The sequence below is a fragment of the Chiloscyllium plagiosum genome, unplaced genomic scaffold (assembly GCF_037043375.1).
Source record: "Chiloscyllium plagiosum isolate Xiang-an unplaced genomic scaffold, Cpla_swu_hap1 HiC_scaffold_26, whole genome shotgun sequence".
Classification (NCBI taxonomy): Eukaryota; Metazoa; Chordata; class Chondrichthyes; order Orectolobiformes; family Hemiscylliidae; genus Chiloscyllium; species Chiloscyllium plagiosum.
The window spans coordinates 21,256,734-21,400,912 of NW_028270164.1; the positions used below are offsets into that span (position 1 = coordinate 21,256,734).

Genomic DNA, 144,179 nt, shown 5'->3' on the forward strand with positions numbered 1-144,179 from the left:
GCCACACAGTTTAAGGGCAATTAGGGATGGACAACAAAAACTGGCTTTGTTAATGATGCTGATATTCCATATGAAAATGAACGTAAAGATGGTGGGGGAGTATTCTCTCTGAAGGTGGTCTTTTGCAAATGGACCAATTTTGAAGTGGTTGATTTCGCACCCATGTGAGATTGTACACATTCTGAGTCAATTCCTCTAACGGAGCTGCAAAGTCGCCACTTTGCATTAATTAAACTGCATTAAAATGATCTTGTAAAATAATTCTGGACAGTACTCTCAATTCGATGGCTTTTGCGGCTGAGAATTTGTCTGTATCTGAGAAAAACAAGTGAAGGGGCCTCTTCCCTCAGTGCCACATCACAACAATCACACAGTTTCAGGATAAGGGTCACTCATAACCAGATCAAGTACAAGACCCTGACCCACTAGCAATCAGTTTAGTAAGCTTTATCTGTTTTGAACGTTCAACCAAAAATAGATCTGAACTTTGTCCTCCAACAGATGAGTGTCAAGATAAACAGTCAACAATTTTTTCTGAAATTATAGGAAATGCTGGTGATGGCCAGGATGATGAAATCAGTGCTGAGGAACTACAGTTTTAATTATGTTTGTCATCAGCCTCAGTGACATGCTTTAAACCATTAGCTCCACATTTGCCTAGACTCAAACTTACAACATGTATTCCTGCAGACTAAGGCTTTTACTGGAACACAAACCAGCAAATTGCCCTAAATTTGTGTCTACTCCTGCCATTTGAACAAGATACCTCCTATTCTGATCAAGTACAAGTTAAAGTTCAGCCCACATTTCATCCCAGATAGTATGCCACTCTTCTCAGTTAATGGTTTTAAAAACAGAAACACAATTTTGTTTTAACAATAGCTAGTTTAGGTAATGCCATTCTCCTATTCTGTGTATTGTGTTGCTATAGTCCCAGGTGACCATAGAATTGCTGTCCCATTATAGAGAGCTGACTGTTGATGATTTAATCTGAGGGCACCATGGCTCAGGCAAGGAGCAAAATTGAGGAGGTGGGACCCTTTATGGTAACCTCAGCTGGTACAGGAATTGAACTCATGCTGTTAACATCACAAACCAGTTGTCCAGTCAACTGAGCTAAATGACCACCATTTATAGTCCGTATATCTAAGGAGAATGGATAAATGAGATATTGTATTGGGACTGACCTCAGCTCTGTTACAAACATTATAGAACTATACAACTTATTTTTTATGTGAAAGTGAGTACTGCAGATGCTGCAGATTAGAACCAAGAGTGTGGTGCTGAAAAAGTACAGCCAGTCAGGCAGCATCTGAGGAGCAGGAAAATCAATATTTCGGTCCTGATGAAGGGCTTTTGCTCGAAACGTCAACTTATTTCTATGGTTCTATTTCTTTTCTATAGTTCAATTAAGCTGCAGGACCATGTGCAGAAATATGGGATTCAAGAGGGCATCTGGGTGTCTTTGGATTGACATAGACAAGATGGCCCCCTTTCATGCTGTATCATTTCTATGGTTCTATGGCACTATGGTTCTTTGGTTCTATAACAGTTTTGTTTAAATGTAACTTTGAATCAATGACGAAGGATGTCAGAAGCTGGGAAACTGTAGTTTAGTTTGCCTAACATCTATCATGAGGGAGGGAGTAGAATCCATTATTATGGTTATAGTGAATACTTGGAAAATCACAAATCAGGAAATCAGGCAGAACTGAGGCTTTGAGAAAGGAAAACTAACTTTAACTAATTTATTTCTTCATGGACTAACATACAAAATGGATAGAAGGAAACAAGTAGATATGGCATATTTGGATGCCCAAAAGGTGCCAAATCAAAAGTTGCTGCACAAGGTAAGAGCACATGGTGTAGGGGCCAAGGTATTATCATGGATAGAGGACTGGTTAGCTAACAAGAAGTATGAATAAATGAATCATTTTCAGGTTGGTAAGCAGCAAATAATGGAGATCCCACAGATCAATGCCATTTCCCTAACTATGTACAATCTTTATCAATGATTTGGATGAGGTGGCAGAATGTTTGATTGCTTAATTTACCAATTCCAACTAAAAGGTACAAAAGCAAATTGTCAAGTGGAGTAGAGATTCTGCAAAAGGCTATACACAGGTTAAATGAGTGAGCAGCAATTTGACAGATGGAGTATAATTTGGCTAGATGCGAACTTGTTCACTTTGGCAGAAAGAATAACACAAGCGATATGCTATTTACATGCAGAAAAGTCACAGACCTCAGTGATACTGATGAATCTGTGGTTCATGGTACATGAGTTACAAAAGTTAGTATGCAGCAAATTATTAGGAAGGTGAATGGAATGTGTCCATTTATTACAAGGGGAATGGAGCATAAGAGCAGGGAAGTTTTACTGCTGAAGTATATAGTGTTGATGATACCATATCTGGTGTACTCTTTATAGTTTTGGTCACCTTATTTGGAAAAAAATAATTGCATTAGAAGCTGTTGCAAGAATGTTCACTTCATTCATGCCTGGAATGAAGGACTTACATTAGGATGAACACTTGGACATAATTTAAACTGCAGTTTAAAAGATCTTATTGAAACGTCAAATCCTGTGGGGTGTGGAAAGAGTAGATTCCAGGAGGATATTTCCGCTTATGCAAGAGACTAAAATTAGGGGGCATAATTTAAGAATAAAGAAGGAGGAGGTTATCTGTTCTAAGAGGGTCATTAGAGAGTGGGGTTTTCTTCTCCAAAGGCGGTGGAGGCTGAGTTAGGTGCATTTGGATAGACAAGGGAGTCAATGGGTGACAGACGGGAAAGTGGAGCTAAGATCACATTCAGATCTGCCATGACTTATTGAATGATAAGGCAGGCTTGAAGGGACAAATGTTTTACTGCTGCACCTATATTGTTTTGTCTTGTTTCATTGCTGAATTTCATACTTATTTTTAAGCAGGAAAATTGAGGGATCTCCATTTGTTGATGGTAAAGGATTTACGAAGTACATCACACATTTTACTGTGTCTGCAGCACCAGAACAGTTTTAGCTTTGTCATTCAGTTGCCATTCTAACTTATTGCTTTGAGTTTTAATGCCACTGGGTCTTCACCCTTCACCTAGTTTGCTCAGTTCCGAACTATTGTGATTCATAATAGCCAAACATAAGTATCACTGAATCAACTTGAAGCATTACTAATAGTTGCCAAACTCACTTCCAGTAAGTGATCATAAAACACTTTTCTTCTCCAACTTCCTGCCTGCTCCCACTCCACATTCCCCATTTCTGCTTTTTCTCATTATGCAGAACAACACTCCATGAACAAAAAGTAATATTTGTCTTCTGTACAACGTAAATTGCCTGAAAGTCTTACATACCTCTCACACTTTTGCAATATATTCTTTTTTCCAATATGGCCTTTCTTGAGATTTTAATTTCAAAGTTGGTATTTTGTTGAAATTGTAGACAGATGGTGTTCGCTAATAAGTTATTGTGTAATACTAGATTCTTAGAGTAATGCCAAGCACACAGTTTGTGAATCAGTTATAAATTTATTTAATTTTGAACAGTTTTCATGCTAGTTTTCCAACTTGGCATTTCTGTAGGGAATTGCAATATTATATTGAGTAAAGAAACTTGGTTGGATGTCGGGAATGACAACAACAAATTACATGTAGTGATTTGAACATAAATGCTCTTCACAGAAGCATTATAAAATGAAATATGGCGCCACCTAAAGGAGAAAGGTAAAATAAAGACAGAGATATCCGGAAGGAACATTCTACTTTTGTTTGAGAATCTGACCATCACCCCATGATATTCAATAGTATTACTGACATTTAACTCCCCTGCCCCACTGAAAATATCCTGGGAATTACCTTTGACTAGAACCTGAACTTGTGGTATTGTGGAGAACATTTAACATCGTATGATGGGTAAAACAAACTGGACCAGTCATATATGTTCTTTAGCTACCAGGAACTCTGTGGTTAGTAGCTCAACTCCTCATTCCTTATTCACCATCTACAAGACAAGTCAGGAGTGGGATGGAATACTCCTCATTCACCTGGATGAGTGCAGTTCTAACAACACTCAGGACATTTGACACCACCCAGGACAAAGCGGCCAACTTTATTGGCACCCTGTCCACCTCCTTCAACATTTACCCTTTAGCATTCACAGTAGCAGCAGTGTGCTCCATCAGCAAAATGCACATCAACAACTCCCCACAGCTCCTTTGACAACACCTGCCAATTCTGCAACCTCTACCATGTAGAAGGGCACTCACTCGTGCGTTCTCCAAGCCATGCACCACCCTGACTTGATACTATATCACTGTTCTTTTACTGTTGCTGGGATAAATTCTTGGAACCGGTCTTCCTAGTAGCATTGCAGGTATATGGAAAATTCAAGGACTGCAGTGGTTCAAGGAGGCAGCTCACCACCATTGTCTCAATGTGAATTAGTATTGAGCAATTAAAATGCAGGTCTAGTCAGTGAACCCAATATCTGGCAAGTCTGAGAAGGGAGCTCAAACTGCCAAAATAAAGCTTTTCCATCTTATGCCAAGAGCTGCTCAGAACTGGAATACTGACCAGAACATAGAAGTCAAGTTTGCACACCTACCTCTGTTCAGAGGAAGGGCTATGGGACCCGAAACATTAACTCTGACTTCTCTCCACAGATGCTGGCAGACCTGCCAAGCTTTTCCAGCAATTTCTGTTTTTGTTAGCACACCAATGTGGGTTAGTATGACAGGCTTTAATATGTTCTTTTTATACATAGAAAAAGGTGAAATAAGAACATAAGAGCTAGGAGCAGGAGTAGGCAATCCAGTCCCTTGAGCTGAATGCCATTTAAGACAATCATAGCTGACTTCATCTGAGCCTCAACTCCACTTGCGTGCACACTCCCTTTAATCCTTCATCCCATTACTAATTTAAAATTTGTCTATTCAGTATTCAGGCATCCACCACACTCTGGGGTAGTGAATTCCACACATTCACAACCCTTTAAGTGATGTATCTCTTCCTCATCTCTGTTTTAAATCTGCTACACCTTAACCTTAAACTGTGACCTCACATCCTAAGTTGCCCCACAATGGGAATCATCATGTTTACTTTGCCAAACCTCCTTTCGCATATTACATTCTGAAATTAGAACTCATCTCATCCTTCTAAATGCTTGCAGGTATATGCCTAAACTGGTCAATCTTGTTAAAGGACAAACCTTTCATCTCTGGAATTAATTTAATGGAATGTTCAATTAATGTCTTCAAAACAAAATAGTTTATATAATTGGCAGTGGCCTTTGTCACATAGAAGAGGCAATGGCATTGTGGTATTGTGACTGGAGTTATAATCTCTCTGATTCACAATCCTTAGTTTTACAGATTAGTATAGATTTTGTAATCTGAAATTGTGACTGAATTCCAGGTTTTATATTGAAGTAGAGTCCTTTTGTTGTGTTCTTTCCCTTTTTGCTGGCTAATAGTTAGTTGATGTCCAGCATTTAGAGTAAGAGCATAACTTTACCTGCAATACAAGGGTGACTGGGGAAATAGTTCTTCAACTGTGACTTTTATTCCATGCTAATGCTCAGTCCCAGGCTGGTACACATGAGAACATTCAATCCTGCTAGCAAATTCCAGCAATGTTGAAACTTATGTTTAAACCGTTGTCCATACACATTCTTCAAAGGAAAAATCTCAAAATTTGACTGTAGCGTGCTGATTGAAACAAGGTCAGCTAGTTGGACCTCACAGAATATACCTCCCTAATTGGGGCTGTTAATTTGATCCAAACAGAGAGTTCTGGCTGACACATAAAAAAGTCAAGATTTACCGCAGTTAGGCGGTAGTGTGGGGGTTTAAAAAAAAGTCAAGATTAGAGTGGTGTTGGAAAAGCACAGCAGGTCAGGCAGCATTCGAGAAGCAGGAAAATCGACGTTTCGGGCAAAAGCCCTTCATCTGCCTAGTTGATTTTATCCTTTTTTATATGTCAGGGCAGGTTGAGTGTCAAAGATATTGACAGTCTGGTACCTCTGTCTGAATGAAGCAGTACTAAAGTCAAGGACTGTTCATGTTTAAATAAAGAGTGACTTGATGACAAGATACCAGCCTCTGTGGAGTTATTTCATACAGTCTGGGACATAATCTACAGGGGGTGGCTGTACAAGAAGGATGTATTGCACCAAACTTGGAAGGGGACTAATATACTGGCAGGGAAATTTGCGAGAGCGGCTCAGGAGGATTTAAACTAGTAAAGTTGGGGGGATGATGTGACCCAGGGAGATAGTGAGGAAAGAGATCAAACTGAGACTGGTACAGTTGAGAACAGAAGCGAGTCAAACAGTCAAGGCAGGCAGGGACAAGGTAGGACTAATAAATTATACTGCATTTATTTCGATGCAAGGAGCCTAACAGGGAAGGCAGATGAACTCAGGGCATGGTTAGGAACATGGGACTGGGATATAATAGCAATTACAGAAACATGGCTCAGGGATGGGCAAGACTGGCAGCTTAATGTTCCAGGATACAAATGCTATAGAAAGGGGAGGTGGCATTTTTGATAAGGGACAGCATTACAGCTATGCTGAGGGAGGATATTCCCGGAAATACATCCGGGGAAGTTATTTGGGTGGAACTGAGAAATAAGAAAGTGATGGTAACCTTATTGGGATTGTATTATAGACCCCCTAATAGGGGATTTTAACTTTCCAAACATAGACTGGGATTGCCATAATGTTAAGGGTTTAAATGGAGTGGAATTTGTTAAGTGCGTACAAGTCAAGCTTCTGATTCAGTATGTGGATGTACCGACTAGAGAAGGTGCTAAACTTGACCTACTCTTGGGAAATAAGGCAGGGCAGGTGACTGAGGTGTCAGTGGGGGAGCACTTTGGGGCTAGCGACCATAATTCTATTAGATTTAAAATAATGATGAAAAGGATAGACCAGATCTAAAAGTTTAAGTTCTAAATTGGAGAAAGGCCAATTTAGGCAAGAACTTTCAAAAGCTGATTGGGGGCAGATGTTCGCAGATAAAGGGACGGCTGGAAAATGGGAAGCCTTCAGAAATGAGATAATGAGAATCCAGAGAAAGTATATTCCTGTTAGGGTGAAAGGAAAGGCTGGTAGGTATAGGGAATGCTGGATGACAAAAGAAATTGAGGGTTTGGTTAAGAAAAAGAAGGAAGCATTTAAGGTATAGACAGGATAGATCGAGTGTATCCTTAGAAGAGTATAAAGGAAGTAGGAGTATACTTAAGAGGAAAATCAGAAGGGCAAAACGGGGACATGAGATAGCTTTGGCAAATAGAATAAAGGAGAATCCAAAGAGTTTTTATAAATACCTTAAGGACAAAAGGGTAACTAGGGAGAGAATAGGGCCCCTCAAGGCGGTCTTTGTGTGGAGCCGCAGAAAATGGAGGAGATACTAAATGAGTATTTTGCATCAGTGTTTATTGTGGAAAAGGACATGGAAGATATAGACTGTAGGAAATAGATGGTGACATCTTGCAAAATGTCCAGGAGGAAGTGCTAGATGTCTTGAAACGGGTAAAGGTGGATAAATCCCCAGGACATGATCAGATGTACCCGAGAACTCTGTAGGAAGCTAGAGAAGTGACTGCTGGTCCTCTTGCTGAGATATTTGTATCATCGATAGTCACAGGTGAGGTGCCGGAAGACTGGAAATTGGCTAATGTGGTGCTACTGTATGAGAAGGGTGGTAAGGACAAGCCAAGGAACTATAGGCCAGTGAGTCTGATGTCGGTGGTGGGCAAGTTGTTGGGGGGGAATCCTGAGGGACAGGATGTGCATGTATTTGGAAAGGCAAGAACTGATTAGGGATAGTCAACATGGCTTTGTGCGTGGGAAATCATGTCTCACAAACTTGATTGAGTTTTTTGAGGAAGTACCAAAGAGGATTGACGAGGGCAGAGCGGTTGATGAAATCTATATGGACTTCAGTACGGCGTTTGACAAGGTTCGCCATGGGAGACTGATTAGATCTCACGGAATACAGGGAGAACTAGCCATTTGGATACAGAACTGGCTCAAAGGTAGAAGACAGAGGGTGGTAGTGAAGGGTTGTTTTTCAGACTGGAGGCCTGTGACCGGTGGAGTGCCACAAAGATCGGTGCTGGGCCCTCTACTTTTTGTTATTTACATATGATAAATGATTTGGAAGTGAGCATAAGAGGTACAGTTAGTAAGTTTGCAGATGACACCAAAATTGAAGGTGTAGTGGACAGCGAAGAGGGTTATCTCAGATTACAACAGGATCTTGATCAGATGGACCAATGGGCTGAGAAGTGACAGATGGAGTTTAATTCAGATAAATGCGAGGTGCTGCATTTTGGAAAAGCAAATCTTAGCAGAACTTATACACTTAATGGTAAGGTCCTAGGGAGTGTTGCTGAACAAAGAGACCTTGGCATGCAGGTTCATAGCTCCTTGAAAGTGGAGGCGCAGGTAGATAGGATAGTGAAGAAGGCGTTTGGTATGTTTTCCTTTATTGGTCAGAGTATTGCATACAGGAGTTGGGAGGTCATGTTGTCACTGTACAGGACATTGGTTAGGCCACTTTTGGAATATTGTGTGCATTTCTGGTCTCCTTCCTATGGGAAAGATGTTGTGAAACTTGAAAGGGTTCAGAAAAGATTTACAAGGATGTTGCCAGGATTGGAAGATTTGAGCTATCGGGAGATGCTGAACAGGCTGGGGCTGTTTTCCCTGGAGCGTTGGAGGCTGAGGGGTGACCTTACAGAGGTTTACAAAATTATGAGGGGCATGAATAGGGTAAGTAGGCAAAGTCTTTTCCCTGGGGTCAGGGAGTCCAGAGCTAGAGGGCATAGGTTTAGGGTGAGAGGGGAAAGATATAAAAGAGACCGGGTGGTATGTGTATGGAATGAGCTGCCAGAGGAAGTGGTGGAGGGTGGTATGTGTATGGAATGAGCTGCCAGAGGAAGTGGTGGAGGCTGGTACAATTGCAATATTTAAGAGGCATTTGGATGGGTATGTGAATAGGAAGGGTTTGGAGGGATATGGGCTGGGTGCTGGCAGGTGGGACTAGATTGGGTTGGGATATCTGGTCAGCATGAACGGGTTAGACCAAAGGGTCTGTTTCCATGCTGTACATCTCTATGACTCTATTGAGCATGGGGTCCTCAGCCCTTAGTTATCTTTGTAGACACAGGAGATCATAGTTCAATCTTTTTGCAAATGTTTCAAATCTTTAGGTGCTATATCCCATTGGTCCCATGCTGAAATTATACCAGGTAACCACTGAATTTAACCAGCAGCCATTTTGTTTCTGTACTAATCTATTTCTAAAAGACACATTTTGTAATTTTGTATAGCTAAAATGGCCATATTTTTGTGTTCTGATCTGTCCTTAAACAGCACCGCAAAATGCAGTATTTCTCACTCCACAGATACAGTTTGAGAAATAAAGAGATGGAAATAAAGATTAGATTAAGTCTAAGAGGGAAGCAGAAAGAAAAAAAATGTCATGACAAAATTTCATTTTTTTAAAATGAAGCAAAATAGTTTACCATCCAGAAATGAGAGTCAACAGTTCTAATTCTGGTTGAATTGAATATCTAACTAGCTTTCTTAGAAGTAACAGGGAAGATAAGGCTGAATTGGTGTTTGTGTGAGATTAACAGCAGAATGATATACATTTTCCTACAACTTAGAGTGATTCAGAGCTCATGCTCTATCACTATATTGTCCAAACCTGTTCAGTGGTTTGCTCATTACAGACAAACATCTGAAATCAACCTTTATTTTTCTTGAATGCTTTGGGTTATTATTGCAAATCTAATATTGCTGTACCACAAGAGGGAGCTATACTTCCTCATTCAACAGTTGGAGTATCAGCCGAACTGCAACGTGCAAATGGCTCAGACTTATTTACCTTTAATATGTTGTTATGCTATTCAGTGTTAAGAGTGCAGAGATAAATTACTGGAGCACTGACATGATTTTATGCCAGTGCTGACTAAGTGGATTGTCTCTGGTGAGGGGAGTGGCATGGGATTAGAGGATTCAGAAGGGGAGCTTGTTTATTTATTAGGAATTTTTTAATTCATTGAGCATAAGATCACTGTCTGGGCTAAATTCTTGTCAATAATAAACTGCCCATAAATTACGCAGAACATAAATTCCCCAATAACCTGATTAATTAAAGCTCTCTAGTGTATATTGGAAATGTCCTTTTCTGTTTCTGCCTGTCCCACATAGGAGAGAAGATTTCTCTTAACTCACTTAGAACACATGCAAACTTGAAAGAGAATAAAACAAATAAGAGCCTGGGTCAATTACAGCAAGAACAATCAAAAATTCATCATTCACCCCATTAGGTATTTGAGCCGAAGCTCTGATGTGAGGTGATGAATCACCCAGACTGATCAGCCAGCAAGAATTCAGCAAACCAATGTTCCCCGGAACAGACTGGTTACATGCTTCACTATTCTCCAGGTGGCGGGGGGAAGGAACACTACCTAAAATCTTGTCCAGTTTTACTTTGTATGGAACATCTGACAAAGTCAATGTTGGGCTCAACATGTTAAGTCTGTTTCTCTCTCCACAGATGCAGCCAGATCTGCCGAGTTTCTCTAATACTTCCTCTTTTTATTACAGAATTCCAGCATCCTCAACATGTTACTTTTGTTTCTAACTAATTCCTCCATCGTAATATAATCCTAATTCAAATCTAAAGCTGGAAAAAGCACAGCAGGACTGATGAAACGTTCCGACCTGGAACACTGACTTCCCTTCTCCTCTGATGCTGCTGGACCTGCTGTGCTTTTTCCAGGTCAACTCTTTATCTACTCCATGCCGACCATAACCCCAACTAAACTAGTCCCACCTGCCTGCTTCTGGCCCATATCCCTCCAAACATTTCTTATTCATGCACTTACCTAAATGTATTCAGCCTGTACTAGGAGAAGGCTTTTGACAGGAAATCACACACCTACATGTGGGACATGATCTCCAAAATGGACTTTGGGGAGGGAATTTGCAATTGGATCCAACTGCTCCACCCCAACATTGTTAGTGCAGTCTCAATCAATGGGTGGGAGTCAGCTTTCTGGTCAGGCAGGGCTGCCCATTCTCTCCTGCCTTGTTTGTGTGTTGTATAGAGCCCTTAGCTGAGTTCATTAGGAAGGATGTGAGTATGAGAGGGGTGACAATTCCAGGCAGCGGAGACGTACAGATCAAAGCCTCCCTGTGATGCCGCCGTTTTCTGCTCAGATCTGCTGTCATTGCGCAGACTCATGAGCATCTGCAACCAGTTCAAACTGGCCTCAGGAGCCAAGGTAAATCAAGACAAGAGTGAGGCCATATTCCTTGAGAACTGGCTGATGATCCTTTACTCCCTTCAAGGAGAAAGTGAGGTCTGCAGATGCTGGAGATCAAAGTTGAAACTTTATTGCTGGAACAGCACAGCAGGTCAGGCAGCATCCAGGGAACAGGAGATTCGACGTTTCGGGCACAGGCCCTTCTTCAGGAATGAGCAGAGAGTGTTCAGCAGGAGAAGATAAAAGGTAGGGAGGAGGGACTTGGAGGAGGGGCGTTGGAAATGTGATAGGTGGAAAGAGGTCAAGGTGAGGGTGATAGGTCGGAGTAGGATGGAGGCGGAGAGGTCAAGAAGAAGACTGCAGGTCAGGAAGGCGGTGCCGGGCTGGAGGGATTCGGCTGAGACAAGGTGGGGGGAGGGGGGATGAAGAAACTGGTGAAGTCCAAGTTCATCCCCTGTGGTTGGAGGGTTCCCAGTCGGAAGATAAGACGCTCCTCCTCCGACCGTCGCGTTGTTGTGGTTTGGCGGTGGATGAGTCCAATGACCTGCATATCCTCGGTGGAGTGGGAGGGGGAGTTGAAATGCTGTGCTACAGGGTGGTTGGGTTGGTTCGTCTGGGTGGCCCAGAGGTGCTCTCTGAATCGCTCCGCAAGTAGGCGGCCTGTCTCCCCAATATAGAGGAGGCCACACCGGCTGCAGCGGATGCAGTAGATGATGTGGGTGGAGGTGCAGGTGAATCTGTGGCGGATATGGAAGTTTCCTTTGGGGCCTTGGAGAGAAGTGAGGGGGGAGGTGTGGGCGCAAGTGTTGCACCTCCTGCGGTTGCAAGGGAAGGTGCCGGGAGTGGAGGTTGGGTCGGTGGGGGGTGTGGATCTGACAAGGGAGTCGCGGAGGGAGTGGTCTCTACGGAAAGCTGATAGGGGAGGGGAGGGAAATATATCCTTGGTGCTGGGGTCTGTTTGGAGGTGGCGGAAGTGACGGCGGATGATGCGCTGTACATGGAGATTGGTGGGGTGGTAGGTGAGGACCAGTGGGGTTCTGTCCTGGTCGCAGATACCAGCTCGCCAGCTCGCAGATACCTCCTCCTACCGTCCCCTTGACCATGACCCCACCCCCCACCACCAAACCATCATCTCCCAGACCATCCATAACCTCATCACCTCAGGGGACCTCCCATCCACCGCCTCCAACCTCATAGTCCCACAACCCCGCACCGCCCGTTTCTACCTCCTGCCCAAAATCCACAAACCTGACTGCCCCGGACGACCCATCGTCTCAGCCTGCTCCTGCCCAACCGAACTCATCTCGGCATACCTCGACACGGTCCTGTCCCCATTAGTCCAAGAACTCCCCACCTACGTTCGTGACACCACCCACGCCCTCCACCTCCTCCAGGATTTCCGCTTCCCCGGTCCCCAACGCCTCATCTTCACCATGGACATCCAGTCCCTGTACACCTCCATCCCCCATCACGAAGGACTCAAAGCACTCCGCTTCTTCCTTTCCCGCCGTACCACCCAGTACCCTTCCACCGACACCCTCCTTCGACTGACCGAACAGGTCCTCACCCTGAACAACTTTTCTTTCCAATCCTCCCACTTTCTCCAAACAAAAGGAGTAGCCATGGGCACCTGCATGGGCCCCAGCTATGCCTGCCTCTTCGTAGGGTATGTGGAACAATCCATCTTCCGCAACTACACTGGCCCCACCCCCCATCTTTTCCTTCGCTACATTGATGACTGTATCGGCGCTACCTCGTGCTCCCACGAGGAGGTTGAACAGTTCATCCACTACACTAACACCTTCCACCCCGACCTCAAATTCACCTGGACAGTCTCGGACTCCTCCCTCCCCTTCCTAGACCTTTCTGTTTCTATCTCAGGCGACCGAATCAACACGGACATCTACTACAAACCAACCGACTCCCACAGCTACCTGGACTACACCTCCTCCCATCCTGCCCCCTGTAAAAACGCCATCCCATTCTCCCAATTCCTTCGTCTCCGCCGCATCTGCTCCCAGAAGGACCAGTTCAAAATACGTACAACACAGATGGCCTCCTTCTTCAAGGACCGCAATTTCCCCCCCGACGTGGTCGACGGTGCCCTCCACCGCATCTCCTCCACTTCCCGCTCCTCCGCCCTTGAGCCCCGCCCCTCCAACCGCCACCAGGACAGAACCCCACTGGTCCTCACCTACCACCCCACCAATCTCCATGTACAGCGCATCATCCGCCGTCACTTCCGCCACCTCCAAACAGACCCCAGCACCAAGGATATATTTCCCTCCCCTCCCCTATCAGCTTTCCGTAGAGACCACTCCCTCCGCGACTCCCTTGTCAGATCCACACCCCCCACCGACCCAACCTCCACTCCCGGCACCTTCCCTTGCAACCGCAGGAGGTGCAACACTTGCACCCACACCTCCCCCCTCACTTCTCTCCAAGGCCCCAAAGGAAACTTCCATATCCGCCACAGATTCACCTGCACCTCCACCCACATCATCTACTGCATCCGCTGCAGCTGGTGTGGCCTCCTCTATATTGGGGAGACAGGCCGCCTACTTGCGGAGCGATTCAGAGAGCACCTCTGGGCCACCCGGACGAACCAACCCAACCACCCTGTAGCACAGCATTTCAACTCCCCCTCCCACTCCACCGAGGATATGCAGGTCATTGGACTCATCCACCGCCAAACCACAACAACGCGACGGTCGGAGGAGGAGCGTCTTATCTTCCGACTGGGAACCCTCCAACCACAGGGGATGAACTTGGACTTCACCAGTTTCTTCATCCCCCCTCCCCCCACCTTGTCTCAGCCGAATCCCTCCAGCCCGGCACCGCCTTCCTGACCTGCAGTCTTCTTCTTGACCTCTCCGCCTCCATCCTACTCCGACCTATCACCCTCACCTTGACCTCTTTCCACCTATCACATTTCCAACGCCCCTCCTCCAAGTCCCTCCTCCCTACCTTTTATCTTCTCCTGCTGAACACTCTCTGCTCATTCCTGAAGAAGGGCCTGTGCCCGAAACGTCGAATCTCCTGTTCCCTGGATGCTGCCTGACCTGCTGTGCTGTTCCAGCAATAAAGTTTCAACTTTACTCCCTTCAGCATTAGGACAGATTATCTAAATGTGCTGGAATATGGCTCGGAGGGGCTGGGGTATATGCAAAACCTTGGGTGAAGCAGAAACTGGTCTTTTGGGAGTACTGTGGGTGAAAACATGGTCATCAGGTGTGAGGCATTCTCACTATTGTTGTACATGGCTTGGGTCTGGCCCATCCCCCCAAACTGCACTATTTCAGTCACCTGAGGCATCTTCTGCTTAACATGGAGGTTGCAGATGGACTATATCCACAGGCACAAAATTCTGGATAAGAGGGGGAAGAAAGTACCCAATGTTGCCCTCAACCTTTTTGTGTGTGGCTGCATCAAGCTGTGCATAGACCCTCGGTATACAAACAGCAAGTGTCACCATGTTGTGAGGTTCTACCTGACCCCAATGTTGCGAAGGATGGCACTTGCCTCGTTGCCACAAATACTTCAAGTAGTTGGATTGTTCCTGTATCACCTGTCCTTCATGGAGAAATTTGCAGAGGAAATTTGCCTACAGTCCATCAGGAAGTGGTCAGTTCGTAGTGTCCTTGAGAGCCTGATGCAAAAGGACAAGGTTGATCCTGTCACATGGTTCCCTGGGCAGACCTTCAAAGTCATTTGGCAGAAAGCCTCATCATCAGAACTTTCCAACAAGCACCAAGACATCGCTTGGCTGGTAGAGAGAAGGGCATTTTCTGTGAGATCATTCATGTACTCCTGGTCAATCTGCATCACTGCATTCTGCCCTTGGAGAAGCTGTGGGATGGGGGAGGGTTGATACTGTCATACATCTCCTTCAGGAATGTGTCTTTGCAAAAGCAGTCTAGAGAAAGGTGCAGTGTTTTTCGTTCCGAACAGCTTCATGGCGCAGGAATTTGTGTTCCCTGGGACACACACCTCAAGACAAACATCAACTGCACCTGGATGACCATAAACTCAGTGAAAGATGCTCTTCATTCTGCCCGAAACTTGTCAGTCTTCCAAAGCAAGGAGTTGTCCTGATCGAACATTGCAGACTGACACATTCCACAGTCCAGGACTACATGTTCAGGGATGGACTAAATCTTGGGGCAGCTGCCCCAAGGCACAGTGGGGAAAGTCCACTGTCTGAGGTCTTCCTGTTGAAGTTAATTGGGGGTCTGTTAAGTTATCAGACCCTCAATGCATGTAAATATAATCTTGTATGTGAGAGATGCCTTTGGTTTCCTGTGATAGAGTCAAACTCAAATGTTTGTTTACTTGATATGCTACTGTACAGAATCAAACTGCATTTGTGACAATGTATATATACAAAGTACATTTTGTATGAATAAAGTATATTTTTGAAATAAAAATATCTTTTAAATGTTGTAACTTTATCTGCTTCCATCACTTCCTCTGGAAGTTCATTCCACACACAAACCACTTTCTGTGTAAAAACATTCTCCCCCATGTCGTTTTCATATCTTTCTCCTTTCATTTTAAAAATATGCCCACTAGTCTTGAAATCACTCACCCTAGGAAAAAGACTGTTGTCATTCACCTTATATACACCCCTCATGATTTTATACACCTCTGTAAGGTCACCTCTCAACCTCCTACGCTCCAGTGAAAATAGTCCCCAGCCTCTTCCCATAACTCAAACCCTCCATTCCTGGCAACATGCTTCTGAACCCTGCATTATAGACTTTATGGTGTAATAATGCTCTTAGTAAGATATATTTTAGAAAGGAATGGTTGATGCGAACAGTTTATTGGAGGTTTAATGCTCCAATTGAGTCTGCAATACATGTAGCAAACAGGTGTTGAACATCTACAGAGCAGGCAGATCGCAATATCAATCAGTGTGTGACATCGATTAAATACCAAAAGTGCAATTTTGGAGCTTACACTCTAAATACTGCAGCCTCTTTCCCTCACATTCAGCAGGAGCAATAAAGCCCACCAGCACTATTTATAGAAATGATTAATAAGCTGCAGATTAGATACTGTTTTGATATGACTGTTATTGCAAATTTCCAAGTGTTTGGTGCTTTCTACAGTTGTTTCAAATTGCAAACATCTGCAGGAGGGTTGTGATGAATGCTGACGAACTTTGTACTGACTGTAGACTTCTCCACAAACTGGCTACTCTCAGAGCCAGGAGCACTGGGAAGGGCATTTTTCTTCAGACACAGCATGCATTGGTGAATGAACCGTGGTCGCATAGAGCAGGATAAGCTGGTGGAAAAGGAAAGAGGGGAAAGGTGAGAAGGGGTCTCAGTAGAAGACATACCTAACTAGGGAGTTTAAACATTAATCCTGCTACCTGGAGTTCAGTGATGAATGATGGAGGGAACATAATGCTCTTCTTGAGGTGAGTGGGCTGGTCAAACTCTAGTTGGTATCTGGTGGTTTAACAGGGATTGGGGTGGGCAAGGAAAGGGAGGTGAATAGTGTGGCTAGAGAATTTCTGCCAGAGGTTTCAAGGGCAGGATATCCACTTTGCTAGACAGAATGAGGGCTTCCCATCTACAGGAGGCCTCAGCAAAGTGATTGAAATATAAAACACCAGGTCTCCTGGAGAAGAGAAAAGCTCCTGTCTTTCATGTGCCTCTATCTGTCCGAGCAATTCTAATGCAATGCTTTCCTAATGATTGCAGTATGACTGGAGGAAGACCAGTGACCTCCAGTGGAGGAGAATGCAAGTGGGCTTTTGCAAATGACGTCAGCAGCTTTGGGCTGAATGGCCTGGTTACAAAATGCACATTACAGCATGGAGAGCAGCAGTCAGGGCTGCCTGACTGATAGGCAACAGCAAAACATTGATGAGAACTCCATAGAGGCAGCACACATGAAGGGGTTGATGGGAATGCCTTAGTGTATTGGCAAGTTGAATGGACAGTTCAGTATTGTGATTTCTACGGGGCCAATGGATTGGACTGTCACCCACAGCAACAGAACTTGGGGGCAACAAGATACTGAATTAAGTATTCCTGAAACTCAGGGATGAGAAAATTCTGCCAAAGGCCAGATAATGGAATGTTAAAAATCTGCCATTGGCCTCCTCCTTTAAAACCTTAAGAAGAAATGTTGAGGCAAGTGGCATTTGTTGCTTCTTACCTTCAGATAGTTTTCTGGTGGGCTTTAAACTGAATCCATATTCCTCGTTCGTGGCAACTCTTAGATTTGTTTGATAAATTTGTTAACTGCCAGTTGTTGAGAGTCAGAACTGATTGTCAGGCAGTGATTGAAGAAGCAACTAATGAATGTAAGATCAAGCTGTTCCTCCTATCACACAGGCTACCTCACCCATGTTGACTGCTGCAATCACAGGTTCATTTTCTTCAGATCTTGCTGCTCCTCCACAGATAGTATCTATGACTGGTGGGCAAGAAGGAGGAACCCTATCAATGAAAATCAATGAGATGTCATTTTGGCCATTGACATGCAGGAGACATTCAGCCTTTCTCTGTTACCTATCCCAAAACCAAACCCCAGATGACCAGCTTGATCAGTTTGGCCTTGTCTATAACAAAAAAAACCCATGAAGACTAATAAGAGAGAAGAGAGGCAAGAGGCTGGCTGAAGCCTTGACATGGAGTGGGCTGCAATGGGAGGTCACTGATTGCTTTTTATGATTTATGAAGGAAGGCCCCAAACCATTCTGTTCCGTGGTTTTCTGCAGTTTAAATAATTGTCAGCTCTTCTCTTCTTTCTGCCAAAATGCATAATCTCACATTTCTACACATTATATTCCATTTGCCAGGTTTTTGCCCATTCACTTAACTTGTCTTTATCCCTCTTCAGTCTCTTTGTGTCCTCCTCACCATTTTCCTTTCCACCTATGTTTGTGTCATCCATAAACTTGACTACAGTACATTCACTTTCCTCATCCATGCTATTAAACCATGTTGTAATTCTCTGTCTTCCATTAGTTAACCAACCCTCTATCCATTCTAATATGCTATCTCCAAACCATGATTTTTTAACTCATTAAGTAGCTTAATGTGTAGCATCTTACCAAGCACCTTTGAAAAATCCAAACACGTTACATCTAGTACTTCCCCTTCATCTATCCTGCTTGTTACCTTTTGAAAAGAATTCTTGTAAATTTGTCAGGTATACTATTTTGAGTAAATGAAAGAAGTAATTTGTTAGTCACTAACTGCAAGAAGAAATAATAGATTAGAAATAGGAAATGAATGCAGGAAAAGAAAAAAGTTAAAAGATATATGGATCTAATCATCTAGATTGCTCATAAAGAGAAGATGCTCAACATTCGGCTTGTTACGTTGCGTGGTACCAGTAGTACTGATATTGGTGGGTGAGTGATTGATTTTGTGATGCTGTAATTTGCTTGTCAGCTGAAAACCCTTTGTCCTGTTTCTGTGAGTTTCCAGGTAGGATCAGAATAAATGAAGTTTATAAGAGCAAGTGAACAGTCAGGCAGCTTGGTCCAGTCCATGAGCTGGGTGCATGGCCCTGAGTGCAGTGTCCTTTCAGCAGCATTACAATGTTAGTTACCAGTGCAACCTGAGTGCAGAATCATCCTGTAATTGTATCTGAGGATTCAGAGATTAACACATGTCAGATACGAATGTCTATGAAAGTGGGGTGCATGTAACTGGTGCCCATGGTGTGTTTATTGCAAAGTAAGTGCTCAGTGTTCAATATGGAACAAGTGACAAACTGAAATCGCCAAGTACCTGCTCTGATTTCTATGCCAAGAAGTCTCGATATCTACTTTCTTCAGTGCATTGAGTAAGTTAGGAAGGTGAAAATTAAGGGGACGATCAGTGGCATTAACCAGCTCTAACCTCCCTTCATTAACTCAGCAATGCCTAATAGGAAACTCAGCACTTGACAAATACATAAAAGATGCAGTGTGTTGCTGCTGACGTTGAGATAGGTCTCGTCAGACCTCTCATATGATCTAATCATGTCTCGCCATAGCCTACATGTTCAAGCTCCTATAACATTTCACTCATGGTAAGAATTTTGGTATCACATAGCATGATGTGTGAGCCATATCACAAATTATAACCACCATTTCTTCAGGTACCAAACCTGGGAAAAGTGTAGAACAATGAAAATGTACCATCACTATCATCATATCCTGCTTTTTCATGTAAGATTTTTAAAAATGACTCTATGTAATGACAAACTGCAGAAATTCTATTCATATTACGCATAATATTCATTTTGTAAGTTAATTATGGGGGAGGTGGTGGCAAATTATTATAATTTTTCTAGAGCCTCCCAGTACACCTTCATTGACCTGGATTTCTATGTAATTCTTTCTCTCTGAACTCTCAGCCTAAATGAATTGCTAATATGCATGTTTTATAATATTTCAAACAAACAAATTGAATACCCTTGCCCCACAATGGTTTCATTCTGTAAAGTGTCGTTCTTATTTGCTGAATTCACTAGTTACTAACCAATGTATCGTGATTCAGAGCTGTCTTTTAAAGTCAGTGGATCAGATTACTGAACATACTCTATTGTCCCTTAAGGTCTTTACAGTAATTTCCTCAGACAGGTTGTAACACCTGGAAGATTGTCTCATTGGGCTGTAATGGCAGGGTGGAGTTTTTTTAATGTGTATAAAGGGTTGTTCAAAATGACTCCATCCAGGGAAATTGTCTAGACAGGCCACTCATAAAGCTTCAGGTGAATCATATTCAGAAACGTTAAACAAAAACAACTCTTAAGTGCATTTAAAGGAGTATAGAACACAGTCGCCGTGATCTTCTTTAAAGACAATGACAAACTTTTTAAAATGCTCGTAACAAGTAATTTTTTTGGAAAGTGAACATGCTCACGAAAATTTTGTAAACTTGCTGAGGTCAATTGGCACCGTGCCTGTGATTTCCTCATGCTGTGGCATTGATGTACCCCTCATCTTTTTCATTTATAAATAGATGCTCATCAGGTCAAGTTTCTTCGGCCACATGTAACAGGCCAATCACCATATTCAAGTTGGCCACATCAAGAGAAGGTACTATAGTTAGTCCCAATTTTTAAATAATCAAAATAAGCATTGTGTTTCACTAGCCAACAATATTTGCAGACCTGTACTGTACTTGTTTGAAAAAAGAACCAGTAAAATACGCTTCTTTATTAAAAAGTTTTTCTTCAAGGCCATATGATGTGCATTTTTTATGTTATTGCAAAATACCACAATAGTTCTGGACTTCTTGTTTTGGAACTATTTAAAGTATTAGTGAGAAATTACAATAGTTTTATGCAAAATTTAACTTATTAAAATATGAATATTTGAAATGTTTAGCATCTTTAAGCAGAAACTGGAAAGAACACTCAAGACAGAACTTAATGAATATTTTAGGTAATGACTTTAAGATCAGTTTGTAATTGTTTGCAGTATTACACCAAAGGATATTGATGCCAATGGGTGTGTGTCTGAATAATCCTGAGACATTCCTTCGTCACTTGGAGACTCACTCAAGCTAAGACACTCCCAGGTGAGGGCGTCAATTAAAAGAGAAACTCACATATTCAGAGGTGGAGACGGATCTGAGGCAGGTAGGAACAGCCAGCAAAGAGGGGTTTAATGGAGAATTAAAGATATTTTTCTCTTGGTAATGTTTGTATTAAAACATTCAGAATTAATATGAAGTAGTTTCTGTGAAAATTATATTGTAATGAGAAGTATTAAATACTATCAGCTCACCTTAATAAATTCATAGATCTAAGTAAGGACTTTGATCATTTTTTAGATTATGATCTCCTCAGAATAGAAAGCCAAAAAAATCTGTAAAGGTTCATCAAATGTCAGTAGAAAAAGAGGACTGATTCTGATGAAATATTGTTATTGTATTTATGTTTAATCCTACAGGTTTTCTATTTTAAGAAGTTCCCTTCCAAGCTGAAGATGTTGCCGCTATTCCTAAGTCTAGGTGAGTTTGAAAATCAAAACGTTTACCGAGTGAAGTTTAATCTGTCACTAATCTGATTTTCTACAACTGTTTTGTGCTTTGCTCTCATAATGAATTAGTTTAGCGAACTAATTTATCATTGAAAAGAAAGACGGATTTTGAGATAAAAGATTTAAAACATTCCAAAAGAAGCATCGTGCAGGCATGATACTTCTGGGCTGGTTTGGGCATGTTTCCCACAGTAAACGATACAAGCAACCACACACCAACCCTGTCAATACTTCTGCTGACAGTACATTTTTAGTATTTTTTAAATAGTTTTTTTTATAATTGCTGTCACTAACTACAGTTATTTGCCAGTTTAATAGCAATTATCAGCTGGGCAGTACTAATGTTAGGTTTATTTTGCTAGCATTATTAAATTATCTGATTATTTTTGAGAAGCAATTGTCTTGAAAAGTCATTAATGAAGGATTGATGCAATAGTTCCATTCAACTTTCTCTGTGTGTGTATATGGTACCAACAAATGCTAAGGTCTATCAATCTGAGATTGTATTACTTGAACCATGGTGACATAGTTTGGTAGAAGTTCCAGTGCACCAAGGATTATATTATTTAAATTAAGCTTCAACTTGTTTGTGGATCGGTAGAGAATTTTCACCAGGAATATCTCAAGGGCTACGCAATATCATTCTAATGCCCAAGTTTGCAAAACATGAACTGTACATTGCAAGGAGGTCAGAAGTGAGGATGTTCACTGATGATTGCTCAGTGTTCAGGTCTGTTTGTAGCCATTCAGATAATGAAGCAGTCCATTCCTATGCACAGCAAGACCCAAGGAATTTCATTGGCTAGATAAGTGGCTAGTTACATCTGTGTTACACATGTGCTAGGCAATGATTGTACCCAACATGACATTTAATGGTAATACTATTATACAGTATGTAAACATCAACATCATAAGAGCCATCATGGCCATAAGTTTAACTGGACCAGCCACATTCATTTTGTAGCTACAAAAGCAGATTAGGAGCTTTGAATTCTGCACTGAGTGACTGATTTCCCCAAAATTTATCATTCATCCACAAAGCACAAGTTGGGAATATGATAGAATACTTTTAATTTCATGGATGAGTTTCAACAGCATTCGTGAATTTCAGAACAAGCAGTCCTATTTGATTGGCATCCACTCCACTATCTTACATATTCCCTCCGTTGACTATCAGTGTAATCTGTAAGGTGTAATGTAGAATGCAGAATTTACAAGAAGCCTGTAGCAACTTTCTAAGGTTTCTTTGTCAGAACCTCCTAAACTTGCAGCCCAAGGCATCTTGAAGAATAAAGCCAACAGGCACCTGGGAATGCGACCAGCCCAAGCCTCCCTTCAATTTGCACACCATTCTGATTTGGAAAAACTCTCTCCCTCCCTTCATTGCTGCTGGGTTTAAATCCTGGAACTCATTTACATCAGCATGGGTGTACTGTCACCAAATGACTGCAGTTTAAGACAACCCACTACCACCTTCTCAAGGATAATTAGGTATGGGCAACGAGTCCTGACCTTGCTAGTCATGCCATCATCTGATGAATGAACAAAAACACAAGTTTTCAGATGTTATGAATCACAAACACATTGTGCATTTGAGCATGAGAAATACAAATCTGATGCAAATTGGAAAATTAAGCAGTCAAGCAAAGTTAGGAGTCTGCAATTTAAGAATGTTGAATTCAGAAGTATAATCTCCGAGTGACTAGAACCCTTGTGACGAAAACCACTCTTATGTGTAAGTAGTGCTTTAGGCCAGCACACAATGAACAGTGTAATATTCAAGGTACACTCAATTTCAAAGCATGTTACATTAGCAATGAGGCCTGTTGCAAGGATTTCAATGAGACACTTAGTTCAATTCAGAGGTATTGAGAGGAATTCAAAAGTGACAAGCAGTGAGACCAGTAGACTGTGTGTGTGTGTGTGTGTGTGTGTGTATGTGTGTGAGAGAGAGAGAAAGTGAGAAGCATGTTCCATGTTAGGCAGGCTGCTGTTAGCTATGTTGTAAAGGCAGCTAACTACATAACATCTGTATAGTTGGGGCTTAAGGAAGTCCTCAGTCAGTTGAATAGGTTTATGTAAGGAGGACTCTGGGGAGTCCTAGAGGTTCTGAAGAGCTCAAAGGAAGCCAGCGCACAATTAATTGTCCAGTATAGAGCAGAAAGTGGCTTGAAAGTCCAAAAGTGGTATTTCCAGCTCAGCACTGTCCCCATGACTTGTCCTACCTGCCTATCTTCTTTTCCACCTATCCACTCACCCCTCCCACCCCCGACCTATCACCTTCATCCCCTCCCTCACTCACCTATTGTACTCTATGCTACTTTCTCCCCACCCCCACCCTCCTCTCACTTATCTCTCCACCCTTCAGGCTCTGCCTGTATTCCTGATGAAGGCCTTTTGCCCGAAACGTCGATTTTACTGCTCCTTGGATGCTGCCTGAACTGCTGTGCTTTTCCAGCACCACTCTAACCTAAACTTTGTATAACAAAGCCAGATACGCCCTACAAAAACAAATCCAGGAACACCGCTAGCTTTGTGAAACTCTATGTTTGCATAAACACTACAGTTCTGTGTATGCATAAGGGGTGGACGGCCATTTCCAAGAGTCCAGAGACAGTGTAGTCACAGAAAGGAAGGTGGATCCCCAAAACATCAAACAGCTAGTGAGGCAGTAGGAAGTGAGGACTTCAGATGCTGGAGAATAGAGTCGAGAGTGGGATGCTGGAAAAGCACAGCTGGTCAAGCAGCATCGTAGGAGCAGGAGAATCGATGTTTCGGGCATAAGCCCTTCATCAGGGATCAGGGCTGATGGTTAATGATGGTTTCTAATGAAGGGTTTATGCCCGAAATGTTGATTCTCCTGCTCCTTGGATGCTGCCAGTCATTGAGGCATACATGATACAACCACCTGTTTCAAGGAGAGGTCATCAAAAGTGAAGAATTGTAATCACTTGTGAATCTTCAATGAAATTTGGTGACTTACAGCATCTCTATCATCCATCAGTTGGGAAAGTGATGGATTTGTTGAGAAATCCATGAAATGTGTTTGATCGCATGTGCTATTTGATATGCTTTGTGGAGTGTGTAATCACCATTTGTCATTTGTTTACATTTGCCTCATGTTAACTTTGATATGTTAAATATAACTAAAATCTATCTATCCACACTTAAACTTACATTTTCTGCTAGTACAGCGGTGCTACAAACCAATTTGGTTGTAATTGAAAGTGTGAACATCTAGCTGATTAGTCCAATTTGTAATGTGGTGGCTTAAGCTGATTATTCAACAAACTCTTCAAAAGTACATAAGTAAAGGAAAACCTACCCAAGAAGTCAAACAAATGTGTCAACAGTAGCCATGTTTGTTACTCATTTTGTTATTGCATAGATGAAAATAAATGCAGAGTTCAACCATTAGCCAGTGCTGAATTACTTGGTCAGAATTATAATAGCTTTAAGTGCATTATAATTAAATTCAGCGTGGCGAAATTCAGGAGGTGAATGTTCAGATTGTGTTCTCACGATAGTGACTCCTCACAAAACATGTTTCTGTGTGGATATAAGTTTATGTAAGTGTGGATATAAGTACCCCAGAATAGTACTGTGAGAGACATGAGCATTGTTACAGAGGTCTACAGCACAGATAAAGGCCTTTTGGCCCATCAAGACTGCACTAGTCAAAAACAACAACCTACTATTCCAACAGAAATTGCTGGAGAAATTCTACAGGTCTGGTGGCATCTGTGGAGGCAAAGCAGAGTTAACCATAGAATCCCTATAGTGTTGAGCCCGCAACGAGCCTCAGAAAAGCATGCCACCATCCTTACCCTATATGCCCCATGGCTAATCCACCTAGACTGCATATCCCTTGACACAATGGGCAATTTAGTGTGGTCAATCCACCTAACCTGTAGATCTTTAGACTGTGGGAGGAAACCAGAGCGCTTTGAGGAAACCCACACAGACTTGTGGAGAATGTGAAAACTCCACACAGTCACCTGAGGATGGAATTGAGTCTAGATTAGAGTGGTGCTGGAAAAGCGTAGCAGATCAGGCAGCATCCAAGGAGCAGGAAAATTGACGTTTCGAGCAAAAGCCCTTCATCAGGAATGAGGCAGGAAGCCTCTCAGGTGGAGAGATAAATGGGGGATGGGGAGGCTCGTGAGAAGGTAGCCAAGAGTACAATAGGTCAATGGGGGTGGGAATGGATGTGATAGTTTGGAGAGGAAGGTGGAGCGGATAGCTGGTAAGGAAGATTGGCAGGTAGGACAGGTCATGAGGATGGTGCTAAGCTGGCAGGTTGGAACTGGGGTAAGGTGGGGGAGGGGAAATGAGAAAACTGGTGAAGTCCACATTGATGCCATGGGGTTGAAGTGTTCCGAGGCAAAAGATAAGGCGTTCGTCCTCCAGGCATTGGGTGGTGAGGGAGTGGTGGTGGAGGAGGAGGCCGAGGCCCTGCATGTCCTTGCAGAGTGGGAGGGGGAGTTGAAATGTTCGGCCACGGGGTGGTGGTGTTGATTGGTGCGGGTGTCCCAGAGATGTTCCTTAAAGTGCTCTGCGAGAAGGCATCCAGTCTCCTCAATGTAAAGGAGAACGCATTGGGAGCACCGGATACAATAAATGACATTGGTGGATGTGCAGGTGAAACTTTGATGGATGTGGAAGGCTCTGTTGGGGTCTTGGATGGATATGAGGGGGGGGGGGGGGGGGCACAGGTTTTGCAATTACGGCGGTGGCAGGGGAGAGTGCCAGGAGGAGACAGTGGGGTGTTGGGGGGCATGGACCTGACCAGGTAGTCACGGAGGGAACGGTCTTTGCGGAAAGGGGTGGAGAGGGAAACATATCCCTGGTGGTGGGATCTGTTTGTAGGTAGTGGGGTGGAATTGAACCCAGGTCCTTGGTGCTGTAAGGCAGCAACACTAACCACTGTGCCAGCTTTAATGTTTTCAGTTTTTCCAGCAATTTCAGTTTTTGTTCCTTATCTTCAGCATCCACAGTTCTTTGTTTGACTATAATTTAAAATTTGAATCCCATTTTCCAACAGTTAGCCTTTTATGCCTTGTCATTGCAAGATTATATCTAAAAAGTTCTCAAATGTCATGAGGGTTTCTGCCTCTATCACTCTGGGTGATTTTTTTTTCTCCTGACATCCCCTCTAAACCTTCTTCCCCTTGCCTTAAGTCTACGCCCCTGGTCATTTATCTGCCCTGATAATTTCATATGCCTTAATCATGACACCTCCTCAGTCTTCTCTGCTCCAAGGAAAACAACATCAGGTTGTCCGATCTCTCTTCATAACTGAAAGCTCTTCATAACATTCTGTCACCTGCACATGTAGGACTCTTTCTTTAATAATGCATTATAGCTGCTTTTATTCTTTTAAGCCATTTCCCTCTAATAAAGATTATGCAAAGTAAATGATTCATATTTATTCAATGATTATTAACATTGATGGAATTTGTTCATAGTGGAGTTTCTTCTTGTATTTTAATTGTTATCATTTATGTTTTCAGTATTTACCAGTTATGTAATGGCACAGACAGACTGCTCTCAATGGGCATGCTACCCCACACCAACAGACCTAATCGCTGGTCGAGCAGACAGACTACAAGCATCATCTACATGTGGCCTTCATGCATCTGAGAGATACTGCAGCCCAAGGATGTACTATGGAAGGGTCAGTAATATTACTAAATTATAACTTATTCCTGGGCTGTTGGCAAGTGTCAATAACCTGTACCAAGATTAAGTAGAGCACAAACTAGTTTGTTAACCATGAAGTAATCTGGCTACCATGTGGCTAATTTTATCATGAAAGAAATTCATTTCTTCAAATTCATATTTCTGATTATTTTCAATATGAAATTAAAGCAAATGATGCAGGTCATGGAAAAGCTCAAAGTTTAGTCCAGTATCATGATTGATGTGGTTATTTTATTTCTTTTCTTTCACATTGGAACATGGTTGGATAGGCAGCAGGCATTTTTTTCATTCACAAGATGTGGTCACCACTTGCTCGGCCATCATTTATTGCCCATCCTTTATTGTCCAGAGGGTATTTAAGAATCAGAAACGTATTTGTGTGTTTCATTTCACATGTAGGCCAGACCAGGTAAAGACAGTAGTTTCCTTCCCTAAAGGGCACAATTGAATCAAATGCTTTATTCCCCCCACAGTTTGCAGTGGCTTTATGGTCACCAATAGACTGTTATTTCCAGATTTTTATTGAATTCAAATTCCAACAGTTGCTATGTCAAGATTCAAACCCAGATTACCTGGGTCTCTCTAGATTAATAGTCTACTGATAATACCATAGGCTATCACCTCCCCAATTGATTTAGACCTATTTCCCAACTGCCCATTAACTATGTGTGAGCCTGGATGTTGACTGTCAACAGGCCACTTCCCTGGGCTGGTGAATGGATTATGACTCCTGATCTTGTCCTGTCTTCTCTTCATTCAATGGTCATTTCTGACAGGGTGTACTAGGCTAGCAGAAAAGAATGGAAACTAAAATAACTTTGTAGAGGCTGGGGTATCCTGTCTCCAAGTCACCCTTTATTTACATGTACTGATCTGGCTCCCTCAGAGCCAGAGTGAGCAGAACCTCTGACACTCCTGTTTGTTTTTTTTTCTCTCTGGTACTCTTGTTTATTTTTCTTTTTCTTTTCTTAAACCCCCACACTACCACCTAACTGCGGTGTGCAGGTGTGAGACACAGTGAAAGACACAGGTGTACAAATATTTATTCAATTGCCACTACCAGGAAGAAAGGAAACACCCGAGTGGCCAGTGACAAGCAGTGCCCTTCACATCAAAGGGTAAGCTGGGTGATCAAACAGTGAAGGGGAGGGCAGGGATTAAATCAAAATAGATTTGGAGGGGGAAATAATACACTCCAATCCCTGTGGTGCCCACCTCTCCCTGAACAGCTCAAGGGTGTTGGTGGACACCGCATGCTCCTTCTCCAGAGACACCTGGGCTCCAGCATAACTGTGGAAGAGGGGCAGGGATATTCCTGTTTGTATCTATCAGCCAGGGCTCCCTGATTAGCCCAGTTTAACAGCCCCAGCTAGGAAACTCATATTGTCCACCTGACTGACCTTGTTACAATCACTACAGAAACCTTACCCTTTCTTTATCAATTAATGTTATTGCCACTAACTGCTGCCACCATTGCAGCTAGAGTCAGCCTACCCAGAACCTGGGTCAAAAAGTGTGGTGCTGGAAAAGCACAGCAGACCAGGCAGCATCCAAGAAGCATACTTGGATAAGCCTGAAATGTTGACTCTCCTGCTCTTTGGATGCTGCCTGACCTGCTGTGTTTTATCAGTGCCATACTTTTCGATTCTGATTTCTCCAGAATTGCAGTTCTCACTTTCTCTTGACCCAAAACCTGGCCCTTCCTAATCAGTATAACTCACCCATTGGGTCAACCTCCCAAGCAATTGTGGGAATCTCATGGGCATTTCAGACCTGCAAAATTGACTCAATGTATAATGCAACAAACCTTTATAATAATAATGTACTTTGTGAGTTGTATTTAGACTTAGTTTCTCCTGTCCCATGTGGGACAATGGAAAACAAGCTGCTTTCACTCTAAACAGTCCATCCACATGCAGTGCAGACCATGCGCATGCCAATCCATGTGCCAACACATTGACGTTCAGCTCGGTGGATACTCATGAACCTCAGGTGTCCAATCAATGGAATGAAAATTGAGGGGGCAGCTGAGGCAACAAGCTTCCACCATTTGTACCAGTTTATTGCAATCTCTTTCACCACTGCTCAAGTGGTGCCCTACACTTGAACACCCTCCTTAAATCTACTATGCCAGGTCTTCTTTGACCATCTTCTTTATCTTGATCTGCTTCTCTGGCAAGGTGCACATCCAGGAGGTGAAAGACACGTCCTGCCAACCTCAGTCATCCCTCTCTCACAGTATCTTTTAGGTGACCCTGACTAGTCCTGTGTAGCATTTCTTCACTGAAGGCATTGTCTCTACTGCGTAATGTTTGAGAATATATCCCAGATATTGAAGGAACTCTTTTAGCTTTACATTTCCTCAATAATTTAAATAAAACATATGCATTTTCCAGTGTTTTATCCCAAACTTTGTCAAAATTCTAATGAAAACTATAAAGTGGAATTTGATTTAAATGGGAGGCGATGGCCTAGTGGTATTATTGCTGGCCTTTTAATCAAGAGAGCCAGGGGAGCTGGGTGGAAATCTCCTCATGGCAAATGGTGGAATTTGAATTCAATAAACATCTGGAATTAAGAGCCTAATGATGACCATGAAAGGATTGTCAGAAAAAACCTATCTGTTTCACTAATGTACTTTAGGGGAGAAAACTACCACCCTTCCCTGGTCTGGCCCACATGTGATTCCAGATCCACAGCAATGTGGTTGACTCTTAACAATTAGGAATGGGCAATAAATGCTGGCCAGCCATCGATGCTGTCCTCCTGTGAATCAATAAAAAAAATGGTACCGCCACTTTTTCAGCTGCAATCTCAGTGCGGACAAAGTTTTCTGCGTATCAAAATAGTCAAACTTTTCTCAGATTAAGCTGGAAGAGTGATTTACTTTTTTTGAAACTGCATGTTTTACACTGTTAATTTGTATGCTTATATATGTACCTATGTGATTCCTTCACCAGCATAGGTACAAAACCAAACTGTGAGGGAGTTCAGGGATGTTCGTTATTGGATCTACCCCAGGGCTATTTTTCTCTTTGAGTCAGCCTGGCCTCCTAATGTGTTGTACCCAATTGACTGGGATTTTCTGACAGTCAGAGAGTCATTTTTGCAGCATTGATAGGATCTGTGCATTGGGATCCTGCAAAATTCCTGGCATAGTAGATTCCAGGGGAATTGCCTCTGAAATGGAAAATTCCGATGGCCAATTCCCATTGCCTTGAACCCTCCAAAAAAAACATTTAAGTCAGAGAATTCTGAGGCTTTCATTCCAGTTAATAATTACCTAGGGGATTTAAACAATTAAAAATTTAGTCTAACTCCTGAGTAAATATTAAACTGATCCTTTCCCAGCCTGCACACACACATTTCCAAGTCCATGTCCCCCAGACCCTTTAGAGTTGCTGGACCTTCCCCTGATACCAGCCCCAATCTACCCCCTCCACCCAACCTCTCATTCATCACCTGACCACATATCCCTCCACTCTGCACACCCACTACCTGATACCTGACAGCAAACCCTTCCCTCCATATCTGACACACATCCTACCGTCAGATCTGAAATCCCCCCAACCTCCAACCCACATCCCTCTGCCAAACCCAACAACACCACACCCCCTCCTTGCCAGGCATGACATCCATATTTAGATCCATATTTCCCTGCCAAACCTGACCTACTCTAAACATTGTATCACCTGCCTGGCACTCTACCTACCTGGGCTGCTGGACATTTAAATCACAGGATAAGGCAATGACGTTTTGAGAAAGGGGCATGGTTTGACTTCCCCTGACACACGAGCTCTGCAATGGAGCTGTTAGATTGAAGGTGCCCTCTGCTTTTCTGAAAGAGTTAGGTTCACAATTTCCTGCTAGCCACATAGAGATATTTCATAACAATTAAAACTAGCTCCTGCAGCTCCTAGTCTGACTGTGGATGCCACCATTCAGAAAATGCAGCCTCGTATTTCTGTTGGCTTTCTCTGGTATAGCCAGCTTAGCCTACTTTTTTCATTCTGCAGTGTATTAAAAGAAATAGATCAAGACTGTTGGGTGTGGCTGTCTATTTAATCAGCAAGGCTGGTCTCAGTTCTCTTTACCCAAACACACCTAATTTTATAATGTTCTCACTGGCAATACTTTAAGCCACTTGGGATTGGAGTTTTAATTCTGTGACAAAACATTTACAATGACAAAATCACAAATTCTTTTGAGCATTTACAAATATCTTGTTAGTTACAGTGTTACCATTATCATTATGAGCACAAGATCTGCTAATGAGTCTTTATAATAATTTCTACAGAACAGTGACAATGGGTAATTTTGTTTTAAGCTCTGAAGTGTTTTTTGTATTCTTTTAAATTAAATTAAATTCTACATTGATACTCAGCACCATTGCTGCTTCAAAATTGTGAAATGGAATCAGAATTTATTTCTATATTTCCATATAGCTAGTTATTTAGTCCTCTTGAATAGATTCACAAATGCAAATTAACCAGCAAGTATCCAACTAATTAAGTTTAAGCAATAATTCTAAGTAAGTTATGGACAATTACAAAAATGAATGAATTATTCAATAACTTAAATTAGGTAATAAAACTAACAAACGAAAGCATGCATTTATTGAAGAATTTATTATAAATTATTGAAATATTTGTACGAAGTAATTTTTCAGTTGAGTGGAGAAGCTCAATAGATGAAGTGTATAAACTTTAATATACCGTCACTTTGTCAAACAGAAAAAATCCAACTGAGATGCCTGGCATACAAGCAGACATGGCTAAATGTCTAGAACATTTAAGGACACAAATGTGTGTCCTGATGGCGAATCCCTACTAAGCTCACTTGAGGGAAACATTGCAACAGTTGCTAAAATACCGGCAGAGGATTCAGTCCCCACATTTGCCAATTTTCTGTAAAATTAACATAGGACAACCGCCTTTTTAAACAATGACTTTGTGCCGAACATTCAGAACAGTGAAGTTTCATGGAAAACTTTCTAGCTGGATTTGTCATTGCACTAATAATGCAAAACCCTGCAATAACTTATGATAGCCTTAATGACTCAGCCACTCACTAAGAAAATAATGCTATGCAGATTTCAAAGTAGCAGAGTTGGAGGGAATAAGAAATTCCATGGCCCTGCTTCTGTGTTGCAAGTGATTTATAATTCAATTTGGGGAGAGCTTATTAATATCTGAAGACTGCTGATATTAAAATGCTGTCACCACTGTGAAAATTAATAAACCGGCACCAAAAACCTTTGGATTAAGTTTGACCATTGTGTTCACTCATCCCTCTCATTGACTTCCATGTAGCTATTCAAATATAGATGGTGAGAAATGTTATACCAAAACTGCCTTAAATTTGCTGAACTATGGTGAATAAAAGGTGTGCCCATCTTTGGAATACCTCTTGTTTTGCTATTTTTCAGCCACATGTCATTTGATTGTAAGGTAAATGATATTTGCTTTAAAATGTAAAGTCATTTGTTTAGGTGAGATTATTTTTGCACTAAGAAAATTCCATCATGGAATGTGGGCTTTGCAGGTGAGGCTAGTATGTTTGCCCATCCATAATTATCCTTGAATTATGTGACTTGCTGAGACAGTTAAGAGTCAACATCATTCTTGTAGGTCTGGAGCCTCACATTGGCCAGACCAGGTAAGAATAGCAGATTTCCTTCTTTAAGAAAAAAAATTTACTGAACAAGTTGTTGCTTTTACAATTAATGATCCTGGTCACCATTACTGAAACTAGCTTTACATTCCAGATTGAATAATTGAATTTAATTTTAGTTTCAAAGAACAAAGAAATTTACAGCACAGGAACAGGCCCTTCAGCCCTCCAAGGCTGCACCAATCCAGATCCTCTATCTAAACCTGTCACCTATTTTCTAAGGGTCTGTATCCCTCTGCTCCCTGCCCATTCATGTATCTGTCTCTATACATTTTAAATGATATTATCGTGCTTGCCTCTACCATCTCCACTGGCAACATATTCCAGGCACCCATCACCCTCTGCATAAAGAACTTTCCATACATATCTCCCCTAAACTTTCCCCCTCTCACTTTGAACTTGTGACCAGTAGTAATTGAGTTCCACACTCTGGGAATAAGCTTTTTGCTATCCACCCTGTCCATAACTCTCATTATTTTATAGACCTCAATCAGGTCCCCCTTCAACCTTCATCTTTCTAATGAAAATAATCCTAATCTGCAGAACCTCTCCTCATAGTTAGTGCCCTCCATACCAGACAACATCCTGCTGAAACCTATTCTGCACTCTCTCCAAGGCATCCACATCCTTTTGTGATGTGGCAGCTAGAACTGTACACAGTATTCCAAATGTGGCTGAACCAAAGACGTATACAACTATAACATGACCTACCAACTCTTGTACTCAATACCCTGTCTGATGAAGGAAAGCATGCCTTATGCCTCATTTCCCCTCCCCCCACCTTGTCTCAGTCCCAACCCTCGAACTCAGCACCACCTTCCTAACCTGCAATCTTCTTCCTGACCTCTCCGCGCCCACTCCCACTCCAGCCTATCACCCTCACCTTAACCTCCTTCCACCTATCCCATTTCCAATGCCCCTCCCCCAAGTCCATCCTCCCTACCTTTTATCTTAGTTTGCTGGGCACACTTTCCTCATTCCTGAAGAAGGGCTCATGCCCGAAACGTCGATTCTCCTGCTCCTTGGATGCTGCCTGACCTGCTGCGCTTTTCCAGCAACACATTTTCAGCTCTGATCTCCAGCATCTGCAGTCCTCACTTTCTCTTTATGCTCCTTGCCCACTCTATTGACCTGCGTTTGCCACCTTCAGGGAACAATGGACCTGAACATCCAGATCTCTCTGTACGTCAATTTTCACCAGGACTTTTCCACTTACCTATGTCCCCAGAGTGTTCTCACCAGTTCTCCTAAATAATTTACTTCCCCTAAATACTGATAGTGTAGTAGTCAACAACCAAAAAGCTATTCCTCCTCTTTTGCAACTGAGACACTGATCTCCCACCTGTGGAAAATTATTTTCAAGAAAACCCCATAATTGTGATGCAGATTCTACAATGATCTAGAGACATGTCATAAAGTTCTAAATTTATAAATGTTATTGTTTCATTTCCAAGATACCACAATCGGCATTTTCTGAGAGATGGGCCCTGATAGTCTGTAAGACACTGATCGTCTGTAAAACATTGATCCCAGCACAAATTTTTGGATTGATCCACAACTGAAATCAGGTTCAAGCTTTGAATAACATTAATAATCACATTGGCATTGCAGGCATCTCTCAGGAGCCTGAGGATCTTGATCAGATGGGCCAATGGGCTGAGAATGGAGTTTAATTTAGATAAATGTGAGGTGCTGCATTTTGGGAAAGCAAATCTTAGCAGGACTTATACACTTAGTGGTAAGGTCCTAGGGAGTGTTGCTGAACAGAGACCTTGGAATGCAGGTTCATAGTTCCTTGAAAGTTGAGTCGCAGGTAGATAGGATAGTGAAGAAGGCATTTGGTATGCTTTCCTTTATTGGTCAGAGTATTGAGTACAGGAGTTGGGAGGTCATGTTGCGGCTGTACAGGACATTGGTTAGGCCACTGTTGGAATATTGCATGCAATTCTGGTCTCCTTCCTATCAGAAAGAGGTTGTGAAACTTGAAAGGTTTCAGAAAAGATTTACAACGATGTTGCCAGGGTTGGAGGATTTGAGCGAAAGAGAGAGGCTGAACAGGCTGGTGCTGTTTTCCCTGGAGCGTTGGAGGCTGAGGGGTGACCTTATAGAGGTTTATAAAATTATGAGGGGCATGCATAGGATAAATAGACAAAGTCTTTTCCCTGGGGTGGGGGAGTCCAGACTAGAGAGCATAGGTTTAGGGTGAGAGGGGAAAGATATAAAAGAGACTTAAGAAGCAACTTTTTCACGCAGAGGGTGGTATGTGTATGGAATGAGCTGCCAGAGGAAGTGGTGGGGGCTGGTACAATTGCAACATTTAAGAGGCATTTGGATGGGTATATGAATAGGAAGGGTTTGGAGGGATATGGACTGGGTGCTGGCAGGTGGGACTAGATTGGGTTGGATATCTGGTCGGCATGGACAGCTTGGACCGAAGGGTCTGTTTCTGTGCTGCACATCTCTATGATCTATGACTCTATAATTAGAAACACTGCATGGAGATGCCTTGGTCACTATTTTTTTCCTTCGTTGACCCCAAAGATGTGATGGGGTGTAGTCCACCTGTCAGGAGAAAGTGGGACAAACTATTTTCAGGAAACCTTCTCCAGTCCTCTCCATATTTGGGACGAACCCGAGAGCATTCTGAAATGGACTGCTCAGTCACAGATGCTGTTGCCCAAAGACACTACTGTCCCAACAATATGGAGGGACCTTTATGCATCTGCTGCATTTGTGCAGTTTTTTTGACTCGGAACTCACAGCTAATTAACCTAGTCACTGTTGTCAAATCTCCATCACCATAAGACTTGACCACTGGATCCTGATAGAAACTTGCTCATGATTTTGTTGAATGGTTAACTTGTGGTGCTGGCATTTTCCACACAATTTTCACAGGTTTGTGGTTAGATTTCAGTAACATGTTGATCCACAGAGACAGGGACTGCCTTGTTGCTGCCATCAGTGAGAGACACAGTCTTCCCTCACCTGTTCATGCTGCAGAGGACCTTTTGGACTGTACTTTGTCTGGTCTCCAAACTACCGTCCCAATCTTAGCACCATTAGTGGCCTTACCAAGAACAAGAAACTCCCAACAGCATAATTCCAAAGATTGTAGGAAGGCACAAGCCTCTCCACCACATCAAGTTGGCACACAAGGAGATCATTGAATTTGAAAAAGGATTTCTATGTGTTCCATAATTGTGTTTCAACAAAACTTTGTGAAGCCATGGTACTGAACTTAAAAGTCAACACCATCTATCAAGATTTGGGCAAGTGATTTGGAAGAGTTGGAGATCCCACAAATCTTTACACTCTTGTTGGTGATAAGCTGCACAAGAATCAGAGTCAGGCTAGTGAAAAGGTTCCTTTCCAAAGAATAAAATGCTCATTCCAATAACAGAATTGTAAAGGTTAACTACTTAAATATGACAGTGCACAAACTCATCTTTGACTATTGCAACATTTCTGTATTATCATCAGGTTAAAGGTGGAAGAGTTGGAATCAGCCAATTCTGTTTATTTTAGTGCACTAATGGTTCATGAATTACAGCAATCTTATGCCAACACCAAGTTAGCTGAAGAAGAAAAATCAATGAATGTTGAATAAAATATTCAATTTAATTAGCTGCTGGAAGCAGCCAACTAACTATTTTACACCAAACGAAATGATCTTTTGAAATGATGTTTACTTTGTGCCTTAGGAGTTGCTGCAGTGTTGCATCTGTGACTCGAGAAATGACTACAATCCTGTCTATTTCACAAATAGCCATCGAATTCAGAATGTGGCTCCTTCAGGTGCATTGAGGAGCTGGTGGCAATCAGAAAATGGTAAGATTAGTGATTCCTTTCACAGAAAGACTTTAGTACAGTACGACACCATGTTTTTAAGGAATTATATTCTTATATCATTATCCTTCCACATAAAAAAAGGGTTAGAAACAGTATCAGAATGAGTTAATTTTGAAGTGGTTGCAATTCCTGGAATAGTCATCAATACTATGAAGCTCTAGACTGAAGCAGACCATTTATTAACTCCATGGATAAGTATTATTAGTTCAGCTTTGAAATATTTCCTTTATGTTTCACTACATTGCACCATAAGACTTTATTTGCATTTTGTTACGCTAAGTGTAATGTAAATACTTAAAGGGTAGGCCATGTTGGAAATAGTGAATACTCTTCTCTGTGAATTAACAGTTTCTCTTGTGAATTGACTTGGCAGTCCTAGCAGTGCAGGATTTGGAATCATTAAGCTTATTTTTGAAACTGCTCACTCTCAGTTGTTGTGCTTCTGCAATTGCCAGGCACATAGCGAGTTCAAGAGCTAGTTTATCTGGTACACAATAGCCCAGGAATTGTTTCAGGCCGGTTTACAGAATGGGAACTTGCAGCAGGGAACTAATCTAGCATCCTGGGAAGGCAGACCTTGGCTTAAGCCAAATTGGTCCTCTGGCCTCAGCCAAATAATTGTGACAACCTGCCAGTCGGTGCCATGCCTCCAGGGTCAGCTCACTCCACTAGAAAGATAAGAGAGTTTGACTGGAAAAGATAAAGTCCAGTGAGATAAGAAAGAATCCAGGCCAAATTAACTGGGTAGACAAATCAAAGAATATATTAATGCATCAAAGGTAAAAAGTCTTCAAGTATGGGATTCTTGGGTGGAGTCTTATAAGTTCTGAAATGTTAGCACCATTTGTAGATCCCAGCCCCACATGGTGGACCCAACTTTGCAATTAGAGAGGAGGTCTTTGTGTTCACCATCCAATTAAAGACAGTAAGTGGGAGGCTCATTGGGAGAACCCACAGAGCGAAATTGGCCTGCAGTGTCCCTGGGAGAGGTGGGAGCAATTCAGGCAAAGCTTGAGGATGCCTAAAAATGGGCTATTCAAAATAAGAGCTGTTACGGCCAACAGTGCAGAGGATGAAACTGTTCCATAAGAATGCACTTGGCTGCAGCTCTGCGACATTTAGCCCTGTGGCTTCATTACAGCAGCATGGACAGCAGACTCCATAGTCCCCTTAATACTCTGCTGTGAGACTGCCTCATAATATGCTGCACCTTACAGTATGCAGGGCCATCTTGCATCAAAGCACCATCGCTGTACATAATGAAGGACTCATTGCTCTTCCCTATACCTTGATCTCTATAGATAAGCTGGGAGCCACTGCCATAGGGAGACCGCTTCCAGGAAGATCTATAGGAGTTAGGACCACATTGAGGAACTGACCTGGCGGACAGTGTTCTAAATTTCCATGCTGCCTCCAAAATCACCTCTGTGACATTAGTGTGTAAAAATAAATGGACTCCTGAAAAGAAAAGTAAATGATGCATCAAAGAATAGCATAATACAAGAAAATGCAAAAATTAAAATAAAATTGAAATGTAACTGGGAGGTGTGTGATACAAACAATACAAAGGAATATTCGGGGAATGTGGATTTTCAAAGGAAGTTTAGAAAAAAATGACTAAAACCATGCAAACAGATGGATTTTAATGAAGGCTTTAAAGGAAGATAGGGACGTTTAGGAATAAAAGGGAATAGGGCCCAGACAATTGAAGTTCAGTCACTAATTGTGGGATGAAGGGACTGGGGTGTGTCTAAGAGGCTAATCTTGGAAAATTGCAGATTTCTCACAATGATTTTAGGGCATGAGAATGTTATAGAAATAGGAAGAGGTGGCACTGTTTGAAATTTAAGCATATACCTCAGGATAAATCCAATCTGACTAACTGTTAGCCTAGGTACACAAACCACATGGAATGCATTCGTTGAAGAAGGTGTCTTCCCATCACCTCCTGATAGGAATCTGGAACTTGAAGCCAAATAGATCAGCCTTGATCTTGTGGAATGATAGAGCAGACTCAGGGCAGAATGGTCTACTTCTGTTCCTGTTTTGTATGTTCACATGCTCTAACAGGTAGTTAGACATTTTCAATAAATATTGACCTAATCAATGGCACACACTTTCTGTGAAAAACATAAAGGAACATACATTTCTGCATTATTGTACTCTCAATCACCAGTAAAGTGATGAATGGTGACAGCAACAGTATTACCAAGCAACACCAAGAATCTGCTGACCACCACTTAACTTGGGTTTCGTCAGGTGAGCCCAGATCTTGACCTCCTTCCAGCCTTGGTCCTAAAGTGGACAAAATAATGAATTCCATAGAATGACGTGAAAGTTACTACTCTTGACATCAATAGTTTTTTTTGACTGAGTGCAGAATCAAGCAACTCGAGTTAACTTGAGGTCAGTGGGAATCAGGGAGGAAGACTCTCCACTGGTTGGAGTCACACCGTAAAATATAGAATAATGTTTGTAGTTTTTGGAAACTGATCAGCTTAGGCCAAGAACACTACAACAAGAGTTCCTCAGCATAGTGACCGATTTCCAATCACCTGATCTGCATCAATTACCTTCCCTCTATCACAAATTCAGAAGTCAGAAAGTTTGCTAATAATTGCATTTTTAACTTCTCAATTGATGAAGCATTCCATGATCATATGTGGCAGGATCACGATAACATTCAGACTTGGGCTGAGTAGCTGCAAGTATCATTTGTGCCACATATTCCAGGTAATGACCATCTTCAACAAGAGATAGTCTATCTAAATCTACTTAGCATTCAGTGGCATTGATATTGCCGAATGCCCCACCTGTCAACATACAAGGGTGATCTACTTAAGGAATGATATTATTTCATGGGAGACAGTACAGGGAATGTTCACTACGATGATCCTCGGTATGGAGGGATTGTCTTATGAAAAAAGGCTAAACAGATTGGGACTCTATTCGTTGGAATTTAGAAGATTAACAGGTGTTTGGCTTAGGTTTAGGGTTGAGGCATGTAGGATTCTTAAGGGGTTTGACAGGATAAACCTGAGAGGATGTTTCCTTTCATGAAGTGTCATACACCAAAGTGCACAGTCTCAGAATTAAGGGACACCAAGTTAAATCTGAGATGAGGAGGAATTTTTTTCTCTCAGAGGGTTGAGAGTCTTTGGAAGTCCTTGCCACAGAGAGCTGATGAAGCAAAGTCCTTTTCTATATTGAAGGCTGTGATTGATAGATTCTTGATTAATGGGGGAAACAAGGGTCATGGAGAAAAGGCAGGAAAGTGGATGTGAGTAAAGGCAGATCAGTCATGATCCTATCGAATGGTGGAGTCGGCTTGAAGGCTAAAAGGCCTTCTCCTGTTCCTTTTTCTTATAGCTTTTTGGAACTGTTGCACTGAAAGTTAACTGGATCAATCACATAAATTATTGTGATGACTATATAAGGTCAAAGATCAGATATTCTGAAGCACGTAACTCACTTGACTGCCCAAAACATTTCCACTATCTACAAGGTGCAAGTAGGGAGTGTGCATGAATAATTTTCACTTGCCTAGATGAACACAGCTCCAACAATACTCTAGAAGCTTGACACCATTTAGAACAGAGCAAATATTCTATAAGCAAGTGGATATGTGAATATTGCCACCATCAAGTTACATGACTCATTGACTTGGAAATATATTACCATTTCTTTATTGTCACTTGATATAGAAATTTAGGAAAATATTTTCTCTGAGGCACCTATGATGAGCCATCATCAATTTAAAATAGTTCTCAATTGAGAATGAGAAGAAAATAGTTTTCTTTCAACACAATAGACTGATCTAGAATGGAACAATTGGCCTCAGAAAATGATTGAAGCAACGTCTGTTACATTTTCACGGACCAAGGAAACAACACGGGCATAGGAACAACTTTTTTTGAGTCACTCTTGTGAAGGGCTAGTGAAAAACAATGGGGAGTGACTTCTGTGTTGTAATATACTGTGTAGCTTGGTTGTTTCAAATCATCTGACTCCATCTCTGCATTTACAGATCGGGACCAAGTGTCTATACAGTTAGACATGGATGGGAAATTCCAACTTAATGACATTCTTCTACGATTCAAGGTAAAACACATTCTTAAATACGTTTGCCGAGGGTGGAGTTTTTTTCTACATAATGTCTATGTTCTTTCTGTATTTATGCTGTTCTCAGTTTGTCCTCTATTTACTACTATTAGTATATATACTACTTCCATTTGTGCTCTTGTCACAGCTGAGTCATATTTACCATAGGTCACTACCAATCTGTTCCTTCTTGGAGTTACATTGCTAACCATATCTTTCATTGACAGAATCATTCTTCCCAGTTGTAATTCTCTTTACAACTCTTAACCTTATCTAAGAAGCCGACACCTTCAAAATCCATAACACAAGGTCCAGCATTAAATGTGAATGCATAATTGGGCAGCATTTGTTATATGATCCTGATTGTGCCACAAATTGTGCTAACATCTAACTTAGTCAGACTTGTAATATAGTGCTCTTGTGTGTACTGGAAGCAACAAACATTAATACAAAGAATCAAGTTCTTTTGGACAGAAAGCACAAGTATACAAACTGCCTGTTGCAACACAATAAAATAGATGACATCCATTCTGTGATTCATTTCTTAGGACAATGCCTTGATCAATCAGACTCAGCTGAAAATGTGTTGCTGGAAAAGCGCAGCAGGTCAGGTAGCATCCAAGGAGCAGGAGAATCGATGTTTCGGGCATGAGCCCTTCTGCTGCCTGACCTGCTGCGCTTTTCCAGCAACACATTTCCAGCTCTGATCTCCAGCATCTGCAGTCCTCACTTTCTCCAAACAGACTCAGCTGCCTTGTTTAAAATTTAAACATACCATGGCAGTTAGTTATCAGTCATCATTAACAGGTACATTCTCCAGGACAATACTTCTACTAATCAGAATCCACTTGCCAACCAATCAGTACTTTCGTCTGATGCAGGATAAATGCTGTGTTCCTTTTACTTTGGTATGTTTTGTGAGTTGTCTTGATGAGAGCAGAACAAAAGTCATCAACAAAATGTGTCTTTTTGTCAGCTCAAACTCAAACACTTGTTTTATTTAACCTGACTACTTTCAGGTAGCATGCTTCAGGAATGCTTTAGAACACTATACAAGAGTATAAATTATGAATTTGTTTATCCCTGTGCAAAAACGATCCTCCTAATTTCTCTGAATGCAATTAATTTGCATTATATTGATGAAGAGAGTACTTTTAATGTTTTCTGCTATACTTTTCATTTCAGTCTCCACGGCCAGCAGCCATGATGATTGAGCGCTCCACAGATTTTGGTCAAACTTGGAAACCTTATCAATACTTTGCTGATGACTGTGCTGCCTCTTTCCCTCAAATACAAACAGGGCAGCCTCGGAGCTTTGATGATGTGCGCTGTCAAGAACAGTCAAGAAATCATGATTCATCAGATGAGCAGGTACAGCCTACCACAGAAACTGGTATTCAGAATCATCATTCTATTTACCAACTCCCCACTCTCCCTTTTAGCTGAGAGACTAAACAAACATATTGCTGAGGTATAAGCTGTAACATGTCAGTCAGTGACCTGATAACTCTAAAAAGTCACAAATATCAGCAATTTTGTTTGTTGAATATGTTGCTCAACTGCAATTTGTGAAAACTAGTATCAATTAAAACAAATGTTTTGACTATCTCTTTTTTCCATGGTTGATTTCAGGTTACTTTTAACCCCCTCAAACTGGCTGATTATATCAGTGGTTCAAAGAGTAACAAGATTAACAGTAAGTAATTAACTTTTGGTGAGATGAATTTCAATTTGAGTTTATGACCTCTCAACTTTGATCTCTGTGTCTTATGACACTTTCATATATAGATACAGTAATTAGAATAACTAGAACTTCTGCTCATACATTGTGTGTTTCTAATTGATTTTACATTGGCAGAGAAGCTGGTAAACTTACCACACCTTTTTTCTCTGAATACCTTATCTGAGGAGTTTGTATCATCTGCTTTAATGCCTCATATCCCATGGCCTTGTTGTCTCAAAGCTTGCAATCAGACTATTATTCACCAATTAGTCATATTCATCTTTAAGATATAAAACTGTCTTTTACAGTTGCAGCACATCCAGAAGAATCACAAACTCTTGATGTATTTTTGAAATAAACAAACACTGTCTCTCTGTTCTTAGACATGACCCCTTTTACAAATCTGAGGATTAATTTTATCAAGCCATACAAGCCAGCTTTATCCCAAGAGCTTAGTAATGCCAACACCTTTTATGCTGTGTATGATATGAAGGTTCAAGGTAGCTGTTTCTGTAATGGCCATGCATCTAGTTGCACCTCAGAAGAAAACTCTGTGTATACTCCACAAGGATCAAGTAAAAAGGTGAGAATCCGGTTTCCATTTCACATTTGCATCTCAAGAGATTGTATAATATAAGTATGAAATTGAATCACATCTAAAATACCAGTACTTCTTACAGCTAAACATAGAATTTGTCCTTCCTAAAATTATAAATGTCAATTATAATAACTCATTTTAATTAGGCTGCAGGATTTCTGTCATTATGCTGTAGAATATGTGTTAGAAGCCCAAATTCAGCAATATGCCAATACAGAATGTAAGAGTGGAAATCAGTAATTAAATGGTCAAGACCAGGCTAAGATTTACGACAGAAACCAATTTAAGATTATCAGTCAGGCTCAGAGGATGACACATTTGGATGTGCTCAAAGCTACATATATAAATATGTTCAGCCATGTTGTACATAGGTAAATTTGCACACACATTGCATCTTTTTCATAAAGTTATCATTTTGATAGCTGATTCTCGACTACATCCTCATGTCAATGTCCTGATCAATCAAACTTTTCTTGCCTAGTATGAGAAATATGATTGTCAGCTGACTGTTCTTGCTGCACTCTTTGCCAATAATAGCCCAACAAATCAGCACCCGCTTCTCATACTGGCTCCAAGTTTGCATCCTAGTTCTGATGATTGCAAGACAAATACTTCAACTTCTTTCTTTGCAATGTTTACGTTCTGACTTTCAGAATGCAGAGGAAGAATGACACTGATAGAAATGCAGGATATAATCTGATGAGACATCTAAATTTTATTCCATGAATGAGGCTAACTCAAATCTCTACCACATGACATTGTTTAAATCAAAATTAATAAAAATGCTTCAACACAAGATTTGTTTCTATGAGTGTCCATGTAAATTCTTCCATCAAATTGAGAACATCTAGATGCCCCTGCAATTAAATTAGAATCTGGCCTCTGCCACTTGTTTGTATTTTTAGAGTTGTGTTTCAATAAGTCTCTGTTCATTTCTTTTAGACTCAAGAACAATGTGTCTGTAAGCACCATACTGCAGGTAAAAACTGTGAAATGTGTGCAAGCTTCTACAATAACCAACCCTGGAAACCAGCAGATGACTACAATACTAACCCATGTAAAAGTGAGTAAATACCTTAGACTCTTTCTATGCCTCTAAGTGAGAGTTTCCTGGATTTAGGATATCAGGACATATGCTGATTTCTGACATCTAATTAAAAGTATTATTTTCCATGAGTTGTAGATTGCCATTCATTTGATGATAACATTAAGAGCATGTGTTGTGCTATACTTTAATGAGCCCAATTTTGATTCTGTAGGTGGGGTTACCTGGCAATTATGTGTTAATTAGCATTGAGCTTTCTATCTCACTCTCTTACTAGCTCTATGCCAATCAAATTCTTCCTATTAGCTCTCTTCCATATACCAATGCAGTGATATTTGTTTATATCCTTTATTAGTAGTAATCTATATCAATACTTGCTCCTACTGTAGAACCTTACTCACAATGAGTGCATGGAAATCAGTCACACACATTCCAGCATCTGCGTTTGTCAAAACAAATGAATGAAAGTTACATAGTATATTCTATGGTTTTGTCTTGGAAGAAGTCTACATAACTGATAAAAACGATCCTTATTCAGATAGTACAGCTTACACACAGTAAGGCAAGGCCTATGACTGGAGTTTGGGTTTCTAAGTAGTTGCCATAAAACTGTAGTTTCCTAATCATGTGGATAGAAAGCCAAAGGTCCTCTGCATCGTTTACTTCTTAATAATCCACTTAGAGTGTGTTGGATGCTGTGCTTAGTTATAACTTGTTTTTCGAACTTTCTCCGACAGAATGCAACTGTAACAATCACTCACAGAGGTGTCGCTTTGATCCTGAGGTGTACAGAGCCAGTGGAGGAGTCAGTGGTGGAGTCTGTATGGACTGCCAGCACAATACAATGGGAAACAACTGTGAAAAATGCAAACCCTCTTTCTATCGCAACCAACAACGAGATATTACAGCAACTGATGCCTGTGTTCGTAAGTAAATTACACAGAGTACTAAAATTAGTGTTAGCAAAGAGTTAGGGAAGAAGATTCTAGACCAATAGATTGCTTAAATATATCCAACTTTTAATTTCCTATAGTTTTCCTGATATTCTTGATATGTTACCACTGTACTTAAACTGGTCACAGTGAGCATGGCATCAAACCCAACTGTAACTTTTATGAGAAAAAGCAGGTATATTTTTGATATCATGGTTACGTTTTAGGAAAAACTAAAAGCAAGTCAAAAGCCAGACTTTCCAGCTTAAAAGCAAGAAACTCACCACAATAAAATAAGTTCAGAACTCACAGAAATCATTGGAATGCTAAACACAAATATAAAGCTTGTACTGTAAGCAGAAAAAAAGCTTGCATTTATTTTGGAAGTTTCGTAACCTTTAGTTATTGAAAAACACTTACAGCAATACAATGTAAATATTATCATAGCGGTATTGTGCAGAATGGTCAATTTAAATTCCACTGTCAGAAATGAACAGACCCAGCCTGTTTCAGATTTGATGATTGAGGGATAACGTTTTCCCAGAAGTTTATGAAGAGCTTCATTTTACTTCAAGACTCTACCATGGTTATTTTATGACCATCTGCATGCCATTCTTCAGAAACTGGGGCCTTGCACTGAAGTCTTCACTGATGTTGTAGTTCTCCCCACTGAAAGCAGCCTGGATTATATGCTAGGTTTTCAGACTGAGACTCGAATCCGCACTTTTCCTACATGAAGCAAGAGAGCTACCAGTGAACCAGGAAGTCTTGTAGAAACCTCAAGGTTTAAATTCCACTTCAGGGCTGGATGGTTATAGGAGGTGTTAGACATAGCCAGGCATCAATGTGTAAATCCTTCTGTTTAGTCAATGGCAAGTGGTAAGAGCAGGAGAATTTCTTGATCAGCCAAAACCCTGTAGTAGGTGCAGCACAAGAACCTCTCCACTTTAAAAGACTCTACATAGATGTTCTTATCATGACCAAGTATCATGCCTGTCTTGACAATCTCATGTCCCTAAGCCATGGCTGACTCTGTCTTAAAGAAGAGGTACTCATGGGTTTGGAGGCCAGTAGTGAGGAACAGTGGAGAAAAATGTTCTTTATGTCTTGGCAATTGTGCTATTGATTGAGACAAACACTGAGCAACAACAGGCAAAACTTGTTTAATTTCCAAACACAGACGTATATCCCCATTTAACGAGTCTAAAATATATGTGACAGAGTATTTCTCACTGACTGACTTTCATGTTTCCTCCATTTACGCAATGTGTATTTCTCATCCAAGAACAAAGAGGAAGATCTGTCCCATAAGTTAGTAAAAAAAAAGAATATTCTAACATGAATGCTTCAAGGATTTCCTTCATTTTTCAGAATGCACATGCAATGGACTGGGATTGCAACCTGACAGCAGCTGTAATCCCACCACAGGCCAGTGTAATTGTCTACCAAATGTGGTGGGTCCAAACTGCGACCGGTGTGCTGAAGGCTTCTGGAACTTGCGAAGAGGAATTGGCTGTGAGCCATGTCAGTGTGATTCCAGAAACTCTTACAGCCAGCGCTGTGACAAGGTACTGTATAACTTCCAGCGCACCACTAAAAATGCTGCTACGCATTTGAAATAAAGAAGTGCTTAAGCTGAATATCAATTGACTCATTCTTGTTGTTAATTACTTTAGTGATTTTTTTTATTCATTCAAGTGATTCTGTTTGTGCTGCCAAGCCAATATCTACAAAGTGTGGAAAAAAAATCAGAAGTGAACCATCAGAGATGATTTTCTAATGTTTTCTCATTGAGAGGGCTTGCAGATTTTGCTGATGCTATACCTTCAGACAGAAAAAAGAAAGACATGGCCTTAAACTCAGGGTTCATGACACATTGCATATTGAAGTATTATCAGAATGGTCATATTCTACTGTAAATGTAAAGTTAAGAAATATAATTTTGTACCAATATATTTCCATGGAATGTGTTTTGATATGATTCAGGAGATGTATGGTTCCTACTTGGGTATCCACCACCTATTGTACTCCATGCCTACCTGCCTATCTTCTTTTCCACCTATCCACTCCACCCTCCTCCCTGACCTATCACCTTCATCCCCTCCCCCACTCACCTATTGTACTCCATGCTACTTTCTCCCCACCCCCACCCTCCTCTAGCTTATCCCTCCACGCTTCAGGCTCTCTGCCTTTATTCCTGATGAAGGGCTTTTGCCCGAAACGTCGATTTTGCTGCTCCTCGGATGCTGTCTGACCTGCTGTGCTCTTCCAGCACCACTAATCCAAAATCTGGTTTCCAGCATCTGCAGTCATTGTTTTTACCTAGTTTTTACAGCATGTCTAAGATGTGATATAATTTGCATGTGTGACTCAGTTAGAGATTGGAAACAACTTGCATTTATATATCACCTTTAACATAGTAAAACATCGCAGAGTCTTGACAGGAACCTCACTTAACATAACCTGTCATTCTTGGATACGTCTATGCACTTGCATCCTAATAGTGCAGGTTAAAATCTATAGTTTGTTCTTGGGATTGAAAATGGTGTCCAAATCTTGAATGATTTTAAAAAAATCTTGCTGATATGTTCAGTTACCATATCACCATACACACATTGCTTACAATATGCCTCACTGAAATACTAAAAAGGTGCATGTTTTGCAGCTCTTCAAACAGCCATGGTGCAACAAATTACTGATGCATTACTATATTGTTTTGTCCAGGTTACAGGTCAGTGTCCATGTAAGACAGCAAATAGTGGAAGAACATGTGCAAGAGCAAATTTGGAAGAATGTCCAGATAACTATTACAGTTGGGGTACACAATGCGTACGTAAGTGTCTGAAGCATTTCCAAAAACACATATCTTTACCTTGATTGAACCCATCTTGGGACCTTTCTGTTAAATTGTCGGAAACCGTGGCTTAGATTTTCCAATGGCCAGGTGGTTATTTTTGCAGCATAAAGGGAAGTTGCACATCAGGCTCCTGTGAAAGGAAGTAGGGTTATGTGTGAATTGAAGCAAGTGTCACAAGACAGCTCCATTTCCTAAGTTTTGGCACAGACTTTAGAAACTGAAGCATAAGCAAGGAATGTCTTTGACAACAGAAGTGACTAAAATCAAAACGGAGAAGAAATCACTGTGAAGCTATAGCAGGATTGACTTTACTTTCTTGTACCATACCACATTGTAAGGAGTAAAATGTTAGCTCAAAATTAGTCTTCTCTTGAAAACATAGCACAGCACATTTTACAATTACCTATGGTGTAATGACAAAAGGTCATCTGATCAGAAGTGAATTAAAAGAAACGTGCAGAGCGCTGCTTTCACACAGTAAATTGTCAGCTAAGTATTCAACTTCAGTGACGGGACTTGCTATGCTTTGTTCTGGATCAGTAACTGTATTCTTACTTAATGATTCTAACTGGTTTATTCACAATAAAATATGTCACATCGAATGGGATTCTCTGTTCTCACTGATGATGAGGGTTGGAGGCTGGGAAGAGAAGGAAGTGTCTGAATATTTTGAAATCTATTCTAGAATCTTTTCCCTAAGAAGATGTTAGGCAGTAGAGTGTCTTACTGAACCCTGCTGTCTTCCCACCTCCACCAGAATTCTGTTCCAGGCAGGAAGGTCCGTGGTTGACTTTCCTGTCCAATTGGGCCCTTGAGTGACCAGTTAATTACCACTTAAGGACTTCACCTCAGTGCCAGTGGGAGATTACCTCATCTGTGGATGGGCCTGCCACCCTATGCAGGTCACTTCCCACCTCTAAGTGAGATGGGACCTCAGTCGAAGGCAATCAGCACCTTCTCAGGTACTAGAGAAGAGGAAAGGGGCTTCCTGATGACAGCCAACTTCCTGCCCTTGTTTCTGACCCATCTACCCTGCTGAACACTTCTTCATGAATCTCTTGCAGAACAAACTCAACCAAATGACTGAGCTGTGGCCTTGCTCCTTGCTGGCCATACCCCCCACCTGGTTGGCTTGTACTTCAACAGGCCTTCCTGAAAAGAGGCATTGTGATCTCTTGCCAGTTCCTCAGGTGATGGGCAAGACCCATGACACCACAACATGGTTTCACCAGTAATCTCCAAAACAAAGACAGAAGATGCTGGAAACATGCAGCATCGCTGGAGTAAGCTGTTATCTTAATGTTTCAAGTGTAACACTTCGATAGAATAGAAAAAAGAATTAATGGTGAATAGGATTTAGAAAGGAGGGGGGGAACATACATCCTGCTCTTTTTATACATGTGTATGTGTGGAGCCAACTTTAAAGGGAACTAGGTGATGGTAAAATGGCTGATGTGATATTAATATGAGACAATGAAAAGAAAGATACACAGAGTCAATCAATATCAAAACAAATATAGAAAGAGGTGGGGCTGATAAAGTGAAACAGGATCCATCTGTCTGGGAAGAGAGACAGAACAAGTAAACATAGGCAGATTACTCTGCTCGGACAATGACCGAGTGGAAAGTATACATACATATACCACACCCCTCACTCCCACACTCTAGAAACATTAATGTACCCTTCCCAGGATTGGGTGCGGCTAAGAAAATAACTTCTAGGTAATATCTGAAAATTCAGGTTTACATTTTCTATTCATCAACCCTTTCAAACTTCTCCCCACCTTGTCTTATTCTCCCCTCCACTTCACTATTCTAAGTCTTCACAATTGTAATTGATCACAGAATGCATTGTGAAAATTCATCCCAGTACCTCAGAAAAATCATTTTAACTATTTATTTTATTCCCGTTATTTTTTGTTCTCATAACTAAATCTCTCTCTCTCATTTCTGAAGTTATGTGCCTACAATAGGGAAACTGGTCTAGTCAGATTCAAACACAATTTAAAGGAAGCTGTTTGTGCTCCTACAATGTTGGAAATCTTTCTCTGATGCTTTGTCTTTAACTAGAGAAGAGCTCCATGTAATGGTTTGATTGAGAGCAACAGTTAAGACATGGATTCTACAATTAATAGGAATTATTAGTAAAATTATGTCACTCTCCTTATTCTGTGCTGATATTTTGCTCATTACAATTTATTACAAAACCCCAATTTGAAATGCCTAATCCATCAGATGTTTGCAGGAGTTTTTCTCAACAAAAACCATGCAGTCTCACGCCAACCTCCTGCTTTCTCACCACACCACCTAATGTTCTCTTTTTCACCCAGCCCTTTAATTTTTAACTCCCCTGCTGTCTCTTTAGCAACATTAACAAATCACCCTCCATATATAGGCAGGCATAACAACATGCAAGGGTGCTAACAGAAATATACCTTCTGATAAATTTCTTGATATTACTAAACCATTTCCCAACTCGGACCTCCTAAAAAAGGTAGAAATTAAGGTGGAACTATCAGCATCTACAAGTCTTCCATTGTTGGAAATTAAGTCAAACCTTGTTCTGGTCTTGATTATGTTACAATTATGTTATTAACATTGGTGCCATGTGATGATAGTTGGATGCACTAATTCAATTCTCTTTGAAACTTACTGTCCTGACAGGGTGCAATTGTGATGAAAGAGGTACCGTGACTGGCGGATGTGACAAGAGTACAGGACGATGCCTGTGTCGTCCAGGTGTTACAGGGGTACTCTGTAACGAGTGCAAGCAGCTTCGTGGATATTGCTCTGACTTTCCAAAGTGCAACCAGTGTCACCCATGTTTCCAGATTGTGGATAATCAAATAAGCACATTGAACATTCGACACAATGCCCTGGTAAACACAAAGCTGCCGGCTCAAGGGGGAAATGATTATGATTCTGAGATAGGTGGCCTCACTAACAAACTGCAGCAAGTTCAAGCAATCATTAGCAATCCAGCTGTGACAGACAACACGATCACAGATGTGTACAACAACTACAATCGGCTCAGGTAGGGTGCATTGAGTCTCATTTCATTGTCATTGCATATTGTCAAGCTTAACAATCACAGCAACAGTTACACTTCAAATTATAACATAGTATAAAATCTAAGTCTCACTTCCTATGCAGGACTTTAATTTTCACCTTGTTGCCCTACTCCATGTGTGCCTTTTATTATGTTTATGCCTCATCCTGGCAGAAGCGGGTTATTTATCACTATGTTCATCAGTGCCTGAATTAGCAGGATATGAGTTCAAGCATTCACTACTAAGACTTGAGCACATGACCGAGGCTGACACTTGAGTGCAGTGCTGAGGAAGTGCTACAATATCAGAAATTCAGTTTTTCTGTTAAGGCTTTGAATCAAGGACTCAAGGAAAATTTAGTGTGAAATCTGCAGACCTTTTAAGTGAAACCACTCAAACTATCTGGTTACGACTGGTCTCTCAGAAAAAGTTGTGAAAAAGTTTGCATCAGCAGATTTGGAAATCATTCAACTGTATCCAAAGTCCATTGTAAAGAAGCTACATAGTTAAATAGTTGAGATGGGGGTTTTCTCTGGACTTGAGTATGTGTTGGGAATCTCGTCAACATGTTGTTTTGATGGATATTTTAGATCTTGCTGATTGTCTTCTATATTTAGATAGTTAGGTTTGATCCTTTTATTTCTTCACAGAATCCCTACAGTGTGAAAGCAGGCCATTCAGCCCAACAAGTCTACACTGACCCTCTGAAAAGCATCCCACCCAGACTCATCCACCTGACCCTATCCCTGTATTTCCCATGGCTAACCCACCTAACCTACATTTCCCTGGACATTATAGGGTAATTTAGCATGGCCAATCCACATAACCTGTGCATCTTTGGATTGTGGGAGGAAACCAGTGGACTCAGAGGAAGCCCACGCAGACACAGAGAGAACATGCAAACTTCACACAGACAGACAGTCACCCTAATTGAACCCAGATTCCTGGCACTGTGAGATAACAGTTTTAATTGTGCTGCTCTTTTGTGTAATAAACTTCTATTGTTAATGAAAATCTGTATTCACATGTGAATATGTCTCAGTGACTAACTACTACATTAACTAACAAAGCAAAAGAATAAATCTATGATCCATAAAGCCAGATTTCACTCTGGGATCTGACTTGTCCAATAGTACCATCAGCTGGGATCAAAGCAATCATAACAGTGATTACAGTTTCAAATTATAACATCGTACATAAATACATTAACAGATTCAGGCATGGCAAGACATACAGAAATAATAAATCTATTCTGGACCTATGTATCCCCAGAGTGTCATGTTACAAGCTTTTCCTGTGGCAAAAGTAGAGTCAGAGAGGTCGACAATATAGAAAAAGGGCCTTTCACCCATCCTGTCGATGCTGGTCAAAAGCATCCACCTAACTTTTCCAATCCTATTTTCTAGTACTTGCCCCATAGCCTGTGTACCTTGACATTATAACTGTACATCTAAATACTTCTTAAATTTGGGGGTTTCTGCCTCTGCCAACATTACAGGCTGTGAGTTCCAGATGCCCACCACCCTTTGGGTGAAAAAAATCTCCTCTAAAGATCTGAGTATATGCAATAACTTCACTGGGGTTTGAAGTTGTTCTTAAGATAGCCCAGGCATGCAGTTCCACTTTTCTGATAATAATCTGGTTTAAGCACAACTGAAGGATTTAGACTGAATCACTGATCTTAAAACCTGAATTTTAAAAAAAGCCTCTGTCTGGAGCATGAGGATGCAACAACACCAAGCTTCGTTGTATAATAATCCCAGTTTGATCTATGTCAAGATGTTCAATCTTTCGCTATAGCTGTATTACAAGTGAGATTGGAGCAAAAATTACAGATGTGGGAGCTCCATGATAATACATGTCAAGGTTCAGTAGGGTCCATGTATCGCTACTCCCCTGTTTGATGATGCTGTATTAAGTCAGAACCCTATTCCTCAGCCTGTTTTTTTCTATTTGGAAACAGGACAGAAGCTGACCAGATAAATTCTGACACCAATATTGTGGATCAAAGTTATCGTCTACGTACTGAAATGGATATCTTGAACAATAATGTAAAAAACATCAACAGTCAAATACAGAGCACACAAGAAAAAATTGACATTTTCATCAGTGAAGGCTCACAAGGCACTCAAGGTATTAAGTTCTGGAAGCTATGCTGTTGTTCTATTTTTGTAAATGCCCAGTTTTTCATCATTCATAATCTAAGAGCAGATATGTTTTAACCTAAAGTATCATTTAATGACAGTGGTATCCTTTGATGGTGAAGACCAGAGTGTGGAATAGACCAGGATGGTACATGGTAAAGGGTTACAGTTTATAAGGGAGCAGTGAACATGAGATAGCGAATGTCACGTTGGCAGTTCTCAATTAAAAGATTGAGGCAGGGTTCCAGATAAAGAGAGAAAACAGGAGCTAAGTAAAAAGTTAATCTCTGCTAATGGAGGATGCCCAGTCACAAAATGGGCACAGAGGCAATGATGATGGAAAAGCAGCTGAATGTGGTGCTCAGTTCAAAATTCATCGAAGTAAGTGCATAAGGGAATGGAGCTGAGCTCTTTGCTGAGGACAGATCATTCAGAATTGGAGTGGGAGTCGGGGTTTGGGGCGCTGGTTATGGTGGTGGAGGGGAAGGGTACTTGTTTTGGGGGCAGGAAGTTTGGTGGAAGTGGGGTGAAAGATCAGAGGGTCTTTTGAATAGGAAGCAAATGGTGAGATTAAAAGAATGGATGAGAACATAGGAATCCAGAAAGTTTTAGCTTAATCTCAGTTTGGGTTGAGTTAGATCATCTTTATTGCTGGCTAAGAAATATTGCTGAAAGTGAGATTCGACACAGTGACAAATTAGAGTCCAAACAAGGAAAAGGCTTTATTTGATCATATGCATACAGGGATACAGCTTGAGAGAGGCTGTTCAATGAACAAAAGTTTCTTTCCGTACTTAACCACTTTGCAGGATACTATATGATTACCTGACCATAATCTGTATCAGACAGTTACAACATTGATATGTCATTCAAGGGTTGAACCCGTTTCCAGTTAGGATAAATGCTTTCTATTCCAAGTCTAATTAACCTCCTGTTGTGCCCATTTCTAGTGACCATATCAATTAAAAATGCAAAGTGTTCCCATTTGTAATTGTTTCTCTGTGATATTAACAAGTGCCTACTTTTACATGCATTGCCATGATTATGTCCCTTTTTATAGCAAAATGGCTCCTGTCTCTTCTATGCACTGTTCTGGGTAATGCTTATGTTCAATGTATTTTGTTTCAACCCTTTAAACCTCAACCAAGTGTCACCCAATACTACCCTACTATATAATATCTACATGCCCATCTATATATTTATCTAGGGTTATTAATTTCTGAGGTAAAAACAATGACTGCAGATGCTGGAAACCAGATTCTGGATCAGTGGTGCTGGAAGAGCACAGCAATCAGGCAGCATCCGAGCCTAATGGGCACCCAAAAAAGTGATAACAAACCAGTCAGGTATTCTGCAGCAGGATGCTCAGGATGCAATGACTTATTGAGAAGATGTATGAAGATGGATGACAGGATTGGGCTATCCTTTTTATTGGTGTCGCCCAGATTAGAATAAAGCATAAATGGTCACATTAAAACTCATCTTGACAAGAGGCCACATGCCAGATATCAAAGAACAAATGGCATCTGTGAGACAAGAAAGACAGAACAGATGCTTGGAAAGGAATATTGTTTGCAGTTATTTAGTCTTGTGAGTCTGGATATTGCTGTGTTCGTATAATGCACCAAAGGGTTAGAAACGTTTCTCCGCCTAACATTAGGAGCTTTCAGTCTCAGTCACTGCGTCAGGAGGCACCTTTCAGTGAGATGAGGGAGAATTGAAGCAATATCCCTGCATCAGGATCTCTCTGCACCATAGTTCTGAGAGTAGAATGGTGCAGTATTGGCAGATTCCTGGGAATATGGTAGTTATTCCCCACAGGGTGGTGTGGATAGGAGCTTAAGTCTATGAGAAAAACTCACAAATGAGGGAATTTGATTCATAGAGTCATAGAGATGTACAGCATGGAAACAGACCCTTCGGTCCAATCTGTCCATGTTGACCAGGTATCCCAACCCAATCCAGTCCCAACTGCCAGCACCCGGCCCATATCCCTTTAAACCCTTCCTATTCATATACCCATCCAGATGCCTTTTAAATGTTACAATTGTCCTAGCCTCCATCACTTCCTCTGGCAGCCCATTCCACACATACATCACACTCTGTGTGAATAAGTTGCCCCTTAGGTCTCTTTTGTATCTTTCCCCTCTCACCCTAAATCTATGCCCTCTACTTCTGGACTTGCACACCCCAGGGAAAAGACCTTGTGCCCTCTAGTTCTGGACTTGCACACCCCAGGGAAAAGACCTTGTCTGTTTACCTATCCATGCCCCTCATGATGTTATAAACCTCTGTAAGGTCACCCCTCGGTCTCTGACGCTTTGTGGAAAACAGCCCTAGCCTACTCAACCTCTCCCTATAGCTCAAATCCTCCAACCCTGGCAACATCCTTGTAAATCTGAACTGAATCCTTTCAAGTTTCACAATATCCTTCTTATAGGAAGGACTAGAATTGCACGCAATATTCCAAAAGTGGCTTAACCAAAGTCCTGTATAGTGACAACGTGACCTCCCAACTCCTGTACTCAATACTCTGACCAATAAAGGAAAGCATAGCAAATGCCTTCTTCACTGTCCTATCTATCTGCGACTCCACTTTCAAGGAGCTATGAACTTGCACTCCAAGGTCTCTTTGTTCAGCAACGCTCCCTAGGACCTTACCATTAAGTGTATAAGTCCTGCTAAGATTTGCTTTCCCAAAATGCAGCACCTTGCATTTACCTAAATTGAACTCCATCTGGCACTCCTCAGCCCATTGGCCCATCTGGTCAAGATCCTGTTGTAATCTAAGGTAACTTTCTTCGCTGCTCACGGCACCTCCAATTTTGGCGTCATCTGCAAACTTACTAACTATACCTCTTAAGCTCACATCCAATTCATTGATATAAATGATGAAAAGTAGTAGACCCAGCACCGATCCCTGAAAAACAACCCTCCACCACCACCCTCTGTCTTCTACCTTTGAGCCAGTTCTGTATCCAAATGGCTAGTTCTCCCTGTATTTCATGAGATCTAACCTTGTTAACCAGTATCCCATGGGGAATCTTGTCGAATGCCTTACTGAAGTCCATATAGATCATGTCTATCACTCTGCCCTCATCAGTCCTCTTTGTTACTTCTTCAAAAAACTCAATCATTTGTGAGATACGATTTCCCATGCACAAAGCCATGTTGACTATCCCTAATTAGTCCTTACCTTTCCAAATACATATACATCCTGTCCCTCAGGATTCCCTCCAACAACTTGCCCACCACTGACAGCAGGCTCACTGGTCTATAGTTCCTGGCTTGTCCTTACCACCTTTCTTAAATAGTGGCACCACACTAGCCAACCTCCAGTGTTCCGGCACCTCATCTGTGACTATCGATGGTTCAAATATTTCAGCAAAGGGCCCAGCAACCATTTCCAAGAAACAATTCACCTTTCTTCTGAACAGTGACGCCTGAACACAGAATATCTATATTAATGATACTGATGATTTATATTTCCACCAGGTACTTTCAACAACATTCTTTCATCGTATCTACGGTCTGGAAAAGCAAAAGACAGGGTTGTTCGCGTGGAACCTACCATTCTTAAATCTAGAGAAGCACGGTTAACTGCAAACCAGCTTACTAAACATTTAAACACAGACAATAGGAATAACCTGGAGAAGCTGAAAGATGGTCTGAAATCTCCCAATATAAATCCTCTCATCAACAAAGTAAGTGGGCATTTTAATAGTAGAATATGTTAATTAGCACAAAGAGCATTTGGTAGCAGGTAGAATTTGCAGCTATAATAGTGCCATTATCTGTTCCATTCAGGTATATGAATATTTCAAAAAGCAATTGAATTGACATATTTGTATTTGTCCAGGAAAATGTTGACAATTTAGACAATGTAATTACATTCACAGTGCACAGGGCTTCTGACCATTTATTTTCTCAGTCAACTGTCATAACAGACACAACACAACATCTTTCAATATATTTCTCCTGTTATGTGGTTCACTTACACGTCATTTTACATCTGAACTTAAGAGCGACACCACTAAAGCATTCTGTTTGTGATTTGTTACTTTCAACCTTGATTACATTTGTTTAATTTGAAACTGAATGTCTAATTCTTCACAAGAGCTCCAATTTCCAAGAGCACAATGATACACAGTTCGAATGGGACAATACATCCATTCTAGGACAAGCCAAACAAAGACACGCATGAGAATTCCTAGAAGCATGGCATTCCAACCAAAACTCTATCAACAAACACATCGAGTTAGACCCCATCTACCACCCCCTGAGAAAAGGAACAGGAAGTGACTTCACCACAGGAAATAACATCACCGACCCTAAGAAGTCCAAACATATAAATAGAAAGCAGGAATTTTCAGCATTGCTTTGCATGAAGTCCACTGAGGATGTTACCTAGTAAGGTAACGAAATGTCTGGATATGAATCTTTCAGCTCAGTGAGCAAACCTACATCCAAAACACAGTAAAAGTATTATATCGTTCTAGAATTTTCAAAGAGTCCAACCTCCTGAGTTTCATCCACATGAAGAACCAGTGCTTAGTTTGGATGGAGTAATGTAAACATGACTTCATTATTTAGCCCTGGAAACATGAATGTAACTGCATCCAGTTCAATTAGTATGTAATTCAGAAATTATTGGCAGAAAGTTTATTCGTGTAGAGCATTAAATCGGAGCACAAGCACTTTGCTGAATTTTGCTTCTAGTTAATGAACCTCATGGAGGTGCAAACTTAGGTTCTTCATAACTTGTAACAATTCAAATATTGCAACCAGCCTACAGACTCATGCACCAGGAGCTGTGAAAATCTGAAAGATTTTCCTTTTAGAACATTGCAAAGCCTATTTTAAATAATCTTATTGTGAATGTGTTTGTTGTTGTTGAAGATTTATTACTAGTTTTATGATCTATGAACTATGATGATGCTTCTTCAGGTCTGTGGTGGATCTAGGGAGGAGCCTTGCACTCCAGAAAAGTGCCATGGTGACCTTTGTCCTGCAACATGCGAGGGTATCAACTGCCAGGGAACGCGTCATCTGGCTGAGAAAGCTATTGAAGATGCTGAGAGAGGAAGTACCTCCCTACCCGATATCTCCTACAGAATAACACAACTCACCAAACGGGTATCAATATTTTCTACAATATTCAGAACATATGAAATATTCTGTTATATAATATTTCCTTCATATATCTTTCAGAAGCAACATACAATTGTTTTCCTTAAAAGTTATTTCTGGTGGAATTGCAATTTTTGCTACTTTAATCAACAACTGAATTTTAAAACAACTGCAAATACTTAATACTCTGATTATTACTTGGTTATTTTCAACTGGCAAGGTCATGACACTGATACCAAATTGTGAAAGCATCGTTAGTGGAAAATGTGGATATAATTTAAGCCATGTTTATTTCCAGCTTGAAAATACCGACCAAAAAGCACAACAAATGAAAAACCACACTCTGCGTTTGACAAGTCAAATTGTCTCAGCCAAAGATCAGATGCACAACAACATTGCAGACATCAAGACCCTCATCAACACAATTAAAGATTTCCTAACATGTATGTAATCAGCATTCTAAACTCTTAATTATCACAGGTGAAAAAACACAGTAGCTTTCTGTTTAAAGGTAACAAACAGTGCATATGCAAAGTTGGGCTACAATCTCATTCACTGCACTCTATGCCCTTTCCTACTTCCATGAACTGATTGTACTGTCACAAAGCAAGAAGTAGAATATATTAAAACTAATAGAATGACCTGTCTAAAAGGTCTAACTGAACTGCATTGCATTAATAAACTTTCATGATTTGTAAAAGCTGCAATACAGTAAGAGTAAATAAACAGTACAATCAGTGCATGCTGTAATTCAATTACATTGGTGCTACAATGATGTAAGTGTTTCATATTGAAGATCAGCAAAACTGTTCTTTCCTGTTTAAGTATCACTGGGGGTCTGTTTTTCTCTTTCTCGAGTTCTTTGTGAGACGGTTACCTTTTCATCTTCAGTGCCTTACTTTTCACTTTCATAGACTCCAAATTGGATGAAGCAGTCATGTAGTAACAATGTGGTCTGCATTTATGTTTTGTCCCCACCATACACAATATTTGCTTCTTGTTCCAGGATAGCTAGCTGATCTTTTGAAGAAACATCACCAATAATCATAAGATCCTTAGTTTAGAGCCAGCAATATTTTTGTGCAAACACTTAATGCTATTGAGCATTTGATCAGCCAGTTCCTTTGATGGTTCAATAATGAGCACTTTTAAAGCTTTTGATAAACTTTAGTTTGGGCCCTTGAGCAGTTGTTTACCATCATGTTGTGGCTTTAAATTATGACCATCAATGACCTTGTCTAATGTTGTAGAGTCATCTACTGGAACATTTTAATTATTGTTCACTTAAGATAAATTTGGATGCAGCATTCTTTAAAACACAAGAGGCATGGAAGACTTGGTTCCTTAACTGGGTAAAAATGTCAATGGCATGCTGTAGTTCTCACTTATTTTTGAAAACATTATGGAGATCCTATTATCAAGAGCAATGTTGCTGCCAATTGTAATTAGCCCTCTTCAGTATAACACCCAGAGCCCTGCTTTTCCTTACCTCCGACAGCTTCCCCCACCACCCCATACCCCCAACCAGAACACTCAGGGTACACAGGACCTTTTTATAATTAAAAATTCAACAAGATACCTTGCAAGTACATCAAACATTTCTGTACAATAATTCAAGTGCGTGTCTGTTTGCTGAAGTTGGATAAGGAATTACACTAACAGAGGGTTTAAAAGGGATACTATTAAATAATAAGCGCAGGGTGGATGAAAGTAGCAGCTTCTGTTGTCTGTGAATCTCACACTCTGTCTCTTACCACTTCCTACTCCTTCCATCTACCACCCATCCAGCGAACACTTGGGCCTTGCCTGTTGCCTGGCTGACAGTCAGGCTATGCCTCAATGGGTAATCAACTCTCTGAATATCCATTACTCCAACCTCCTGAAAGTTTGCTGGATGTTGTGCCTAGCAACACATCTAGCTCACCCAATCACAGGTTCCCGCTCTCCCACCAGTGCTGTTCCTCCAATCACACATTCTGCCTTTGGGAAAGGGAGAAAGGGAATTTGTGATTGGACAAACAGCTCCTTGCAGATTCTGTTTCTCATGAGTATGGGATGATTTTTCTCCAGTTGCCAACCCCATGACTGAATCTTCAGGGCAATTTGGGTGAGTTGGCCACTGTCCTGATATATTTTGAGTGCTGAATGTTCTTCATTTTCTTATTCTTTCTATATGAGAGGCAATATGGATTTGAGAATTTACATAAACCCATAAATTATTTTTGTTGATATTATTAGATGAACATAAAGTGAATTCATCTGTTCATTATATTAAAGCAGCAATTAAATCAATTACTAATCTATTATTAAAGAAGCTGAAAAGAACTTTAAAAAGAAGGCTAGAAAGTGCTGTGCAATGTCCTTGGCAAGTAGGATTAAGGAGAATCCCAAGGCATTTTATACATATATTAGGAGCAAGAGGATAACTATGGAAAGAATAAGATCATAAGAATGGAGCATAAATTAGGCCAGTCAGCCCATTGAGTCTGCTTCGCCATTCAATCATAGCTGATAAGTTTCTCAACCCCATTCTCCTACCCCTTGACAATCAAGAACCTATCTATTTCTGTATTAAATATACTCAATGACCTGGCCTTCACAGCCATCTGTGGCAGTGAATTCCATAGATTCACAACTCTCTGGCTGAAGAAGTTTCTCCCTACCTCTGTTCTAAAAGGTCTTCCCTTTACTCTAATGCTGTGCCCTCGGGTCCTAGTCTCTCTTACCAATGGAAACATCTTCCTGACATCCACTCTGTCCAGGCCATTCATTATTCTGTAAGTTTCAATTAGATCTTCCCTCATCCTTCTAAACTCCATCGAGTATAGACCCAGAGTCCTCAAACATTCCTCATATGTAAAGCTTTTCATTCCTGGGATGATTCTCGTAAACTTCCTCTGAACACACTCCAAGGCCATTATATCCTTCCTAAGATATGGGGCCAAAAACTGTGCACAATACTCAAAATATGGTGTGACCAGACCCTTATAGAACCTCAGGTACATTCCTGCTTTTATATTCAAGTCCTCTCAAAATAAATGCCATCATTGCATTTGCCTTCCTAACTATTGACTTAACCTGCAAGTTTACCTTGAGAGAATCCTGAACTAGAACTCTCAAGTCTCTTTGCATTTCAGACTTCTAAACTTTCTCCCAATTTAGAAAATATTCCATGCTTCCATTCTTCCTACCAAATTACATGACCTCACTTTCCCACGTTGTATTCTATCTGCCACTTCTTTGCCCACTTGCTAACCTGTCCAAATCCTTCTGCAGCCTCCCCAGCTCCTCAATGCTACCTGTCCCTCTACCTATCTTTGTGCCTTCTGCAAACTTAACAATTCACTCAAGGACAAAAGAAGGAATTTATTGTGGAGCTAGAGGAAGTGGGTGAGGTCATTAATGAGTACTTCACTTTGGTATTCACCAAGGAGAAAGACGTGGTAAGTTTCGAGAAAGGTTTGTTTGTGCTAAGGCATGTTGATATTAATGAAGAGGAGTTATTGGGTCTTGAAAAACATTGAGGTAGATAAGTCCTTGGGGCCTGATGGTATCTATCCCAGGATATTAAAGGAGCAAAGGAAGGAGATTGCTGAGATCTTTCTATCCTCTTCAGCCACAGGTGAAGTCCCGGAGAGTGGAAAACAGCCAATGTTGTTCCTTTTGTTTAAGAAGAGCTACTGGGATATGGTAGAATATTGAAGGGCAGTAAGCCTTACATCAGTGGTGGGAAAATCTATTCGAGAAGATTCTTAGGGACAGGATTTACTTGTTTTTGGAGAAGAATGAACTTATTCTGGGTAGTCAGCATGACTTTATGCAGGGGAGATCTTGTCTCACAAACTTGAAGATAATTGATGAGGGAAAGATAGTGGATGTTCTCTACAGGAATTTACTAAAGTATTTGACAAGATCAAGTCATGTGGAATCCATGATGAGTTGGCAAGTTGGATACCAAATTGGCTTGGCCATAAAAGACAGAGGTAATTGTGAAGGGGTGTTTCTCTGGTCTGTGACCAGCTGTGCTCTGCAAGGATCAATGTTGGGACCTCTGTTGTTTGAAATATATATAAATGAATTGGATGAAAATTTCAGTGATCTGATTAGTGTGTTTGTAAATGACACAAAAATGGTGGAGTTGTGGATAGTGAAGAAGGATATTAAAGAATGCAATAGGATATAGATCAGTTGGATAGTTGGGCAAAGAAATGGCAGATGGAGTTTAATCTGGACAAGTGCAAAGTGATGCATTTTCGGAGGACAAATACAGGAAGAAAGTATACTGTAAATGGATGGACCCTCAGGAGCATTGAGATCCAGAAAGATCTTGGGGTCCAGTCCATAAATCCCTGAAAAATGGCAACATAAATGGATAAAGTGGTGAAGAAGGTAAACAGCATGCTTGCCTTCATCAGTCAGGACATTGAGTATTAAAGTTGGTAAGTCATTGTTGAAACTGTTTAAGACTTTGGTTAGGCCACATTGGAAGTACTATGCACAGTTCTGGTCGCCACACTGTAGGAAGGATGTAGAGGTTTTGGAGAAGGTACAGAAGAGGTTTACCAGCAAGTTTGCTGGATTGGAGTGTATTAGCGAAAAGGAGAGGTTGGACAAACTTGTTTTTTTTGCGAGATCATTGGATGCTGAGGAGTAATCTGATAGAAGTACATAAAATTGAGAGGAATGGATAGGGTGGATAATTGGAGTCTCTTTCCCAGGGTGGGAGAGATCGTGGGTTCAAGTCCCATCTGGGGTGCTCTGATTTTTATGGGTGCCACAATGGTTAGCACCGCTGCCTCAAAGCACCAAGGACCCAAGTTCTTTCCAGCTTTGGCAATTGTCTGTGTGGAGTTTGCACATTCTCCCTGTGTCTGTGTGGGTTTCCTCTGGGTGCTCCAGTTTCCTCCCACAGTCCAAAGATTTGTAGGTTAGGTGGATTAGCCATGCTAGATTGCCCATAGTGTACAGGGATGTATAGGTTAGGTGCATTAGTCAGGGGTAAATGTAGAGTAATAGGGGAATAGCTCTGGGTGGGATACTCTTTGAAGGATCAGTATGGACTTGTTGGGCCGAAGGGCTTGATTTAACACTGTAGGGATTCTTCTATTCGATGGAATGTCAAATACTTAGTTTGAAGATGAGAGGGAGAATGTTGAAGATGTGCGACAAGCCTTTTATATAGAGGGTAGTAGGTGCTTGGAATGCATTGCCAAGGGAGCTGGTAGAAGCAGATATGATCATAAAAGATACAGGAACAGACAAGAATAGAGCTATATGAACCATGTGCGGGCAGATGAGATTAGATTAAAATGGCATTATGGTCGGCATAGACATGGTGGGCCGAAGGACCTGTTCCTGTGCTGTACTGTTCTATGTTCTAAACTGTTAATGTATTGGATGAGGTCTCTAATACAAAGTCACCAGTCACCATTTTGAGATCATTAGGTGGCCAACAATGTTTAGCAGCTGATTTACAGTTGATGCACTTCAGATTTACTTTGCTCAGTGTGGTTTAAGGTTGTGAAAGAATTCATCATAAAAAAAGTGTTAAGCAAGTTGTATCTTTGACAATGCCTAAAGGTGGCTGATTTCAAATCATGAAACTTTAATGATGGTCAAAGATTGCTCATTATGACTTTACCCTGCAGGTGCCTTAATAACTATCTACTTATACGTCATTTGATTTTTACAGCAGCCCAGGCAGATCCAGATGAAATTCAGAGAATTAGTGAACACGTTCTCTCCCTCAAACTTCCCACTGATGCTATTACAATTGGAGATAAGATCACCAGTTTACGTAACATTGCCTCCAGGATTCCTGATGTAAGCGAAATATTAGCGAACACACAGGATGATGTTGCCAAGGCTAAGATGCTTCTTGAAAATGCAAACAAAGCCAGGTACTAAGTCAATGTCATTATAGATATTGTCGTCCTCGAAAGAGAGAAGCAATCCAATGATGCTTTACTGTTGTAATCAAGAACCCATTGCTACATTCCCATTTCAATTTTTTGGATCAGCATTTACTCAAATTACAGAATATGTTTATATACCAGCAAGCTTCAAAGTTACACTGAATTATTGTAGTCCTAGCTAACAAATCAATTAAAATAAGGTAGAATGTGATTGCAAAAGGATGCAGAAAGTTAAGCACCGACACTGAAAGGGATTGATTCACTTTCTGAGCTTTAGATTTTAGTTATTTAATATCCCTTTAAGTACAATTAAAGATGCATTCAAATGAAGATGTCCTCATTCTTCTTTCTTTGCCCTTGTAATCCAGACAGCGAGCTAGCAGGGTGAAGGATAACATCAATGAAGTACAGGATGTTCTGGCTGATGCCAATAAGGCCCTGCAGGATGTGAGCTACATTATTGAAGATGCCACAGAGGCTATTGACACAGCCCAGGCAAAAACTACAAAGGTAAGTGAATCACCTACTAACTTTTGACTTTCTTCATCTTTAACGAATATTATAGTAATTTTTTTGCATTGCATTCTCCCCGAAACACAAATAGTTTACTTTTTCCAGTGTTTTTTTTTGCTCCCTTCATTCTTTTGTCACCATGATATGTAGGTTCTTCCTAAATTTCAAACACCAACTGTTGGAGTTTCAAATGCCATCACAATTTCCTTTATCACTGTCTCACAATTAGTCAATATAAACCAAAATTAAACTGAAGAGAATACTTTTTCCATGCTTTTGCTCCAGTGAAGAAAGATCCTGCCCTTTTACCATCCCAATGTGGCTTAGTGAACTGTCACAGGTGGATTTGGTTGGCATTTGACTTGGAGATGTGAATGTCATAACATTCTGATGACAAACTAAGTTTTCTGTCATTTACATTACTGACCAATTGCACAGGAGTACATATTATCATATTTTATTCAAATATATATTATCATTCAAAAATAAAGAATTCAATATTTTTATTCATTTAGCTATACACAGACACATGGAACACTTCTTAGTAACCTGTGAAAATGGTATATCTATTTTGCTTACAGTAAAGAACAATTCTAACTTCTTAAAAAAAACAATTGATGCTACATTTCTGAAATTTTAACAATAATATGCTCTTATCATGTCTATTTTTTTAGATTGAGGACCAGCTCACCCACACAGAAACAAATTTGCAGGATATAACAGATCGTCTCAGGGACCTCACTGAGAAGATTAACAACTTACAGAACCAAAACGATCTTAACCGGCAGAAGGCCACAGATTTAGAAAGCAGAGCTCTCGATTCACGAAACATGGGGGACAAAGCTGAGCAGGTAAGTAATCATAAAATTCAATAGAACAAATACACATTAATCAATATTTATTTTGTTTCACCCTTTATTAAATATGTATTTATATCTACATATGTAAGTTACTAGAAACCCCTCACTGCTCAATTATGCTACTAGTCTTGTTCCAGGAGTGCATTGTAATACAGATTGCAAACTGGTAAAATGTCTCTTCCAAACATCCTCATTAAAAAATGTGGCACTAGAAAAGCACAGCAGGTCAGGCAGCATCCAAGGAGCGGGAGAGTCGGCGTTTCAGACATAAACACTTAATCAGGAATGCGGGTTGTAGGGGATGGGGGCAAGAGGGAAGGGGAAAGGGTGCGAAAGATAAATGTGGGGGTTGGAGGGAAGGGGAAGGCGATAGGTAGATGAAGGGGTGGGGTGACTGCGATAGGTCGGTGGGGAGGGTGGAACAAATGGGTGAGAAGGAAGATGAACAGGTCAAGAGGGAGGTGCCGAGTTGGAGAGTTGGATCTGTGATGAGTTGGGGGGAGGGGAGATTTCAAAACTAGTGAGGTCGATGTTGATGCCATGTGGTTGCACAGTCCCAAAGCAGAAGATGAGGCATTCTTCCTCCAGTCGTTGGGTGGCTTGGATTTGGAGGCGGAGGAGGCTCAGGGCTTGCATGTCCTTGGTGGAGTGGGAGGGGGAGTTGAAGTGGTCATTTTCACCACGGCCATCCAGTCCCTATACACATCCATGCCTCATGTTGAAGGCCTCCAAGGCCTCTGTTTCTTCCTGTCCTGCCGACCCACCCAGTACCCCTCCACTGACACGCTCATTGGATTTGACGAACCTGGTCCTCACCCTCAACAACTTCTCCTTTGATTCCTCCCACTTCCTTCAGACCAAATGGGTAGCTATGGGCACCCACATGGGCCCAGCTATGCCTGCCTCTTTGTAGGATTCGTGGACCAGTTCATCTTCCGCAGTTACACTGTGACCATTCCCCACCTTTTCCTCCATGACATTGATGACTATATTGGCACCACCTTATGCTCCCATGAAGAGGTTAAACAGTTCACCAACTTTACTAAGCCTTCCACCCTGACCTTAAGTTCACCTGGACCATCTTGGACACCTCCCTCCCCTTCCTGAGCCTCTCCATCTCCATCTCTGCCAACTGACTCAACACAGACATTTATTTCAAACCCACCAATTCCCACAGCTACCTGGACTACACCTTCTCCCCCATCTCCTGTAAAAGCACTATTCTAAACTTGCAATTCCTCTGCCTCTGCCATATCTGCTCCCAGGAGGAGCAATTCCACTCTAGAACATCTCAAATGCTTCCTATTTCAAGGATCGTAATTTCCCCTCCTACGTGATCAACAATGTCCTCCAGCACATCTCCTCCAATTCCACACCACCACCCTTGAACCCCATCTCTCCAACTGCACAAGGATAGAACAGAACCCCCTGTCGTCCCCTTCCACCCCACGAATCTCCAGATGGAGAGCACTATCCTCTGCCATTCCCACCACCAGAGATGTATTTTCTTCCCACCCCTCTCTGCATTCCGTAGAGACCATTCTCTCCATGAATCCCTCGTTAGGTCCATGCCCCCCACCAACCCACCCTCCATTCCTGGCACTTTCCCTTGCTGCTGCAAGAGGTGTAAAACCTACACCCACACCTCCCCCCTCACCTCCGTCCAAGGCCCCAAAGGATCTTTTCACATCCAGCAGAGATTTTCCTGCACATCCCAAATATCTCATGTACTGTGTCCATTGCTTTCGATGTGGCCTCCTCTACACTGGAGAGACAGGATGTCAGCTTGAAGAGCATTTCAAGGAACGTCTCCAGGACACATGTACTAAACAACCCCACTGCCCAATGGCCGAACACTTCAACTCCCCATCCCACTCCACCAAGGACATGGAAGACCTGGGCTGCCTTCACCACCAAATTCAAGTCACCTGATGACTGGAGGAAGAACGTTTCATCTTCCACCTTGGGAATCTTCAACCACATGGTACCAATATCGACTTCACTAGTTTCCTCATCTCCCGTTCCCCCCCACCTAATCCCAGATCCAACCCTTTGACTTGGCACCACCCCCTTGACCTATTCTACTTGTCCACCTTCTATCTCACCTACCCGCACCCTCCCCACCAACCTATCACAATCATCCCCTCACCTGCACAAACCTATCACATTCTTAGCTACCTTTTCCCCCCACCCCATCCCCACCCTCCTATTTATCTCTCACCCCCTTCCCTCCCCATATTCCTGATGAAGGGCTTATGCCCTAAACGTTAACTCTCCTGCTCCTGGGATGCTGCCTGACCTGCTGTGCATTCCAGCGCCACAATTTTTGACTCCAATCTCTAGCATCTGCAGTCCTCACTTTCTCCAAACACCTTCATGTTGGCTTAGTTCCATATTTCAATAAGAATGTCAGAGAGTTTATTTCTTACCAGGATGAATTTTGTTTTATGTAACCTGAACAAGTGAATCATGTGCTGCTTGCAGTTCTTTCTGTATCTGCCTCTGATGTGAAGTAGCTGAGATTTCCTTTATTAAAAATGAATCTTAACAAACAACAATAAAGTGCTTGCATTTCTTGCAGTATTCAAATACAGGTTTCAAATGACACCAGGCTAAGAACATAAGAAATAGATGCAAAAACAGGCCATTTGTTCTTTTGAGCAGGTTTTGCTTGTTAATCATTCACCAAAATCTGTTTTCTCCGATTATCCCTCTATCCCTTGATTTTCTTAGTATTGTCAACTCTCTGTTTTGAATACACTCCATTGAGCATCCACAGCTCTCTCAGGTATAGAATTCTGAAGTTTCACAACCCTCTGTGTAGTCAAATTTCTTCTCTTCTCACTCCTAAGTGACTGGCCTCTCGTTCTGAGACTGTGACTATCATTAGATCTTCCCAGTGAAGGGAAACAGGGGAAGCCCTCTCAGTATTTACGTACGTTTTGTGAGATCAAATCTCATTTTTGTCAGTTCCAGGTAATACAGACCCAATTCACTCAATTTCTCTCTATAGGATGATCCCCTCATTCCAGGGAGCAGTCATACACATATTTGTTATACTCCCTCTCAAGCAAATATAACATTCCTCAGGTGAACAGATCAAAACAGTATATAATTCCAGTTGTGGTCTCACCAAAGGCCTATGGAGGAGTAGGAAGACAACTTTTATTCTCCACTGTCAATGTAATAAATGCTAAAATAACCCTTGCTTCTTAATTGCTTCCTATAGATACATATTAACTTTATGATTTATGTACAACGATGCCCAGGTCCCACTGAATGCCAACAGTTTCCAGTCTCTCATCTAAAAACAGTCTTCTTTCATGCGCTTCCTACCAAAGTTAATAACCAGGCATTTCTCCACGCTACATTCTATCATTCTGCTCATACACTTAATCATCTACCTTCCATTGTAGCCTCTATATGGTTTCTTCACAGCTTGCTTTCCCACCTGGCTTTGTATCATCAAGAAATGTGACTGCATTAAACTAAGTTAGGATTTGTGAAGCAAGCTTTTCACTCACTCAAAAATCTTCAGCTACAAAGTGTTAAAATTTGGCCTCCATGGACTCAACCAGAATATAATTTCCAACAGTTTCAAAGGTACATTTAATTTCAGACACTATTCAGAAACCCAGTTATTAAAAAATTGAAGATGAACTCCAGGAAAACCACAGGAATGAACATTAAATGAATGGATGCTTCTTATTTTTTCTTCAGGATTTGTTTCAGCCTTTAAGAAACTACTGTAGACAGGAAATCAGAAGTTGCCCATTTAGACTGACTATTATGACATATGTCTTACATTTTACTCAAGCTTATTGGAGAATGTGTTGAATTGAGCTTTGTCTTCCTGTTTAGGATTTCAAACAACTCGTTTCCCTGTATGAGAAATTACAAAATAACATTCCACAATCACTGCCAAAGGACCTAATAGATCGAGTAAATCGGGTTAGATCTGAGGCCGATTATTATTTTAAAGAGGTTCAACAAAGGTTGCAGGAAATTGGAGGTAAGTCGGTGATACTCCTTTGCTGTGAAGTCAGAGATAATCTATTTTGTGAAGAGATCATTGAATAATATTATAGCATAATGGGCAAATATTTTGCTGACTGTCAGTCCCAATTTAGAAAGAAATAACTCATTGACAACATCAAAAATAGCAGTGGTAGTCCACAAATATTCCTCACTCCGATGTCATTATTGAAAATATTATGGTGAAATTCTGCTTTTTGTGCTTGCTCAGTGGCTTGAATTTAATGCCCCCTTACTTAAAAGTTATGTCCCGTGGATGGGAAAAGACAGGCAAGAAGGTGCATATTGGTGATCCCACCACCTCCACTTGATTACAATCCACAGCAGGAGGCTCATGGACAGTCTTCCCACCCAGTGGCCATCAGGTGGGCAACGCATGTCCAACTAGAGGCAAGTGGGGACTGGAGAAGACTGATAATCAAACCCTGTTGGTACAGGTTAACAACCCCCCGCCCCCATCTCTTTCCCCTGATACTTGACTCCCTCTTGCTGCTGCAATTCTGATATGTCCTCTTTCATCTGTGACCTGATGGCAGTGGCACTTTAAATGGCCAGAAACTCTCAGAGCTGGATAGTCACCCCATCCACCCCAACCCAGGATTTTAAATCTCAGGGCTGACCAGACACTTGCACTGACCAGCACTTAATTCCATTGGGTCTCAAGAAGTGATGATGGACTCCAACCAGGTGAAACATATATCATGAAGGATAAACTTTGTTCAATGGATTTTGTCTTTGGAATAATACTTGAAAAGAAACAAAGGTGCTTGAAAAAGAGGGTTTAATTCCAATCAATATAACTATATCTTAAAATGATGTATCAGAAATTCAGGAATTAACTTTGTAAATCAACGATAAGGAATATGACTTCATAACATTCAGTTAAAGGGAATGTGTACTAAGAAAGAGTTTAAATAGATGTAGTCAATAATATATCACATAATTGACTGAATTCAAAATGTAAGCCTGACATTCTGAATCTGTTCTCATTTCAGCAATTGAGCAAAATCTTGCAGAAGGAAATCAGCAACTGGAGATGAAATCTGCTCAACTGGAAGATTATCAGGATCAAGTGACTAAAATCAAGAAATACATTGAAAGTCGAGCTCAATATTATGACCAGTGCACACCATAGCTGTTCATTAGCATTGTGCGAGATTTAGCTAAGTTATTTCCTTTACGCTTATCTTTATGCTTGAGTATTAAAACTATATTCAGTTGAGCCTTGAATATGACATTTAATAGGAATGAGTGCTTCAACCTGACCTGGAAACAACTTCGAGCTCATCAAACATGATTAAGAAATACCATGATGAGTATTTTCATTTTCATTTGCACTTTCCATCTTTTAATTAGAACAAGCCCAACAGTAGTGAATACAAACTTAGGTTACCAGGCTATAGAGTGAGCCTTCATTTTCAATGTTAAATATTTCAAAAACCATCTAAAATACAAGATTGTATTGAGTTGCTGTAATTCAATAAATGTTAACTTATGGCAAGTCTTCTGTTTATAATTTGGGACTCTTGGAATTATTTGCACTAATCAATGAAAATACATGATTAATGACAAAAGTCAGAACTTTCCTAGCCTCTGAATGATGTGTGCAACAACAAAATAGTTGGGAACACAATGTCTTACACTTGCCTTTAAAAATAACAAAAAGCTGAGGCCTTAGTTACCTTCTTAACATCTCTTGAAGGAGTTTGGTCTGGTCTGTAACAAATTAGAGGCTCTTGTCAGGATCAAAATCTCTAATTCCTAGTTGGATATAGGGTTATTAGACTTAAAAACAGTGAATGGTGGGTGTTGGTCTTTTCGGGTGTTGCATTCGGTTGGTTTAAAATTGGGTTTGCCTATATAGTAATGGCTGTTTCGATCACAGTTTCCTGGGGGTGGAAGAAGTAATTTCAGGAGTTATACTGAAAGTGAGCAAGATAAAGCTTTTGTAATTGGCAGGCAATCTGGAGTTGGGATTGCCTTTGTCAGTGAAAAAGGGAGGTTATTGCAGCAATAGTTCAACATTTATAATTACCGGAAATGACATGTGAATCTTTGAAAAGGGCTAAAATTCCATTTCATATGAAGCAGCTTGAATTCAGAGGCAGAAGAAAAAGAAAGAGAAAAGGAAATGAATCAGTTTGAATAATGAATGAAAGCTGAACAAAAGCAGAAAGCGAGAATAGCTCTAGCAAAGGGAAGAGAAAAGAATGTCCCTTTCTTCTGCTAGGGCTTATGAGAGTTTTTGAACTTCAGAGGTTGGAACTGAAAACTCAAAGTCAACTTAAAATGGCAGAGGTAGAAGTGAAATGTAGGAGTAGTGATGAGGGCAGTGATGGATATCAATCCCACAAGAGCCAAAGGCCTGGTGGGGACCTATTTAAGTATGCCCAAGTGTTGCCTAAGATTGGTCAGAAAGATGTAGAAGCCTTTTTCATTTCATTTGAAGAAGTGGCTAAACAATGAAATAGCTGTGCCCATGTGGGTATTGTTGATCCAAACACCATCTGTTGGTACAGCTAGTGAGGTATTTGATCACTATCAGAGGAGGTAACTGGGGAGTATGAGGAGGTGAGGAAAGCCATTTTAAGTGGATATGAGCTGGTATCAGAAGGCTATAGACATCATTTTAAGAATCTAAGGAGGGAACATGGTCAAATGTGTTTTGAGTTTGAAATGATCAAACAAAATTTGATAGGTGGATAAAAGCATTGAAAGTTAATCAAATGCCACTTTTAGAAGGATGACTATTCTGGAGAGTTCAAATATTCACTTCCTGAAGTAGTGAGGACTTGTGTGGAAGAGCAGAGAGTTAAGACTACAAGATTAACAGCAGAAATGGCAGATGATTATGAGTTGGTTTATAAATCAAAGTTTGGCTTCTAACATCAATTTCAATCCAAGAGAGATAGAAACTGGGGAAAAGAGAAATCCTCAGCTGGTAATGAAAAAGGAGAGAGATCTCATTGAAGATAATAAAGATAGTTTCCAACAGAATAAAAGGGAAACTCATGAGAGGGAAAAGAAGTTTAAAAAAAAACTCAGGTGTTTTTACTGTAATAAGGTAGGTCACATGAAGTCGTAATGTTGGTCATTTAGAAAAAGCACAGGGAAGATGGATGTAGGAAAATAGGATAAGTGATTGATTTCTGTTGAAGTGGTAAAGGAAAGCACATTGGAAGCTAAAACGTTGCACCAGAATGCACAACCTGTTCAGGGTTTGTTAGAGAAGAAAATGCCAGATCTCTTTATAGAATTTATTTGCATGGATAAGGTTTACTCATGTATGCCGGGAGAAGCAGTAAAGAAATTAAGATTTTAAGAGAAAAGGAAGCAAGTCAATATTTGATTGTGAGAGATGAGGAGATATGTAATTTAGAAGTATTGCCAGAAAAGATGGAAATATGTGGAATGCATGGTGAGAAAAGCAGTGTTCCATTAACTAAGGGAGGTTGGAGAGTCCGGTGAAAGGTAGTGAAGTTGTGGTAGGAATAACAGAGAAATTCTCAGTTTCTGAAATATATGTTTATCTTTGGTAATGATACAGCTAGAACACAGATGGGAGTGATGTCTATTACATTGAAAAGCCAGTGGAAAATCAGACAACTGACGTGTTACAGGAAGTATATCCTGGGAGTTTTCCTGACTGTGTGATAGCAATTTTACAAAGCCAGGTTACAAAGTTGGGTTGGAGAGTCCAGTGGTGCTGGTGCTAAGTGAGGTTGGAGAGTCCAGTGGTGCTGTAATAGAGTTAAGTTATTCCAATTCTTTATATTGTTTGTATTTTAACTAAGGTGTGAGAATTAAGGGTGTTTTGCTTCAAGCCTGGTTGTTTGACCAATCGAATTGCATCCAGAACACAACACCTAGCACATGCCTTTTAAAAATAAGAAAAAAATTGGGATCTAGGCTACCTTCTTGAAATATTTTGAGGAAGTTGGTCTGGTCCATAATAGCCTAGAAAAAAAGTCCTACTTTCTGCTTTTGGATTTCAATGGCAAAATGAAAATCTTCATCAGGCTTTTGCCCGAAACGTCAATTCTTCTGCTCTTCGGTTGCCACCTGACCTTCTGTGCTTTTCACAGCACAACACTCTCGACTCTAATCTCCAGCATCTGCAGTCCTCACTTTCGCCTTCAGATACCTGCAGCTCACTGGTGTCTTCTTCATCTTGGCTAGCATCCCCCGACATCTCAGGGCATGCTGCATGGGCAGTGAACCCCTGCATTCTCCATCCATGGAGCTTGACATCAGTAAAGCTTCAGTCTCACCACATCATCATGGCACAACTGGGGGTTGGCTAATTATACAGCTAAGTTCTTCAGTACAACAGTTTAAAGTTCCACCAATCCCTTCTACTGCAATGCTAGTGCCAGACCAGTTTGTGCACAATGACATTTACCTTTCTCATGCATCAGAACAGGGTATATTTCAAGGCCTTTAACTAGTTTTCATAGCACTCACTCACTTTGCACTTACTTGGATACTCAGAGCATTTCTGCCTTGTCGTCACTTAAACACAGGCAGAAAGGCAGGAGCTTGTCATGTTTGCTAGCAATGATTTGTTAAGGGAATAGACACGTAGCTGGACGGTACCATGCTACATCCATATGTGGCAGCAGCATGTGCCAGCAGCATACCTGTCAATCTGGGGACCTGGGTTTGAATCCTGCCATGGTAATTGGTGGAATTTGAATTCAATAATAATTTGGAATTAAGAATCTACAAATGCCCATGACACCATTGTCAATTGTCAGAAAAACACATCTGGTTTACTAATGTCCTTCATGGAAGGAAATGTGCCATCCTCACCTGGTCTGGCCTACATGTGAACCCAGACCCACACCAATGTGCTTGACCCTCTACTGCATTCGGAAATGGCCCAGCAAGCCTTTCAGTTCAAGGGCGGCTAGGGATGGGCAGTAAATGCTGGTCATCTAGCGACACTCACATCCCATGAATGAATTTAAAAATATCACACCGTGTGCTTCAAACAAATGGCCCTGTCTGGAGATCTAAGGGGAAGCTTTACTCCAAATCAGGGGACTATGGTCAGTTGGGAGTTCTGCCTTACCTGGTTGAAGCCAGCTTCTAATCTTAGTCCACAAGATTAATCATGGTAAATTGGTCACTTGGTATGGTTGGGAGCTCCATATCACTACAATGGACAATGGTCAGTCCTGTAGGTTCAGTCTAACTATTTCTGGGAAGTAGCAGTAAGTCAGTCAGGGAGCTGCACAGAGATAATTCAGTGACTAATCTGTTATCTGCTTGGATTGCCCTTTCCAAATCCATCTGAGAGTGAGGGCCCTGGTCTGTACAACTGGAATAAACAAAGAAGTGATGTGGTGGATGCTAAGAGCTGGAAGAGTGTCAATAGTCTTTTCAGGACAAGGAAGAGGACATTGAGCAGGAGGAACATCACTGTTACTGTGATGGGGTTGTGCCATGTGGGACACAACAAGTTAGGTGGGATGGAGTTGGCAGCTGGTTCCAAGAGAACCCAAATGGGTAAAGTGATCATTTGTTGCTGCAACAACTGTGCATTTGTTGCTGCTGGAAAGCTGTCTCTGGTTTAGTAACAAAACAAATTCAGCTTTTTTTGTTGGATCTTTCTTCACTTTTTTCTGATGTGTAATAAGAATTAACATGAACCACCGTTTGAAGGCTTTACAACATGGTGGTTCACTATTCCAGAATGACAAGACATTTTGCTATGAAAAAGAGTAACACTCCTTCAGACAGAGTTTTAATGTCATATTGTGCTGAGGAATGGTATCCTCTGTAGCTTCATTCTTGTACCTGCACCTAAAAAGACAGCCAATCAGAAAGGCAATGATTTAAAGTGCCACCATTTTTAAAGTTAAAAATCAAACAATGCCAGGTTATTTGGAAGCACTAGCTTTCGGAGCGCTGCACCTTCATCAGGTGTTTCATCAACCACCTGATGAAGGAGCAGTGCTCTGAAAGCTAGTGCTTCCAAATAAACCTGTTGGACTATAACCTGGTGTTGTGTGATTTTTAACTTTATACACCCCAGTCCAACACCGGCATCACCAAATCATGACCATTTTTACAAATATGATATTCCACGTACAATGAAGTGTCATCCAATGTGCCTTCAGAAGGTTTCTTCCTTTCTTGCTCTCCCATTACATCCAGATGCAATCGCAGTGTCTGCAGTTGGGCTGGAAGTAGCCTGCCTTGTAGTGGAGCCTGTTTACTTTGAAGATTTGGGCAGACAACCCTGGCAACATTTGTGGCTAAGAGAGCCCAGGCAAACTCAGAATATTATTCCCAGATGTAGACTTAGGCACCTTGGATTGTACTTCCACATACTTGAAGGAGGTAGGCAAAGTGGACATGGAATGGTTGGGCACCTCTGAATATCCATCAGCCACTCAGCATTTTGTTGCACCTGGGTCTCTGTAGCAACTGCCAACTTGTCCATGAAGACAGCCAATACAGATGACCTTAGTCATCTGCTAGTGTTCGATTCAGTTTACCAAGTGGTTGTGACAAACGTGCCTTACACTGCTGCTGTGTCTGTTTGTGCATTTGTATGAAGTTAGTAATGGCTGACAACATTGAGTCCTCTATTGCCTGGGGCTGAACGGGTGTCTGGTCTCTGGTAGTCCTCTAGGTTTGCTAATCTGGGATGTTACTTCCTCAACCAGTTGTAAAGACATGCCAATGATATGCTGATCAGCATATGCTCCTGAATCTAGTTTACCTAATGTACCCATCCAGGCGGTTGCGTCAGAGTTGATGAAGGGTGCAGGAGATAGCCTTGCCTGTGCTTCCTCCGCAGTCTCTATGGCTTCATTCTCAGAGGTGGAGGAGGAGCTGATGGCCAGAGGAGCAAGTGTATTGCGGAAGGAAGCTGTGTGGATGGCACTGATGTTCAAAAAGGATAGAGAGAGAATTTGTGTTGCAATAGAAGTGGAGACTTGATTATATTAAGAATATGTTCATGGTGGTGGTCATGAGGGAGCAGCACAGAACAATGAATCTTATTTGACTGCCAGGACATGGAGGCTGTGGCATCTCCACATGAGGGATGTCAATCCTCTTCCATGAGGTCAAGTATCCTCTCCTTATACTGTGTGAGGAAAAGAATGTCTGCCTCCCCACCAGTGGTCTCTCCGCCTCATTGTGGGCTGTCTCCTCCTGCAATAAAACAAAAGGAGGCATCTTGAACAAGATGAAAGTGGCTGTAATGACACTGGCAAATCACAAGCCTTGGCGGGAGATGGGTGCAGTGACTGAGTTTGCATGAGTGTGTCAACAGACAGAACATGATTATATTTAATCTTGCAGAGTGCAGATGGTCATTGACTTTCTTGCAGCATTGCAGTGTGTCTCTCCATACCGGGGAAATGATACTGATCTGGCAGGCAGCTTTAGGCCAGATTAACAGGGTCTGGTGCCAGTGTCTCATTTGCTGGTCAACGGGAATGAGAATGGCCTTCCTCTCCACCAGCCTAACCCACAAGGGTCTCCAGGTCCCTGTTGGCAAAGTGAGGTGCCAAGTTGCCTCTTTCTGACATCTCCTTTGGAATTGTTAAATTGTTCATGGACTATGGAGGGAAATATCTGGCTCACAATGTTTGAAACAGTGTGCAGCTGTGGTTTCAATATGGCATCAGTAACAGTACCCAGTCCCGGCACTGACAAACAGACCCGTTGCTGCCAAGTGACAGAGCTGTGGGTGTGGGTGCAGCCTAAAATTATGTAAGACAGGTTGTTAGAGTCTAAGAAGAGAAAATATCCATGAAACATCCCGAAATTGACACTTAGCCAAAAATGGGAACACTGAGGCTAGTTACCTATTCAGCTCCCTAACGCAGTTTTAATTCTGTACATGATCTATTTGCAAAATTGGGGCAATTTTCAAACACTGACTGTTTACTGCCTGCAAAGTCAGTTGCAGCGATGAATATCTGGTGGTGTCTTTGTGCAATCATATTTCTAACCAGTTTCAAAACAGGCTCAGTGGTGTTCCAAAAGCAACTGAGATGCTAAGTATGCAGTACACCATTGCAGTGACTCTAACTGTAATTTTCATGGAGGAACAGGGAGAATATACAACCAATATTTCTGGGTGTGAAGAACTGGTGAGCTTTAAACAGTGACTAGAAGACTCCTCAAAAGGTAAGTTCTTAAGGAAAAAATAAGATTTTGGTGAGGGTGGGGTGCTGAAGGCAGTAGGTGTACTCTCCCAGTCAAAACAAAAAAACATCATCTGACCTACTGCTGAGCCATTCTTGTTGAATTCCCAATATCTGCTTCCCGAACAAACAGGTTTTCTCTGGTGACCTGTTATAGTCAACAAGATATTGACTAACTGTAGTGAAGCACCATTTTCATAGTCTAGATCAAATTTCTGGGCCTAATCTTGAAAATATTTTGTCCTTCCTTGTCGCCACATTGGACAAATGTCATGGGCTGCATCCATGTAGAAAATAGTCTCTTCTTTGCACCATTTTGGCTTTGTGGTCTTTAAAAGTGAATAATGCAATGGGAAGACTTGGACGATTTGTGTTCATATAATTTTCAGTAATGAAGAAGAACCTGAACATGTTCTCATGGGGGGTGAAGAAAATTGAAAGGTAATAAAATCTAAACCTATGAAATCCTGAGAAGCATATATGATGTAGCAATAGGCAAGATATCAAATGTAGAATCTCACTGTGTATGCTTTTCACTAATAGAAAATACAACATATGTATTATTTTATAACTAATTTTTTGAAAAAATGCATGCTAAATGCGGCCTTTCTGTATAATTGTACCTGCATTTCCGTGAAAGATTAATGCTGTGTAGCTCTACAGTTATATTGCTACTTTGTTGGCATTGCTCAATAAAATACATGTAATACAAGAAATTAAACAGAACTTGAATATTACAGAAATATTTTATATTAAACCTTATCTTGGCTATATTGACGCAGACCAATTCAAACTTGTGACCTATTTAGTGGAACACCCCTTTCCAATATTTTATTTCTTTGGAATTAACTCTAACAGCAATCTCCAATTCAATGAGGAACAACAGTCACATGGTGGACCCCAGTAACATTGTTGCACATCTCCTTTCTCACTTCTGTGATATATCTTCTCTTGTGGTGATTGCAATAATTTTCTCTCCATGAAAAACCAAAAATGATTGTTCCACCTAGTATAAGAAATATTGTTTGTTTAAAAGAATATCAAAAATTTAGCACAACATACAAAGATTGGGCATTAGCAACATACAATTAACAATCTCTACATCCATATTTATGCAAACACGAAACTTGGCATCCTGCTCGAGATAGCGGAAAGGGCAGAAGACGTTCCTTTTAATGCAGAGATTAGTGGGGGAGAAAGTAAGAACAAGGGGAACTACATTGTTATTCTGGGACAAGGGAAGGGATTGAGAGTGTAAGAGAAAGAGGTTGGTCAGATACAGAAGAGGGCCTGTCAACCACTATGGAGGAAATCATCAATTGAAGACAAAGCAGGTCACGCTGGTAACACCCTGGTGAAGATGGTATCATCGGAACATGTGATGGAGATGAGAATTGAATGGAATCCTTGCAAAAAGTGGGGCGTGAGGAAGTGCAGTCAAGGTAGCTCTGGGAGTCAATGGATATTGATGGGCAGCCTATCTCCAGAAATGGAAAGAGAGAAGTCAAGGAATGGGAGGGAAGGGTCAGAGATGGACCAGATGAAGGTGAAAGAAGGATGGAAATTGGAAACGGAACTGATTAATTTTTCCAATTCCAGATGACAGCAGCAAGCAGCACCAATGAATTCATCAATGTATCAAAGAAAGAGTTGTAGGTGGATGAGTAGGTCAGCAGGATACCACCACAAAACACATCTTACTATCCGTAATTGTCAGCATCCAAAATAGACATTCCCTCTGTGACATGATGTTTCCCTCCTCATTCAATCCTAACACTTCCTCACTCCCCGTGGCACTTTTCCATGCAAATACAGAAGGTGTAAGACTTTTCCACTCCACTCTGCCCTCCTCACTGTCCAAAGCCCCAAACAGATCTGTCAGGTGAAGCAACATTTAGCTTGTACTTCTTTCAATCTAGTTGACTACACACTGCTCACAAGGTGATCGACTCTACATTGGCAAGACCGAATGTAGACCGGGTAACTGCTTTTTGGAACACGTGCTCTACATGACATCCCCAACCTTCCAGTTGCTTGCTATTTCAATTAACCACCTTGGTTTCATGTGAACATTTCTGTCCTAGGCCTGATGCAATGTTCCAATGGAGCACAATGCAAGTTGGCAGAAGACCACCTCATTTTTCATGTAGACACTTAGCAGCTTCTTGGATGTAGTACTGAAATCCACAACTTCAAAACCTGCTGGAATGATATCTGTTCTCCAGTTTTCCTATATTCTTAACCCCTCTCTCCGTCTCCCATGGGCTTACCTTGTATGTCTTGTTTATTTTGCTCTCAGCCCAGAGGACCCATTTTCACCCTTCCACACCTAAATTAACTCCCATTTTACATCTCCATTTTTCTTTTGCTACAATTAGCAACCTCTTTGTGTTTAACATTACGTCTCCATAACCATCTGTTTCCTTTGCTCCTCCTCAGCCTCTGTTAAATATATAAAAAACATTATTTTAAAATCTTCTGGTTCTGAAGAAGTCATATTGAACACAACACAGTAACTGTTTCTCTCTCCACAGATGCTATCAAACCTGTCGAGTTTCCTAAGCATTCTGTGTTTCAGAATTCCAATGTGTGCAGTATTTTAGTTTTATTCCATATACATGGTGCAAGCATAAATCTTATGCATTATAAAGCTTAGTAGAAAAGTATAAGGTGAAAATAGCAAAGCCTGTTAAAGCATTTAATGTTACCCTTTTACATTAATGAAGTTGCTCAATTAGATACCATTTCACGTACAGTCTATGTTAAATCAAGGTCAATTTAGTGGTGTGGTCAAAGTTGTTATACTACACGATCTTCATTATGCAAATTATGGATAAATTTATATCCATAAAATGTAAAGGAGGATTAATACTGTTAATATAAAGCAGGTAGTTTTTATTTACACTTACAGTGTTTCTTTACTTTATGAATGAAGTATTGCAATGAAAGTGATAATCAGAACACCATCCATTATTAAGGAGATGGTCTCGATTGGGGATGTTCCTGTTTGGCAGACGATCCTCTTTGAAATTCAACTTGCCATATTATCAGGAGTTAGAAAATGCATATAGGGAAAAGCATATTGCGAAGTTACCTTAGTATGCTTTCAAAGGGGGAAAAGTCCTTCTTAAGAAAGAAAGAGATTGAATTGCTCATTAAAATGGTTGAGTTTTCCCCCCTTTTATTCTTTGCTCCCTCTCCACCTTTATTGAGGTAAAAAGATCTTTATATACATCTATCTGTGCTTGGTTTTAATATAGTTACAGAGCTGGCCTGCCACACAGTGCATCAGAAAATTACCCAAGCACACCTTGTAACACACCAAGATTCTCTGATACCAATCAGACAAGACAAATGAATTGATCAGTTTTCCATTGTAGGAAATATGAATAAAAATATCAGATGAGGGTGATATTTAAACTAGATAAGAGTCAAAAGCACTGACCACAATGATAATGTGGCCCTTCACTTCTTAATTGAATATGCAGTTTATTTATTTCCTGTAATTTCACAAGGGAACAAGTTATGACTTCTCCTGTTTAATGCCATGTCATAATGTTAACTACTTACAGGTGCATGACTGCAGCTTAGTGCATTCCAATGCCATGCACTACATAATCAAGCATACCCCTGTCCTTATGTTGGTGCCCCGTTGAAATTTATGCCATTTCTTTGGGTTTACATGTGGATGTGAAGTTGATCTGTCAAAAGAAATCAAAGGTATAGGTTTTGTTACAAAAAGAAAGGAAATTATCATGCAACATTTAAACCATTCCTGCTTCACATTTTATATTTAACTTTGCATTGATAACCCTGAGTGGGTAGGAGACATTGGGTTGAATTTCTCCAGCCACTGAAACAACATGGGTCACAGCGAGAAATTTGAGAAAGGTGCATGAGATCAACAGTAAGGAGATTCCTGATATCAAGAGCAAAATGTTACATTTTTCAACCAAGCTTTGAATGGTGAGATATGATTCTTGGTAGTGAGGGTGGGGTGGAAGTGAGAGATCTATTTGCATGCATCAGAATGTGTTACCATCTCACCTCATTGATATTCCCATTTTCCCACCTGTTGAATAGAAGTTATTACTGACTTGAAAGACAGAGCAGTTACCTGGTGACTCCAGCTTGCCACTCACTTCTTAGACCCTCCATCTTGGACACTAGACCCTAACATTTCAGGGCATCCTCCATAAACAATGGCAACATGCATCTCCTGTCCACCCAGACCTCCAGCTCTCTGTCAGGAAAGTAGAGTTCCAATTTCCCACTTTTCAACATGTTGGGGAAATTGACAGGAACCATGCAGGGGATCTTCAGACTGCCAACATTTGACTGGATGGTGTCAGGAATCATGTGAGGTCCTCAGGATGCCAAGTATTTCTGCCAACAGTGCTTAGGAAGGTACATTGAGTGGGACTCCATAGAGACATGGTGTACACTTAATGAGGCAAGTATCAGAATTTAGTGCGGGAAAACTCAGAGTAACCCTCCAAGGAACTCACAAAAATTGACAATTAACTGATTTCTGGTACAATTTAGTCCATTGAGTTACTTCTAGGAATAGTATATACCAGGCAATTTGAGTCTTTCTGCAGTCAGTCTGTCCTAGTTCTGAACGTTTCCTTAAAATTAGTTCTAATAGTCTTTTGAAAGTTGCATCTGTACTTTGTAATAACTTGGTCATGTTTATCACCTGAGAAACTTATTGATCAAGAGAAATCAGTGAATCTGGGATCAAATCAAATGGTCACAAAGTATAGTAAGCATTGTTCATGGATGTTTGGAAGTGATAAATGGTAAAATGGTCTATTATAATACTAATTTCTCAGTTTTGGTTCAATGTGGAATCTTTGCATTCCCTCAAAATAGATTATGTGAGCTCATCAGGCAGCTTTCTGTTTGCTTTTGGTCCTTACTCAACAAACCAAGAAAATTAAACCTCTGAAATCAGCCAGGCAAGCACCTATTTTCAGCAATAGTGCCCAATAGTCAAATTATTCTCAACATTCTAATTTGATTAATGATGTCCCTTCCAATATAATAAATAAAATTGATGAAGTATTGATATGCTGTCAATAGATAACATTAGCACATATATTTTGAGATATTAAAGGCTTAGTGTCATTACTTATTTCATTCTATCGCTTCAATCCAAACAATTATTAAAATTATGATCATGTTCTTTAAGAAGTTAAATTGTCATGATTTATTTATTTATTTACTTACACATGGTTATTGAGGCAAGAGATTGCTGCTGATTTTGACATCCTGTATTATAGGATCAGTTCAAGGATGGGTGGGAAGGTGGAGAGCTGAACACTCACCATATTTTGTGGTTCCACCTTGCCATAAACACAACCAGCATAAGTATTTACAATCCAATCCCAAATTACAGTATATTTTCCATGACTACAGACAGGGAACGTGGTGCACTAAAGACTAATTAATGTTTATCATTCAGGTTGTAAAAACCTTTTACTTTTCAAATATTTTGACATTGAGTCATTTACTTGCTGCAGACAGGAGAGTAGGTGGATGGCTCTGTGCCAGGCATTTTATGGAGGTGGTGCATAAAACGTGAAGGAAATTCTGAGTCCAGATAGTTGCCTGTTTGGGGGAGGGCCACTGAGCAGGGCCCAGGAAATGCTTCGTGAAAATTATCTATAATCAGCAAATGAGCAAAGTAGGGGATTCAGCCTAGACCTCAGACTTGTACCCCATTTGTAGAATAAAGGGCTAACTTCTGAAAATGTACATAAAAAGCTATGTCATTGGTGATGCCATGACCATATGATGACCATGTGATTACAGACATCATGTTGAGAAGATTCTGAAAGTAGCGCTCCAAACAGAAGAGTGGTGGGTGGGATTGCCCCTAAACTGTATCAAAATGCCTGGGAAAATTCAATCATGGTGGTGACCAATTAGCAAAGAGTTACCCCTTAAATTACATAGACAGAATCACTGAGCAGGTGGTCCTCCAATCACAGGCAGAATCTCTCTCGTGTTGGATGCTATGCTCATAGTGAACCAACTGGTGCAGCAACTGAAACCTCATTGGAATCTCTCGACGAATACCCAAGTGAGTAAACCCTCAGAGTGCAGGCACAGCCCAAGTGACTACCAGAGTGGGTGTATGGAAATAAAACTGGAGCAACATGCAGGTGTGGAATTTACCTTGTCACTTCAAGACACATTTAAAATCATCAAGGTATCATGATAGGCCAAACAATGACAGGATTGGAGAAAATGTTTCATATGCTATCAAAGTACTCCCCAATTAATGGCCTAAGCAAAGAAGGATCATTCAGTAAATTGTTTTACAATGTGGATGGCATTACCAATGCTGTGCTTGCAAGGCATGGGATAAACAAAGAGATAGCCACCCATGAGGATATAACTGGAACTTTTGATTCATATTTTTATGGTTCAGCATAAATTTTTCTCATTTGAGTAAATGTTAACAGGGGAAACAAAGTCTGGGAGAGACACCAACTCCATCATCAATGATCGCTACCATTTGGGGGATATTTACAACACTGAACACTAAGAAGAAGAACTTAATCAGAGACAGAATAGTGGGTCAGGATTTTAGAAGAGTTCCTCTCATGCTTCCTATAGCCTAGGAATAAGGTCCCATCCAAGCTGCCTCTGGGAAAGTCATTCATTTCAAAGCAGTATGTCACTTAAAAAAAATGTACTCTCAAAGCAGTGGAGAAATGCCTTCAATGAAGCCATCAGAGGATCAGGCAATGAAGAAATTGTCTTTCCTTGAAGAAATTAAGAAATAAGGGGGTAAATACCAGCATGCTAATGTTGAGGTTGAAGGACACCCTCCAATTTTAAACTGGACACAAAAGCAGCCTTTCTTTTCTCTCAGATAAGGTGGTCACATTATAACAGAGCCATTATCATTTAGAATACAAGGTCCCGGAGATATCAGAGCGAAGATCAAAGGCTAGATCAAATATAAAGACAGCGAAAACTTTGAAACACAACAATCCAGAACCAAAAACACTCTTAAACAGAATGGTGTGGATCTGAAATTTACAAAGTGCATGAGTCAAAGAGATGAAAACAGTAAACTCAGGTTTAAATTCTTAAACCTATTTAAGGATTTTGGCAAACTTAAAGCAGTATGCCACCCCATGTTGACAGCAGATACAAACTCATTGGTTTGTTTACACCAGGAAAGACCCACACCCCCTTCTGAATAAAGAAGTTGAAGCAATATTTAAACAATGTATTCATTCACTAGTTACCAAATTTATCTAATGTTCTGGTATGGTACCTGTCCCAAAACCAAATTGATCTAATACATTTAATCCATCTAATTTGTGTCAACCTTGCTCTGTTGAGCATAGACATAGAATATGAAGAATACCCCAATGGTGTTAATTGATTGAAGCTGAGCAAAACTTGCAAAGATTACTGTCTGTACAGAACTGGATGTAAGTAGAAGATCCTGGCAATAGAGTCATAGAGTACAGCATGGAAACAGACCCTTCGGTCCAATCCATCCATGCCGACCAGATATCCCAACCCAATCTAGTCCCATCTGCCAGAACCCGGCCCATATCCCTCCAAATCCTTCCTATTCATTTACCCATCCAAATGCCTTTTAAATGTTGCAATTGTACCAGCCTCCACCACTTCCTCTGGCAGCTCATTCCATACTTGTACTACCCTCTGCGTGAAAAAGTTGCCCCTTAGGTCTCTTTTGTATCTTTCACCTCTCACCCTAAACCGATGTCCTTTAGTTCTGGACTGCCTGACCTCAGGGAAAAGACTTTACCTATTTACCCTATCCATGCCCCTCATAATTTTGTTAACCTCTATAAGGTCACCCCTCAGCCTCCAACGCTCCAGGGAAAACAGTCCCAGCCCGTTAAGCCTCTCCTTATAGTTCAAATCCTCCAACCCAGACAACATCCTTGTAAATCTTTTCTCAACCCTTTCAAGTTTCACAACATCTTTCCCATAGGAAGGAGACCAGAATTGCATGCAATATTCCAACAGTGGCCTAACCAAAGTCCAGTACAGCCGCAGCATGACCTCCCAACTCCTGTACTCAATACTCTGACCAATAAAGGAAAGCATACCAAACGTCTTCTTCACTATCCTATCTACCTGCGACTCCATTTTTAAAGATCTGTGAATTTGTACTCCAACGTCTCTTTGTTCAGCAACACTTCCTAGGACCATTAAGTGTATAAGTCCTGCTAAGATTTGCTTTCCCAAAATGCAGCACCTCGCATTTATCTGAATTAAACTCCACCAGCCACTTCTCAGCCCATTGGACAATTTGATCAAGATCCTGTTGTAATCTGAAGTAACCTTCTTCATTGTCCACTACACCTCCAATTTTGGTGTCATCTGCAAACTTACTAACTATACCTCTTATGCTCGCATCCAAATCATTTATATAAATGACAAAAAGTAGAGGACCCAGCATCAATCCTTGTGGCACTCCACTGGTCACAGGCCTCCAGTCTGAAGAACAACCGTCCACCACCATCATCTGTCTTCTACCTTTGAGCCAGTTCTGTATCCAAATGGCTAGTTCTCCCTGCATTCCACGGGATCTAATCTAGCTAACCAGTCTCCCATGGGGAACCTTGGCGAATGCCTTACTGAAGTCCATATAGATCACATCTACCGCTCTGCCCTCATCAATCCTCTTTGTTACTTCTTCAAAAAACTCAATCAAGTTTGTGAGGCATGATTTCCCATGCACAAAGTCATGTTGACTGACCCTAATCAGTCCTTGCCTTTCCAAATACACGTACATACTGTCCCTCAGGATTCCCTCCAACAACTTGCCCACCACCGACGTCAGGCTCACTGGTCTATAGTTTCCTGGCTTGTCCTTACCACCCTTCTTAAACAGTGTTCCGCTGAATGTTTTCATCATGTCATTTGAATATTATTGTTTAAACTACCTAACCCTTTGGGATCACATCCGTACCAGAGATATTTCAGAGAACAACATATTGGAAGGAATTGATGGCATTATTTGTCTTATGAATAAATTATTCATTTATAGTATGCCAAAAGCAGAGTATGAATAAGAGAAGAAAGTTCCATATTTCTAATAGGAGATTCCAATCTAAGTTCCTGCAGGTATGTGAAGCTATACTTGCATTCTGACAATTCTCTCATGGTGCAGAGATGATGGGGGAAGGCAAGCCATGCCCCATTGTGGGGCAAAGGATCTAGAACAGGGGAAATTTATTCTGACTCCAAACGATTATGGGGTGACAGGACGAGAGACTGGGAAAGGGGGTGCAGTTCTGGAGTGGGAAATGGTGGGGAACAGGTCTTGAATGGATGAAGAAGAGAAGGTTATCAAATCCAGAGAGGGGAGGGGTATGTCTGGTTTGGAACAGGGAAGGGTATGTCCAGGCTATATTGGGAAAAGGAGTTTTGGGTCCAATGGTGGGGAAAGGAATTGGGTCGTGACCCAAGTGAAAGAGATGTGTCAGATTCTGAACAAGTGGCAAGGCTTGGGTCTAGGAGGGGCATTTTATCAGGGTCTGGGGGAGGTGTAAGTGGGAGTCTATAAGGTAAGCATGGCGGGTGGGGGGAGTCAGTTGAATCATAACTCAGATCTATGTTTTTAATAGTCTAATATTCCCTGAGTAACTATTTACTTAATTTTATCAAAGCCCTCCGAATTCTTCAAATTAAATGGAGATATTTGGCGGGTTCCACATGTGGGAAAGTTTCTAAGAGAAATCTTCAATTTTGGGTGATTCCTTTGGATTCTGCAAAAACTTGCAATTCCCATCTCTGCTAGAGTGACGATTGTCTGGCCACTGTAAAAGCCAGGCAGATGTTGAGAAGACTTTAGCGAAGAAGCACCAGCTTACACCTTACGTACAGAATGAAATATGTGCAAATAAAAGCTTACCTTAAAAATTAGCCAAATGTCCAACTATATCAATACCTTAGGTTAAGAACTCCACAAAGCATCACCAAAACACATGCAACAACAACTGACTATTAATGTATTTGTCTCTGTTCATATTAATAAACAAATATTATCAAATAATCAACTCAGTCTTCTTAGAAGTCTTATTTCAATTTGAATAATAAATTTGAACAAGCATTACTTACTGGTCCTGAGCTTTACTTGATGGAAGAGTTTTGGTTGCAGCAGTGGAAATCTCCATCTCCTTTCTTTTCTTAGCGGTGTCAGCGTGCACATTTCCATTTACAGCGTAACTAGCAGCCATGTCCTGTTTAGTTAGTCTGTTGCTTTTTTTCACATCTAATATTGCACAAATTAATGCACTCTCACTCGTCCTTTGGTGAGGATGTTCCTTTTCAACATAGTCTGATGCAATGCTCTGTTTGGCAACTTTGCTAGTCACCAATGGTACTGACCCCTTTGCTGAAAGGTCTGTCGTATATTGTTGCGATAGATTCTTAGAAAGTTTGGAGTCACTCTGGTCATAATTGCAACTGTTTCCCCGTGATTGTTGGTTTGACGATAATTGCATCTTCTTCATGTAATTCACAACTAATACAGCATTGATTGCTCGCTATGAAAAGAGAGAGGTCAGATAACTAAGTCTCAAGTATACAGAAATTGTGACTGGATGAGGTACACCTAAGAAAGAATTAATTAGCTTGGTAAGACAATGGTCTTAATGGCACAATGACAATAAAATACAGCGTAACAAAGGGAAATTCATTAATCTTTCAGTAGAACATAGTCAGAACCAGCATATTTGAAAAGCAAAGCACTCTACTGTCCTCTAGTGGCATAGCAGTGCCAGAACTAGACAATTCAAGATTTGGAGATGCTGGTGATGGACTGGGGTGTACAAAGTTAAAAATCACACAACACCAGGTTATAGTCCAACAGGTTTAATTGGAAGCACACTAGCTTTCGGAGCGTTGCTCCTTCGTCAAGTGGCTACCACCTGGTGTTGTGTGATTTTTTAACTTTAGACAATTCAATGCATTAATTCTACCAAAATGAACATTTTTTTTCTTGAATGAAAGACGGGAAATGTGTGATCAAATCAGCAGGTAATCTTCATCTGTAATTTTTTCTGACTGAGATTAGCACTGTAATGAGGGAACCTTGAACAAAAATAATTCCTTTCAAAAGCATTAATTTATACCACACATTATGATATCCCATAAAAGTTTCTTTTCATAAATAGCAAGTGATTTTTGGCTTTTTGTAAGTATGTTAAGAGTAAAAGGATCATCAGGGAAAGAGTGGAGCCTATTAGAGACCAAAGGGGCAACCTGTACGTGGAGCCTGAGGATGTGGGTGAGGTCTTTAATGAATAAGTTTCATTGCTATTTATGCAGGAGAAAGACATTGTAGTTGGGGATTTCAGTTGGGAAAGTGAGGTTCTAGAGTTTGTTAAGATTTACAAGGCGGAGGTATTAGGCACAAAGGTACACAAATCCCCAAGACCTGATGAGATGACACTGATGACATTGCTGCGGGAGGTGAGGGAGGAGATTGCTGTGGCCCTGGCAGAGATATTTAATACTTCACTGGCTACAGCCGAAGTGCCAGATAACTGAAGGAGAGCTAATGTGTTTCCTTTGTTCAAGAGCGGCAGTAGGGTTAGGTTAGGTAATTACAGAACGATTAGTTTACGTCTGTGATGGGAAATTACTGGAAAAAGTTCTGAGCGATGGGATTAATCAGTAATTAGAAAGGCAGCAATTGATCAGGGATAGTCAAGACAGATTTGTTACCAAATGGTCCTAACAAATGTAATTGAATTCTTTGCAAAAGTAACTTAATATATTGATGAGGGCAATGATGGACTTCAATAAGGCCTTTTACAAGCTCCGACATGGAAGGCTGGTCTAAAAGATCGGAGCCTATGGACTCCAAGGCAAATTGGCAAACTGTATCCAAATTTGGCTGACAAGTAGAAAGCAAAGAATAATAGTAGAGGGATTTTGTTTTGTGATTGGAAGCCTGTGACCACTGGTGTACCATAGGGATTGGTGGTGGGACCTTTGGTATTCGTTATGTACATTAACAACTTGGATGTAAATGTAGAAGGTATAATTAGTGAGTTTGCAGATGATACAAAAGTTGATGGCATTGATGGTGAGGAGGATGTCTCAAGCTATGGTCTGATATTGATCAACTAGTAAATTGGACACAGCTAAGCCAAAGATGATATTTATTCTTAATAAGTGTGAGTTGATGCATTTTGGGAGGTCCAATAGAGGAAGGACATATACAATAATCAGAAGTCCCTCAGGACTACTGAGGAACAAAAGGACCTTAGTTTAGAAGCCGATAATTCCTTGAAGTCATCAATGTAGGTAGACAGGGTGATGAAGAAGGCATATGAGGATGCTTGCCTTCATTAGTCAGGGCAAAGAATATAGGAGCAAGACAATTTTGTTATATATTGATAAACCATTATTTACGTTACAAGATAGAATACTGTATGCAATTCTGGTCACCACATGTTTGGAAGGATGTGATTGCACTGCACAGGAAATTCACTGGGATGTTGTATGTGATGAAAATTTTCAGTTATGAAGACGTAGACAATACATTGGGTTTGTTTCCTGTGAGCAGAGGTGGTTGACAGGGGATCTGATTGAGGGATACAAAACAATGAGAGGTATAGACAGAGAAGATCTTGAAATTTTATTCCAATTGGCAGATGTGTCTAAGACCAGAGGGCGTATAAGTTTAAGGTGAGAAAGTGATTTAGAGAAAATATGAGAAAAGAAGATTTTCACCCAGAGAGTGGGAGAAATAAGGAACATGGTGCTGGAAAGAGTGATCAAAGCAGATACTCTCCAACAATTATGAAGCATCTCAATCAGTATTTAAATGCCAAGGCATTGTAGACTATGGACCAAGTGCAGGTAAATGGGATTAGTGTAGTTTGGTGTTTATATGTCAGCATAGACTTGTAGGCCAAAGGGTCTGTTTCTATGCTGTATGACTCTATGACTCAATGACATGTCATAGTTTTGTTTAATAAAGGTAAGTAAGGCCACTGCACTTTATAGGTTTTACAAGAGTTTTAAAGTTTATCTCAGCAGGATTCACCTTCCAATTACTCCTTGCAAAGTTCTTTGTGATCTGAACACTGACAGAAAGATAGATATCATGGAGTGGGGCAATGTTCTCTGTGATCCTGTTAAGAGAAAGAGAAGGTCAGTGACTACATAGATCTGTGAGATTGTAGAACTGCAAAATACCATTACGCACAAGAATATTCACTCCTCTTCATAGTGAACATTTCTACTACTTTCTATCACTAGAGATATTTCATTAATGTACTTATTAACAATAGTCATTATTAATTTGTTGTCGGCAATTACACTAATTATTCACATCAAATGTGGGATCGGGTTTCCATTAATTGCTATTCACCATCCTTTGGATAATATTATTAAGTTTGACTGACCCATTGTATTTCACAGTTGCATCCTTTCTTGATGGTCAAGGAATTCTAACAAATACAAACCTTTGTGGACATCCAGGAACTCCACAGAAATGTAATTGGTGCAAGCTTTGTGGTTCTACTGAGAATCAATAAATGAACCACTACACCGCTAACACAGATTGAATTCTTATTATTATCAATAAATACTCTGCAATGTGATTCTTCCATGAGTGGGAAAGCCCCTAACTCACCTACAGCATTCAACAAATGAAAATGTGCATTAATCCTCAACAATTACAATGTGTGATATTAATGTAATTTTTTTTTAACACGGTTCCTTTTCTCAATTTGGTGAGAGGAAAACAATTTGCACAGACTCAAAGCTGTCATGTTTAGTTTACCAGGGGTGTCGTAAAGCCTGTTCACAAGTGAAGCGCTTTTTTGGGTCCTTTTCCAGCAAGTGCCTGACAAAAGATTTTGCTGAAATTTTGAAATGAAGAAAAGAAATAGAATGAAACGTCAGTTGGCAATAAGAAAGTATCATTTTACATATTGTAAAACATTTCAGTGTAAAAATAAACTGTATTGACAGCAATTCTTTTAAGTTCAATGTAGAGGCATTGAGAAAGCCACTTTAAAAACCAGTTCAATTCTTGAGGAAATTAATTCACTTCATAAATTTAATCAAAAGCAGCTTGACTTTTATTACAATGGACATCAATGGGTATGGAAGTAGAGAAAGGAAATTCCTATGAGTCTTCCTTGACAAGCTGCTACACATTACTCATTTAACAAAAGCACAACAGCAGTATAAGTCACATTGACATAATTCTAGAACAAAATGGCTAATGGTTAAAATAATGCCCAGTTTCACATATAATTTTCTTTTCAGTAGGTGACAGTTTCTTTTCATTCTACTGGGAAAACAAGTGTTTCATATTTATAGCAGAAAACAAATATATCCAAATTTCCAAATTTTCAGATCCTTTAATTTAATCCCCTTTTAGTTTGTGTGGATATTTGTCAATGCATTTCAGTTCATTTATTGCTCAGAAAATAGCAACTAACTGAGCAATTCTATGCAGTCGTTTGGAAACTATATGGAACTCAGCAGCCTTTTCCACTGAAGAAGAGTGCTTACTCTTTGCAAGTATTTCAGTTTGCAAGTACTTTTCCAATTGTGTGCAAGCTGGATTGTGTGGTCAATGGCACTCAACTCTGAAAGCATCTAGGATTCTGGGTAATCCAAGAAGGAGGACAGGAAGAAGTTGTGGCTGTAAGAGTTGCTCCTTTTTTGAGATATTTTAGGTGTTGGAGGTGATTTCTTCGACTTCCAGGAGCAGCAGTTACTGTTGCATTATTTTGGAACTTTGGGTAAAAAAAAAGATCAAAACAATGGCACTTTTAAAAAGAGGAAGACAGACAAAAGGCAGCGACTGCATGGTCAGTGAGGGAGAGACAGAAAGAAACCTACACTGTTAACTGATACAAAAATGAATCTGCACAGTTACTGCCTTTGCTATTTGAATTCATGCATCTCTGGGCAAAGTGGTGTGCCTACGAAAAATTAACAAACAGCGAAATTCACAGCTGACCTTCGAAGAACCTGTGTGGGAGAGTAAGTGCATAGTTTTTTACATGTAACCTTGCTGTGTCTACAGTAGTGAGTAGAATGGGTTCTTTCTTGACTATATATTTTATTGAGATTTGTCTCTTGATTAAATTTCAAATATATAAACCATAAGTACTAAGTTAGCCTGGACCACTTTTTTTTAAGAGCAATAAGGCAGTGCTATTGGGAATGAGCAAAGATGGCCTTTAACAGAGTGATGTGCTGTTCCTGTTGGATGTGAGAGTTTCCATGTTACTGATGGTTATGTCTGCGGGAAGTGTCTTTGGTTCCTATCAGATCGCATGGATCGGTTGGAGCAGCAGTTAGAGGCAATTAGGAATTTACAAGAGCTAGGGGGTGTGATAGCTGTCAGTTATAGGAAGGGAGAAAAGCCGAAGATACAGTCAGGTAGATGGGTTAACTCCAGGAAAGTTAGGAGGGGTAGGCAGGTATTGCAGAAGTTTCCTGTGGCTATCCCCATCTCAAACGAATATGCTGCCCTGGCAAATGTAGAGGATGATGGATTCTCAGGGGAATGTAGCATGAAAAGCCAAGTTTCTGGTATCGTGATTGGCTCGAATGTAATCAGGGGTATTTCAGGTTCCAAGTGATCGATTGTGATAGGGGACTCTCTAGTCAGAGGCATAGACGGACATTTTTGCGGCCAGCAGCAAAAAATCAGAATGGTATTTTGCTTCCCTGGTGCCAGGATCAAGAATGTCTCAAAGAGGGTGCAGAATGTTCTCAAAGGGGAGAGGGACCAGCAGGAGGTCATTGTACACATTAGAACTAACGGCATAGGAATGGAAAGGATGAGATTCTGAAGGAAGAATATAAGAAGTTAGGCAAGAATTTAAAAAGAAGGTCCTTGAGGATAGTAATATCTGGATTACTCCAATTGCAATGAGCTAGTGAGGGTAGGAAAGAAGGATAGAGCAGATGAATATGTGGCTGAGGAGCTGGTGCAAGGGAGAAGGGTTCACATTTTTGGATCAATGGAATCACCTTTGGAGTAGAAGTGACCTGTACAAGAAGGACAGACTGCACCTGAATTAGAAGGAGACTAAAATACTGACAGGGAGATTTGATAGAGCTGCTCAGGAGGCTTTGAACTAGTAAGGTGGGGAGGTGGGACCCAGTGAAATAGTGAGGAAAGAGATCAATCTGAGACTGGTACAGTTGGGAAAAGGAGCAAGTCAAACAGTCAGGGCAGGGAGGAACAAATGAGAGAACAAGGTAGACTGATAAATTAAACTGCATTTATTTCAATGCAAGAAGCCTACCAGGTAAGGCAGATGAGCCCAGGGCATGAGTAGGAACATGGGACTGGAATATCATAACAATTACAGAAATGTGGCTCAGGGATGGACAGGAGTGGCAGCTTAATGTTCCAGAATACCAATGACACAGGAAGGACAGAAAGGGAGGCAAGAGAGGAGGCGGGGGACAGGGGTGGCATTTTTGATAAGGGATAGCATTACTGCTATACTTAGGAATGATATATTCCTGGGAATACATCCAGGGAAGCTATTTGGATGGAACAGAGAAATAAGAAAGTTAGTCTGATAAAGGGCTTTTGCCCAAAACGTCAATTTTCCTGCTCCTCGAATGCTGCCTGACCTGCTGTGCTTTTCCAGCACCACTCTAGTTTTGACTCTAATCTCTAGCATCTGCAGTATCCACTTCTGCCGAGAAAAGAAAGGCATGATCACCTTATTGGGATTGTATTATAGACCCCCCCCCAATAGTCTGCATAAAATTGAGAAATAAATTTGTGAGGTAATTTCAGTTATCTGTAAGAATAATAGGTGGTTATGGTAGGGAATTTTAACTTTCCAAACATAGACTGGGACTGCCATAGTGTTAAGAGCTTAAATGCAGAGGAATTTGTCAAGTGTGTACAAGAAAACTTTCTGCTTCAGTATGCGCAAAACTTGACCTACTCTTTGGAAATAAGGCAGGTGACTGAGGTGTCAGTGGGGGAGCACTTTGGGGCCAGTAACCATAAATCTATTAGTTTTAAAATAGTAATGCAAAAGGATAGACTGGAGATAAAAGTTGAAGTTCTAATTTGGAGGAAGACCAATTTTGATGGTATTAGGCAAGAACCTTCAAAAGCTTACTGGGGGCAAATGTTCACAGGTAAAGGGATGGCTGGAAAATGGGAAGTCTTCAAAAATGAGAACGAGAGTCCAGAGACAATTTATTCCTGTTAGGGTGAAAGGAAAGGCTGGTAAGTGTAGGGAGTGCTGAATGACTAGAGAATTTGAGGTTTTTGTTAAGAAAAAGGAAGCGCATGTTTGGTTTGGACACCTGAGATCGAGCGAATCCTTAGAAGAGTATAAAGGCAGTAGGAGTATACTTAAGAGGGAAATCAGGAGGGCAAAAAGGGGACATGAGATAGCTTTGGCAAATAGGGTTAAGGAGAATCCAAAGAGATTTTATAAACAAATTAAGGACAAACTAGGGATAGAATAGAGCCCCTCATGACTGCCTATGTGTGGAACCACAGGAGAGGGAGGAAATACCAAGCAAGTATTTTGCATCAATGTTTACTGTGGAGAAATACATGAACGATATAGAATGTGGGGAAATAGATGGTGACAATCTTGAAACATGTCCATATTACAGAGGAGGAGATGCTGGATAATGCATAAAAGTAGATAAATCCCCAGGACCTGATCAGATGGACCTTGGAACTCTGAGGGAAGCTAGGAAAGTGATAGTTGGGCCCCTTGCTGAGATTTTGTATCATCGATAGTCACAGGTGAGGTGCTGGAAGACTGAAGGATGGTGAACGTGATGCCAGTATTTCAGAAAGGTGGTAAGGAAAAGCTAGGGAACTATAGAACAGTGACCCTGACATTGGTGGTTGGCAAGTTGTTGGAGAGAATTGTGAGGGACAGGTTTACATGTATTTGGAAAGGCAAGGACTGATTAGGAATAGTCAGCATGCCTTTGTGTGTGTGAAATAATGTCTCACAAACTTAATTGAGTTTTTGAAAAAGTAACAAAGAGGATTGATGAGGGCAGAATGGTGGACGTGGTCTATGTGGACTTCAGTAAGGCATTCGACAAATTCTTTGGTTAGCAAGGTTAGATCTCATGGAATACAGGGAGAACTAGCCATTTGGATACAAAACTTGTCCAAAGGTAGAAGACAGAGGGTGGTAGTGGAGGGTTGCTTTTTAAACTGGAGACCTGTGACCAGTGAAGTGCCACAAAGATCAGTGCTGGGACCCAGCTTTCTGTCACTTAAATAAATGATTTGGATGTGAGCATAAGAGGTATAGTAAGTAAGTTTGGAGATGACACCAAAATTGGAGGTGTAGTGGACAGTGAAGAGGGTTACCTCAGAGTACAATGGGATCTTGATTAGATGAGCCAATGGGCTGAAGAGTCATAGATGGAGTTTAATTGAGATAGATGTGAGGGGCTGCATTTTGGAAAGACAAATCAGGGCAGGACTTATACACTTAATGGTAAGGTCCTGGGGAGTATTGCTGAACAAAGAGACCTTGGAGTGCAGGTTCATAGCTCCTTGAAAGTGGAGTCTCAGGTAGATAGGTTAGCAAAGAAAGCTTTTGGTATGCTTTCCTTTATTTGACAGAGCTTTGAGTATGGAGTTTGGAGGTCATGTTGCGGCTGCATAGGACATTGGTTAGGCCACGTTTGGAATATTGCATGCAATTCTGGTTTCTCTCCTATAGGAAGGAAACTTGTGAAACTTGAAAGTGTTCAGAAAAGATATACAGGATGCTGCCAGATTTGGAAGATTTGAGCTATAAGGTGAGGCTGAATAGGTGGGGACTGTTTTCCCTGGAGCATCGGAGGCTGAGGGCTGACCTTATAGAGGTTTATAAAATTATGAGGGGCATGGATAGGACAAGTAGACAAGGTCTTTTTCCAGGGTTGGGATATAAAAGAGTCCTAAGGGGCAACATTTTCACACAGTGGGTGGTGTGTGTATGGAATGAGCTATTAGAGGAAGTGGTGGAAGCTGCTACAATTACAACATTTAAAAGGCATCTGGATAGGTATATGAATAGGAAGGGTTTAGAGGGATATTGGCCAAGTGCTGGCAAATGGGACTAGGTTAGGTTAAGATATCTAGTTGGAATGGACGAGTTGGATCAAAGGGTTTGTTTCCGTGCTGTACATCTCTATGACTCTGTGACTCTAAATGTAAAGTGAAGTCTGAGGCATAGATTTCCTCATTCCTAATGACAGTTCTAATTTGACACCAAGTCAAGAGGACTGACAGATATTGAAATGTTGCAAATTAAATGATTACAATTAGATTAAAAAGTGAAAATATCATAAACAATCTTTGAAAATAATTATTTAAAATGGTTCAATTTTTTAAATGTGCTAGACAATATTGACATTGCACAAATGTGGAATTTGCTTTTCACAGACAATCAGTGTGTCTAGCAGTAATTATGAACTTGGAAAGGTGTTGAAAACTCACATAAAAACATAGAAAAAAGGTGCAGGAGTAGGCCATTCGGCCCTTCAAGCCTGCACCACCATTCAATATGATCATGGCTGATTGTGTAATCTCAGTATCCTATTCCTACTTTCTTTTCATACCCTTTGATCCCTTTAGCTGCAAGGGCTACGTCTACCTCCCTTTTGAATCTATCGAATGAACACCTTTCCATGGTAGAGAGTTCCACAAGCCCACAACTCTCTGAGTGAAGAAATTCTTCTTCATCTCAGTCCTGAATGGCCTACCCATTATTCTTAGGCTCAGACTCCTAGTTCTGGACTTCCCAAACATCGGGAATATTCTTCCCACATCTAGTCTGTCCAGTTCCAGCAGGATTTTATATGTTTCTATTAGATCCCCCCTCACTCTTCTCAATTCCAGTGAGTATAAGCCCAGTCATTCCAGTCTTTCTTCATACGTCAATCCTACCATCCCAGGAATCAGTCTGGTGAACGTTCATTGGACTCCTTCAAAAGCAAGAATGTCCTTCTTCAGAACCCTAATCTCAATCTTAATCAGATTTACTTAATTTAGCATGGTGTAATTTTTTCAAGGGTTTTAAAAACAAGAATAACAGGTAAAAGAGGAGGCTTTCATTAAATCACTGATTGCTTCTAGATTGTTTTCTGGAGGAGTTCTCAATTGGGCATTCTTTCAATGATCACAATGCCTTTGTGCTGCAATGCTATCTAAACAAGGTGATCAAATTTCTGAGCTATTTTGAAATCAGAAACATTTTGGTTAGGTTTTTACGCTCTCCAGATACTTGATCTTATAGTATACATGTATACTGAAGAACTCACAACATCACTCACAGGATCCACAGAAATGTCATAAGCATCTTGATATTGTTTCAAAGCAGCAGTTCTCTGAATGAAACACTTGTGCTCCCAGAGGTAACATTAAGAAATATATAAGGTCATTTTGAGATTGATGACCTGAGGACCAGTTTTATGCAGCTTTTGCCCAACTGCCTCCTGTTACCCTTTAAACACACTGCTTTAGAGATGGAATGCCCTATTGCTAGAGGTATCATGATTCCATATCATATTGCCAGGACTTTTTACATGCCAACTAGCCAATCTGCCACTTGCATGCTTGAAATATCACATTGCTCAAGGCAGTTGGTTAATATGAAGGTCAGTTAATTATCATAAGAGCATTAGAAATACAAGCAGGAATACACCAGAGAGTCCCTACAATCCGCTCCACCATCAAGCTGTGACTGAATTTCCACCCAGCTGCACCTTCCCCATATCGCTTGATTCTCAATATCCAAAGCACATTCATCACAGTCTTGAATATGCTCATAGGTTAAGCATCCAGAGTCCCTTGGAGTATTGGCTGTGAAATGCAGGATCACAAGATAATGAAATTCTCCCAAGTCCCAATTGGCACTATCAAAGCACCTTGACAATACCAGAATGAAACTTCATGAATACAGGACAAAATTTTCCATGTAATATGTCAGACATTGTAATGTCCAACAATATAAAAATGCATGTTAACGATTTACTTGGAATCAAGATCTCAATCCTGAAACTATGGTACATATGGAATATTCCTTAATATACTACATAATTTGCAAACTTATTTTTACAGCTGCATTCAGAATATTCTTCATTAATGGATTCGCAAATGGGAGTCATTCAATGCGTTACAATATTTACAGACTTCATTTGCAACTGCTCACACACCTTGCTCAGAAATATCATCCCAGAATGGAGAGTCAAATTCATAGTCAGCATTTGAAATCCGAGCGAACAGTTTAGTCTCAGTCTCTTCATAGAAAGGAGGGTAGCCACATAACCTATTAAAATTGAAGCAAAATTGTTCGTCTCAATCCTTTTGGTTTGTTGCTTGCAGTTTGCTAGTTACATATAATTTGGTAATTTGTCTGCCATTTTGGGAAAGACGCAATTTAATGTTCAAACTTCAAGGGAGGAATTATAGTCTTTTACCACCAGCACCAGCAGATGATGCCTTGGAGTATTGGCTGTGAAATGCAGGATCACAAGATAATGAAATTCTCCCAAGTCCCAATTGGGACTGTGCCCTATTTTTCTTTGTGCCAATTTCAACTGTAGCAGATTCTGGTTGGATGTATTTATTTAAAATGACCCTTCCTACCACCCTAACACTAAACCCCAATTTAAGTTTTAGTTTTATATACACATTTACTGAACTGGTGCCCAATGTCAAATTGTACCCATCTTACAACCAATTCTTCATCACAATTGGATGTGCATAATATACATTTCCTCTTTATAAGCAACCTGTTAGTTTTGGGTAATTAGAGAAACAATGCATCTAAGTTTCAGAAGGCTTTTGATAAAGTCCCACATAAGGGATGAGCATGAAAAATTAAAGTCAATATGATTGGAGAGGTTGTGTTTTGAGATAGAAAGAAAACTGGTTGGCAGACAGAAAACAAGGAGATGGAATAAACAAGTCTTGTTTTCCAAATGGTAGGCAGTGACTTAAGGTTACCACAGGGAATCAGAGCTGGGATCTCAGCTACTCATAATATATATTAATGATTTTGAAGAGGGAACTAAATGTAATATCTCCAAATTTGCAGATGAAACAAAGATGGGTGGGAGGGCAAACTGTCAGAATGATTCAGAGATACTTCAGATAATTTTGATAAGTTGAGTAAGTGGGCAAATACTTGGCAGATGCAGTTTAATGTGGATAAATGAGAGGTTATCCACTTTGGTAGCAAAAACAGGAAGGCAGATTACTATCCCAATAGCTATAAATTGAAAGAGGGGAATGTGCAATGAGACCTGAGTGTCCTTGTACACCAGTTGCTGATGGTGAGCATACAGCTACAGCAGGTGATCAAGAAGGCAAATGGTATTTTGGTTTTCATAACAAGAGGATTTTAACACAGGAACAGCTTACCCTGTTACAATTATACAGGGCCTTGGTGAGATCTCACCTTGAATACCGTGTGCAGTTTTGGTCTCCTCATCTGAGGATGGATGTTATTGCTATAGAGAGAGTGCAGCAAAGATTTACCAACTGATTCCCAGAATGATAAGACTGATGTATGAAGTTGAACCAATTAGAATAATATTTGCTGGAGTTTAGAGGATTGAGGGGTGAGTCACAGAAATCTAAGAATTGTCAACAGGACGAGACAGGGTGGATACAGAAAGGATGTTTCTATTGACAAAAGAATCCAGAACCATGGGTCACAGACGAAGGATTTTGGGTAAACCATTGAGGACAGAGAAGAAAAGAAACGTCTTCACCCAGACAGTGGTGTGCCTGTGGAATTTGGTATGACAGAAAGCAGTCAAGGCCAAACATTATATGATTTAAGGAAGAAGTTGGATATAGCACTTGGGATTACAGGATATGAATAAAAAAAGCGAGAGTTAAATTGAATTCTATGATCATCCAGGATAAATGCAGAGCAGGGACAAGGCCTACTCCTGTTCCTATTTTCTATGTTTCTACGCTGTCATACCTGCTGAGTGTTTCCAGAAATTTCTGATTTTATTTCAGCAATTTTAAAAATCAGCTGATAAAATGGCACATATGTCAGCACAATATATTTTTCTAATGGAATCAAGTCAAAACTCTTTACATATCTTCAGAAACTCACAGAATGTATGCAATTACTCCAATAGACCAGCAGTCAACAGCTTTGTCATATGGTTTTTGGTCCAGAACTTCAGGAGCTTAAGAGAGATAAAATATATTAGTTTCTGTGAAAAGATGTTTCTAGTGAAATAAACAGAATGAGTATCTCAGACTACAGTCTTTGTTATGGGAATGTTTGATTAATTGTTCTGACATTAATGATCAATTCAAAGCTTTGTTGATGTTTGATAGATACAGTTTTAAAGAGTAATTTTGGGCATTACACTTGTAAAAAATAAATTGCACATATTTTTAATTATCTTGTTTCCATTTTACTGCTAATTTGAATTTGACATCCAAAACACGTGAAAAATAGACACTAGACACAGCTGCACAGATATTAGACAGAAATATGTAGCTCTCCCATATCTTCATGTATAATGAGTCTAACATTACAATGTTTGATCACCATCGGGCAGATATCACCAAATCGCAATGGGGGAAATATTATAAGAAGTGAGTATGACACTAGAAGAGTTTCCCACGTACAAACCTGAAACACATAAATAAACAGATTTTCATGTAATGTGAAATATCACCGGGAGAGCTATGCACATTAGTTGAATAGGATTTATAATCATCTACAAAGGAATAATTTGATTAGGAATAGTCAATAAGATTTGTGAAGAGTAGGTAGTGCCTCACAAATCATATTGAGTTCTTTGAGAAGGTGACCAAACAGGTGGATGGCGATAACGCAGTTGATGTGGTGTATATAGAATTCGGTAAAGCATTTCATAAGGTTCCCCACAGTATGCTATTGCAGAAAATACAGTGGCATGGGATTGAGGGTGATTTAGCAGTTTGGATCAGAAATTGGCTAGCTGAAAGAAGACAGAGGGCGATGGTTGATGGGAAATGTTCATCCTGGGATTCAGTTAAAAATGGTGTACTGCAAGGATCTGTTTTGGGACCATTGTTGTCTGTTATTTTTATAAATGACCTAGATGAGTATGTAGAATGATGGTTTAGTAAATTTGCAGATAACACTAAGGTTGATGGAGTTGTGGACAGTGCAGAAGGACAGTGCAGGTTACAGAGGGACATGGATAAACCGCAGAGTTGGGCTGAGAGGTGGCAAATGAAGTTTAATGCGGAAAAGTGTGAGGTGATTCACTTTGGAAGGAGTAACAGTAATACAGAGTACTGGGCAAATGGTAAGATTCTTGGTAGTGAGGATGAGCAGAGGGATCTCAGAGTCCATGTGCATAGATCCCTGAAAATTGCCAACCAGGTTGAGAGGTTGTTAAGAAGGCATAAGTTGTGTTCATTTTTGTTGGTAGAGTGATTGAGTTTCGGAGCCATGAAGTTATGTTGCAGCTGTACAAAACTCTGGTGTGGCCCCACTTAGTGTATTGCGTACAGTTCTAGTCATCACATTATAGGAAGGATGTGCAAGCATGAGAAAGGGTGCAGAGGAGATTTATCAGGATGTTGCCTGGTATGGAAGGAAGGTCTTATGAGGAAAGGCTGAGAGATTGAGGCTGTTTTCATTAGAACGAAGAAAGTTGAGAGGTGACTTAATAGAAACATTCAAGATGATCAGAGGATTAGTTAGGGTGGACAGTGAAAGTCTTTTTCCTCAGATAGTGATGGCTAGCATGAGGCGACATAGGTTTAAATTGAGAGGTGATAGATATAGGACAGACATCAGAGGTAGGTTCTTTACTCAGAGAATAGTAAGGGTGTGGAACATCCTGCCTGCAACAGTAGTAGACTCGCCAACTTTAAGGGCATTTAAGGTCGTTGGATAAATATAAGGATAATAATGGAATAGTGTTGATTAGCTGGGCTTCAGATTGGTTTCACAGGTTGGTGCAACATCGAGGGCTGAAGGGCCTGTACTGCGCTGTTACCTTTTATGTTCTAAATGTGTTGCTATCATTTTAAAGGCCAGCCCCTGTCTTAATGAATGCATTTCTGCCATCAAATTCTGTGAATACTCAACATCTGTTCTAGTTAAACATGTTATCAACATTATTGAAGTATTAAAAGGAAATTTTTTAAAATGGTATTTCAGATATTTGTGCTTTTCTAAATTATATTTATTGAATATCACAATGGGTGTTTGGAAATTGAAACTTTTTTTTAACCAGTGTTAGCTTCAAATACTCTAAGGTTGAGCACACTGCAAGTGAAATGCAGGTTAAACTGTTACTTTTTTACTTCTTGAGAAGTATATTCTTACCACCAAATGGGGCAGTATTTCCTTCTTAACACATATATGCCTACTAATCTGTGCTGTTTTAGGTCAGTAATAATTTACTAGCAATTTTATTAAGAATAAATAAACTCATCTATCTTAGATCCAAAACCAGTTTTATGTTGAACAAGTTAGATTCCAGGATGCTAGCATGCATAAAACAACCTACAACATAAATCTGATATTCTTAACATTAACGTTGGAATTATAGATCCAGATTTTTGTGCTGTGTCATCCATTCAAAAATGCTCAATTAAATTTTCTCAATTCTGTTTAAAATAGTGAAATTCCAGGTGTAAGACCCAGAAGAAATTTACCATAACTTTAGATAAGTCTTATTTTACAGTCTGCCTTACTTTAGTGGTGTGCAAATACAGGAAGGAAGAGCGGTTTTCCTCAGCTCAGATTCATCTGTGTTTTTGGATTTTAATCCCTATTTCACATTCCCCAATTTTTCTCTTGATCGTGCCTCGTTCAGCTCACTATCGGTTCTTGTACTTATTTCAAACATAAATGAGGCAGCTGTCAATTGGTTTAGATGACAGTACTAATTTGACTAATCAGAGATCAGCAATCACATTGGAGACAATTTCAATGCATGAAACAGAGCTATAGTGCACAACATAAGATCTATATGTGGCTTCCATTTTTTGAGTTTTCTGCACAAAAGGCAGGTCCTTGGTGATTATTTGCTAAACCATGGCAAAACGCTGTGATTTTGTTTACTGCAGGTATGAGAATAAGCAAGTCCAAGTCTACTTCAGCTATAACAGGGATCAAATAGGGTTCTTGGTGTTAATCTATTCCATATGCTAGGCTTTAGCCAACTGAGCTAATTAGACTCCAAGTGTGGCTCATCATGCTGAATAAATATTGTTTGGGCCTTATATTTGTGTCATGCAAAAAGTTGCCTAAATAACAATAACTGCACACTAAAAACAACCTATTAATTATAAAGCAACTTGAAAAGCCTTCAGACAAGATGAAACATTGCAGTAATGTAATCTCTCTTTCGAAAGTTGATTCCATTCGTGAGGAAAAAAACTGCTAATGCAAGATAATTGCTGAAGTTTTTGAATTTAGTAAAGGTTGTTGTGCAGTGAATCACCGAGAGTCTGGAATGAAACAATCTTGTCTCATTAATTATCACAATATCCTATAGACAGCTATCAAAGTTCTAATGTCTAATTATGAACTAATTGAGTTCATAAAACATGCAAACCCTACCCACGTAGCCGGGTGTACCACATGCTGTGGACATCACACCCATGTCCAGGATCTTTGAAAGACCAAAGTCACTGATCATAATCTTGGAGTTTTCATCCAAGCTGTAGTACAGCAGGTTTTCAGGCTATGAGAGAAATTGTAACATTAGTAACAGTACTATAACATTCCTCACTATAGATCACTGGTGAAGACACATTTTGAACATCACAATATTTATGAGGCATTATTGGGTGCTTTGAAAAGGATATGGATCTATCTGACAAGATTCAGAATAGAAAACTAAGGACTGTAGCTGTGAGGAACAGAACATTTTCCAATTCAGGCCCTGGATATCAATATCAAACACACTCTGGCCAGATATAGGGAATTAGGTGTATTATAAAGTTTCCACTATTTTGACGTGCCAAATGTATCTCAACAATTAACCACAGAAAAAACACTCCTATAAATCTGACATTTATCCCATTTCCACACTGATCATCTTAGTTTGAGATTTGGTATTTGGGGACTATGATTGAAAACCACAAGAATCTAGACTGAGAATGTCCAGAAAACTCAACAATGTTAAAGTTTCAGGTTGACGATCTGACAAACCTCTGAAATGCGTGTCTGAGGATTATGGTGATGGCAGAGGTCCCATCTGAAACTGCCAAAAACAGGAGGTGTTCCAGTCTGCAGTAGGACTTTGGAAGCACATTTGCCAGTGGATGTCAACTAAACAATTGCTTCTGTCTGAAGAAGTGTCAGTTCAAACGAAGGGCTGGCAGTTTAGCTACCTGAGCAGCATTATTGGTAAGGATGGCCTTTGTTGGAACTTCAAAATCCGGGAGAAGGTCTCAGTAGCTGGGCATGCTCAGAAAAAGGCGGGTAGGGTTAGGGGGAAGGGTCCGCAGATTGAGATGGAGGGAGGGGAGAGGTGGCTTTCTGAAAATCCATTGTCATGAGGTCAGCCATTACCACCAGAGTCCCCATCAATGGAAAGTAGGGTTTTGCACACAGAATCCTTTAGGAGAATGCTCACTGGGCAGTCTCCCTCTGCAGTGCCAGGCCTCCCAACCTGAGATGGGCAACATGACTTTCAGAGATTAATGGCCCTCAATTGGTCACTATAGAGGATTAATTAGTCTCCCAACAGGCAGCAAATCCTGTACATCTTCCCAAATGCCTAACTGCCTCCAGCCTTCCTGCCTCTGAGCCCATTGCCAAAGGGTTGGGCAAACTCAGCCATTAATTTTTTTCCTCCCTCCAAAGGTAATACTGACTCAATTTTCAAATTTATTTCAAATTTACAGGATCTCCAATATTTTGCTTTTATCTTGAAACTATCCCGATCTACTTCACATAGAACTTCTATAAACCTTGATATCAAGCCAATTTGCTCCCATGATTCAGATCTTTAAAATTCTCTGGACTTGACAAGCTAGGTGCAAGGCGACTACTTGATTTTAAAAAAATGTAACACTAAAGTACATTGAAGAATTGCTTGGTTTTAAGCCAATGATAGAGATAAAGAGGAATGATTTTGCAAAATTGCACTCTGGTGATATTTCGTTTCCTCTTTTAAGCTTCTGCTTGGGATACTGGGACTCTCTTCTTGCTCTGTATTATATTCAAACAGTGACAATACTTACGTGCAAAGAAAGCAGTGCCAATGGTAACAAGCTGGCTTAGTCCAGCTTGTACAGGGTGTCTTACCTGTCAAAAAGACCATTGCATGCAGGTACTTATTTGTGAAAATATTTTCATTACAGAATCTATTGAGAATATTTCTATGGTTACAAATAATTGTAACAACCTATTGAAAATTGATCAATTGGACTAAGGATGCCTTGACTCAGGATGTTAATTAAGATTCATGAAACAATTCAAAAACAGGCAGATTTCCATTGCTATGCTTTTGTATTTCTAAATTATTATGATTTAATTAGATTTCCTTTATTTTGCAAATCGACCTTCAAAATATTTTATCATTATAAGCAAGGAATCCATGTATCAACAGTTTGATTTGGACACACCATACAATGAGGGGACAGAATGTGCATGCTACAAAAATTGTGGGGCTGAAAATAGTCCTCTTCAGTGGAGTGAAATGAGCTCAAAGCTAATTGACAGCATTTAGTGCAGCATGGCTGAGTTAATTTCACGTTCACGTTGAAGATCAACATAATCCCTTTCAATCAGTTAATTCCATCATGAATTGAACTATTATCTCTTTCTGAAAAGGGTTTATTTTATCCTAAGCTTTGCAATGCAGTTTGCAAACAACCACATCAGAGTCGTGTTCTGTCCAAACATCTATAAGCCATCTCCAGACTATTATCTTTGAACATCTTTAATCAAAGCATTTACTAACTTGCTTGTACTGCTGCTTTCACTTCTACATTATTAAACCCTTATGTGAGTTTAGACAGGGACAAAACTGCTTTTTCTGGTTGACAATGTCACTGTGTGAGAAATCCAGAACCCCAGGCTAAGGTACATGGGTGCAATCCCATCATATCAGATGGTGAATTCTGAGTTCAATAAAAACGTTCTAGAAAGAAAAATTGACAATGTAGGCATCTTCAATTGTCATAAAAGCCTTTAGGGAAAGAAACCTGCTATGCTTACCTGATCTGGCCTTCATGTGACTCCACACCAAGAGCATTATGGTTGACTTTTAACTGGGCAATTAAGAATGGATTATAATTCTGGCCTAGCCAGTGATGCCCACATCCCATGAATGAAAAATAAAAAACAACACTCTATCTTCTGGAGCAACATGAAATATATTGAAGTGCTCATCCAGGAGAAATGTGATTCAGAGTCCACCTACAGGGTGTTTTACATTTATTTCATAGGCTGCAAAGGCATGGTAGGTGGAAAACGCAGATCTCTACGTGATATTTTACCTTTATATAATGTCTGAATACTGCATTATTAAATATAATAATTAATATTTCCTGCAAAATTAGAACATTATTTGCTCATGATTGCTTTTTCAAATATTGCCATAGCAAAATGATCTTAATACCTTTAAGTCTCGATGTACAATTCCATTGTCATGAAGGTATTTTACAGCATCAAGTATTTGCTGAATCAGAATACTGGCGTCTTTCTCTGTGTAAACTCCACGCTCTAGAATCCTGTCAAACAGTTCTCCTCCTAACACACTGGAAATAAATGTAAACTTATATGCTTTATCAATAAAAAGGAATGCACACTCACAATGCTTACACCCCTTCACTTGAAAAATTGTTTTATTCCCAAGAAACAAATGCCACAGAGTCCTCTAACCAGCTTAATCTTGTCAATTGGCAGCATATACATTCCTGCATAAATCAGTAACATAACAATAGAATGCTGAACTATCCATCACCAAGAACATTGTATTGGCAAAACATTCTTTACTGAGACATACTTTCCACATAACTGAGTTACAATCAATGCTCTATTTACTACTTTTCTAATGATGCATGGAGTAATAAGTTCCATGAGATCCAACTGTTTTGGGAACTATGACATTAAGATAATTTCATAATAGCACAAAGTCAAGTGCAGTCATTTCTCAATGGAATTCTCCTGTTTCTCAACAATAATCTGAATAAAACTCTGGAACAACCACTTATATGATTTCTCTGGAGTTTCTGCAATCTTCTATCAAGGGAACCTAAAGATCCCTATAGAAAATCTATCTGGACCTACATTAGTGGCTCCATGATAGTTATTGATATTCATAGTAACCTTGCAGATATAAAGAAAAAAGAAGCTTAGCAAATAGCCTTTCACAGCTCAGAACTTTCAAAATCACTTTCCAGCCATTGAATAATTTTTGAAAGATTGCAATTGCGATTTTATATGAAACTTCCCAGCCAAAATACACACAGTCAGCTCCCACAAACAGCAATGTGATTATAATCAACTAATTTACCTTTAAAAAGTCTGTTTGAGAGATAAATTTTGGTCAAAATACCAAGGGGAACTCCACTGCATTTAGTGTCATAGAGTCGTACAGCACAGAAACAGACCCAAGGTCCATCCAGACCATAATGAACATAATCCCAAACTAGTCCCACCTGCCTTTTCTTGGCCCATTTCCCTTCAAACCCTTCCTATTTATGTACTTATCCAAATGTCTTTTAAATGTTGCAATTGTCCTCAGAAAATTCATTCCACACGCAAACCACCCTCTGTGTAAAACATTTGCGTGTCATGTCTTTTTTCAATCTCTCTCTTCTCACCTTCAATGCCCCTAGTCTTGAAATACCCCAAAGACAATAAGAAAAAGACAATACCATTAACTCCATCTATACTGCTCATTGTCTTTTAAATTTCTGTAAAGTCGCTTCTCAGCTTCCCATGCACCAGTGAAAAAATGTCCCAGCCTATCCAGCTTCATCTTGTAACTCAAAACTTCCATACCCAGCAACATCCTGGTAAATTTCTTCTGAACCCTCTCCAGCTTGATAAAATCCTTCCTATAACTGGCCAACCAGAACTGGACACAGTATTCCAGAAGAGGCCTCACCAATGTCCTGTACAACCTCAACATTCTTATACTCAAAGAACTGAGCAAAGAAGGCAAGCATGTTAAATGCCTTTTTAACCATTCTGTCTATATATGACATAAACTTCAAATAATTATCTACCTGAACCCCTGGGTCACTCTGTTCTACAAAACTACTCATCACCCTACCACTAATTGTGTAAGTCCTACCCCTGTTTGTTGCACCGAAATGCAATTTATCCAGATGTACGCCTCATCTGTTATTTTTTAGCCCATTGACCCATTCTTAAAAAGAGTAGCATGGGATCTTCTACATACACCTGAGAGAACTGAAAAGAGCTCAAATAAAGAGCTCATTTGATAATGATTCTGGCAGCACTGTTCTCCCTTAGTATGACACTGGAATGTCAGAAGAAGTGTCATGCTCTACTTTTTTGGACTAGGACTTTCACTCATGACCTTCTGACTCAAAGCCACTTGTGCTATATACTGAGCTGGGTCTGACACACCCAACTGTCAAAGGTCTGATTACGTCACAGGCTTCTAGTTGGTATCGGTGTTGTGCTGATCAGTTTCTGTTGGCTTACCCAATGAGTATTCCATAGAAAAACATTTATTGGCTAATCCCATGATTACAAAGCTGCAGTTTCAAGTTGGCACCATAAGAATGGAAAATATTTATCTGCCAGGTAAGGCAGAAACAATGAGGATAATCTTCCAACATTGTGCTTTTGGTAGGATACCTAATCTATCAGGAATGCATAGTGCTATGCATGATTTAAAGTGGAACATAATGTACTGCAAATGCTAACATTTTTGATACGCCAAAGACTCTCTACTGGCAGCGTGAACCTGATTGTCATCCCATGTTTATTAGCTCCCTTGGAATAGGTTCTGTAAAGATTTTATCTGTTCCTCCAATTGTGGCTGTTCAATTGTGCATATCACCCACCATGGAGTCATCTAGATCCAAGATCTGGAATTCCCTCTGGAAACATTTCCACCTCTTAATGCCTCTTTGGCTTTTTTTAAAACATACTGCATAAATCTTGCTTCCAAAACTAAGGTTTTGGTCATCTGTCCTAATATCTCCTTTCTTAGTTATGTGTCAAATTTGATAGCTCATACTACTGCCATGCATACGACTAGTCCTGTATTGTAGTTTTACTAGGTGCACCACATTCTGCTATTGCCATGCTTTCTTAAATGCAATAAACAGATTTTTGGCATGATGATAATGACCAAGTGTGGTATATAAGGGCCATAACATCACTATTTGTGGTGAGTGGAATGAATTTCCAGAGGAAGTGGAGGATGTGGATACAGTTACAATATTTAGATGGTATTTGGGTAAGTACATGAATAAGAAATATTTCGAGGATATGGGCCAACCACAGGCAGGTGGGATTAATTCATTTTGGGATGATGTGGGCATGGACTGGTTGGGCCAAAGGTTCTGTTTCTGTGCTGTATGAATCGATGGCTCTATTGTGCAGTGCCTTGGAATGTTTTACCATGCTAAAGGCACTATAAAAGTTAAAATCAACACAGCATAGCACCAATCTCTCAGTTGCATCTACATCACTGATGCCACATAATTCATGAAATTATGAAATATGAATCATGGTTCATAAAGTGAATTTGAATGCTACTCACAGTTGCATAACTAGGTAGAAGTGAGTGGGACTTTCATAGATGTCTTCCAGAGCTACAATGTTTTCATGTTTTATCCTAAAATCCAGAAAGATAAGGAAAAACATTGCAATCATTCTGTAATCTCCAGGGCAATTGGGGATAGGCAATAAAATGCTGGCCCAGCCAGCAAGACCCACACCCAATGAGTGAATACAAACACATTGCAACAGTACATTCATTTAAGTTATGCAAGTTAGTAATTGAATTGCAAACAATGTGTCAGTAAAATACAAGCAATCTTACCTTCTCAAAACAGCAATTTCATTTTCTAATGAGATGTCATTTACATCACTTTTCTGAACACACTTCAAAGCTACCATTTTGTCAGTAGCCCTCTCTTTTGCCAAATACACTTCTGAAAAGGCTCCTCTGTCAGGATAAAACAAACATTTATTACATGTATGAGTAACAACCTAGTTAATGATATCTGTATTATACAGTAATTTTCAAACAATGATGTGTCCCACTGTGGGAATGGGATTGTTTCTATACTCTGCTCAATAATAAGCACAATTTTACAACTAATTTATTGACTTGCTAGAGATATAGGAATATGAACTAAATGTTTGCCTCTGCTACAGAGATATTGATACCAGAGAACATCACTACCTGTTATAGATCCTGCACTGTTCTCATTTCAATGGCATCAAAGAGATTAAATTCAGGCAGATTCCACAATAAGAAAATGATTCGCTATGTCAGATTACCTCTACTTATCTGTGCTCAGTGGAGCTCTTCCATTTTGTTTTGGAGAAAACAGCTAAAAGAAAGCTGTCTATGTTGGAACTGAGTGAGAGGCTAGTCCTCAGTCCTATTAAATGGGGTATGTAGTCATATAGGAGGTCCTGGTACTGTCAGTCAGGGGCACAGTCCACACACAGACAGGGTCTTAGCCACAGTCAGTCATCAAATTGAAATGCTCATCATCACAGAACGTATATGATTATAATCCAGGGAACAGGCAATTGTCTACCTTATAGGGCCAGAGCAGCAGTTAGGGGAAGTTGTGTATCATTGGTCAGACAGTTGCAACATAGCGTCAGGGGTCTAGTCATGTCTAAGGACAGCTCATTAAATGTCACTTAGAGGTGTACAGCCAATGCAATCCTTGCTGTCTATCGTTTGGTTGTTAAGAAGGGTGCAAGGGGAGGGGCCTCTTTGGGCAGTAGAAGGGATCATTGCCAAAAGGATTGGGGGTGTCAGGGCTGGGACTGGGGAGAAGGAAGAAGTATTTGTGAAGGTTGGAATAAGGACTGTGACCAGATGATAGTCATATGTATGAAGGGTATGTGGAACAGCCTTGGGAATGGAGGAATAGGGGGCATGATAGGCCACACGATAGGGGCTATTGGCCATAATCACCATTATGGCAAATACATGAAGCATAGGTTTGCAAACTCTAGCTATTTCATTTGTAAACATTTCTTCACATACATGCAATGCACGCAGAGTGGATGTGCTGATGCATCAAAAATACTTCAAAGGCAGATTGCACCATACCACTGGTGCTAGTTAAACTAACATTGTTGTCTTAGAGACACAGAATTTAGTGGCAATAACTTAAAAGGATATGCTGAGCGAAAGCACCCCATCATTTGTGGAATGTCCAAGGATGCCACGGGACAACAGGAACATCATTGTAAGTATGATGATAGGCATTAATGAATGCAATGGAAAGTGGAATGGTTGAAGTGTGTCTGGGATGGGAAGGGAGTCAAAGAAAAGCAGGCACTCCTTTCTGGATGTAATGTGCTGGTCACTCAGCTGGTGTGGCACCTTCACCATGTGGTGCACATGCTGTGAACTGGATAATGATAGAACAAATGATAGGGCTTTGAAGGTGAATTCTGGGGTCACCCTCCAGTATTGCCACATCAATCTGGCCCATTGTGTTCTACACAATTGGAGTAAGCATCAAGGTACTGTGTTAGATGGTCAGGAGAAAGGAGAGTAGGAGCAGTTTTCCAAGGAGGAGGATGAGGACACTGAGCTAGAGGAAGGTCTCCTTGTGAATGACAGAGCTCAGTTTAGGTGTGAACTATGAGACAGATATGAGCTGATTGATAACTAGTTCCAGTAGATGAGAGCTGATTGACACCAATTCCAGTAGATGAGATTTGGGTGCAAGACTGTCAAGATCAAGAACCCATGACTTGGATCACATTGTGGGGGTGAACTGCAGCCTGTACTCATTTCTTTTGTGTTCTCTTTCAGTGGTTACAAATAAAATCTCATAGTAGGACTTGACCATACGGTTGCCTATCTGTGATGTTCCCTAATGGACAATGCCAAGATGTTGGTGACCACTGGGCTTTGAAGGAAGAGTAGTGGTGACTCAGAGAGGCTGCTTGGACACAATGTAATTTTTATGGTGCAATGGTGCAGTGGTACTTTCCCTACACTTCGACTCAGACGCCCAGGTAAAAGTCCCACCTGCTCCAGAGATGTGTAGTAACATGCCTGATCACGTTGACTAGAAAATAAATAGGTGTAGCTCAGAACAGAAGGCCTGGTGATTAATCAGCAACTAGGGTGAGAGAATGGGTTGAAAGTACAAGGGAATGTCAGCCATGCCAGTAATGTGTTATGGGCAGCAGGGCTTTGAGGTTACTGTGCCATTATGGTACCAGTAAGTGGCAACGATGGGTTGTCAATGCTTGTCTGTGTATATAGCAGCCTTTCAAAGATGGTGCAGGTGCAAGGTATGCCAGTCTTTTGGCATATGACCACTGAGGGACAAATTGTTTTGGGAATAAAAATGGTAAGATAGGGGTAAAGTCATATGTGAGACACCCCACAGGGGCAGGGTAGATAGTTAATGGGGTATAGGAACAAATTACTGTAGATATTGGAATCTGTACTGAAAACAACAAATGCTGGAGGTCACAGCTGGTCAGGCAGCATCCATGGACAGGGACCAAGCTAATATTGCGAGTCTAGATGATTAGTCTTGAAGAGTCATCTAGACTCAAAACGTTAACTTGCTCTCTCTCCATGGATGGTGCCTGACCCGTTGTGATCTCCAGCATTTGTTGCTTTCAGTTAATGGGGTGTGTTTGGTAAATTACAGTGAGAAATCTCACCAGGCCTCAAGGTGAGAATCCCTCCAAAAAGAACTTGACCTGGCTCGTACTTAACCAACATAAAAACATAAGATTTAATACATTCTCTTTTCCATTGCTGTGGTTACTCAAACAATATTATTGTTACAAAAAAAAAAGATTTTGTGATATCTAAATAAAATGCCCTCCTGTGAAGGTTACATGTTTTTACAAATTTGAATTCCCTGATGAAAATTATTTTTTGTGTGTTATCCTCCCATACACTATCAGTGAAAGAAAACTTTAATAGGTGGGTGGGCCGTTAGTTAGAACAGCCCATTGAGTCTTACCATTATTTAACAAAGTTTTATGCAAATTTTAAAACAGCCAGCATCCTCATTCTGGGTTGCTCCTGAACTATTTTCATGAATTTTCATGAATCACAGTTTACAAACAATGCTCTGAAAGCATGTAATCATTTATCAATTGTTGTCTCCAGTAAAATTACTCAACATGTACAAAATGTATTGCATCTTTCGTTCAGTAACCATCATCTTCCTTATCTCCCCTTTTTAATACTTTCATTCTATTCTTTTCTCAGTCTACTGTTCATACAGTTTGATGCCTCTGCTTCCAACTCATTCATGATTTTTCTCTAACATTGTTCCCATAAAAGAAAAATCAGTTTTATTTTGTTAATTGAATCTCTAAGGCTTGTTTACTAAGTTAAAGTTATGAGTATTGCTACAACAATTTTTTTCATCAAATAGTGCTTGAATTCCAAGTTCTCTAGTGATTTCAATCAAGCACTTGTGTTGTTTAGGAAGATGTCATTCAGCTTCAGTGTGCGATATTAAATGAAAGATAGGAACTAAATTGTTATTAAAGATGTTATGTCAAACTTGAGATAGGAAAGATAACATCTGTGATCTTAGTGCAGTACAAAATTTTGCAAGATATTGTTATAATCTTAAATGAATCTATTCCTGGACAATCAAATCACAGGCTGAAATTTGGCTTGATAGACTATAACTTGTTTTCCTTTTATTCAACTGAGATGGTCTTACAGACATTGAATCATATAGCACGGAAACAGATCCTATGGTCCAACATGTCTGTGCCTCACCAATATCCTGTACAATCTCAACATGACATCCAACTCCAAAGTGGTCTGCACAATGAAGGGAAGCATGCTAAATGTCTTCTTAACCTTCCTGTGTGATGCAACTTTCAAAGAACTATGTACTTGCACCCCAGTTCTCTCTGTTTGACAACACTACCCAAGGCCCTACCATTAACTGTATATGACTTGTCCTTGTTTGTTTTACCAAAATGCATTACTTTGCATTTATCCAAATTAAACTCCATCTTCCACTCATCAGCCCATTGACCTACCTCATTGATCAAGATCTCTTTCTAATCTTAGATAACCTCTTTACTGTCGATTAAAGCACCAATTTTGGTATCATCCGCAAACTTACTAATCATGCCTCTTATATTCTCATCCAAATCATTTATATAAATGACAAACAAAAATACACCCCAGCACAGATCCCTGCTGAACACTGCTGATCACAGGCCTTCAAACCAAAAAACAATCCTTCACTTTGTCTCCTACTGTCAAGTCAATTTTGTATCCAATTGACAAGGTCTCTCCGAACCCCACGTGATCTAACTTTACTAACTAGTCCACCATGGAGAACCTTGTCAAAGATTTTATTAAAGTCCATGTAGACAACACTACCACTCTTCCCTCAATAATTTTGATTACATACTCAAAAAACTCAATCAAGTTTATGAGACACCACTTCCCACGCACAAAGCTGTGCTAACTATCCCTAATCAATCCTTGACTATCTTTACAGATGTCCCCAGGATTATTTGAGGACAGCACAGCTATCAACTCATTCACAATAAACTTTTAGAGTCTTAGAGCCGTAGTGTTTTAGAGCACAGAAAATAGCCCTTTAGCCTATATCCACACCAGCCACCAAGCAGCTATCTATTTTAATCCAATTAGAATATGCTGTGTCATTTCAAGTGCTCATCTAAATAATTCTTAGAAGGTTTTGAAGACTCATTTTATTCATATTAATTCTTTTGTAATCTACTACTTGAGACGACATGCAAACCAATCTTTGCAGAATTAATAAACTGTTATCTTCTTCACATAAAACACATTGGCAACACTTCCTTCAACAGCAACATGGATACACAAGTTGTAAAGAATTACTCAGGCAGACGTTTTGTAGACACAATTCCCCTTACACACTATTGTTACTGCATTATCTTGGAAAAGTATGCCTACAATATTCCTATGGCCATGGTCTTTCTGATCTCTCACAGCAACATATAACTATATCCTATTGCCTTGTTGAATGATTGCCTGTTTCTGCATCCTAGCAGATCTATTTAAATCAATGTTCAATAGTGGCTAGCATACTCATTTACATTTAAGGGAAGATGGTCATGTAGTGGTAATGTTACAGGCTAGTAATCCAGATGTGCCTGGAGTTCTAAGACCCATCTTGCAGGCTGGAGGAATTTAAATTCAAGTAATAAAACCTAAAATTGAAAATTAATCTTAATAATGATGGCAATGAAGCTATTGCTGTAAAATTGTTGTAAAACCCATCTAATACACTAATGTTCTTTAGGGAAAGAAATTTGTTTTCTTTACCTGGTCTGGCCTAAATGTGATTCAAGAATCATAGAATCCCTACAGAGTGGAAACAGGCCCTTCTGCCCACCATATCCACACCAACCCTCTGAAAAGTAACCCACCCAGACCCATTCCTCTACCCTATTATCTCCACCTAACCTATACATCTCTGAACACTATGGGTAATTTAGCATGGCCAATTCACCTAATCTACACATCTTTGGATTGTAGGAGGAAACCAGAGCACCTGGAGGAAACCCACACAGGCACAGGGAGAATGTGTAAACTCCACGCAAACAGTCAACCGAGGCTGGAATCAAACCTGGGTCCCTGGTGCTGTGAGGCAGCATTACTAACCACTGAGCCACCGTTGCACAACAAGGTGAAATGGTCTAATAAGGCATTAGGATGGGCAACAGATGCTGACAGGGCAACACCTACATCCCGTTAATGTTATAATGTGTTTTCTGTATATTGATTTAATTTTATCTTGTGAATTATTGTCTGGGAATAAAACTGGTAAGTGATTAAGACAAGTGACAAAGTTCTTCAGTCACACGATTAAATGGAAACATCTGACAGGCAGAAGAAGTGGATTCAAGTTCAAGGACAGAGGACAGAATAAACCTTGAACCTATTTAAATTTCAAATTAATTCAGAAACAATGGTTGAATAGTTTTCAGCTGTCAATGAAGATTAGGTTTGGGTTGCAGCCTATTTAATAGCCCTGGCAGAATTTATTTTAAAAATAGAAACAAACATACATGTCCGGATTATTTTATAATTCCAATTAATATTTTTGCTCAACTCACAACAGTCTGGGATGATGTAAGCAAGCTGTTAATTCCCGATTAACAGTGACATTAACCAGGAAGATAAACAGCTACTGACATCTATAATGCAGGTTTATCAGAAAATGATCTACGTTCAGTTGCCATGAAGTCCCTGATCTGCACTGAGACTGAGCAGAAGGCTGAAAGAAAAGGATCTGTTTTCCTATCAGGACCCAGAACTTGGTCAAGATCTTTGAACTTCATCAAGAAAGAAAACTGGCAGCAGGGATTTTGTATTAACTTCACCTCACTTTCTAAACACTGGGTTGTTGCTGCACAGATATTGTGCTATCTCAGGGCACTGAATGTATCTCACAAGTGGCAATGTTTGCCCACGGAGAAGGACATGTGCCTGACATAACAGTCCACACCGGATGGTGGCAGGTCGAAATGTGCAACCCAATTTTGAAAGAGTTGTGTACAAATCAAGCACACAGAATCTAAATTCTTATAAACTGACTGACTCATCATTAATAAGGTGGAAAGCAGTTGAAAAAGTCCTATATTCATTTTAAAAGAAAAAAGAAAAATCAACTACTATTGATGAAGTAATATATCTTTTATTGCAAGGATTAACATTATATTGTCTACTTTATAACAGGTAATAATTAAAATTTAAGGTAGATCGGCCTTTCTATTACTTAGATTAGATTAGATTACTTACAGTGTGGACAACCTATTAACAATGGGGCTGAAATTAGTGTTCTAATGGCGAATGTCTGCTTCGTCTATATTTAAATACTTGCAGAAGTTAAACTGGAGTTCCCTGCATTCTCCCTGTCATTGTACCCGAGCTGTACTCAGTGAATTCAGGCTGACTACTTGGCGGCTTCTGTCCAGCTTCAATGGAATTTATATTTGATGTTACTCCGGGAAAGTTCGTCTACCTACAACGTTTCTCTTTCCACAGCTTTGACCTACTGAGTGCTTCCATTTTAATTGCAGAATAGTGTGCAGTCCCAAAACATGTCTCAAAGCGGAGCTACTTACGACCCCAATTGTTCCATTAACTGGAAACTGTCGGTGATGTTCAGAGTCTGTTTCCTCCAGCAAATACACTCCTCCTTGCGGCCCATCGTTTCTGCCAATCGTCAAACTGGGCACCTCTGGCGAAATAGAAATGGGGCAGATATAAACTGACAGAACAATTCCCAGGAGAGAAAACAAAATTCCACGTGATATGAACCATGAAAAGCTAACACTCGAAAATAAAACCAGACGTTTTAAAATTTGTTATCAACAGCTGAATAGCAAAGAAATCTCCGTCTGTTCGGAGCAGGAGTCAATTCGCCTGTTTGAATTCTAGGAGACAGTGAAATTTAATAACTTGGAATTTCAAGCGTTGGGATACTTACTAAAGATATTTCATAAAAATGGAACAGGACAATAAATTTGCTACTAGCAATTTGTCTGCTATGGTCCCTCGCTTCGAATCCAGCTCCTTCTGTGTCCCTGCTGAGTATTAGTTCCAATAAAAAAAGATTACAAAACAAATCCAAGCCACTAAGTTACAGATCAGCGCCTTAAAGGAGGAGGGTAAGGTCACGCGAAACGCACAACTGGAGGAGAAGGAGATATTGAGAAAAGTCCCAATAGCTCATAAACTATGACAAACGCATGCCCTCTCCTGCTTTTCCCAGTGTGGATCTCTCAGGATCTTAGTAACAGATTGCCCTAAGCGTTAAAGTATCCTAGCTCTATCTTTTAAAACAAATCTTTGTTTTCTGATACCCGCAATTAATTCTACGCAATTTTCTGACTTTTTGCTAATTATCTCTAAGCAATGGAACTATACGAGAGCCCCCAGAGATACGTGGAAGAGCCTCCGTTTTCTAATCAGGAATCTTTTCTGAGGTTCCCTGCTCCCAAACATGACAGTAACTGCCAATCTTCAACATTGTACAGATGGCAGTCCCAATCCAAATTTCACTGAAACAGGACATCCGCTTGTAAACTTACCATAGTTAGAGTTTATGCATATTTGTGTGGAAAGTCCGTGTAATGGACTTGTTGCGTGTTGGATCTCACCAGATCCATGTAAAAAGAAAACATTTGAAACTTGAAAGGGTTCAGAAAAGATTTACAAGGATGTTGCTAAGGTTGGAGGATTTGAGCTATAGGGAGAGGCTCAACAGGCTGGGGCTGTATTCCCTGAACCTTTGGAGGCTGAGGGGTGACCTTATAGAGGTTTACAAAATTATGAGGGGCATGGATAGGATAAATAGACAAAGTCTACTCCATGGGGTCAGGGAGTCCAGAACTAGAGGCATAGGTTTAGGGTGAGAGGGGAAAGATATAAGAAAGACCTAAGGGGCAACTTTTTCACGCAGAGGGTGGTATGTGTATGGAATGAGCTGCCAGAGGAAGTGGTGGAGGTTGGTACAATTTCAACATTTAAAAGGCATGTGGATGGGTATATGAATAGGAAGAGTTTGGAGGGATATGGGCCGGGTGCTGTCAAGTGGGACTAGATTGGGTTGGGATATCTGATCAGCATGGAGAGGTTGGACCGAAGGGTCTGTTTCCATGCTGTACATCTCTATGACTCTATTTCATCCATCTCATAGAGTCATACAACACAAAAACAGAGCTTTGGGTCCAACCAGTTCATGCCAAACATAATCCCAAACTAAACTGGCCCCACCTGCCTGCTCCTGGCCCATATCCCTCCAAACCTTTCCTAATACCTCTCCTTGTGTATTCTTCAAAGGATAGGACTCAAACTGTACCTGCACTTTGGGAGATAATCTGCAGGGTGTGGTCATTTTTTTCAGCAGGGGTGTTATCAGCCCCTCATAATCATGACAAGAGATCACCTCCCACTCAGTTTGAAATTTCTTTGATACCTCTAGGTATGATATCCCATTGACCTCACACAAACTTTTGCTAGTCAGCGACTGAATTTACACTTGCAGTTATTTTGTCTCTGTAGCAGTCCTCTGTTTAAAAAAAATGGAATTAAGGGATGAAATATTACATTTAGAGATTGCAATCAGATTGTAGATTGCACCAAAGAAGATAATAGCTGTCAGCTGATGGTATGGAAATTGTCCCCCAGAATGTAATTCCAACCCTTTGACATATAAACAAAACTGGCTTAATCTTTATTGATCACCTTAGATCAGGTGTGACAAAGCTAATTTTGCTAAGAAAGACTCTCATTCCAATTCCACCCACCCACATGTGCTGGGGACACATATCCTGTGGAACTCCAAAGGAAAATTAGAGACCATGTCAATTGTTGGTGTCAATTGTTTACAAGCTGGAAGTAACTGCCATGCAAGTCATAGGCATGGATCCTTTCACATTATATAGGATTATATTTAAATTAATACACTTGCGGATCTGGGTCAGGAATTTTGTAATATGAAAGCTAATGGGATTAATTATTTATCTTTGTGTCAGGTATGATCTCACATAAGTTAAATATAATTTCAGGCATTTATGTTAGCATCACTGGGCTCACCTGAAAAAAGTCTCATTCAAATTGGCAAATTAGTAGTCACTTACAGTGTTTGCTGTGTATGATTAAAGGGAAAATGTCTTTATTACAATTATGCATATCAAGTGATAGTTGAAGAATTTTGTCTGTTTTAATGTCAAGAATAAGCTATCAGTTTCAATGCAATTTTTGGTAATAGTTCCCTTGTGACATGGCAGTACTGATGTTTTTACAACATCATTACATTGTATAAATAAATAGAAGGCAAGTACTTACAAAACAATTATTCAGCAACAGGTGGAAACCTCAAGTGGATATCAATGCACAAATATGCATAGACATAAGCCTAGAATTTCTACACTTTGGTTTATGACACATCTGTCTCATTAAAACAAACTTTTTGCCCAACAGATGCATTTAAACAAGGCTCCCAATGTCACAGGGCGAGAGCAGGGGAGTGGGACTAATTGGAGAGCTCAGTCAAAAGACATCAGCTCTATTTATGCTGTTTCGGTCAATGGTTTTTTTTTTGCATTGCTATTTACGTAGATCATGTATAAATTCATGGGAAATGGGTACACGTCAGAGCTGTGCAGCTATAAAAAAAGTTTTATGCACTCATCTCAGCAACTATAGGGAGATAAATGGACAAGAGGAATGATGCTTGGCTCTTTCACTCTTAGAAACCTCACTGCATTATACATCCTTTGTTTTATGAAAATGGAATAGAATTAATGCAACCAAGCACTATTTCTACATAGGGACAACAGTTTGGGGTACCATCTAGGAGAATAATATCAAATATTACAAGTGTAGAACTCCATATCCTCCTGGAGGAGAGAGAAGACGGGAAGTACAGATATCTGAATGCAATTCCATTAAGTCACTCAGGTGTGTCACTTGTGTCACAGAGAGGAAGTTCCCCAGCCTATCGCCTCAATCCCAGTGCAGCCAAATGGTGTCAGAAAAAAAAAATCAATGCCACCAGCAAAGGTGTGTGACACAGAGGCTAGTACATTTGGCACACTTTCCATTTCTCCCTTGACCACCCTGAGCATGCCCACCATCCTCCAAGAAACACTTCCACAACTGACTGGCTCTCACTTCACTATAGGCAAAGGACAGATGACAGTTCACAGAAATGGTCAAAAAGTTTGAGGAAACTTTGGGGGCTCATTTTAAAGGGTGCACAAGTGTGGAATCAAGTTTTACCAAAACAAAAGTACATGCATCATTTTTGCAGTGCTGACCAAACAAAAACAATAATGTTCAGTTAAATAAAAGAGGCAACGTTTCACAATTACTCATAATGCTCATTACTACTATAGATATAAATGTGAAATGAATCAGAAAATAAAGCAGACATTCACTTGCAATATTTTGGTTCAGTTAAAATCTGAACCAGATTTGTCTCTAAATCTGATGTGCCAAGCTTGCAGCAGTGAGCATAAGCTACTAAATTCCTTATAATCTTAATTGTCCTACAAACAGCTTTTGTTGCACAGAGCATAATCATAGGAGCTGCTTAGGCCATAGTTCAGATTTTATGCAGCAGCAATTTTCAGAGTGAGATAGGGAAACCAGGGAAGTACAATAAACAGCAGTGATTGTGCTATATGGAGAGGCTGAATAAGCTGAGGTTATTTTTCCTGGAGCATTGAAGGGTGAGGGGTGACCTGATAGAGGTTTTTAATATCATGAGAGGCTTGGATAGAGTAATTAGACAAGGTCTTTTCCCTGGGGTGGGGGAGTCCAGAACTAGAGGGCATAGCTTTGGGGTGAAAGGGGAAACATTTAAAAGGGTCCTAAGGGGCAACATTTTCATGCATAGGGTGGTGTGTATATGGAATGAGCTGCCAGACAAAGTGGTGGAGACTGGTACAATTACAATATTTAAAAGGCACCTGGATGGATACATGAATAGGAAGGGGTCAGAGAGATATGGGCCAAGTGCTGGTAAAAGGGACTAGATTAATTTAAGATATCTGGTCGGCATGGACAAGTTGGACCGAAGGGTCTGTTTCTGTGCTGAACATTTCTATGACTCTATGATTCTAAGTAATACCCTGCAGGATGGATTTCTGCTCAAAGCTGACAAGAATGGCATGGAGGGTACTGTTCATTGCATGGGAGGTCCAAGGATTCCTTGCTGGGCCTGAAACAGCAAAAATGTCACTACTTTTTACCAGGTTTCTCATGCATGACTTCTGGTCTTGGGAAGGAGACCACATGAATTTCTTTTAGCAGGTCTGGGTTAAAATAACAACTGGGTCTCAATTACCTTGAAGCAAGGCAATTATATAGAGAAAAATATTGAATTCTGACAACATTGCAAATCCTACCCTCCAAACCCAGAAAGTGCATGGTTTGCTATTCATTAAATATAATGAGGTTTTGTGGAAGACTGTGAAAGAAAACCTTAAAAATATTTCACTGTGATGCCCAAGTAACTGAACAACTACAGAACATTTACGCTGCATAATTAAGAATAGCCACTTGGCTCAAGGTTGTTTGGAAATCCTGGGAGTTGAACCACTTACAGAAAACAAATGCTTGCAGGGTGTGTGGGGAAAAACTAGGAGATCTGAGAATTATCTAGAATGAGGAAAACCAGTTTGGAATTTACAAACTTTCAGCTTGGACATGTTTAATTTAACACAGCCGATTTAAATTTGAACAAGTAAAAGCCATTGAGAGTTAAAAAGTCTGGAGATTTTTAAAAACCGGACAACAATGAAGTGAAAAGACTCATGATACTTGATGACGGAGCACGAGACTGTATGAGTGATAATCCTCCAACGTGAAATGATCCATAAAGTCAGAAGTGCCTTTTACAACTATTGCCTTGACTTTGCAAAAATCATAACAAACAGTATACAGTAGGAATACAAACAGAAAATGCTGGAGAAACTCAGCAGGTCAGATAGCATCTGTGGAGATAGAAACAGAGTTAACAGCTTAGTTTTGTGAACTTTCAAAACAACTGCTGGACCAAATAGCCTGTTTCCACGCTGTAGGGATTCTGTGATCCTATGATTCATTGGGAGAACTGAATGATTTTTGAGAAGGCTGAGAGCTGAGGAAACCCTCAAAATAAAGGTGCTAAGAAAAGCCTTCCTCTTCAGTGTTGAACAAGGTGCAATGTGGGGTTTCCAGGAAGAGAGTGACTCTTCCAGAAGATTGCCTGTATACATTCCTGAATCTGTGAAGTTAAAAGTCACACAACACTAGGTTATAGTCCAACAGGCTTATTTGGAAGCACTAACTTTCGGAGCGCTGCTCCTTCATCAGGTGGTTGTGGAGTATAAGATCGTAAAGACACAGAATTTATTACAGAGGTTTACAGTGTGATGCAACCGAAATGATATATTGAAAAAGACCTGGATCTTTTAGAATGATCATATCATTAGATGGGAGATTTAACAAACAATCCAGGTCTTTTTCAATATATAATTTCAGTTGCAACACACTGTAAACTTTTGCCTTAAATTCTTTGTCTTACGATCTTATACTCCTGATGAAGGAGCAGTGCTCTGAAAGATAGTGCTTCAAAATAAACCTGTTGGACTATAACCTGGTGATATGCGATTTTTACTTTTGTTCATCCCAGTCCAACACTTACATCTCCAAATCATGAACCTGTGAAAGCATTAATGCTTTTCTAAAAATAAATCAACCTGTTTGGACACATCATGATAGCATGGATTAGAACCCAGACCTTCTGGGCTTAGAGGTAAGAATGCTACTACTGCATCACAAGAACCCCTCTAAAAGTGATGGTCCGTCTGCTGCCAATTAATTCTAGCCAGTCATGCTTGGCTGACATTCTACAAAAGCAATGTTTTTGGACTCCTAATGCATCATGGTCGTACTGTGATGGGGAAATGGAGGCATGTGGAGTCACAGAAGTTGAAACAATGAATCTTAATTGAGGCTTTAATTGGCTTCCATGCAGCAGACTGTTAAGTCCCAAAGTAGCCTGTTCCCCGTAAAGTCACCCAGAGGCAGCTCAGTCTTCAGGAACCATCCTGGTGGGGGTTCCCCACCATGTTCCCAAACCTTCATGGGCCAGGAATATTTGGCCTATAACTGTATTTTATTTCCCACAGATGTTGCTAGACACCTGCTTAATATTTCCATCAACTTCTGTTTTACTACACAAGTGTATTTTTTGCAACGCTCTGAGACTAGAAAGTAAGTTGCGAACCTATAATCACTGACTTCTGCAAGGGTATCCTTAACAGCTCATTGCTGTAAGCAGCTTGTTATTATGGCTTAAAAGCCAACGGTGAACAAAACCAAGTCTAGTATGCATTCTCAAAATGGCAAGGCCCAATGGTGAATGAGTGCATACATAACATTGACCTTGAAGTGTTCACGAAAGAAAGATTTCTTCACTTAGAGTCACCGAGTCATACAGCACAGAAACAGACCATTTGGTCCAACTTGTCCATGTCGATCAAGTTTCTCAAGCTAAAATAGTTCTAATTTGCCTGCATTTGGCCAATTTCTCTCTAAACATTTCCTATTCATGTACCTGTCCAAATGTATTTTAAATGTTGTGACCTTACTTGCATCTACCACTTGTGTGAAAATGTTGCCCCTCAGGTCCCTTTTAAATTTTTCTCCTCTCACCTTAAAATTATACCCTCTAGGTTTAAACTCCCCTACCCTTGGAAAAAGGCCTTTACTAATCCCCTCATGATTTTATAAACCTCAAGAAGGTCACCCTTTAATCTTCTATGCTCCAGTGAAAAAAATGGCTCAGCCTATCCAACTTCTCCTTGTAACTCATGCCCTCATCTAACCTCTTGATCATATCCTCAAATACTCAATCAAGTTTGTGAGACATGATTTTCCAAGCACAAAGCCATTGCTGACTATCCCTAATTAGTCCTTGTATCTCCAAATGCATGTAATCTTGTCTCTCAGAATCCCCTCCAACAGCTTACACATCACTAACATCAGACTCACTGGTCTATAGTTCCCAAACATCTCCTTAGAGCATTGCTTAAGTAAAGACACAACAACAGGAGTGGCATGGGGCTCAGTGTTAAACTCTACTGCCTCACATCACCAAGGACCTGGATTGAATTTCAGCCTCAGGTGACTGGCTGTGTGGAGTTCGCACATTCTCCCCAAGTCTGTGAGGATTTCGGCTGGGTGCTACAGTTTCGTACTACTGTCCAAGGATGTGCATGATCGGTGGATTGGCCATGATAAATTGCCTGTTGTGTCCAGGGATGTGCAGACTATATGGATTAGCCATGCGAAATGCAGAGTTACATGGGTAAGGTGGGTCTGTTGGGGTGCCCTTCAGAGCGGTGAGTGTGGCCTCAATGGGCCTAATGGTCTGTTCCCATGCTATAGGGATTAGCCACTTTCCAGTCTTCTGGCACATCATCCATAACTATAGATGATACAAATGTCTCTGCTAGGGCCTCACAATTTCTTCCTGAGCTTCCCACAACATCGTGGGACACACTTGATTAGAGTCATAGAGATGTACAGCATGGAAACAGACCCTTCGGTCCAACCCGTCCATGCCGACCAGATATCCCAACCCAATCTAGTCCCACCTGCCAGCACCCGATCCATATCCCTCCAAACCCTTCCAATTCATATACCCATCCAAATGCCTCTTAAATGTTGCAATTGTACCAGCCTCCACCACTTCCTCTGGCAGCTCATTCCATACACGTACCACCCTCTGTGTGAAAAAATTGCCCATAGATCTCTTTTATATCTTTCCCCTCTAGTTCTGGACTCCCCGACCCCAGGGAAAAGATTTTGCCTATTTACCCTATCCATGCCCCTCATAATTTCGTAAACCTCTATAAGGTCACCTCCCAGCCTCCAATGCTCCAGGGAAAACAATCCCAGCCTGTTCAGCCTCTCCCTATAGCTCAAATCTTCCAACACTATCAACATCCTTGCAAATCTTTTCTGAACCCTTTCAAATTTCACAACATCTTTCCGATAGGAAGGAGAACAGAATTGCACGCAATATTCCAACAGTGGTCTAACCAACGTCCTGTACAGCCGCAATATGACCTCCCAACTCCTGTACTCAATACTCTGTCCAATAAAGGAAAGCATACCAAACGCCTTCTTCACTATCCTATCTACCTGCGGCTCCACTTTCAAGGAGCTATGAACCTGCACTCCAAGGTGTCTTTGTTCAGCAACACTACCTAGGATCTTACCATAGGTCCGGATTTATCTACTTTATGCTTTTTAAGATCTCCAGCACCTCCTCTTCTGTAATGTGGACTACTTTCAAGACATCAACATTTATTTCCCAAATTTCCCTAACTTCCATGTCTTTCTGTAATGTAAACACTGATGCAAAATATTCATTTTGTATCTCTCCTACATCCTGTGGTTCCACACATAGATGACCTCATTGATCTTTAAGGGGCAGTAATCTCCCCCAGTTGCTTTTTCCCCTTAATGTACTTAAGACTACACTAAAATAAATTTCTAACTTTTCTACAGAAGGAAATTCAAGGTTGATTTACTTAGAGAATACATTTTTACCAGCAACATTCAGTTCCAGCCTCACAATTTCCACAAACATTTGATATAAACATTTCTTAATCCATATTATTAGGATTTCTGTCAAAGTTATAGGATCCCTACAGTGTGGAAACAGGCCCTTTGACCCAACAAGTCCACACCGACCCTCCAAAGAGTATCCCTCCGAAACCAATTCCCCTGCCTTATTACTCTATGTTTAACCTACACATCCCTGAACAATATGGGCAATTTAGCATGGCCAATTCATCTAGCCTGCTCATCTTTGGATTGTGGGAGGAAACCGGAGAAACTGGAGGAAACTCACACAGTCTCGGGGAGAATGTGCAAACTCCATGCAGGCAGTCGCCCGAGACTGGAATCGAACCTGGATTCCTGGTGCTGTGAGGCAGCAGTACTATGTTAGCAGAGTGGCGGAATCATTCAGGAAATTCCTGGAAATTCATTTTTTTCAAGCTTTTAGGTAATTTAAAGCAGCATTTTTATATGTGTCATATTATCTTCATTGCAAAATGCAGTGAGGAATGGGTTATTTTTAATGTTTTACTGCATGATAGATCTTGCACCATAAGGTGGCAGCAAACACCTACCGAGAGATGATTAATCATCAGCAGTGGATCTTGGATTCTAGTCATCAGCAACTACCTCTTAAAAATCTGCTTTTAGTTCTACTAAGATAAATATACTTTCAGAACATAGATTTAATTTTCAGGTAGTTTCAATTTTCTGATCCTCATTGAATGAAATAGGGCTGAATCCTATCAGAAATTGCAAGGTATCATTTTTATTAAGTTTCATGGAAGGTTTCTCTCTGTGAGGTCTTTCAAGTTCTCTCACAATGTTGTCCTAAATGCACCTCAGTATCCAAGCACCACACCCTTGGTACGCCACTCATCTGATACTCCTCTGATTCTTGCACTTGCCAAAGGTGAAATTACTCATCACTGCTGGGGTATTCCACTGTCGCCAGTGCCGTCTCTAAAAGATCATTATGCATCTAGCCAACCAGCTCAGATACTGAGACCTCAGATGGTATGTTATCTAGATTGGAGTTTGGAGAATCTGCTGGTGAGCATGTAGAAACATTCAATATGATCATGGCTGATCATCCAACTCATTATCCTGCCACATCTCTGCAGCTGGATGAGGAAGAAATGTTCCAAGTTTCTGGCACACAGAGGGTTGCCAGAGAATCAGGCATATGCTCATCCCTAGGCAGGAGAGGAGCCCATGGCTTCATCAATTCATGACTTCACTGGGTACAGCAGTCAGGTTTGTCGGGGGCACTGGGGAACCCAACACAAAAGCATGTGACTGTCTGGCTGCCTTCATGGACAGGATAGTTCCTGTCATGGAGAGTCTGGTCTAGCACCCTCAGAGTCCAAGTTGTGAAGTGAGCCTTGCATTATGTGCAGGCTCAGGGAAATTGCAAGGTGATTGCTATTTGGTAACTAATGGGACTTGTTGCGGGCTGCGATATGTTGCTCTGTTCATTACAGCTATTAATGGATTGATTCTGTGATGCTGCATGATGTGGTCAAGAGTGCTTGAGGCCAGGATTTGGATTGCACACTGTATGTTAATATCTAAAACATGCAGTGCTCCGCTGCATCTTTCATGAAGTGAGCCTCAGGCTTTGCCTCTGACTATTGCTGAACCCCGAAATGTGCACATTCCTCCATGTTCACCCACTCCATTGATCCAATGGGCTCAGAATTTCCAAAGGTTGCCTTGCAAACAGTCATTGTACATGGACAGATGGTTTCCTCTTCTAAAACTGAAAGCTAAATTCTACCGTGTCATGGTCACTGTTTCCTAATGGATCTTTTACTCTAAGATTGTTTAATAATCCTGCCTCATTCCACATTCAAGGAATCCAGATTCCTGTTTGGACTCACAATGATGTTGTTCCTGGAAACTGTCCCGAATGCACTTTATAAATTGTTCCTCATGGTTGCCTTTACCAATTTGATTTTCCCAAACTACATGTAGATTAAACATCCGTGGGCGGCACGCCGGCACAGTGGTTAGCACTGCTGCCTCACAGCGTCAGAGACCCGGGTTCAACTCCCGCCTCAGGCGACTCTCTGTGTGGAGTTTGCACATTCTCCCCGTGTCTGGGTGGGTTTCCTCCGGGTGCTCCGGTTTCCTCCCACAATCCAAAAGTTAGGTGAATTGGCCATGCTAAATTGCCCGTAGTGTTAGGTGAAGGGGTAAATGTAGGAGTATGGGTCTGGGTGGTATACACTTCGGCGGGTCGGTGTGGACTTGTTGGGCCAAAGAGCCTGTTTCCACACTGTAAGTAATCTAATCTAATCTAATCTAATCTAATCTAATCTAATCCTCATGATTATTGCACTACCTTTCATACATGCTCTTATCATTTCATAATTTATTCTCTGTCCTATAGGACACCTACTGCTGGGGGTTCTGTTCACTATTCCTCCCAGTATTCTTTTCTCTTTATTACTTCATACTCCACCCTATATGGATTTTGCATAATAGGATCCCAGGTCAATTCTTGATATTGTATTTACTCTTTGTACTAGCAAAGTTCCCTTCCTGCCTGTCCTTTTGAGAAATCATACACCACTGAGTATTTAGTTTCCAACTTTGACGTCTTTGTAAGCCTGTCTGTGTAAAGGCTACAATATCATATCCATAACCTCTATTCGTGCCATTAATTATTCCACATACTATGTGCATTTAAGTAAAGAATCATTAGTTTCGCCTTTTAACAATTTTTTCCACTCTGACTCTGTTTGGTGTTATTCTTTATGCTACTATAATCTATCCCTTTCTGTACCACTGTGGATATTATTATCAAAACAGTTACCATGCAATGCTGCCATATCATTTTGCTTTATAACCCAACATTTTCTCCCCTCCTGAGTCCTCCCCAGGAGGACTAAGGCCTTCTCAACCCAAGGAAGACAAGAACTTCAAGTGCCCGTTACACTCTGGTGTTCGATCTAACTTGACAGAGTCCTACTTACACGACATCCTACCCGAACCTCACACACCCCTTCCCCACTGAACCTTGTGGTAGAAATGGTATATAGAACCCCCAACAAAAGATGCTCCACCCAAACACAATCTCCGATCACCTCAGAAGTCATCTCACCCAACCACAATCTCTCATCAGCCCAAGCTTTCTGATTTCTCCCATCTCTGACATTCCCTTTCAATTTGCTGGCTATGGGAATGTTGTTCAGACCCTGTCACTCTTCAGGATCTGAGGGAAACCCGTTCTTCCAGGGAAATACTTTGCTGTTGGGTTTCCCCTGACACTTAACAGTGTCGAATGTACTGTTAGGGCCAATATTTCAATCAATTACTTTTCAGCAGAACTGATATGTAACGGTATTTAAATAAGTACAAAGGCTGGAAAATTTGGGAGGAGAGGCAAGAAGAAAAGGAGGATGGAGGGCAGGCGAGACTAACTGACAAAATAGATAATGGTGCACAGCAAAAGGAGGCAGCAATGGGCGAAGTGAAAAAACGCCTTTGGCAGCCTTTGGGAGTAATGTCCAGATTTTGCATTTTGTGTCTGAGAGATTCACAACTCTGTCAAATACCTTCCTGCTGACCTATTGGCATATCATTGCCACAAAACAAAAATTGCTGGAGAAACTCAGCATTCTGGCAGCAACTGTGAAAGGAAAATAGAGTTGGTATATCAAGTTCAGTGACTCTTCTTCAGAGTATCTTCATTGTCAAATTTTAATGTAGCTGTGGCTGGTCCAACAAACTACATGAACATTGGAGCAGCATGATTTGAAGGGATCCTTTCACTGTTATCTTCCATCAAGGTCAACTCTTTTGCCCTGCCAATCCAGTGCCAATGGAGCTCTCAATCCACAAATATTTAGAATATGGAAAGAACTTTTGAAGGAATCACATTTCAATCAACATTCCAGCTTTCAAAAGAATCTACAATCGCCACTTCATGTGTGTTGGTGGGAATAGAATACACAAGACATTCTATCTTTGAGTGGTTGAAATGCCCTAGTATCCAGGTTGCCTTTGCACTTACCATCCTCCCCCTCTGCTAAGTAGCAGAGATAAGAGAACTATATAGAATAATATCCTTCTGATAGAGTTTGGGCTGCCAAATCACAAATAGTAAATGAATAATCACTCCTATGAACAATCAAAATCTCCACAAGAAAGCTGTTACTTAAATGCTGCACTAAAATTGTCAAGAACAAACCGAAAGCACTCACTTTCCTATCTCACAGTAATCATTTTATCTCGGAACAAATAGCAAATGAGCAAAGGTCAACAAAAATGCAAGGAATTCACAGGTCAGTTAATGTTACTAAGAATTCATTCACATAGAATTAGAGTACAAGTGCTTTATTGAGATGCAATAATGTGCAGACCGTAAAAATACTGATGGGAAAAATATGGGTTTTGCTGTTGGCTGGTAAACTAATTGTAGTGAGAACAGTCTATGATGCTCAAGGGGAGGCTGGACAAGAGTTCCTCACTGACTATTAATTTCAGGGATTTCTGTTCTAACATTTGAATTCCCCACCTAAGCTCCTGCTTTTAAGTTTTTCATCTCCATTGTACACTGTGCTGATGATTTCAGGGTATTTTAATGACACAGGGGCATAATGTTTACTTTGTGCAATGACGTACAGGTGCATTCGCAGTCTATTTTATGTCACTCTCAGTTGAACTCGACAAAAATAAAAATCATGCAATTTAGCCTACCATACAACTCTAAACATTACCCACAGATCTCCATGCATGTTATTTTTGTGATTACCTCTTTTATTTAAACCTACTCTTCCCAAATTTCAACACTTTTGGAATTTGCATATTTGTTAACTGCTGAAAATGATTTTTATTAAAATATTAGTCTATATTCAGTACTGGGTAAAAACAATGACTGCAAATACTGAAAACCAGATTCTGGATTAGTGGTGCTGGAAGAGCACAGCAGTTCAGGCAGCATCTGAGGAACAGTAAAATTGATGTTTCGGGCAAAAGCCCTTCATCAGAAATACTATATTCAGTACTGTTGAGTCAAATATATCAACTGTCCAGCTGCTTAGCAACTGCTGCTCATGACCTGTACAATGTGATGTTTTGGCAAATTCAGACAGCTTCTTCTAAGTCAGTAATAAGCAGCAAAATAGACACCGAACTCAAACTGATACCTAAAGTATCCCACTGGCAATCTCCTTCCATGTTACTATGGGTGTCTTAACAGCTCTCCTGTTGCCTACTGGACTCAACCAGTTAATTATCCACTTAAAAGCTTTTTACCTGTTCCAGACCTTTCTCACCTTCTAATCTCTCATTCATTATTATATTGTATTAGAGTCTTGTTTATCACAGTGTAAAGTGACTCAGCAATGTAATCAATACAACCCAAGTCATACTATAATGTTAATGTGGGAACACTCCACTTTAGTATAATTTAACACATCACTTTTTGAAGTTCTGTTCTACTAAATTGGAGAATTAAAATGGCCGGTCATCCCACCTTTTGAAATTTCAGCTGCATAAGCACTGAGATTTCAAATCAAACCCCTGAAGATAATTATAGTGACTGGTGAAATTACCAGTAATCACTGTTGGATTTCAGTGAAGTTTTTGAAAGATTGCTTGAGCATAATCAGAGATATTGTAATGCTATCTTTCAGAATCAAATACTTAGTAAATAAAGAACTCATTTTCTAACAAAAAAACACGATTTTTTGAATATAGACCACCTTGTAATCCAGGCTGGCATTTAGAGTAGGGGTGGGTGAATACAGTGGGCTGCAGTTTGTGCTCAGCTAAAAGCAACAACACTTCATCACCCTCAAAGAAAACTGCCTACGAAGACCGAGTAATTTCTGTGTCATCGATTTTCCTTCTGCTGACAGCTCTTTGAATCTGAAGCCAGGTCAAGGGGATTTCCAAGCAGAAGCCATCTAATTACATGAAAGGATTTGCACAGAGCAAACCAGAAACCTAAACATTCTGATTATTTTTCACTTATAAATTTTTAGATAGTGAACCAAATGATAACATTTAGAAAAAAATTTGAAGCTGGAATATCATAAACAAACTTCTTTAGATATATTATTTAAAAATATAACTTTTTTGTAAAAGCATAATGGCAAAATTTAATATTCCAAAATATGGAATTGACTTTTCTGGACAAGTGAGGATGTGTAGGTGTAATAAGCTATTAAAAACCCAGCTGCACCACAGTGCTATATGTCACAGCCAGTAGGTCAATATGCTTTAAGAGAAATATTTATGATATCATCACTATAATAGCATTTAACCTGTGAATATAAAATTCTCATTCTCCCATCTTACTTGGGATTACTTGAAATATAACATTCTACTGTATGCATGTTGTTCTGTTGTAACTAATAGATTAATGCATGTCTAATAGGAAGAACAGGCAGGGCCAGGTTAATGAACATAGTGGGACTGATGGTCTGAAGTGTATTCATTTCATTGCAAGGACTAGAACAGGTGAGGCAGATGCTTGGATTAGTACATGGTACTATGATGTTGCAGGCATTACAAAAGCTTGTTGAAAGAAAGGCAAGACTGGCAGTTCAATGTCCCAGGGTTTAAATGTGATAGAGAGGGATGTAAAAGGGGTGAGGGAGTTACATTACTGATTAAGGAGAATGTCACAGCTGTATTAAGAACGGACATCTTGGAGGGCTCATCAAGTGAAGCCAAATGGGTAGAACTCAGGAAAGTGAAAACTGTAATCACTATGATGAGGTTATACTGTAGGCCTCCAAATAGCTAGCAGGAGGTAGAGGAACAGATATGTAAGCAGCTCATAGAAAGATGTAAAAACAGCAGGGTTGTAGTAGTGGGTGATTTTAACTTCCCAACATCGACTGGGGCTCCCTTGGTGCAAGGGGCTTAAATGGGGCAGAGTTTGTTAAGTGCATCCAGGGGGAGTTTGTTTAAATAAAACGTAGATTGTCCAACAAGGGAAGGGGCCATACTAGACCTGGTGAGGTGTTTAAAGTTTCAGTTGGGAGAATATTAGGAACACTGCTCATAATTCCATAAGCTTTAAGATAATTAAGAATAAAGCTAAGACTGGTCTTCGGGTAAAAATTCCAAACTGGGGGAAGGTTAATTTCATCAGTATTAGGCAGGAACTGGACAAATTAGTTTGGGAGAGACTGTTTGAAGGTAAAGCCACATCTGACGTCGGTGGGTTGCTCTTCGGAGGGTCGGTGTGGACTTGTTGGGCTGAAGGGCCTGTTTCTACACTGTAAGTAATCTAATCTAATCTAAACTACAGCAATAATTCAGGAAACCACAGGCTATTGAGCTTTACATCAGTGGTAGGGAAATTCTTGGAAAAGTTTCTTAGGCACAGGATTGACTTGCATTTCAGAATGAATGGACTTATTAGGGATAGTCAGCTTGGTTTTGTGCAGGGGAGATCTTGTCTCACAAATTTGATGGAGTTTTTCAAAGATGCGACAAAGATAATTGATGAGGGTGGGATGTTGTCTACAAGGACTCTACTAAAGCATTTGACAAGCTCCCTCATGGTAGGCTTGTCCAGAAGATTAAGTCATTTGGAATCCATGCTGAATTAATAAATTGAATACAAACTTAAGTTGGCCATTGAAACAGTGGATATCTGTGGAGGGGTTTTTCTCTGATTGGAGGTCTGGGACCAGCGGTGCTCTGCAAAGATCAGTGCTGTGACCTTTGTTGTTAGTAACTTATATAAATGATTTGAATGAAAATGTATGTGGTGTGATTATTAACTTTGCAGGAACATGAAAATTGTTGGAATTATGGATAGTGAGGAAGAATGTCAAAGGATACAGCAGGTTATAGATCAATTGGAAAGTTGCGCAGAGAAACAGCAGATGGTGTTTAATCTTGACAAGTGTGAGGTGATGCATTTTGGGAGGTCAAATTAAAGAGCAAATAATGCAGAAAATGGCAGGATCTTTAGAACCATTGATATATGAAGGCATCTTGGGGTGCAAATCTGTAGCTCCCTGAAAGTGGCAATACAAGTGTATGAGGTGGTAAAGAAGGCACACGCTTTCCTTCATCAGTCAAACATTGGCCAGTCATGTTGAAGTTGTAGAAAACTTTAATTTGGCCATATTGGAGTACTGTGAACAGTAAATATACAGAGTATTCTGTAATATCTTCTTATGTCTATCCCCTAGTCTAGTGTTGCAGTTCATTTCAGCTTGCTCAGTTGTATTGTTGTAATGTATAGTTGTCCTTGTTTAAGTTTAAAATACTAATCTCTAATCTCCTGCCTTTCAATCATAAAATGATCGCTGTTTTCTAGAAGTGCCTTTTCACAATAGATGCTAGCGGAACAAGAAGAGACAAGGCCATGTATATAGAGTCATAGAGTAATAGAGTCATAGAGATGTACAGCATGGAAACAGACCTTTTGGTCCAACTCGTCCATGCCGATCAGATATCCCAACCCAATCTAGTCCCACCTGCCAGCACCCAGCCCATATCCCTCCAAACCCTTCCTATTCATATACCCATCCAAATGCCTTTTAAATGTTGAAATTGTACCAACCTCCACCACTTCCTCTGCAGCTCATTCCATACACGACCCACCCTCTGCGTGAAAAAGTTGCCCCTTAGGTCTCTTTTATATCTTTCCCCTCTCACCCTAAATCTATGTCTCTAGTTCTGGACTCCCAACCCCCGGGAAAAGACTTTGTCTATTTATCCAATCATGCCCCTCATGATTTTATAAACTTTTATAAGGTCACCCTCAACCTCTGATGCTCCAAAGAAAACAGCCCCAGTCTGTTCAATCTCTTCCTATAGCTCAAATCCTCCAATCCTGGAAACATACTTGTAAAGATTTTCTGAACTCTTTCAAGTTTCACAAAATCTTTCCAATAGGAAGACCAGAATTGCATGCAATATTCCAACAGTGGCCTAACCAAGGTTCTCTACAGCTGCAACATGACCTCCCAAAGCCTGTATTCAATACTGCAACCAATAAAGGAAAGCATATCAAACGCCTTCTTCACTATCCTATCTACCTGCGACTCCACTTTGAAGGATCTATGAACCAAGGTCTCTTTGTTCAGCAACACTCCCTAGGATCTTACCATTAAGTGTATAAGTCCTGCTAAGATTTGCTTTCCCAAAATGCAGCACCTCTCTTTAATCTAAATTAAACTCCATCTGCCATTTCTCAGCCCATTGGCCCATCTGATCAATATCCCATTGTAATCTGAGATAACCTTCTTAGCTGTTCACTAAACTTCCAATTTTGGTGTCATCTGCAAACTTACTAACTATACTTCTTATGCTCACATCCAAATCATTTATATAAATGATGAAAAGTAGTGGACCCAGCACCGATCCTTGTGGCACTCCACTGGTCACAGGCCTCCAGTCTGAAAAACAACCCTCCACCGCCACCCTCTGTCTTCCACCTTTGAGCCAGTTCTCTATCCAAATGGCTAGTTCTCCCTGTATTCCATGAGATCTATCTTTGCTAACCAGTCTACCGTGAGGGACCTTGTCAAATGCCTTACTGAAGTCTGCCTAGACCATGTCCACTGCTCTGCCCTCATCAATCCTCTTTGTTACATTTTTCAACAAACTCAGTCAAGTTTGTGAGACATGATTTCCCGCACACAAAGTCATGCTGACTATCCCTAATCAGTCCTTGCCTTTCTAAATACATGTAAATCCTGTCCCTCACGATTCCCTCCAACAACTTGCCAATCACCAATGTCAGGCTCACTGGTCTATAGTTCCCTGGCTTGTCCTTACCACCTTTCTGAAATACTGGCACCACGTTCATCAACCTCCAGTCTGCCGGATCCTCTCCTGTGACTACCGATGATACAATTAGCTCAGTAAGAGACTTGTACTTGAATCTGAAGTTAGGAATATCAAAATAAAGGAGTTGTCATAATGAAGCCAAGTTAGGTTAACAAGTATAGAAGTGAAGGATGAATGGAACACTTTGCAAGTTATGATATATGCAGCATAGACTGGGATGAACACAAAGATAAAAAGGGCACAACATTATGAATAATAAAAATAGGCAATAATGTTAATGGAGAAGATATAGATTGCAAGCTCATCTCAGGAGTAAATATGTTGTCAGGGATAAGATCAGACTGAAGCAGTGACCAGTGAGAGGGACAGAGTTGGTTGAGGAGTGGGGGTGGGGGGGGGGGGGGGGTTGTAATGTCACTTCCACTCTCTAAATACTGCTCCACACCATAAAAGGTTTTCAGAAGGAAATGAAACCCAGAATGTACCTTTGTCAACAGGGAATGTGTGTATGAATGTATAGCGTAGGGCTTACTACAAACAAGGCATTAATTTTCAGTAATTAGCTAAATTGATCTTCTCTTAGTTTCTTACCTCACAATGGCTCTTCTGTGCCCTGCTTTTGCAACCAATTGTATTGCAAACTCAAGTATCTTCTGCTTTATGCTTAAAATTCATAAACCTTACTCTCCATGTTTTTGTTACTATGTTGTATAAAGTTTAGATATTTTATTAGATCATGCCCTAACACTATGACAGAATGCATGCTTCATTACAGATTTGATGGCATCTGCACATACAGACGAACATGGATTGTCTGTAAGACTGTACAGTTTTTCAGATTTGGGTGAGGTTAGTTGTTGACAGCCCAAGTCAACGAGTGTGGAATGTGAGGTGTGCCAGATTCTGCTCATTCCATTGTAATGACAGCATTTTGTTTTCCACATTGTTAAATTCAAAAGCCAAAGCCCAGTTTCTAAGATATTTTATCAGCCTTCCTTTTATGTTTCAAAGCATTGTAGGAATTTTCTTTATCCATGTATTGAACATCAGTGAAGAAATAAGAGGAGACACTTTAAAAAATGATTTCAAGAACTTTGAAGCACAGAACTAATTGCAACCTGGGTAACTTTCTTATTTGAAAGTCATCTTGTTTGGCACTTCCAACATTTTAATTCAATTATTTACAAGATTCCCAGGAAATTAAAAATGAGGATTGCCATTCAGTCCATCAACATAAACCACAAAAATTCAAGTCTTTCTATTGTGTGACAATGCTATGGTGTTAAGGGTGTTTGTTTTCTTTTGTTGTGTGAAGAGAAGTTGAGACAGAGGTGTGAGCAGTCTGCTCAAAGCCAATAAAGTAAACAACTTGTGAGGCCTTGGGCTCTTTTTAATTTGGAATAATAGAAGCAGCCTGAACAGGTAGAATCAAACTCTGATACTGTCAGGTTTATTTTAGTTTTAGCTTTCAGCCGCTGTTGCTGGGATCTTGAAGCCAGATGTGGAAGGCCTTACTCTTTTCTCTGTTACAGGTAAATGCTGGGGTTTTCTTCCTGCTGCTAGAATTGCATGTAAGTCAATCTATTTTACTGAATTTGCTTTTGCCAAAGGTGTGTTCATGGGTTTTTACTATATTGGAACAGTTAATTAGTAGTAGTTAATATATCCATTATTTTATTAAGCATTTCGATAGCTACAGTTAAGCCAATTATTTTCTTTAAGTTTTGACTGTATTTTAATTATCATATATGAATAAAGTTTGTTTTGTTTCAAGCCTGGTAGTTTTACCAATCGAATTGCATCTGGAACACAATGCCTTACACGTACCTTTTAAGTAAGAAAATGTTAGGGTCTAGATTATCCTCTTAATACATTTTGAAGGGGTTTGGTCTGGTCCACAACAGTTGCCAGATCTAATTATATCACAAACATCTCCACTGCTGGTACAATTACAATATTTAAAAGGCATCTGGATGGGTACATGAATAGGAAGGGTTAGAGGGATATAGGCCAAGTGCTGGCAAATAGGACTAGATTAATTTAGGATATCTGGTTAGCATGGACAAGTTGGACCAAAGGGTTTGTTTCCATGCTGTACATCTCTATGTGTCTATGACTGTACTGGCTTGATAGAACACAGAACATTACAGCGAAGTACAGGCCCTTCAGCCCCGTATGTTGCACCGACCTGTGGAACCAATCGAAAACCCATCTAACCTACACTATTCCATTATCATCCATATATTTATCCAATGACCATTTAAATGTCCTTAAAGTTGGCGAGTCTACTATTGTTGCAAGCAGTGCATTCCACACCCGTACTACTCTCTGAGTAAAGAAACTACCTCTGACATCTGTCCTATATTTATCATCCCTCAATTTAAAGCTATGTTCCCTTGTGCTAGCCATCACCATCCGAGCAAAAAGGCTCTCACTGCTCACCCTATCTAACCCTCTGATTATCTTATGTGTCTCAATTAAGTCACCTCTGCACCTTCTTCTCTCTAACGAAAACAGTCTCAGGTTCGTCAGCCTTTCCTCATAAGACCTTTCATCCATACCTGGCAACATCCTAGTAAATCTCCTTTGAATCCTTTCCAAAGCTTCCACATCCTTCCCATAATCCAGTGACCAGAACTGTACTCAATATTCCAAATGCAGCCGCACCAGACTTTTGTATAGCTGAAATATGACCTCGTGGCTCCGAAACACAATATAAGTTAACACACCATATGCCTTCTTAACAACCCTATCAACCTAGGTGGCAACTTTCAGGGATCTATGTACATGGACACCAAGATCCCTTTTCTCATCCTCACAATCAAGAATCTTACAATTTGTCCAGTACTCTGCATTCCTGTCACTCCTTTCAAAGTGAATCACCTCATACTTTTCCACATAACTCCATTTGCCACCTCTCAGCCCAGCTCTGCAGCTTATCTATGTCCCTCTGAAACCTGCAACATCTTCAACACTATCCACTACTCCACCAACCTTAATCCACAAATTTACTAACCCATCCTTCTGCACCCTCATATAGGCAATTGATAAAATGACAAACAGCAGTGACCCCAAAACAGATCCTTACGGTACACCACGAGTAACTGAACTCCAGGATGAACATTTCCCATCAACCACCACTTTCTGTTTTCTTTCAGCTAGCCAATTTCTGAGCCAAACCGCTAAATCTCAAGCCTCAATCCCAAGCCTCTGTATTTTGTGCAATAGCCTACCATTGGGAACCTTACCAAACACCTTACTAAAATCCTTATACACCACATCAACCGCTTTACCCTCATCCACCTGTTTAGTCACCATCTCAAAGAACTCAATGAGGTTTATGAGGCATGACCTACCCTTCACAAAACCGTGTTGACTATCAGACACTGCCATCTCCACTCTTGGGAGACCCCTCAGAGCTGGCTGCGCAGTCAGAAAGGAGCTCTTCTGAGAGTCCTCAACATTGACTCCAGCTCCCATGAAGTTTCATAGCATCAGACCAACCATAAGCACGAAAACCTATTGCTGATAGACTTTATTCCTCAGCCAATAAATCAGTACCTCTCCATGCTGAACCTCAATTAGAATAAACACTGACTCTGGCTAGGCACAGAATGGGTTAATGGAAGAGTAAATATCAATTATCACGGGCTTCTAGACTGGATGTGCAGAAGTTGGTAAGAGAACCAATAAGACGGAAAACTCTACTTGACCTTGTCTCCGCCAATCTACCAGAGTCCCTTTAATGTTGTTTTCTTCTACACCGGCCTCGGAGGTCCATGTGTGGCAGCAACTTCTGGAACAGGAAGTCAATGCTGCAATCCATATTGGCACACCAATCATCGTGCATGGAACATTAGAGCTGCTGAAGATGCACACATCTGAGCAACTTAGAGGGAAAGTTACCTGTCACAGATGCATATGCCCATGGTAATATTGGTATGAATGATCATTTTACAGAACTTGTGGAGAAAAGATGATTTCTCATTAAGGATACTCTCCATCGTGATATGTAGCATCACCAACATGCTAAATAGGATAGATTTTGAACAGATCTGAGTAACCCTTTCTTCATAACGTCAGAAGTAGAGATATTCACAGTTGATTGCACAATGATTAATCCCATTCACCATTCCTCAGATACTGAAGCCATTTGTATATATATATATATATATATATATGAATATATATATATATGCAAAAGGATCTGGACAACATTTAGGTTTGGGCTGATATGTGGCAAGCAACGTTCATGCCACCAAGTGCCAGATATGACCATCTCCAACAAAGATTACAACCACCTTCCTTCATTATTCAATGGCATTACCATTGTTACATTTCTTATGAGCAACATCCTGAAGTTACCATTAACAAGAAATTCACCTGGACCAGCCATATAAAATCAGTAGCTATAAGGACATGTTAGTAGCTGTGGATTCTGCTCTAAGTAATTCATCTTCTGACTCCCAATATTTGTCCACCATTCGTAAGGCTCATGTCAGGCGTGTGATGGAATATTCACCTATTGCCTAGAGAGTGCAGCTCCTGAGCTTTTCTTGGAGTTCAGTACAAAATGTCAGTGAGTTAACCTGTGTCTATGTGCCTTGGGGAGAATCACATTTGATGAATGTGTGGACATTTGCTGAAAAAGATCTTATTGGTGGAGTGAGAAATATTAAAGTGAAGATTAGAGTGATAATTCAATGGGATTCAGCTTCTGTAAAGAATATTGCTGGGAAATTAGGTTTCATCATTCTATTTATTGTTTATAGTCTTTACAAAACTGTCAATTGTTCTTTTGTGTAATAAGCATTTTCTCTCATGTTAAAAATACATTGACAGCCTCTTGCAAATATATTTAGTGATTCACGAGTTTTGAGAAGATTTGTAGCTCAAGTTAATGTTCTGGATGTCAGTTTGCTCGCTGAGCTGGAAGGCTTATTCTCAGACGTTTCATCATCATACTAGGTATCATCTTCAGTGAGCCTCCGGATGAGGCTTCATCCAGAGGTTCACTGAAGATGTTACCTAGTATGGTGACAAAATGCCTGAGAATAAACCTTCCACCACAGCAAGCAAACCTACATCCATATTTAGTGATTGATCACCATGGTAACCAAATTGCAAAAATTAAACTTATCCACCCAGATTTCACTTGGATAAGTCAGAATTGAATCAGATGGGGACATTAACATTGACTTAGACACATATTACTGGATCTTTGTAAGCACAGGTTCCACCTTCTGAAACTTTCTATAGAATAAGAATATATTTTCTATAAGGACTGCAGTGATTCAAAAAGAAAGCCCAGCAACACCCTTTTCAAGGGCTTATAGGGATAGGTAATTAGTGCTGTCATTAACGGTATTACCTAAATCTCAAGAATGGGAAAATATTATAATTCAAATTAAACTTGAAGCTGGATGTGCTCACTACTTAAATTCATGAAAGGTCCCTGCAACATTGTGGGAGTAACTTCACTACATGGATTGTGCATTAATGGTTCAAGATGATAGTCTACCACCATTTTCTCATGAATAATTGGGAAATGTAGGCCTTGATACTGACAAACGTATCAATGAATGAATAAAATAAATTGTTGACTGAACATTTCTAAACAAACATGTTCTTTATTTCAGAAAAGTGCCTTATTAATTACACACACAACTAACAGGTATAAGTTCAAATTCATAAAAGCCCTATATTTCACCCAAATAAACAGAGAAAGCAACAGTGGTTACCTGTTGATAAATTGTGAGGGCATCAAGCAAAAACAATTGATAAAGCACAGAAAAAAAAGTTTATCCTGTTAACAAAAATATGAATATAAATAAAATTGAAAGTAAATATCTCACATACAAAAGCAACAGATGGCAGTTTGTGAGTTATTAGTTTCATTTAACTCAGAACCACAGTGGAGAAATTCAGCCTAGTCTTGGTGCAGCTGAGCCACCAGTTTCTTCTAAAACCTGGAGCTTGATGTGGAATACTGAGGAATTGCAATGTGCAAAGATCAATACCTATTGCAGAATTATCTGAAGACAAAAGAACTGGAAAATACATTGGACAGAATCTTTAAGTGTCTGAGCCATGTGGGCTATAGTGAGATGTGTGGCAGAATTGTATGAGAAGTCCAGCTGAAGGCTTGGATGAAGACAATGTCTTAGTAGAATGCACTCCTGTCATACACAGTCTTTGATATGCCCTCTATAAGTATTCCGATAGCTTGATAGACAGAGACATCTTCATTTGGACCTGTCCGATATTGTTTAGCTCACTGATATGGACGGCCAACTTATAGGAGCTGAGATTTGCTTTAGTATGATTTTGTATTTCAGTTTAGAACATCCTATGGTGTAGGTTTCTACGCTTAGCTGACTGTAAGATCCTCCTCTCCACACATGGCAATCCTTCATGCAGGCCATATAGCCAACTGAGCAAAGGTGAGCTCTGCTGAATGCACATTCTCAGCACTGGGTATTTGGTGCCTTGTAAGAAATTTGGTGTTCAGTGCTTTGTTTTGTCACTTGATATTGCAGGTGGATCTTAAGCAATGAATTTGGATTGCATCTAAGTATCTTATGTGATGTATTGCCCATCTATCACAATCATGAAAGAGTGATATGAGAACCAATGCCTAGTAGTTTATTTTAGATAAACTTGATGAATGCTGAGCTATGGGCACTTGGAGTTTGTGACCAGAAGAAGGTTGGTATAAGATGCACTTCTCTATCTTGGCAGAAAATATTAATACTGGATTGTCCAAAGCTAGGCTGCTTTGCATAATATTAACTGACCAATGTACAATGCAAGGTAGTTACCTTTATAAATCTCCAAAGTTATTTATTATCAAAGAATAATGTATGCCAGAACTGACGAAGTTTGTGTAACCTTCAGCAGACTTCAAACATCAATCTAGAAAATGGATAAGTTTGTGATCACCTAACTGAAATCTGCAGAACATTGGTCCTGTCCACTTTAATCTATGCATGAAAACCTTGGACAGTGTCATCTCAAGAAATGTAACTGTTATATTTGAGTTGTCTGTGGAAACATCTGAAGATTAGATGGCAGGGCAAAAGATTAGAAACTGAGGAACTCGTCTGGGCAGACATGCCACATTGAGATAGTCACAATCAGAATGCTTGATTATTTTTTACCAATACAACTCATCTATGAAAAGCTTGAGTTCTGATATTTAAAAGGAAATGTTACAAGCACACTTTGAATGTCTCACTTAGGAATTTTAATACTAAGTCTCAGTCCTGAAAGATGATCAATAAGATTACTGTACCTGGAGCATTCAAGCAAAAGCAGTGCAACCTTCTTTGAAAGCTAACGTTATAAGGAACCACAAGATGTGAAATCCCAAGCCTGTACTTCAACTATCAACAATATCCTGTTCTTTTTACAGCTGAACTTTCAGGTTGCAGATTGGTGCTAGCAGTTACCCATGTACCATTCAGAACACTACAAAACAACACTACACTACACACGATGAACATGGTTAGTTTG

General features: G+C 40.4%; 2 protein-coding genes across 5 annotated transcripts; one reads left to right on the plus strand and one right to left on the minus strand.

The window, feature by feature from the left end:
* The first annotated feature begins 20,749 nt into the window (after positions 1-20,749).
* Positions 20,750-70,911, plus strand: lamb3 (laminin subunit beta 3). 3 transcript variants are annotated; one of them, XM_043716642.2, is made up of 22 exons: positions 20,750-20,883; positions 21,197-21,257; positions 26,800-26,963; positions 36,364-36,490; positions 40,539-40,612; positions 41,798-41,983; positions 42,245-42,308; positions 42,719-42,918; positions 43,876-43,996; positions 44,716-44,904; positions 46,282-46,478; positions 47,635-47,743; positions 50,432-50,801; positions 52,781-52,950; positions 56,457-56,665; positions 57,909-58,097; positions 58,390-58,534; positions 63,784-63,991; positions 64,375-64,516; positions 65,194-65,370; positions 69,241-69,391; positions 70,410-70,911. In XM_043716642.2, exons 2-22 carry the CDS (start codon positions 21,233-21,235, stop codon positions 70,547-70,549), a joined length of 3,357 nt encoding a protein of 1,118 aa, XP_043572577.2. In that variant the 5' UTR covers positions 20,750-20,883; positions 21,197-21,232; the 3' UTR covers positions 70,550-70,911. The 3 variants fall into 3 exon arrangements, with proteins under 3 accessions (XP_043572577.2, XP_087829678.1, XP_043572578.2); XM_087973552.1 differs by having other exon boundaries at positions 20,800-20,822; XM_043716643.2 differs by lacking the exon at positions 20,750-20,883 and adding an exon at positions 20,911-20,939.
* Positions 70,912-71,048: 137 nt separating this feature from the next.
* On the minus strand, positions 71,049-118,407 carry LOC122563163 (calcium/calmodulin-dependent protein kinase type 1B-like). 2 transcript variants are annotated; one of them, XM_043716646.2, is made up of 13 exons: positions 118,252-118,407; positions 117,887-118,002; positions 110,604-110,729; positions 110,322-110,396; positions 107,193-107,331; positions 104,180-104,303; positions 100,712-100,787; positions 98,793-98,905; positions 91,393-91,471; positions 90,652-90,739; positions 87,711-88,138; positions 81,156-81,286; positions 71,049-76,584 (listed from the first exon to the last, which is right to left on the minus strand). In XM_043716646.2, exons 2-12 carry the CDS (start codon positions 117,970-117,972, stop codon positions 81,196-81,198), a joined length of 1,425 nt encoding a protein of 474 aa, XP_043572581.1. In that variant the 5' UTR covers positions 117,973-118,002; positions 118,252-118,407; the 3' UTR covers positions 71,049-76,584; positions 81,156-81,195. The 2 variants fall into 2 exon arrangements, with proteins under 2 accessions (XP_043572581.1, XP_043572580.1); XM_043716645.2 differs by lacking the exon at positions 71,049-76,584 and adding an exon at positions 78,400-78,591.
* Positions 118,408-144,179: the final 25,772 nt, after the last annotated feature.

What these genes read in the sequence shown, in the direction of transcription:
- lamb3 (XM_043716642.2), top strand. Translation starts at nt 21,233, where the DNA reads ATGTTGCCGCTATTCCTAAGTCTAG. An exon ending in TAAATCCTCTCATCAACAAA is followed by an intron (nt 56,666 to 57,908) that starts GTAAGTGGGCAT and finishes ATGCTTCTTCAG; the next exon opens with GTCTGTGGTGGATCTAGGGA. An exon ending in TGGGGGACAAAGCTGAGCAG is followed by an intron (nt 65,371 to 69,240) that starts GTAAGTAATCAT and finishes CTTCCTGTTTAG; the next exon opens with GATTTCAAACAACTCGTTTC.
- LOC122563163 (XM_043716646.2), bottom strand. Translation starts at nt 117,972, where the DNA reads ATGGGCCGCAAGGAGGAGTGTATTTGCTGGAGGAAACAGACTCTGAAC. An exon ending in TTGTACATCGAGACTTAAAG is followed by an intron (nt 104,304 to 107,192) that starts GTATTAAGATCA and finishes TTTCTCTCATAG; the next exon opens with CCTGAAAACCTGCTGTACTA. An exon ending in TTGCAAGGAGTAATTGGAAG is followed by an intron (nt 88,139 to 90,651) that starts GTGAATCCTGCT and finishes CTCTTTTCATAG; the next exon opens with CGAGCAATCAATGCTGTATT.